This window comes from Heliconius melpomene, chromosome 11, assembly GCF_056956725.1.
Source record: "Heliconius melpomene rosina isolate 202511_hmr_F chromosome 11, ASM5695672v1, whole genome shotgun sequence".
In the NCBI taxonomy this organism is placed as follows: Eukaryota; Metazoa; Arthropoda; class Insecta; order Lepidoptera; family Nymphalidae; genus Heliconius; species Heliconius melpomene.
The window spans coordinates 1,264,743-1,408,921 of NC_140399.1; the positions used below are offsets into that span (position 1 = coordinate 1,264,743).

At 33.4% G+C, this 144,179-nt stretch overlaps 1 protein-coding gene across 1 annotated transcript; it reads left to right on the plus strand.

Annotated features, from left to right (window-relative positions):
* The first annotated feature begins 37,113 nt into the window (after positions 1 to 37,113).
* On the plus strand, positions 37,114 to 102,394 carry LOC146534245 (neuroligin-4, Y-linked-like). The gene is made up of 11 exons (XM_085193735.1): positions 37,114 to 37,253; positions 71,490 to 71,977; positions 78,855 to 79,072; positions 89,096 to 89,248; positions 90,710 to 90,910; positions 91,292 to 91,790; positions 92,235 to 92,325; positions 93,878 to 94,051; positions 95,080 to 95,231; positions 98,698 to 98,816; positions 100,263 to 102,394. The coding sequence occupies exons 2-11, from the start codon at positions 71,619 to 71,621 to the stop codon at positions 101,243 to 101,245; spliced, it is 2,949 nt and encodes a 982-aa protein (XP_085049861.1). The 5' UTR covers positions 37,114 to 37,253; positions 71,490 to 71,618; the 3' UTR covers positions 101,246 to 102,394.
* Positions 102,395 to 144,179: the final 41,785 nt, after the last annotated feature.

Genomic DNA, 144,179 nt, shown 5'->3' on the forward strand with positions numbered 1-144,179 from the left:
TTTCCATACAAACTTTGAACCTCTATTTCACCCCTTTAGGATTAAAATTTTTCAAAATCCCTTCTTAGTGGATGTCCAGATTACGAAAGTAACCATCTGTCCAAATATCACGTTTCTACGCACAGCGGTTACGGCTGTGCGTGCGTCTTACCTCAGTCAGTGAGGACAAGTCCTTTTATATATAGATATAGATTAATAATGAGGTTGTAAGGAACAATATCTCGTCGACGTAAAGTCTAGAACACTCTGTTCTATCCATCACTAATTATTTCTTGGTCAATTTTGAATGATCTATTTATTTAAAAATACCTATTTTATTATGCGTGAATATTTGAATATACATCCAACAAGACTTCAAATTTATTAATTAGACTAAAGTTTCCAATATTTTCTTAATTGAGTGGTCTTTTGATGTACCAACTTTAATTAGTTCTTCATAAATGGATATTTGACCTAAATATAATAGTCGGTAAGAACGTATTTATTATATTACCAAAAGATACTTATAAATATAGGAGAGCAGATGAGAAATGAAAATAATAATTTAAATAAATATTTAATTTCCGAGTGGTAATCGAACTCAGAACCAGTTAATTTTACAGTCACACTTTATGCCCCTGAGCCACGACTGGCCTCAAATTAAAATAAAAAAAATATAAATATTTAAATTCCTTGAGTGGGAATAGAACCCACTACCTTTAGTTTTTACAGTCGCATGCTTGTGCCCCTGCTCCATGACTGGCCCATATCATACCATAAGATAACCAATTTCCTTACAATAAAAAAAAACCAAACATACAAATGATATCTAAAACAGTACTAAATTGCATTTTAAGGCTGTTGCGCTAAATAATACCTTTACAAGCATTAAAACGACGTAACAACTGTACCGAGACCGCTAGTCAGAATTTATAGTTATTAGGTAGGTTGCTCTTTAGTGCTTTAACTGTGACAATGATAGGCTTAGAATTGGATTTAATATCTATAATGATATAACATATATATCTATTCATAAACATTAATAGAAAAGTGCGGCGTTCAATTACGCCACTGAACAATTTCTCGAAAATCAGATTGCAATTGGGGTGGTAGTGTTATCCTATTTTGATTCCAATGTGCCAATACTGATTATGCTGATTATATAGGACAGGATTATAAAAAAATAATTACAAAACAAACATAATTCTAGAAGGACGCTATGAGGGCGTCGAAGAAGCGGGTGTGGATGAGGAGCGTACTTACACGCGAAGATGAGGGGGTCGGAGTGAAAAGTAAGTGTTGGCGCTTGGCTAGGCGTTTGCAGAATTCCTTTAGCGATTCTAATACGCAATCTTTATATATATCTCAATAATTTGCGTTAACTTTAATAACTGAACCAGTATAGATAGATATATATATATATAATCTGGAATAACAAAGCCCACACCACTCCATCTAAGCGCCAACAGTGCATGAGGCTGCGCTAAATTACTTTGAATGTATATCGTGAATTAACATACCTCCACACATATATTACGTTGTTCATATAAGATATGTTGATATTATACGACTGTAACGTTGTCCAGTTTAATTTGTAACATAGCTTGTTTGGTTCTGTGTTCGTATCTGACTTAGGGTAGTATACCAAGATGTGTAATGGATTCTTTATGATTAATACGTGGTGTATTAATCAGCTAATCCCTATCACTCAATCCCTTCTTTCACCAGAGCGAAGAAATAAAAATATTAATATATAATTATTCCCCCGAGTGGGGATTGAACCTGAACCTGTAACCACCACGTCACAATGGCAACAACAACGAAACATATCCTAAAATTAACTAACATTTCTAACCAAATACCTACTAAAAACAAAAATTGCTGATCCAACCCTATTGATTTAGTCCACATTTTTAAATGGAATTGCCCCAAAACCGCTGAGTGAAGTTAACCATTTTATACCAACAAATTTGCTTCTACGCCTGAGTTTGCATTCAACTTTAGTAATTAAGAGCTAGCTAGGTGTACAGAAGTGATTGATGTTTCCCTCTATTATTTCAAATTTTCGGCTTTAGAGTGTATTTAAGTGGGTTTGAATGGTTTTCATTTGAAATTTCAGATTTTGTTTAGTATAATGTTTTTTATATATTCACACTGTTTCCAAACCAGGCTAGGAACCTGGGAACCTTGTGTTAAGATGCCGTTGATGCCGTTCCCATTAATATATTTCTGTTCTCTGTTAGAAAATAAAGAACCACACACACCTCGGCAGAAGCCGATTTCCGGAAGCATAGTGTGTGGAGGGGCGGAACTCGATGAATTATAATATTTTTTTAATTCTTTACAAGATAATAATGAAATTTTAAATACTAAAGAATATCACGATGAGAATTATGAAACACATAAATAACCTTAATTGTATGTTAATTATAAACATTCTCACTTAGCGGGATATGAGGTTAGAACTAATGCAGCTAGTAAAATAAATGTTTAGCTGTGGTTAGCGCTAACGTTCACAATAATATTTGCTATGATTTATTAAATTAAAGTAATTTTAGTTAATCCTATTGCTGATACTAATATGTCACCTCGGCTTTGTCTGTAAAAAGACGGCTTTCTGTTTCTCTCGTATGGAAACCTATTTAACTATCTATTTACAGTGACTTCTGACTGTAAACGGGTGGTGTAGTTGCAATCCCCTCTTGATAATTATTAACCGACTTCTGTAAGAAAAGGAGGTTATCATTATTCAACTGTTTTTTTTTTATGTTTGTTACCTCATAACTTTTAACTGGGTGAACCGATTTTGATAATTTTTTTTATTTGAAAGGTATAGCTTCCCGAATGGTCCCATTTTTGGGGACTTCAAAATTATAAAATCTTTGTAAAATTATTTTTCACTTTTTAGTTCGTTGTTAGAAGTCGGTGTTTCTTTTTGTTAAAAATTAATTTATTTTAAGTTTCACATTGTATCCAGCATGGATTAGGGCAGTTAGCCCTCTGCCTAGTTTTCAAAAAACATTCCACTCCTACTTCCTGTCGAGTTCTCGAGGCAATTGTAGTGGCGGAATTCAACGCCGTGTCTGTGTCTACAGTCACACGCTTGTGTCCCTGCCACGACTGGCCTAAATCTATTTTTTTTTTATTCATACTTGAAAAAAATATAACAATAAATTAATTAAAAGAAATTCCGTATTCAGTTTTCTTTTTTGAATTCAATTTATGAATTTTGTACTATAACATTTATAAGCAATAGCAAATAGCAATTTAGCTTTCAACAGGAGAACGTACGATCGAATCCTTTAGTATTCCTTTCAGATGAAGCAAACTATAAATGTAAAGATACAGTGGGTAGGTACTACTGTATTTAGGCACTCATTGAAATGCACACGATGTGCCTTTGCAAATGCAACCTACATAGACAGTAATACTAAAATGTGTATTTATCTATGTTTATATTCATAGAGCTCCTTCTAAGTTAACATATATATTCCAATAAAATAACTATATTTTTATTGTATTAAATGTCAGAAAATCGCATGTAAAGTGACTTTTATTTTATCTGTGACAATTGCAGAATGACAGATGACGGGAGACGGATGATGAGTAATCCATACCTATATTATAAATTCGAAAGTAACTCTGTCTGTCTGTGTGTCTGTCTTTTACGCAATCAGGCAATTTGGGATTGTATTTAATATTGTTCGCAAAAATTAATAATTATTTAATATAGAAAAATGTTTAGTACGCGCGCACGGCAAACTTTAGGTACTTTTTCTAATATTAAGAATTTCCTTTAGTTACTTTTACTTCTTTTGTTTGTTTATTTCGATTACGCAGACATTTTTTCTAATAATAAATCTCCACTTATTATTATTTTTAACTTATTTTAATTATTTAGGCTTATATTTTCGCGGGCGTAGCCGCGTCCGGGCCCACTAGTGTTTAGATAAATATTTCTTTTTATATAAATAAAAGAAAGTATTTGAAAGAAATAATTCTTAATTTCAATATTGATTAGAATTTATAGCAAGAAATTTATGAATGATGAAATAAAACGTCATAAAACACAGCAAAAACATTCAACTTCCTCAACAATGCAACGAATGAATGTAAAATTAGTTTAAAGAACTAAATTTAGAGATCTCTGCAAATTACATTGCGAAGAGACGAAACAAATTAGCTGGAACTAAGTTTTAGCGCTCAACTTTAATAATTAGACGGTAATATTGGCCTTACATTGTTATATTCATTATGGCAGTCTCAGCTAGGAAATCTTAATTGAAATTCTTTTATAGAAGATTTTGATTACGAAGACCTATATATGGGATCTTAGAATTAGATAAATAAGTTTTCTTTTAGTATATTGAATTATTTGGTTGGTAAGATGTAAATGCTATACTTGTATATTTACAGCAAACTTAAGAAACGTTTAGTTCGGAACTTCAAAGGGACATTATTTAGTAGCGTGGAGAACTCTAACGCCACTAACTAACAGTTTAAGTAACTTTCATATCTTTCCACACTTTACACCAAATAGTAAAGAGAATTAAGTGTCAAGATACTCCTTTCTGCCAGAATTATATACTTAGTGGCAGAACTCATACCATACTTTTACCAGGTCCGGGGAATAAAAAAAAACTATTCCCTGAAGTGGGTTTCACGTACATCACCCTATCAGTCCTAAAATTGTTTTTTTTTGTCAGACAATTTTAAATGTTAATTCGTAACTCTGAGCGGTATTTGTATACATAACCATGACGTGCTATCAGTTATCCACTTTGAAGATGGTAGTATAGTAGCTGGAATTCATCTTTTTTCTATTCAAATTACAATTTGTAAGATCCACTTTACAGTTCTTGGCAAATGATATAACCAGGAAGTTAGCCAAGTCATACAATGAGCCAAACTTAAATTAAAATATTGGAAATTTTAATGTTTCTTTTTAAATTTAATCTTTTTAAACATAACTGCATAATCAGAACATGTTGAAAGCTTAGAAAAAACATATATTTTTATGAGAAATGACTAAGAAACTAAGAAAAAAAAAATATTTCGAACGACACATCGTCTGTAAACGCGAGGGCTGTGGCGTGGATTCCCAATGTAGGGACCAAATTATTTCCATTCTTTTTTCATTTTCATTTCTTTCAATTATCAGAGACAGTGTACTCAACACTAAAAGTTGAGAAACAAAATGTCTGAAAATATTAGATTATCCCAGCGTAACTATTCGAGAAAAAGCATCAAGATGCAAGAAACAATATTGAGATGAATTATAAGTTTATTGAAAATATAATTGAAATGGATTTCTAATGTTGGATGTAAAGATCATTATTAGTAATTATTTCCAAATTATTCTTAATGCATACAAAACAAGAACAGACAAAAAAAAAACTTTATGATACTTTAAAATGTCAAAGTTACATATTTAACATTTTTTTATGAATGACACAAAAATATTCAGTTTGTCTCATTATTTTTGTTACATTTCAGGAAAATCAGTGAAAAACACAATTTTTATACTTAAATCCAAAGTAATAGGGGATATTATTGAATTACATGTTAGCTTTAGGGTGACACTGTCAAAACAAGGATCCAAATTATTGTTCGAAAGTACAATTTATGGGTGAACTTTCTCTCTATATTAATTAGAGCGTATGGCTGTTGTGAGTGGCAAACAAAAATTAATATGATATTTTTTTATGTTGACACTGCGTTCCACATATAGCACGGTAGGAAAAAGGAACCTATTGTTACACTCCGTACACTTACTCCCAATTTTCTAACCGGTTCACCTCAAAGCCGAAAGCCAGTGTGCAGCTTAAAAAACTATAGAAGCAGGACAAATACAAAATTATAAATATTTATGTATTTCTCGTCTTCTATAGTTTTTTAAGCTTTACGCTGTATCTCTTTTTAGGCGAGGTAGGTAGAGGGAACCTAGTGTAAGAACAGTTGGTTCCCGTTAAAACATTTTTCACATTTCCGCCTAATTCTTGAGGTATTGCGTGTTAAGTGGCGAAACTAAACGCCGCGCCTTGTTATCAGACCAAAGAAATGAAAAAATTAAATAAATCATTCCCCCGAGTGGGAATCAAACCCACAACCCTCGTGTTTACAATGGCACGCTGGTATCTCAACGGCCTCATTTGTTATTGTCTTCTATAGTTATTACAGAATATTCATCATTTATTTTACATACAAAATTATTAGGTGATTGTTTGTAATTTGTAAGGACTATGTGTATTTTAAGCAAGAACAATATAATGTTTAATAACAGTCTTCGCGAATGATGGCTTGAATTACTGGTTTTGCATGTTCCTTGTTATAGTGCAGTTAGTGATTTATAGCTTTAAAATTTAATGTATTTAGTAACAAATTAATAAGCAGCGTCACGCTGTATCCCGCACACAGCAGGATAGGCAAAGGGAACTTAGAGTAAAGACACTGCCCTCCATTTTCCGCCATGAACCATTGCGTTTTGAGTGACAGAACTCAACAGCAGAGCGAAGAAAATGTAAATATTGAATATTTTATTTCCTCGAGTGAGAACAGAACCCGCATCAGCTACCAAGCAGGCTAATGGTATAGGTACCTTTTGGTCGAAAACGAATCACTGCATATTGAGTGTAGAAATTCAGCTCCTTGCCTTATTTTACCCCAGTGACCAAAATTAGAATGATTTCCCCGACTGAAAATCGAACCTGCAACCACTGCGCTTTAAATAAACCGCTAACAAAAACAATACAACAGAACCTACTGTAATAATAACATATTTTATCATATACACCAATCTTATCGAAAACAGCCCCAATATCATATAATTTAAATTTATACGAGCAAAAGCGTTAAACGTTCCAAAATTCAGAACAAGCTTTGATTTTGTGGCATCAATGAATCTGTCGTTTATAATTTGTGAGTGATACGCGTGAAAGCTAATTTGCTATTACGCCTGTTTATTTCGTGATTACAGCGATTGTTGGTTTAGAAATCGTTATTTAATTATAGATATAGATAGATAGAATTATTTATAGATAGATTTTTTTTATTTTCTTTTGGTTTTTTCGCTTAAGGTAAAGGGAACCTAAAGTCAAGACACTCCGTTCATCATATTCCCCTCATTTCATGTGGAAACACCTGGGGGCATTGCGTAACGAGTGGCGGAAAATTCAGTGGAACCTGGAAAACAGAGTGCCACTAGGTTCCCTTTGCCTACCCGGCTAGATATTACAAATTAAATAATCTACATAACGCCCTAAATAGTTTCTCTCATTACACAATTATTACAAATCGTTCGTTTGAATTGATTAAATCTGTAAATACCGACCCTTAAGTTGGCGGAGGAATTTGGGCGGAATTATAATAAAGGGCTTTAGCTAAAAACCATTTCGGGCATTCCCGTGAGGCAGGTGGATTTTTCATTTGTATTGATTATTTTTTGTAAAATATTGGGGAATGTGCTTCATTCCCTTCGTCTTAGGTTCCCTCTGCCTACCCTGCCGTGGGCGGGTTACTGCGTGATTTTTTTTATATAAAATATTGGTCCCTTAGAAAATTGGGGGCGAATCGATAATTTAGATATAGTCGATAAGGTAGATGCGAGAAAATGGAAATATGAATTATTTAATATCCCCGAGTGAGAATCGAACCTACAACCTGTCATATTTACAGTCACACAAACACATTAATATATACTTTATAATATAAGTTAGAACGTGAGAGACGACCGCAAATCGTTATATTTACTATGCGGATTCGGGTGACATATTGTGGGAACTACCCTCGAATGGCTGCGATACAAATATAGAAGAGAATATAAAAGAAACGGATGGAATAGTAATGTTATATAATATTTAAAAAATGCCATTGGAAACTGGTGAATTTGTATTTTAAGAATTTAAATGATTGTAACATCCTTTACAGTTTTATTTATGAATAGTAATACAAAACTAAGGAATTAAAAATATTTTAAATAACGTAGAAGGCAAACTTAAGATTAAGATTGCATCTTGAGTTGCGTAACTTAACGCAGCACTTCATATTATCAAACTTACTCATATAAAAACTTAAAATTGTTTTCATTTGTTTAAGGCCAGTGGTTGGGCAGTGGTACAAGTGTGTCTAAACACATTGCCTGTGGGTTCGATTCCCGCAATGCCTCCAAAATTTCTCGAAAAATGGGGAACTGAGTGTCTAGACACTAGGTTCCCTGTGCCTTCCCTGTTGTGTACAAGATACAGCGTGAAGCTAATTTATTTATTTTTGTAAATAACTAGCGGACCCGGACGCGGCTACGCCTGCTTGAAATATAAGAATATAGTTTCTATAGAAATATAATTTCAATCTAGATGAAATGCTAAAAGTGACTATTATATTTATTTTCATAAGGATGAATATCAAAATGACGCGGTAACGAACGCGGTCGCGTAGCGACGACGGTTGTTATTAACATGGCAGAATAAATTGCATGTCAAATTAGAAAGTATTTTAATTTATTAGTATATATGTGTAATGTAATGTTATATAGCCTATAGCATTTCTGAAGAATGCAGCTTTCATATAAAACAAAAATAAAGTAAATCGATCCAGTAGATCCAGAGATCTTAGCGTTCAAACAAAACAAACAAACAAACAAACAAACTCTTCCGCTTTATTATATTAGTATAGATAGATAATCCATCTAGGGCCATATATCCTTGTATCTAATAGCTCAGCCGACGCTACCATATTTATACAAAGGATGTCGAGGTCGCGTTGATACGAACATTTTTTCATGAATTATGACACGCTAGAGAGGTATAGGTAAATGTTTCGTACTTTCGCTTTCGGGCGAAATTTCTCAGGTTAATGCCTTTTTGTAATCTTAAAATGAGAGTAAAATATTATACGTGCATTTTTTAAGATATTACTTTATTTCTATCCTTATTTCTCTTATGCCAGAGCAGAAGAGGCACCAGGGTTGATGTTAAGACACTCCGTTCTCATTAACACAATTCCATTTCCCATCTTTCGTCTAATTCTAGAGGTATTGTATGTTGAGTGGCGGAAAAATTCCTTTGCCACTTTTTACCAAAGCAAAGAAATGAAAATATTAATTAACTCTCCAAGTAGGAATCGAACCCACATCCTATCACGCTTTCACTCTTGTGCCTGCGCCACAGTCGGGTGGTCGTGATAAACATAAGACAAAGCACGGCGTTGAGTTTCGCCACTCGAAAAACAATAACTTGAAAATTCTGCGAAAAGTGGGCAACGAAGTGTATTTAGACCACAACCCCTCAGCCTATCCTGCTATTTGCGGGATACAGCGTGAAGCGAAAAAATATAAAAAAGTACCCTAAAATACTTCCCCAGTTATAATTTGTAAACAGTTCCAACTCCCGTCAGTTAAAGCAATACAATGGCTGGCCTTTTCACTTATTCACAGTATTGTTATTATTATTTAACAAAGATTATTATTTATCTTGAAGCGAAGTATTTGTATGGGGATTTCAAAAGATTCTGTTGAACAATGCACTTCTTGTTCGTCGATCAAAAGTTACTTTGAAACTTTTCTCGATTTTAGATTCGTATTTATAATTAAATTTTAAATCATCATTTGTTAAATATTAAGGTCAATTTAAGAGAAGAGTTTATACATATAGTTATTATTAAATAATGAATCGCCTTTTGTTCTATTTAGCAGAGTAGATAGAGGAAACCTAGTGTTAAGACACTCCGTTCCTCACTTTTCGGTGAATTTTTGAGACATTACAATTAACAATCCCCAATAAGGTCGAGTTTTATAACAAAATTTATAATAACTGATATAATTACTATTTTATTATAATATTTACAGTACATTGCTCGAATAGGGTTATCTAACATACAAATTCCACATGTGGCATCCACCAGAACTAAATAAGGGAATAATCTACATCATAAACAGTAGTCCACAATGCCATGAGTTGGGCACAATGAAAGTTTTCTAATAACTCATGCCTATACGGACACGGCTTAGAGATTCTCTTGCACGGAATTGTAATTTTCTAAATATATATTTATTTTTAAAGTACGATATTAAGTTAAGCATTGCAACTTATATTGCACTATATATTGCAATTTTTTTACGAAATATTTTTTATAATAGAAGTTAATAATAACTCAAAGCGTGGCCTTGAGTTCAGCAGACGATGGGGAGCAGAGTGTTTTAACTCTGGTCTTCCTCAGCCTACCCCGCTACACGCGGGATACGATGTGAAAATGAAAAATAAATAAAATGTAACTCAACACTGTCTGTAGGGCGGTCACCATAAATAAGGAGTACAGCGGCTTTTGTTTGATATCACGAAATTATCAGTAGACAGTTTATCCCAAACTCGACCGTACGCTTAAAACACAAAATACGATTTTATTTATGGTCAACGAGGTGTAAAGATTTAAATTGTATAATAATTGTTATATTATTTAGCATCAGTTTAAATATTGTTTTGTTTGTATTTTCCATGTTTTTGATGATTTTAGAGGTTGAAAGTGATAAACGTCATCTTGTCCACTTCTATCCTTATTTTTTTTAGCTTCACGCTGTATCCCGCACATAGCTTGGTAGGCAGAGGGAACCTGGTAACTTACACTCCATTCCCATTCAGACACTTAACTACAAACCTTACTAATCTTGTGGATGCGATTCCCGTTCACCAATTTCCCTCGAATTGTAGAGGCATTGCATGTTGAGTAGCGGAACTGAACGCCGGCATTATCTTGTTACCAGAGCGAGTAAGTTCCAGTGAGGCGTCAAATAAATTATTTTGATAAGTAATTATCAATTAATTGTATTACAGGTTCACAAGCAAACAATATGAAACGATCAAAGGGCTGTACCATTAAAAACCATTTTACTGTCATTTGCGGTTTTTATAGGAGTCGTAAATTCTACGCCACACCATCTTACGAAGTTCGTCGATAGGATTGATCGTAAACTGTTCTTATATTTTGGGTGGTCCATCATTTTTGTAAACAATTAGCCAAAATTCAAACAGTGTTTAGATTACATATAATAATATTTTTCCATATTTTATACTTAAGCGTGAGGCTGTAAAAGAAAAAAAATTACAGCTTTACGCAAAAACTTGGTTTTTTTTATTAAATATAAAATATGCGAAGGACAAGAAATTTAATAATTAAATACTAACGTTAAATATTACAATTTTTTTCATCTTCAAGCTTTATTCCGCGTGAAGCAGAACCCAGTATTGATACAATACGTTCACCGCTCTCCGCTCAAATTCAGAACATTACGTCTTGAGTCGTGGAACTCAACGCCGTGATTTGTGTTTGTAAATCGTATGAGAGTTCTCTCTCTTTTCTACATTATTAAAAAAAATATTTTTTGTAGAAAAGTTTGGGGTCACCCTACAAATATAGCCGTTCTACACTCTTATTATGGTGAAAACAATTTTTACGAGGTGATTCTGTTTAACAATATTAATGCGTTAAAGTAAATTGCGAAGAACATACTTATCTACTAAATAAATGTTTATCACACATAAAAAAGGTCTCGGGTTCGATTTTCAGGTGATACGAGTTGTTTTTGGATTTCGTATGGTAAAAAAATCGTCTGCTTACCCTAATATATGCGGGATACAGCGTGAAAATAAAATACAGATATGCATTAATTTATAACAAATTAAAATAAACAAATACAAACCACTTAGAAATTCAGGATCAACGAGTATTTCATTCACTTGTACCTTTTAGCGAAAATTTACTGTATTCAATACATCTCAGTTTTAATTGCAAATTCTTTCCTTCGGTAAATTGTGGATTGTAGGTATCTTCGTATTGAAAGGAGTTTTATTTATTGGTTTGAATGTTATTTATAGAAACGAATAATATACTTAATAGATTTAAAGAATTAGATTCACGCTGAATTTGGCACATTGCAGGATAGGCAGAGGGAACCTGGTGGAAAGACATGCCGTTCCGATTAAGACACTTCCATTCTGATTAAGACACTTCCGTTCTTTATTTTCCAATTTTGTAGGCATTGCGTGGTCAGTGGAGGAACTTACTCACACACTCGCACTTTGCCTCGACGACGTCAGAGCGATAAAAGCATTAAATTTTTAATTTCCTCGAGTGGGAATCGAACCCAAAACCTATCTGAACAGTTAGATGCTATGCCATGACTGCCTAAACATATAAAGTGTGTAAGTGGTTGTGGGCTTGATCCTAATAGTCCAGGAAATGAAATATTCATTTAAATTTATAATTTCATTTCTTCGCTACATCGTGAACCTAAAAAATTTGAACTCACAGTCAATTAATAATAAGTTAGTAAGGTATATTACCACTGCACTACTAAGATTTATGCAATTATGCAGGTCGTCAGAGCAAATAATAACATTAACATGATGCTCAATGGCAGATGTAAAGCGAAGTTAATATGGAATTAATTATTATGCTATAAGTCAAAAGCCGTCATGGCGCAGCGGTACTGACTTTAAACTATGGTAGTGGATTCAACTCCATATTTTTTTTGTTCAGGTAGTAGATATAGTGCAGCTTTGAGTTCTGCTACTCAACATACAATGTTTTGAATTCTTAGGGAATTTTAAATACGAAGCGTTTTAAGAGTATTTTTTTTCTCGCTGAAGCTGAAAAAAGAATAGTGAAATACATTGAAACGCATATAGCAGAGTACGTTCCACAGGTTCCCTAGTTTTAAGATTCCGTTCCTATTAATATACTTCTTCAGAACCTGGAAACCTAGTGCTAGGACATACCGTTCCTATTAAAACACTTTCCTTTCCACTTTCTGCCGAATTTGGGAAGGCATTGCTCTTTATCCTCCTTGACTAGTGCTCTATGGAACATTAAAAGATATTTTCAATTCAAACCAGTAGTTCCTTAGATTACCGCGTTCAACCAAACAAACTCTTCAGCTTTATAGGTACAGGTTTTTAAAACACATCTCCTTAATCAAGAAACTCCAGCAAAAAAAATCCATTTAATTGTTTACAAAGTCGAAATTCATCGAATGAAAGTAAATGATAAACCGCACCAATTTTAATAAGCACCGAACCAATACGAATTGGACTATTTACACTTATCGCGGATACAATACAGCTACGTGTGCAATTGAAATTAATTTGGGGCTTCTCTTTATTAACATATGAATGAGTTCTGGGTTTTGGGATACTATGTAGAGCATGAGCTGCAAGCGACGGTCGTGGATTCGATCTCCATTCGGGAAATGGAAAATATCTTTTCATTTCCTCGCTCTGGTAACGAGGTATAGAGTGGCGTCACTCAACACGCAGTGCCTTCCGAATTGGGTGAAAAATGTTAAGCGGAAGTATTTTATTGGAACGGAATATCTTAACATTAGGTCTCCAGGTTCCTTCCGATTATTTTATGATGTGCGGGATAAATCGTAAAGCTAAAAAATAATATTAGTTTATTTTCCTGCCCTGTTAGATAGACCGCGGTGATGAGTTCTGTTATTCAACAAAATCACTGGAAGTTGAGCAGCAAGTGGAGAACAAAAGCGTGAAACTACAAAACAAATCTTATAAAACATTTGTCTCTTCTATCGTATAGATTCAAGCCCGTTCAGGTAGATGTAACCTGTTTTAGATAGACTGTATTTTTTTTGGAGCAAAGAAATAAACAGAATAATTGTTATTAAATTGCTAATTATAAAACGTCAAATAAGAATTTTAAATTTAATAATTGTCATACACGTCGTTGAGTTACGCCACCCAAAACGTATTGTATTCTATTCGTAGTAACATTGTAGAAAACAATTTTATTTTTAAAGTGAAAAATTCAATACATTTCTAGCAATATTACAGTTACACGAGCTACAACAAAACTGAAAGGCACTGACTGATCTTTCCTTGAAAACATTATCATATCAAATAAATACATTTTACAACTCAAAGGGGTGTGAAGAAAAGCGAATGAATAAAATATTATGTTGTCTGTCCATCGAACACGTTCAGGTAAGACACGAATCGACACTATAAAAAAAATGATTACTATTTTTCTTTTTTTTCACAACTAAATTCTTATTAATTTATATTTTAATAATTTTATTTAAAGGTATACAAATACGGAATTCTTATAAAATACCTTTATTGTACGTCTGCCTAGTATAAAAAAATATACGCAACTTTCAGCAAATTCGATTCCCATTTTCTTAGCACACTTCTTCCACACTCAATTTGTTTCGCGTATTGTGTGATATGTAATAGAAGCTTCACACTGTATCCCGCACACAGCAGAGTAGGCAGAGAGAACCTTGTCTTAAAATACTCCGTTCCCCACTTTCCGCCGAATTTTTAGAGGCATTGTGTGTTGAGTGGCGGATATCAACGCTAGAACGAGAAATGAAAATATAAATTTAAATAAATATTTAATTTCCTCGAGTGCTGATCAAACCCACAAGCAGTGGGGTGTTGTGTTTATGGCCTACTCTATTACGCATACAATCTAAAAAACAGCAAGAAACATAAAATCGAGTGTTGCATCACTCTGCTTTCCAAACTATCTATAAAAAATGTTTCTATATATAACTAACGTCAATATTTATACCAATAATAGTCCAATTCCTTTCCGATACAGCTATTTAATATTTGTAAGGAAAATTGATTGACTACAGAAAAGTTGTAGTATATAAGGTAATAACAGTCATCAATTCACCAGATATTATGGCGTAAAGAAATGTTCTGCGGAATTCGAGTTATTGTTTGTTTCTTGACGTTTAGATTTTTCTGTTTTTCTTTTGCTTTCTTTCTCCGTAGTGGTATAGCGTTTTAGAGAGTAAATATAGTAGTGGGTTTGGTTCCCACTAAGAAGAATTAATTATTATTACTCACTCGCTTTGATAATATAAAATTCCGTCGAATTTTGAAGGCATTGCTTGTTGAGTGGCAAAACTCAACGCCGAGCTTTGCGCCGTCACTAGGGCGAGAAAATGAAAATATGATATATTGCATTTCCCTGAGTGGGCATCGAAGCCATAACCTTCGCTCTTACAGTCGCAGGTTTGGCTCTTGTGCCACGAAGGCGCAAAAAAAAATACGTTTCTGCTATATACTTCGTGATATATCGCGTAACAAAAGGACAATTCATTTACTGGAGAAGTGCCAAGTTAAAGCTGACCCGATATCTTTAATATCTGAGCTTTTCAAACCACGTGATAAAAAGAGCGTAACACCTTCATAATGATATAAAAGTTTAATAAGCCACCACAAATGAGTGTTACAGTTTTGATTTTTTTCTCGCTTCACCTATATAACAGGATAGGCAGAGGGAAACTAATGTTAAGATACTTTTTTCCTCACTTTCTGGCCAACTTTTGAGACATCGACAACATTGATTATTTGGGGCTTGTTTTTTTTCGATTTCACGCTGGATCCCGCGTATAGCAGGGTAGACAGAGAGACCTATTTTGCCCTGAATTTTTGTGGCCGTGTGCGTCTTGAGTGGAGCAACTCAACGTCATATTTTATCTTGGTACCAGAGCTAATATTAATAAATAATAATGTATTTCACCGGGTTGGAATCGAACCCAGAATCGCCACGTTACAATCATACGCTTACGCCACTGCGCCATTCATATTTATGATAGTGAAGAAATTTAAATTTTTACTCTACATTATTGTTCCGGGAAATTTGCAAGACGTTGAGGCCGCTGGGACCGAGGCCCTGTCATCGAGTTTTAAAATAAAAATGTGTTAAATGTGTGTTGGGAATTGTTATTTTTTCTCTTTATAATTTCTTTACACATATATTTTATTGTGCACCTGGAAAATCTCCTTTCGGGGTTTTTTGAAAATAGTTATGAAACTTCTCTTCGTCTTCACTTTCTGATAATTTTGATCTAATATTGCATACTACTCTTCAAAAGGATGAAGATACAGCAGCTTACATATATCAGCTTCATGCTTTTGAATATCGGTATTTAACGCCGTGCTTTGCCTACTAGGGCCAGGAAAGGAAAATGTTTCAAATTTAATAATTTTCCCTAATAGGGATCGAACCCACATTCATCGTCCTTTACAGTCAAAAGCCGACCAAAACTGGCTTCAACCTCCATATAAATGTCTTTATAGTTAATAAAATTGCAATGTCTATAGTAAACATACGTAAAAGAAAATTTTCTAACAACAACGTAGCATTCCTCAGCACAAATAAAAGTACTGAAGCCGACACTTGCTTTGAAAATTATACACTCGAGTACCGTTCTGTATAACGACATGAGGAAATTTCATATTCCGTCTTTACCACGAATCGTTATCTTCTATTATAAAATTTAATGGATTTTCTGCATTTGCTGTTCAAATAAAAAATATTATAATATAGAAATGTCTTGATGGGAATGGAGTGTCTTGACACTAGGTTTACAGTCTCACTCTAAATCTAAATCTCTAATTACGAGTATACAAATACTTAGATAATTGGTGGAGAAATCGCATAACAAATATACAAAAAAGTAGACAAAAAATAGAAAAGACACACATTCACATGGAAAATCTCTTTCTTTATGAAATTCGTAAAAATAGCAGGTTAAAACCCATAACCACTTTAATGCCGCAATTTCATAACTGCTCCCAAAATAATAACCACTCAGTTAAAAGTTAACTGAGCTTAACTTTCACTCGTATACAATAAAGTAGTTACATTAAGAGGCAAGTACTAAGGCAGTTGGCGTCGTGGTGGTAGAAGCATGTGATTGTAATTGCAACGTGTGCGAGTTCAAATCTGGCACTCAGAGGTATGAGTTATAATTTAATATTTTCATTTCCACCTTCAAGTAAGTAAGCAAACCATGGTTTTCAGGTCCGCCAATCAACACGCAGTATCCTAAAAATTAGGCGTAGTGACGAACGAAGTGTCTAAACACTAGATTCCCTCTGCCTACCCTACTTTATAATGGATACTCGTAAAGCTAAAAAAAAAATTCTAAGGCGCATCATTTATCAACATTGATTCATTGATTTGACAGTTACAAGGGAACAAAGGAACGGACTTACACGCTTAAAACAAAACCCTCCATTTAGGCCGCGATCGGATAAAAAATAAATGCTATGAAATTTAAATGCGTTACCCAGTGTTTTGACCGCATCTGTTCCTAATTGCTAACGTAATTTTGAATCTAATTGTACTCTTTGTTCGCGAAAGCTTTGTAAACCAAGATTAGAATCAGATTATACTTATATTACATTTTTGCTACTTCTATAAAAAATATTAAAATTACGTAAAACTCAGATTATTATTATGTAATATAAAATTTTGGACCTGTATGAGGTTTGAAAGACGAACTTTTCTTTATGATAATTTATTTTAAAGATAGCTTTGTTAAAAAGCCACCCAGAATTTCATTTTTAAAGTCAATTAAATACTTACGTTTTTCTAGTAAATAAATAGTAATTATGTTGTTAGTTTATTTATATGGAAGTGTAAATGTGTGTGTGTTTATATTACAGTGAGAGAAGCAACCGGAGATTAGATCCTAAAAACAGGAGACACTTACTAATGTTAAGACACTTTAGTTCCCCTCTTTCCTCCATTCTAGAGGCATTGCGTGTTGAGTGGCGGAACTAAACGCCATGCTTTCCCTCGTTTTAGAATCTAGGACTTCACAGAATTCGTCTACATTTTAACCACTAAGCCCAAGACGCTGATACATAATTTAATATCCCACCACTTTATATGCAGATGACACAGAAGTTGTCTATTCTAGTGCACGTTTAATTTATTCACTAAATAGATAGACAGAACGTCACAGCGAGTGCACCGTACGGTGTACGCCGTCGCCTTAATATCTTTTGATTTGATTAATATTGTTTAAATTTTGTGGCGTTGAGTTACGTAATTTATACAATGACTTGAAATTTAATCGAAATGACTAAATGGACTTGATAATTATTTATTTGAATGACAATCGAGGTATTTATTTAAAATGTTTCCATCACCGTCGCGTTTACATTCAGATGCTATGCCAAGACGTTCTACATTTTATATTTATCCTATATAATTTTCTAATACATTCTGATAACAAGAATAAGAAAGTTTGAAGGCGTTAATGATCAATATTGATACTAAGTACTTACGAAGCTCCGTAGATCTTGCCATTATAAAAGCAATCTTCAAAGCTTAAAATAATAATAAATTATATTATAAGATAAGAAATATATATATTTATATATAATATAGAAAAACTACATTTAGAACGCATAGTATTGTTATATTACAATTTTTTATTATGATTCTATCATAAATTCTCCGCTCTCTTCAACTTTAAACACAACTTTACTACGTAAGTGGTGCTAAGTGCCGTCTGCGAACACCGATAAAAGTATTATTTTGAAGTCTTTAAAATGTTTCTAAGTGAAGTGTTATGCTCCAAGAATATGTCTTCCTTCTATATAAGCTTTAGTTGCAATTCCCTTTCATATTTTACGGGTTAATTTCTTGTGTGGTAGTGGGGCAGTCTTTTGCTGTCAATATGTTGATTGTAGGTTCGATTTTTACCTGTGTGAATGATCATTTTTAAATTATTGGAACGAAGTTCCTTACGGCAGGCTTGGAAGGGATAGGGATTTCGCTGCGTGACCGAACTGAAAAAAATGTGATAGTAAAACCGTAAGAAAAATGCGTGGAATAAAACCGTTAAATGAGACGTGCGCAGGCGTGACAGTCGCATACATAGACGAGTAGTGTATAATACCTTTCTCTTTCTCCCTCTTTTTTTTGGGATGGAGTGGTAATAGAAAGAGAAGGAATGAGAGTTAAAATTATTTTTATTTCTATTTTTCTATTCTATTTCTATGTAGTTTTATGTTGTCAAACAAAAATAAAGAGACATATTTTGTTATTTTAGTTGATAATTTGAATTACGATGTTTTTTTTTATTTTAAGTAATTTATTATTTCCTAAAATACTGAATTTCCTAAATACTTTCTTGTACTTAAATAAAAAGTAATCAGCAAAATTTAAGAGAAAAATCAAGAAAACCTACATAAAATTGAGCACGACTTTTTTTGCAATTTGTGTCGATTCTACATTAGCCGAAGGAACTTCGTTCCTACCTGGTGTCCCATGACACCACATTAATTTTTTTTATGAATTAAATTCCAACCGATTGCTTGACAAGTTCCAACTAAAATTGCACCTCTAATAGTATACTACGACTCAAAACGTAAGCAGCAACTGTCGTTCCTTCATATTAAGACTAACCCAAAGAAATCGCAAAGCCATTGCTCCCTTAAAGCCAAATCACACCATAAAACTGTCCACGGCTAATTAGAATTATGCTTCTCCGTTTATAACTAGAAGCTCGGAACCCACTATAAGGAAGTAGCTAATTTACTACTTGGAAACAACTGTAATTTTTTTCCCATTCAGGCACCACATGCGCGAAAGTAATGCTGAAAAAGTTTTTACTGATCAACTTATTTTATAAAATCCTGCAAACTTTATATTTTGAAAGTGTTTACTTAAATAATTTCAGTGAACATTTTTAAAAAATTGCGGGATACAGCGTGAAGCTGCAAAAATTATCAAAGATAAAAGATAAACATCATTAAATAATATACATATTATTGGTGAAATAAAGACGGAATAATAATAATCATCTCTTAATGAAACAAAAACAAAAGAAACCATTTCCATATATTCTTCAAAAGCACTGTCGGAAATCGTTTTACAACGAATAAATTATGTTCATTTTTAGGGTTCTGTACCTCGTAAGAAAAAGCGGTAGGTACTACTATAAGATCATAAAAGCAAGAAGTATGATGATGACGATGATTGGATTGATCCCTTTATTGTATGTCCGTCTGTTTGCTTGTCTATCAGTCTGGAGCATTTTTTTAAATATGAAGCTGAAAATAATTTCATATATCCACATTACTTGCAGAAAAGAAAAAATAAACTTCTAAGTAAATATAATCAAGCAACGATTCCGGTTCGTTTTTGCAATATTTTCTATGATATGTGTGTGTAATTGAGACCAATAGTGACTTTCATTTCACTTAGAATTATGGAATTTAGCGAGAAATGAGAACTTACAGTACAAATAAAGGAAAATAAATTGAGATGTTTATTGTTTTATAGAAAAGAAAAATTCCATTATTAACTATTATTTGTAGTTTAATCCATATAATACGATGATACGGAACCCTCGGTGGGCAAGTCGTACTAATACTTAGTTATTTAAATTTTTAATATTATTTACATACTAAAGACCGCAAACCACGTTTCAACTGCACAAATAATATAATTTTGTATATAAATACACATTTATTTAAGTGTCATACAGAAATTCCTTTGAATCCGATAATTTGTGTTAATTTACACGCGTCAGTGTTCCCAAACAAACCGCTGCTCTCTAGGTAAAGTATTGAAAGTGAAAATTCGCAAATGTTTTTATTACTCTTTGAACTACTAAGGAAAGTAGTTATAATGAGATTTTTTTTAATTTCAAAAAAATCCTAGTTTATGCGTTTTTTAAACGTAAATGTAATCGAATACGAAAGCAATAAAAGAAATTTGCAATTTTTCACTTTCGATATTTTACTTACGGACCGTCGAAAATGCTACTTTCTGGTATAAATATTTTATTTTATATCGTTTCGAAACTCCAGTTCTCTTTACAAATGAATTGAAAAATCAATATTCCAATAATGCGATTATCATAACATTAACACTGTGGGGAATAGCATTGGGGATGTTATTTTTTAGTACGCTTAAAGATTCGCTACCGTTGCATTGTTGAATATTGATACGTAATGGTTATAGGTTCGATATTGTCTCGGATTTTTTTTGGAATTGGAGAAAATTAAACAAAAGGACAACGTTAGGTTTCATCATCTGAAAGTCAAGATTTTTGAAATGGAATAGGGTCGTTGAAATATTATGTTTGTTTTAGAATTGTAATTTTTTTCAGCTTCACACGGTGTCCCGCATACAGCAGGGTATGCAAATGAATCCAGGGAACCTAGTGTTCAGAGACTTCCTTTACCATTTAGACAATTTTGTTCCCCATTTCACTTCACTCATAAAAAATACTTCCTTGAGTGGTTATAGAACCAACAAGCTGTCGCGTTCACATTCGCACACTTAGACCCCTGCACCACGATTGGCTTCATATACATATACATATATATTTATTATTAAATAGCATATCCTATATCTTATAAAACAAAGTCGCTTTTTGTGTCTGTCTGAACTTTCTAACTCTTCTTCTTCTAAACCACCCAACGGATTTGGATACGGTTTTCACCATTAGGTCGAGTATTTCTCAGGGAAGGTTTATATATAGTTTATTATTTGTACATTCTTATGTAAATTAACATAAATACGATAAATGTGTATAAAGTCCTACCCGCTGAGACACTTTGGCGCATGCGCTGCTCTAATGGTAAATATTACATGGAAAAAATGTACTGGAGTATTGTTCCTCTTAATAAGATCTACAAAAAAGTTCGCGATGGCCTATTCGTATATTTTAAGAATAACGTGTAGTGATCATATTTCTGTCTAAAAATAGTAATTTCAATATATTTTTTATTGTGAGGGATATTTTTCCATAATGGTATTAATCCTTATCCTTTAAAATACTTTATTAAATTTCTACGTTAAACGAAGATAAAATTTGCTTTTTAAATTTTTTCGAAATTGCGAATAGTTTTAGAGAAAAACGCATTTAATTATTGACACATCACGCCGTTCACACATCAACTGCATCGATTCAAGTTTCACTTATCCCTTACTCTCAGCATATAAATAAGTATATTAGTTACGTTGGCCATTTAATGTAGATCAAAACTGTCTTTTCTGTTTTTCATTTTAATAAGTACTTTAGAAGTTGTTACAATATCAAAAAATCCTTGCTGCGAAACGCGCCTCGCGACGTTATGCTTATACAAGTGAGTCCGCCGCGGCCGCCTGCCTTACACGCATCGGTGGTTCAGTGGTAGAATGCTCGCCTGCCACGCGGGCAGCCCGGGTTCAATTCCCGGCCGATGCATTCTATTTAATTTTCCTCACAGGCAGCCACGTAGTGCTTGCTTTTCATCAGGGACAGAATACCCTCTTCAGCATTAACCACAAGCTCGAAAAAAAAAAAAACCCGCCTGCCTTTATAGCAACGAAGATTTAGATGCCAATGTCATTTAACTATCTAAAAGTAGTAATTTAAATATATTTTATTAAGTACTTGAAAAGATTAGTAGCACAGATTTAAAATTACGGTACCTACTAAAAAATCCTTGCTGTGTAAAACAATTGGAAAATCCTTATTGAAACTACGAAAATGCGGGTTGCATTAGGGTTTAATTAATTTTCACATTATCTTAAGTGCTTTGCAAACATACATTATATGAATAATTCAGTAGTAAAAGCGGGCGAAGCCGCAATAGGGTCGCTAGTCTAGTAATAAAACTGTTTCGGGGCTTCTATACGACGTAAGTTGAAGCATTGGAGGTGTACGACGGTTCACCTAATGTATGAGAAAATGCTTATAAGGAAATATGATATCGAATATAGTAAATTTAATCCGGTTAATATATATAGTTCAAACTACATAATATATCCCCCATAACATGTTAGACAGGGAAAACTTAGTATTACGACAATCAATGTGGTAGAAAACACGCGGCGTTAGGTTCCGCCACTTAATACGCAATGCCTCCAGAATTCGGAAAAAAGTGGCGAACTTAACTTAACTTAACTTAACACTAGATTCCCAGGTTCCCTCTGCCGACCCTGCAACATATATCAACTCTTAACGTATACAAACCCAAGGATTTATTAAAACTGTAACAGAAGAAACGCGTCAATACTTCAAATTTACTCGTAAAATGTAAAATATAAAGATCGTAAAACGTTCGTATCTCTTGGACTACGTATTTTACAACGCTCTATTATACAGCTACAGATATAGCTTAATGATCTTATACCATTTTAGACTAGAGTCTTTGTTTTACAAATTTGTATTATACAAAGTTACTCACGCGTCTAACGTAAAGGATAGGGTAGTTTTATAACAAATATTATAAAGAATTTGTTAGATTTTTTATTGTTTCACGCTGTATCCCGCACATAGCAGGATAAGCAGAGGGACTTAATGAAACTCAACACCGCGCTTTTCCTCGTTTCCGGAGTGAGTTCATGAAAATATTAAATATTTCAATTCATTGAGTGGGATTCGAACTCATAACTCATCGTGCTTAATTATAGTCTGGGCCACGATGGCCTTAATTAGTAAATTGTAAATTAAGTTTTTTTTTGAATTTTTGTTACACCCATTGATTTATTTATTTTGATTTAACCTATCGGTTACATCAAAATTAACGTGATATAATAACCTTATATCCCTTCTTAATATTAGGGCTATCCCATACAAAAAAAAATCAACTGAACCTGTATTTCTTGAGATAAGCGCACTCAAACAAACAAACTCTACAGCTTTTTAAATGAAACTTTTTATCTAGATTCTTCGCGTATATTTGGAAATCCGACGTTTCAAACACTTTGCAGTAGTCTGTGGTCACGGGCAGCAGGGAATGTATAATCGCGGAAATGAAAAATCTCTTCATCTTTATTATATTTGCATAGATATGTAAGTTAATTGAAATAATTATGGTTTATACAAGAAAGTTAATTGTGTTTGGATTTCAAATCATGTTGAATAAACGTCTTAAATATTATGTTAATTAATGCGTATCTTAGTTATGCGTAAGTTGAGCTATACTATAAAGTAATAAAAGCAAGGCTATGGTATGGTATAGATTTACTTGTTCCTATTAAGACACTTCCGTTCCCCACTTTCAGCCGAATTTTGTACCTAACCCGTGCGTAACGTTGGGTACCGCCCGCCAATACTCACAATATCTTTATCACAAGGTAAGGAAGAATGTTATTAATCCAAAATGTTTTAAATAATAATATTGAAACAATCTCCTCTGGTAAAATATTTTGTTTCATATTCTTTCTGTATATTTTATGAAGTCATTATAATTACACAAAATATCAAAGGTTAGGCTGCCTCAAGAAAATGGCGGAATATGAGTAGCGAAATGTCTTAACAAAAGGTTCCCAGGTTCCATCTGTCTATCTTGCTATATGCGAAATACAATATAAAGATAAAAAACAAAGATTAAATTTAATATACGATTATTATAGCTCACAAAACAGCGGCAGTCTAAAATACTGACGCAGCTTATACGATTAATATTCGTCAAGTATGCTTGCGTAGCGTTATAATTCATGATATTACTTATTTACCCTGCTTTTGTCTCGAAAATATGGAAAGTGGTGGACGGAAATGTCTCTATGGTAGCAGAGATATTTAACACTAGGTTCTCAAGTTCCCTCTGCCAACACTGCTATGTTCGGGATAAAGATATAATTTTGGGCAGTAATAATAAAAATTTCTTTAAGTCGAAATCGAACCGACATCCTCTTGAATTAGTTGAGCCTAATACCATTTAATTTCAATAACAATTCTTGATAGTACTATTCCATTTCAAACATATGAAGCCAATAAGTTATTAGAAACCCATATCACTCATATGTCGTTTTCATACACGCTTTTACCAAAATTCTACTATTGTAGAGCAAATGCCAATTATTTTTCTATACTTCACGCAACGTCCTCATATAAAGAGATAGACAAACTGTTCTCTTCTTAGTATTATGCTACTTCTACCTCTAATACTTCTTTATTGTTGTTAGCATCAAAATGCATTTACTTGGACCATTCACTTGCAAGGGAAGAGAGATTTACAGATGGACGGTACTGTGGGAGTCACCGGTAACTAACTAAAACACAGCGGAAACTCTCCACCTTAATAGATATGCCGCAGGATCGCTCTCGTATGTGAGAAGTCGTGTCCTCCAGGATCTCCTAGGGTCTAGGGGGACCCACCACTAACCTAAATGCTTTATTGTTTTTTGCTGTCCCTGTTGAAATGAGGAAGATGTGCTATATTAACACAAATTTGTTGGAATTTCGATTATTATACTCTAAGAATGCTGACATATTTAATTATTTTTTGTGATACAACTTTTGTTAAAAAACAATCGCCGAAGAGCGATCGAACTCGCTTATGAAACGTACCAATATCTATATGGACGTTAAAAATATCACATTGGTCGTATGGGACTCCTGAACGGATATATTGTAGATTTTGTATAATTTGGTTATAATATAAAAATAATTTTAAACCGGCGTAGCCGCGTCCGGGTCCTCTAGTCTACTTATAAAATTGAAACGCTCTATGTATTTATTATATCCAAAATAAATTACTTTACACGCATCACGTACTAACCTAAACTAATAATAACAAATTTCTAGAGGACTGCAGTGACAGTCGTAGCGCAGTGGTATAGTGTTTTACTATAAATGTGATAGTTGTAGGTTCGAATGATTGTATTGAATTATTTTCATTTTTCCACTTTAGTAAGCGCGGCGTTGAGTTCCGCAACTCAACACGTAACATGAAATGTGTGATCACAAAATTTTTGTTTGCCTACACTGTTGTACCGAAAAAAGCACCAAATTGTTAACACCTAAAAGTATGGACTGTTATAAATAAAAATCTAAATTTTAGATAAAAAGTGTAGTTCAATAACCAAATTATACACGATAAATTCATTCTCAATCATTTCATTTATGAAATTTATATGAAAAATATTTACATTTTCTGAGCAGAGTAGATACAGCGTTTGACTATAACCGCGACAATTACAGGTTCGAGTCCCACTGGAGGGTATGAACCATTTTCATTTCCTTGCTAATGTAAAAAAACAACAGGCAGCATCTGATTCCACCATAAACGTTATGTCTTGAAAGCAGAGTACGGAGAGTTTTATCGCTAGGTTCCTTCTGCGTACTGCACTTAATACGATACAAACATCACGTAGGAACCCGAATTCAGTAATAAGCACAAACCCCGTGAGGACCTAAACATATACGTAAGAGATAGAAAAACGGGTGTGATAACAAAATTGCCCGATACATTATACAGATAGCACAATGTTTTTAGCGTAAAAGAAAATAAATTGTAAGCTTATTTAGAAATTGCCTTTATTTTCGTACGTTTTTTAATGTTATTTTAGCTTCAAGTTTACAGTATCCTGGGAACCTGGGAACCTATCAAGACACTCCGTTCCCATTAAGACACTTCCGTTCCCCACTTTTCACCGAATAGAATTTTTAATTTCCCTAATATATTTAAAGTCCGATTCTAGATCGTATTTTGCAAAGCTCCCTCCAAGCCTTATTTCCCTCGGTATTTTTCCTCGAGCTCGCGAGATTCGAGCTTTTCTTTGCGATAATCGAATCCCTTTTGTTTGCAAGTAAACAAAAAATACTTCTACTTAATTACAGTATACTTTGCAATTTAAACGTCTCTATTAAATTTTATAACTTAAAGTATATTTATATTCTTATTTTTATTACTTATTTTCTGCTTTTTATAGTATATTTTTTGCTATTTTTTGTACGGATTGATTTTAACGCACCGTCCCATTATCGAGACATTACGTGTTGAATGGAGGAATTCAACGCCTTGCTATGTCTTATTGGCAGAGCGAGGAAATAAGAAATAGTTTCTTTCCACTAAGTGGAATTGAACGCACACCGTTAGTTTCATAGTCAGATTCCGTACTACTTTACCGTATTTTAAATATCTTAAATCATTAAAAAAATCCAAATTACGACGAAAACAGACATTATCAATAAATTTATGTATAAACTTATGCATAAATTGCCTTGTTTCGTCTATTATTTATAGAAACCTATTTCGAAGAAAATATAAAAAAATTCAATCTCAGTGGGATTTCGTTACATTCAACCAATTTCTTTTGATGTAGAAAAACTCAATTTCTAGCAAAATATTTCTTAGAAGGAAACTCACGGAAGTTCATTGATGTTAAGTCTTGCAGATGTAAAGTTAATAAGCAATATTTTTAATTTGATCCAGTGCAGCTTAAGTTATGTTCCACTCAATATCGTGTCAAAAGTTCCACCAATCAACACGCTTGTTATGAGAATTGGGCGGAAAGTAGAGAGCTAGTACTAATTATCTCTGCAAGCCAAGCTGTTTGCGAGATATAGGTTGATATTCTAAACACAACAGAAGCAGGGTAGGCAGAGGGAACCTACTTCCATTTCCCATTTTCCGAAGAATTCTCAAGGCATTGCATTTTGAGATAATCATTTGATCTACCCATTGCAATCTATAATCACTGTACAAAGCAAACTGCCAATCTAATCTAAAAATAAATCTTAAATAAAAAAATACTTCAAACACGCATTGATAGGCTTCATTAAGAATATAAAACGCTTCCTTTGTTCCTCCCAAACATATCCACGCAAGGAAAATTTCCTTAGGCATTCTGCTGAAAGAATTCGATAAATTTCAAAGGCCCCACATCTTAAAGCCCGGCTTCCACCGCGTAAAAGAAATGAGCGGGTAAAGTTCCGGCGAATAGGACTACTTTTAAATTTACGGCTTACATTTACACTAATAAAGAGTTTTGTATTTTGTAATTCTCCGTTCTCCGCTCCTTAGAACTGATTGAGTTCATTTCATCTCTTTCTCCTCGCTTGGTCCCTTCCTCTCGTCTATTTACTTATGGAAATAGAAGTACGCAGCTTGCTCTTGCGAGTTTAACGTGATCTTTAACGGGCTCACTTCGCTTCGCTTTCTGTGAAAACCGAACTTCACGTGTCTATACGTAAGTACGTAAGGATGTATAGTATATATTTACTAATTTTTACCGCCAGTTTCGTCGGTATGTTTCTGTCACTCAAACGGTCGCCGTCTATTATTTTTTTGTATATAACTTTAATTTTTTTCTTTTATCTCAATGCTGTATCCCACATATAGCTCGTAGGCAGAGGTATCCTAGTGTTAAGATACGTTGTACTCCACTTTCTTAATTTACAGGCATTGTTTGATGAGTGGCGGAACACAACGTCGCGTTTTGTCTTTTCGTGTTCTTTCTAGGATTTGACCCCACTATAGTCGCATTTACGGTCAGACGCCGTGAGCTACGACAGCCTTTAATTCTGTCTATTAAATAAAAACTTTTCACGAAAGCTTAACTCTAAATACAATTTACCTCTCACGTTTAGATGAAAATAAATCTTCGTTAAAACGTGAAGCAATAAAACTTTTTTCCCAATAAAAACATTATAAAATTACGACAATATTTTCGTGGAACGTAACTTTTAGAAATCGTTTTCGTTGTACTGTAACGTTATTTAAAAAATATTAAGTAGACGCTAATAGTAAATTAATTTTATTGAAAAAATAAACCCAAATATTTTTACCCCACTGCGTGAAGCAAAGGAGAGTAATGTATTTTCAGTCTTACGAATACATATGAGTATATGTTTGTGCTATCAGTTTAAATGAATTTGATGATTTTTATATCCTCCGATATATTGTACCTCGCGAGTGTCACCAAAGACATTATAATAATCAAAATTTCTGTGATATTAACTGTCTTAAATTTAATGATTATCTTGCCTCATAATCCTAACCACAAAAAATATAAAAATAAACAATTAAAGTAAATTTTCAAAATCGTTTCATATAACGTATGACGTTAAAAGATAACAGACGTACTATGGAAACAGTCTTTTAGACGTTGATTGATGCATTCCGTTGTTAACATTGTTCCCTGGTCACGATAGGGTTGTTATGTTTTTTTTTTATTAAATTCGCTTTTTACGAGAAAACGTTGTGGACAATTTTCACGAACTTTCATCTACCATAATATTATTCATAGAGAAAGTTCTTAAGAAACAAAACTTGTTTACACATTATTTATACTAGACCTTATTTTTGTTCGAAATCCACTTATATAAGTTAAGAAATTTGGTTTCTTTTGTGAAAATTTTGTTAGAAAAATCGTTTCTTGTGTGCCTCTTGACAATAGTGTTGTAAATAGATCAAAGTGTTAATATAAAGTGTAAAAAAGTGTTTGAATGAAAATCAAAACATGTCTCATATGGATTCCATACTTACAAAAACTATAACATGGTTAAAACATTTTCAAAATATTATTAGAAGTAAAAACCAGATAATATAGTTACTATTTAGAAAAACTTTTCTAAAGAATTCTAAATAACGATGCAAAACACGAGGCAAATTTGCCAAAATATAATAGTGAAAACTGAATTTAAACTGGTTAAGCCGTCTTGAGCACAGACAAACAGACAAAAAAAAATAAAAATCATTATTGTACTTTCCATTATATTGACTTTTTTCTATATGCAAAGATAAGAATTAAAAAAGCTGCATCACGCTGTTCCCCAATTTTCAAGATAAGGCATGTTGAGTGGCGAAACTCAACGCCAATTTACAACTTAGACGAAGCCACTAACAAAATACAATATATTATGTATTACATATACCTACTAGTAAAACAATACAAAATCATCTTAAAATTCAAGATTTGTCGGGTTAATTAGTCGGTATTAGGGGAGGGGGTTGAGTTTTAAGAAACATTCCCTTATAATTTATGCAACTGCTATTACGGGTAAGCGGTAGCGAGTTAGCGTAATATTGCCGCGATTTGTTTGAGATGTTTCATACTTACAATTTATTTGCTTAAAATATATTATGGTTATGAATAAAAATAGAGAGGCAAGGGTGTGACTGTAACGTGACGGTTGTGGGTTCGATTCCTTCTCGAGGAAGTGAAATAATTATTTACGTTTATATTTCCATTTCTTTGCTCTGGTGTCAACGTAAAACGAGGCGTTGAGCAGACAGACGGACGGACAACAAAGTGATCTTATAAGGGTTTTTTTGTTTCCTTAAAAGGTTAAAAGGTACGGAACCCTAAAAATAGTATTTATAAACCTGACTCTACCAAGCAGAGGAAAAAAAGAGAATAATTCAATATCCAAAGCCACCCAATAACGTAAAAAAGAAATAAATATTAAAAAAAGTATTTTTAAAAGAAAGTCTTATTTTCAGCATTTTCAATGGAATCTCAAGTGATATAAATTGCTTTATCACAATAATCCACGTTGCAATAATAAATGTGTTTCTAACTAAGGGTTTTCATATAAAGAATTCTATCAACGGTGAATTCATACATTTTCACATGTGAAAGGGCATTAGGGGCTTGGTGGTACTGATAGCGATTATAGTATTTACTGTCTGTTCCACGCTATATACCGCACACGGCGTACAGTTGCGTATTCTTAATGTATTTAAAGTGTTATTCCATTTCAGATATACTTTTAAACATAGTGATATTTGAACCCGCGCTTCTTAGATAAAGCGCTGTGTCTACTAAGACATAAATTCTCAATTATGAGGACTTACGTTCAATTTTTATACGTTTTCTAAAAAAGCATAATACGTTGCGTATTGAGTGGCAGAACTAAACGCCACGTTCTCTCTACTAGAGCAGCAAGCCAATAATTGGCGTACCCACCACGCAATCTTTCGAAGGTTGGGCGGAAAGGAACGGAGTTCTAACCACTACATATAGACTACTTGTTATATGGTCCTTTTCCCTATTAAATTTAGAACCCCATTATTCATATAATATCAATGAGATATTATTGTGAATACATTCAAATATAGTAGTGATTTTGTGTAACTGTAAATAAAGTGTGACTGTAAACGCGACTGGTTGTGTGTTCGATTGCCACTCGAGGATATGAAATATTTATTAAAATTTATATTTTTATTTCTTGGCTCTGATGTCGAGGCAAAGCGCAACCACTTAACACGCAATGCGTCCAGAATTTACAGAAAGTGGGGAACGGAGTATCTTAACACTAGGTACTCTCTGCCTACCCTGCTGTGTGTATTAAAATTCATTAAAATAACGAACTTTTCACCCGCTACCACTCTGACCGCGCACCACATCACCTCGCGCAGGCAAGTGTAAATATGACATGACATGACGACTGAGATGAAATAAACTGTGCAATGTAAGGCATCGTTTGTTGTTACCTCGGGGTGTGATATGAAAATGTGGACTCTGGCAGCCGTGGAGATGGTTTCTATAGGACTTTTAGTAGTGAAGAGTTAAAAATGAGTCAGAACTGTAAGAGTGACGGTCTTAGGTTCCATTTCTACTCAGAGTAATGTTATTTTTGATTTCTCAGCTCTGGTACCAAGATTGGAAAAGTTAGGTTAGTTTGTTTTCACTATAGATTCTCTAAGGCCAACGTAAAAAAAGAGGGCATAAGTATAATAAATAGAATTTGGTGTATATAGTTCAACGGACCCGGCAGTTAGCGCTGCAGTATAAGAAATTAGGAAATTGTGATTTTTTATTTTTTTTAATACGATAATATGTTTAGCTTCACACTGTTTCCCTCAAATAGCAAATTAAGCAGAAAGAAGAGAACAGCAGAGTGGTATTCCATTCCCCTTGCACTGCCGAATTTTTGAGATATTGCGTATCAAGTAGCGGAACTCAATGCGTTAAGTAGCGGAACTCAATTCCCCCCGTTCCATTCTCGCACGAGAAACGAACTAAGAACCGTCTCGTGTTCAGAGAATATTTTGATAACATTGTATTTAAATCCAAGACCGGGAACATCTGACGAAGAGATCTATAGAGTATGATTATAAACTTTTTATTATTGTTTTAGCTATTTTTCTTAAAAAAATAAACTAACTATATAATACTAGACTTTTACGACATTCTTAACAAAGACTCTCTATACATTTCTATTCTAAACTCCTTCCATTACGTCATTCTATTATACCGCGAAGTAACACTTGAGTATGTAATAAAGAAAAGCACAGTATATCATTGTACTGTTATGAACCGAGTTATTTATCAAATTTGTCTTAAGTAATGATCGTAAGTTCTTGTCTTAAGTACAATTTCTTTCAGCTTCACGATTTATCCCGCAAACAGCGGGTTATGCAGTGGTAACCTAGTGTTAAAACACTCTGTTTTACACATTCTGCTGATTTTTGAGGAATTGCTGAGGAAGCAGAGTGATGTAGAGCGAAGAAATTAAAATATTAATAAATTATAATTCACCCCCACTGGAGCGATCTAGTACAAGGGAGGCGTTTAAAGTTTTATAGTTTTATTTAATTTAATAAACATTAGATTTAAGTAAAACAATTATGTGATTGCATGCTGTGTTTACCTTTGTATAGTTGTACAATTAACTTCTTTTTTTTGTGAAAGTGAATGTGTTAGATTATAAGTATTATTGTAACAACTGCTGGTGAACCTTTTACATATAAAATAAAATAAAAATAAATATTGTAATTAAATTTAAATTTAAATAATAATATAATAAACTAACTTACTTTTTTAACGACCATTACTCTACCACAATGGTTTTATACCGCAAATATAGCGAATGACTTTTCAACTTTTTCATTTTATGCATTTAAAATATCTCTCGTCGCGGCAGTAAGAAATCTTCGATAGCACCTTATTTTGTATTCAGCCCTCACAATGGCAACTCCTTATTCTGGGTTAGGTTATTTTAAGTGGACATCGTGACGCAGTAGAATAGTATGTGACACTAAGCACGGTTATAGGTTCCATCCACGCTCAGGGGAAACGATCGACAGTTCGATTCCCACTGAGCGTGAATTATTCGTTTTAATAAATTATATATTTTATATTCTTTAAGTGATAGTTAAATGAAACTAAAATATGAAATGAAAAAGCTATTTCTCGTATAATTTTATTTGGATGATATTAATATTGTATATCGTTTGAAGAAAATATTAAAAGGAATACTGTAAATATTTATCAGCCGTCGTGGAGCAGTGGCACAGCGTCTGACTGTCAACACTACGGTTATTGGTTCGTTGCCTATTCGGGGAAGAATTAACATTTCCTGGCCTCATGAAAAGCCAAGTCGACCAAAGAAGTTTCATATATATATTTCTTGAGTAAATGAATTCGATTCTCGAAAGCTTTTAAAAATTGCATTTAATATCTCTAGAGCATTTAATATTAATGAGAGCATTTAAGCATTTAATAACTCAACTAGTGGAAAATGAAAAACTTCACAATATCACTATTTATTACGAAAAATCATATCGTGGCCTAGTGGAACGTTGCTTGGCTGTATTTGCGACGATTGTGCGTTTGATTCCCATTTAGAGAAATTATTGTTTCCCATTTCTCCTCTTTATCTACATAGTAAGAAGTAGAAGTTTTCCCTGTCTACTCCATGCGTGAAAACTGCCCAAAAGCGTGAAAACGACCCTAATTTACACTACATAGTCCACTTTCATCCCAGAACAAACCCTGTACAAACAGCTAGTTTATCCAACAATGCGCATCCAGTTTGCTCTCACTTCTTAGTAAGGACGACTACTTAATGAGTCAGGCAAGTAATACTGAACTCAATTATATACTTAGCAGATAGTCTCGGGCAAACTACGTAAGTTTATTTTCGCTCATAAATCGTGAGTTTTAAAAGATTTGCCTTAAACTTGTGGAGATTTTTTTTAGCTTTTATTATTATTATTTTTTTTGGTTTTGTTAGAATTCTTGACTTGATAAGGTCTGAACGTTGAAAGAGTGGAACAAGTGACATGTGAAAGTATGTGGCTTGAATGTAAATTGCCTGCTGTACGCAGTCGGTACCGATGTTGTTATACTGCAGCGAAACGAGGACATTACAGAAGAAGAATGATAGAAAAATGAATGATTTGGAGATGCGATCTCTTCGTAGGATATGCGAAGTCAGCTTAGCTAATCGAATACGCAATGAAGAGATACACAGAATGTCAGGTACTTGTGTGGTTGTCAAGGTCAAGAAAAATTGATGGAGAAAGAATGGCAAAAAAGATTTATGATGGAAAAGTAACCGGTAAAAGAGGTAGTAGAAGTAAGACCTCGGTTGATCTAAAACATAGTATCAAAGATGGAGGGCATATATGAAGAGGTTGATGACAGTGGACAAGGCGAATGAGGTATGTAAATAAGTATGTAGATACCTTTGGCGCTCCGTTCTCTCTGACTACCCCGCTAGGGATAGCGTGAAGCTATGTTAGGTTTGATCTAAATCGGCTTAGTAATTTTTGCGTCAAAATGGAACAAATATCTATCCTAATAATCTTTTATATTTATAATATTAGTAGGAAAAAGGCAAATTATTATCAGAATATGGACGCAATAGACAGGAGGTGTCTCGATTCGACCTCGATTCGAAAATTAGTATGGAAGGTATGATGTTTATAATAATAAACATTGTACGCAAATATCAGGGGCCTGTTACCGAGATATTATAAATCTTTATTATACGTTAAAATATATATTTTTAGACAAATAATAAAACACACATCGAAGCTATACTTATAGCCACAATGTTGAGCAAAGACGATAAAAAATATATTGATACAAATATACCTATTAAATTTTTAAAATCTATTATTATTGAAGTCGTAGCAATCATGAATATTTAAAAAAAAAATTAAATATTTTTCTTGCGCCGTTGAGTTCAGCCACTCAACACGCAATGTCTTCACAATTCGGCAGACAGTGGGGAACGGAGTGTCTTAACCCTCTGCCTATCCTGCTGTGTGCGGGATACAGCGTGAAGCTGATTCAATGTTTTTTATAGCTTTTTTCTGGTATATTTAGCTATAACCTAATATTACGTTTCAATAATCCTAATGTAACATTTTGGCATCAAATACTTGTTGAAAAAAGTATTTGATTACAACGAACATAGGCCTTCGTGGCGCAGTAGAACATCTTCTAACTAAGCACGATTATTGTTTTCAACCATCAAAATGCGAGAAATCGGCGTAAAGTGGTGAGTGGAGTGCCTTAACACTATACTCCCTCTGTCTACCCTGCTAAATGCAGGATACAGCGTGAAGATGAAAAAAAATGTTATCCACCCTTAAATAACTTCAATACACGAACTCAATATAAAATAATTAAAAGTATAAGGAAAAGCTAGTTAATTTTAGTGCCCCATTTGACGAATAATGTCAGTAGGTTAAAGATTTCATTTCAAAGGAACGTGATTCTTATTTTGTTGTTTATTTCCTTATTACGAATCAATTGGGTCTAATTCTTTTATTATGTCGTGATTTTCCTTTTAGATATTGAAACCCTTTGTTGTAATCTTGTTGTCGCGAGTGAGTTGATATTTGATGTTTTTTTTTCTCTTTTTTTCTCATCTTCACGCTGTATCCCGCGTATATAATAGGTAAATAAAGGGAACTTCGTGTTAATTCCGTTCTTTACTCATCCGTGTAAGGTCGTTTAAGAGACCTTGTGCTGATAGACGTTTACAACCATACCCTATCTCACTGCATCATGATGAACTCTAACATTAGTCAATATATAATGAAGCTAAGCACGAATCTTAAATATAAATTTTTCTATTTAATTTATTCGTGTAAAAGTTTCCAGACATAAAACAAACATTAAACATAAAAGTTTTCTAAACACTCTTTGGATTGTTTAGTGGAATTAAATTGAGTATTTTCTACTTTTACGTCTGTACGATGATATATAAACAATTATATATGTTAATACATGTGTAATTTATATAATTATAAAGCCAACTTGGTACAGGGGCACAAGCGTGCGACTGTAAACGCGACAAGGTTTCGATTCCCACTCAGGGGAATAAAATATTTCATATTTTCGTTTTGGTAATTAAAAGCAAAGCTCGGCGTTAACTTCCGCTATTTAACAAGCAATGTATCTGGAATTCAGTAGCACAGACTGTCTTCACACTAGGTTCCCAGGTTCCCTCAGCCTGAAGCTAAAATGAAAACGTGTTATATAAGAAACTTTGCTATTCTTTTAAGTATAGTATTAAAAAGTAATAATTTGCAACCATTCCTTCATATAGTATAACGAGATACGCGAAACTATGAACTTTAACTAATTTCTTCGCGTGAAGTATTAATTTTAGTTACGATAACATAAACTTTTATGAAAACATTACACCTATGTGTGTGTTCCAACGAAGAATATTATGTATGTGTGTATAGTGGAATACGTGTCTATACGTTTGAGATTGCATATGTGTGAGTAATGTATACATGTGTGTGTGACACGTACATACTACACAAATATTTATATGGTATCTATACATGCATTGAGAGACAATTCACGAAGATTTTATTTCAAATGTCTAACATTTTACAGTATTTTATTAATAACATATCAATTGAAATTTTAAAATATGTTTTTGCATGTGATAGCTATGCTAGCTTCCCCCTGAATACCACATAGCAAACTTTAAGAAACTTAGTTCCCCACTTTCCACTGAATTCTGGTGGCGTTGTGTGTTGAGTGGCAGAACTCAACGCCGCGTTTTGCCAGGACAACGAACTGAAAATATTGAATATTTCATTCCTCCAAGTAGATACTTTTACATTTTACGTTTGTGTGTGTAATGGTGATTCTATATTATTTAGTCTGTGGCCAGGGTGTGTGACTCTGTGACGGGTCGCTCTACGCATGCGTATCGAAGGTCGCTGCGAAGCGGGTTGGCTAGGGTAGTCCCCGTTTTAGTATGAAATTTTGACAGATGGAAATAAATATTTGTTTTTCTTAATAATTCTTTATGTATGCTTAAAGTGTTGTTAATGAAAGTGTAGTTGTACTAGGAAATTTACGTAATATTTCTTAAATAAAAACCATTCTATCCTTAAATTGTATTTTTTTTTGTTTCTAAAAAAACAACTTTTACTTTAAAAGGTTGAGTTTCACCATTCGTCACACAATATCTCAAAAACTGTACAGAAAATAAAAACTAACGAGTAGGCAGAGGGAACCTATATTAAGGCCCTATAATGTAATATATATTACCTATCCTACTATACTAGCGTGAAGCTGCAATGTTTTCTGTAATAAAAAAAACATTTCATCAATGACGTATCGTCCCACATTTGAGTAATAAACCATAGACACCCTAACTGCAGCCTCAGTATCCGAGAAGGTTTTATATTGACCTATACCTACTACTAACTCCACGTTTTCAGGCAGTCAGAGCGAGACCGAGTACATTACAAGCTGAAATCCTCTCAAGTGGGAAAGGGACAGATATACTAAGACACACGGCCGGGTCCACACTGTTCAGTATGTTCGGAACGCCGGCTGAAAGTGCTGCTTTGTGAGGTTCCCTAGTAATTGTATATCGAAATCCGCGTGTAAACGTTCATAACCAAAATAAGGTCAGCAAGTGTTTGTAGAAGTGATTTTTTTTAATTACACAAGTGTCTCTGTGCAGTGATCTGTGCTGTGCTCGAAGTTACAGGGACTGTGTGAAGCATGTAAGTAAAATTGTGCTTTTTTTAGTGTTTTCTACCAAATTTTGGGCCAAGATAGCTCGAATGTGTTTTTGAAAATTGATATATTTACAAAAAAATTCAAATATTTCGTCGTTTTTAACTATTATTATCAATTTTTTACCATAATTTCTTGTAATATACATTTGTATGCGAAATTGAAGAGGTTATTAGAGATGCTATGTATGGACAAATATAGGTTTATGGTAATGTCAAGTGTCATTTAACTTTGGACAGAGTATCAAAGTTTTATATTAATTAGTAGATTAGAAATTGTTCGTGTTTTTAAATCGTAATAATCAAATATATATATTTAGATTTTATCTATATATAAAGATAGAAATATTTATATTTATTATAATAAAAAAATATAAAAAATATTTCATACTATAGCTTACGTTTGGCTTAGTGGTCAGAGCGTTTGGACGGTTTTTAAGATATGCTGGTTAAAATCCCGCTACGTAATTTATTTATACGTTTTTATAAGTTTTTATATAGTGTTTATATAGTACTTCTATAGTAGTTTTGTTCCTAAATGTATGAATACTTATTTATAACTGTAAAATCCAGTTTAAATCACTGTAACCGCAGCGATCGCGATATGTGCCCGTCAATTCTGAAAATACCACTATTTCATAAATTAAGGTTGTCATCGATGTATTATTTTATATTTATAGCCTATACTATAATGTAGGTTTATACAATATTTTTATGAAAAATAATTTTTAAAATACGTATATAAATTTTACGTATCGGGACCTGAACCCACGCCTCTTGGGTACTTTTCAAGAGGTCCTTATCCTTATATGGAATAAGGCTTAGCAATGTTGTTTTTGTTTTTTAAATAACCTTCGTATATTTACAAAAAACGTAAAATCAAATAAAGATCTTTAATAGTTTGTTATTTAAATAAAAATTAAATAATATAAAGCTACATTTATAAATGAATATATTACGATTGATTCAGTTTAAGTGTTCACTTATTATTGTGCAGCGTGCAGGGTCATAAGCTAGCGACGGTTACGGGTTCAATTCCCACTTGGGGTAATGAAATATTTAATATGTTTATTTCTTCATTCATGTAGCTAGGTAAAACGCGGCGTTGAGTTCCGCCAGTCAACACACAATGCCTCCCGGTCTAGATCTAACTGCGGGATACAGCGTTATTAAAAAAAATGTAGTGAAATAAAATAGTTATATTACTACTTTTATGATAAAATGAGGTGCATACTTAATATAAGGGTTCAGATCAGTAAGGGGTTCAGTGGGTATCACCTAGTGTTGAGACATTCCGTTTCGTTAACAATTTTGTGCCAACGGATCACGACGGTCTCATTATATTTTTTTATTTAGTGTAAATATAATAAGTCGAATTTCAATAAAAGAAAATTAATCAAATTGTATATAAAGTAATAATAGTCTTTTTATTACTACAAACTTTAATAAAAAAATTAATTTAGTACCTAGCTGCTATTTATTAAAATATCTCACATTTTCGGGACGAGATAGATGAAAAAAGAACCTAATAATAATTACGATGTAGTCTGCCTTTAGTTGTCACGTTTTAGAAAACAAAATATTAAGCAGTAGCATTAAATTAGATTCCAGCCCTGGCCCAGGAGCACAAGTTGTAAACGTGACAGGTAGTGGATTCGATTCCCATTCGGGGTGTTTAATTATTTTCATTTCTTTGCAATGCCTCAAGAGTTCGGCGAAAGTGCAGAACGAAATTAACTTAGAAGAGTATCTTGACACCAGGTATCCAGGATCCTTCTTTCTGGCTTACTATGTGTGAGAGACAGTGTCAAACAAAAATAAAACACTTGTTCCTGAGCTAGAGAATTCAATTAAACAAATAAAACTCTTATAATCTTAGGATAGACAAATACCATTCGAATCCACAACTATCGTGCGTATAATTAAACACCTACACTACAACGGTATTTATTATTTTTTTAAATCTCATACAGAAAAATCCTTTATATTTAAATGTGTTTTTTGCATTAAGTCGAGTAAAGAGTATTCAAGGCGCTTCCCTTTGTTTTAATGACCGTAGAAAAAGTGGAGTCGAAAGACTTACGAAAGTGTTACATCTCGGCTTTTGATATTGTATGCTTCAATTAGAAGATTTTTTATCCGACTGTGATGAAGCCTAAAAAGAGGGTTACGTTTTTAGCGTGTATGTATGTATGTCCGTTTCTTTGTTCCGTTCTTACTGTTAAACCAGTTAACCGCAAAAAAAAAATACAATATATTTAGAATTTGGAACGTGTTTTTTTTATTGTAAATATTCTTATTCATTCTTAGTACATCTAGCCTAAAATAAAAATAAAGATAACATTTTTGTTTAAAAATAAATAATTATTTTGATATTATTATTATGCTGCTTTTCCTCGTTGCCTATGTTATCTATATATATAAAAGGACTTGTCCTCACTGACTGAGGTAAGACGCACGCACAGCCGTAACCGCTGTGCGTAGAAATGTGAAATATGGAGAGATGTTTACTTTCGTAATCTGGACATCCACTAAGAAGGGATTTTGAAAAATTTTTACCCTAAAGGGGTGAAATAGGGGTTGAAAGTTTGTATGGAAAAAAAATTAAATCGGCACCGATTTTTATAAAATTTTAAATTTAGATTTTTAAAAGTATTTAATTGAACACGTGTTTCGTCGTTTTCTAGATTTCCCCCCCTAAGGGTGCAAATAAGGGGTTGAAAGTTTGTATAGATTTTTTTTAAATCGACACCAATTTTTATAAAATTTGAAATTCAGATTCTTAAAGGTATTTAATTGAACACATGTTTCATGGTTTTCTAGAATTCTTCCTCTAAGGGTGCAAATAAGGGGTTGAAAGTTTGTATGAAAAAATCTTTAAAACGAAACCGATTATTATAAAATTTTAAATTTAGACTCCTAAAAATATTTAATTGAACATGTGTTTCATGATTTTCTAGAATTCACCCTCTAAGGGTGCAAATAAAGGGTTGAAAGTTTGTATGGAAAATTCTTTAAATCGCCACCGATTTTTATAAAATTTGAAATTTTGACTCTTAAGAATATTTCATTGAACACATGTTTCGTGGTTTATTAGAATTCACCCCTAATTACGCAAGCGAAGCTGCGCACGTCCGCTAGTATGTAATATGTATGATGATTCATATCAATGCTTGGTTAAACGCAAACATTTTGCATTCAGTGAAAATATAAATATTCTGTATTAAATTATTAAAGACCATGGTACAGTGAAAAGTTTATGACGTGAGTTCTTATTTCTTCTTCAGCTTTACGCAGCAGGGTAGGCAGAGGGAACCTAGTGTTAAGTGAATCTTGTTACTAACCAAAGCTTTTTCCACCCAGCACGCAATAGCTTAAAACTTGAACGAAAACTTTTATAGGGAAATATTTATTTAATTTTAAAGCAAAATCGAACCCATACCTTTCGTGCCACTAACAACTGAACTAAAAGGACAATATTGCGCAACAAATTTTACATTATCACAAGCTGTATTGATAACAATGCCGTAATCTCCTAATAATGAAATGCTTTCAAAGTTTAATCCGTAATACTCCAGCATGGAAGCAGATTATAGTACAAAGCATGGAGACTTAACGCGAATATACAGACTGGGTATGACAGGATGTAGTGGAAGTGAGTCTAATTGGGGTGGTTGTGGATTCGATTCTTACCTGAGGAAATATTTGTACTAAATAATAAAAATATATTTTTTTTAAATAAAGGCTAATAGTAGCGCATGGTTCGATCCCCTCTCGGAACTGGAGGACATAATTTTTTATTAAGCGCGGCGTTGAGTTACGCCACTCAACACGTAATGCATCCAGTCTCTCATTCCGAACAAAATGACGAACATAAGGTTTTAACACTAAATTCACCTATATAATATAGATACATAAAAATAGTACCTTTATTTTTTTTGTGTTTTTACTAACTCATATTATTTTTAAAAGGCATATCACAAATATATAGACTGCCCTAACCCGGTACCAACAACTTTAATAACCCTTAAGTAAGGGCATCATCTCTCCATCCATCAACTCATTCAAATGAACGTTTCATAACTCATGATATATGGATTGGCCATACATTTGTCATTAGTATCATTTCTTCACCGCTATCATTAGAGGGGGGATTTTTTTGTGGTCTTAGTCAGTCGTGGCTTGTAAGTTAAGGTGTTGCTGATATATTTTAAACTTAATATTTAAAAACAGCTTCAATAATAAATATATTCCAATAAAAAAACATCCAATAGTAGAGTTTATTATTCCAATATATAAGTGAATATTACTGATTGCTCCGAGTAGGAATCAAACCCACATCTGTCACGTTTACAGGCCATAAAATTAATGGAAAATTGGACTAAAAATAGAAATTCCTCAGGCAAAAGATCTCAACGACCTTTTAAGAACTCTACCACTTGAAAAAGGAAGGCTAACTCATCATCCGCATACTTGAATGGTATCGACAGCGTATAAATTGAATAAATCACCCCTAGTTTTAATAGAATCAAGTGTCAGCCGAGATTTGTAGTCTATCGAGATCCCGAAATTACTTCAGCGACTCCAATTGTTCTGACGATCGGAGAATGAAGGGTTAACAAAGGCCTATTCGACCTAATTAAAGATTTTGACTGATTGGGGCCGTCGTGGCACAGGGGGGGTTGCAGATTCGATTTCCAGTCAGGTCAGTCGGAGTCAGGTAACGAGGCAAAGGGTAGCGTTAAGTTTCAAAACTCAGCACATAGTGCCCTGAGAATTCGGCGGAAAGTCGTAAAGAGACGTGTTTTAATGGGAGCGGAGTGTTTTAACACTAGGTTCCCAAGTTCCATCTCCCAACTTTTGTGGAATGCAATGTGGAGATTAAAAACCGTTTAAAAAAAGACAGTGTAAATATAGGTTCGTGTTATATATGTTTTACTTCTTAAAGTTTCGGGTATGGGGAAATTTTAAATTATTTACGAAGCGAAACATTTCGGATTTAAAGTGCTTTTAATTATTCATAGTATTGATACCTTAATTTAATAATGTAATGTATGGAAAGAGCCTGATAGTAGAATTCAGATTCATTTAATTTATTTAAAATTGTTATACCTACTTGAAATTTTTCTCTTTTTTTTTGCTTTACTCCGCATCCCACCTATGAGGGCCCTCTTAATGTGGGTGTGGCTGTAATGCGACAGTTGTGGATTCGATCCCGCTCGAGGGAATTAATTATTATTTAAAAAGAGAAACAATAAATTAATTACTTAATCTAACGCCGGTAGTACGATGGTTAAATTACATGTAACCAGACCAAACGAATAAACATACACCCACAAAATATATATGTCTCTTTTTTTCTGTTTCAAATTATATGCCGCTGTAAGTAGTGAAAGCTGAGGGTACCATCAGTGTTAAGACACTCTATTCCTCATTTTCCGTCGAAATTCTGGAGGCATTGCGTGGTGAATGGCGAAACTCAACGCCGGGGTGCCAGAGCGAAAAAAAATGAAAATATTAATGAAATTACAACAGGTCATCGTGTACTAATTAATATAAACTGTTATTATTCCAATGTCTAACCAAAAAGTCTAATAAATTCAAAAGAACTCGACATCTAAAGAAACTTGAACAAAAACATATTTAAAAATACAACTCCGAAGATTCTAATATTAATTTATTATCAACCCCTAAAGGGATGCTGTATTTGCTCTGCCCTAGTTCGATAAAATTAATAACGTGGCCGCAAAAACTTTACCTCGATTCGAAAAAGTATTAAAAATAAAAGGCTATCTTAACACCCAGGTTCCCCCTGAACAAAAACACGATGGGCGCGAATACGATTCCCATTTTGGGGAATAAAATATTTTAATTTATTCGCTTCGGTAACATGACGAAGCGCGACATTGAATTCAGGTCCACCATGTCATGTCTCGAGAATTGGGCGAAAAGTGGGAGAATGGAGTGATTAAACACTAGATCATACAATTACCATGCGAGTACTATTGGGGCATAGCGCTTGACTGTAAAAGCTACGGGTATTAGGGAATTTATTAATTTTATTTTGCTGTCGTAGCGCGAGCTCCGCCACTCAACTGGCAATGCTTCAAAATGCGGCGGAATGTGGGAGAGTTAAGTGTCTCAGCACTAGGTTCCCAGGTTCCCAGGCTGCGGGATACAACGTGAAACAAAAAAACTTTCATCTTCCTTCCTTTGTAAGATAACGCGTCGTTGAGTTCCATCTTTATCTTAATTTTGAGAGGAGTGTTTGAACACTAGATACTCTGTCTGCAGAGTGAAAAAGGATGAAGCTAAATGAATAAAAAGAAAAAAAGCCAGCTCAGTTTGCAATATAGAGAGAGAGAGTCTTTATTTAAACGAATTCAATCGCGTAGTTTCCGTTCAGAAATCAAATATTTTCCCGTTGAATAGAAATATTTCATTTCGGCCGATTGAGTATTTACCTACCTACGAGTATAGCTATTTTTAATTTGAGGCGCACCGGTAATTGATCTTTTAGATTTTCCACTGAAAGGAATCGCCTCTGAAAAGTGTGGAGAGGCCGACGTTAATATAATTATAATGAAAAAAGCAATGGAGAATTTATTTTCTGGAATTATGTTGGAAGAAAGAATTTCGTTTGAATTTTACTTTATTGTGGCCTATATGCGAAATATTTTGGATATATGAGTGTGTAGGTTTGATTCCCAGTTGTATTAGTATTCTTGTTTCTTTTCTTTCTTTTGGGTGGTGGAAAACATAGAAGAAATACATGCTTCTCTTGATAATTTATCTTAATTCATTGTAATTTTTCACCAGATAATTAATGCATAACATTTTTATGGCTATTCTTCCTAATCTTCTTTCTGTCGACGCTGGCTGTATATTTAAACCAAACACAGGCAAAGAAATTAAATAAGTTACTGTATTTATCTTAAGCGCGGCGTTAAGTTCTGCCTCGAGAAAGCGGAGTGTCTCGACATTAAATTCTCCCTGCCTACTCTAGTATAAAGGAAAACGTGTAAAAAATACACTTTTGCCATTATATGATTCAAACCTACAATTATCACGTTCCAACAATTCCATTAGCACCGTTAAAAGTGAATTTTGAACAAAATACTAGGAAGTACTTAGAGTCAGTAATTTATTAGATTTACTATTGCATTTAGCTTTTTCCATTCGAATCAATTGAATAACCGTCGCTTGGTCTGAGAGCTTTAGTCACGTTTAGAACTTTATTCTTTCATTGGAAATACTATTTAAATAAAAACCGGCCAAGTGAGAGTCGGATATGAACGGTTCCATATTTTTATTTATAAAAATTGTATGGAAGCCCCCTTAAATATTGATTTTATTCATTTTTTGTTAGAAAACATAAATACGAAAATTTAAAAATCGATAGCTTAGACGAAGTCGACTTCACTAACTAAAGGCTCAATTAAAAAATAATAAAAAAACGATGAATAATAGAATTCAGCAGAAATTGGGGACCGGAATTGTCTTTATGGGAACAGAGTGTCTTTACATTACGTTCCCGTGTCTCCTCTATCTTGTTACAATTCTTTAACACTAAAAGCATTGCGCAACCTGTTAAATGTATCGGCATAGCTTTGTTCCGAGATAAAACGTAAAACTTTTTTCCTTTTTTTAAGAAAAATAAATTTATTTTAAAAGTAGATAGATTATACCTACTTTTTTATTAAAGTAAAAGCCTAGTTAAAAAAAACGTAAAATGGCCAGTAATGTCTAGCTAAGCTCATTCGTAGCACGTTTCTGACAGCGAAACTGACAAAGCCCGAAGATTCATTAATTGTAGACCTAAAAATTTTCTTTAAGAATTTTTCTACTTATATTTTTTCACTGTAGTAAAAAAGTATAAAAAATATATTTACCCGACTGCGTGAAGCAAACGATGGTAAAATGTATTTTTACATCCCGCACATAGCAAGGTAGGCAGAAGGAACCTTGGAACCTTGTGTTAATAAATAATCTACCAACTACGTCAAGTTAGATAAAAAATATTTTTAGGTTCCTTTCAATATTTTTTCATTGCAAGTTATATTTTACGACAGTTAAGATACTTACTTATTATATTATTTACTTTGCCAACTTCAGTAGTATCTGCAAGAGACCCAATAAAAAAAACAATCAAAAGATAAAGATAAATTCCACTGGTATACAAAAGCTATACAAAAGCTATATATAGCTTTTAAGCATTATCTGTCCTATATATGTTTTCGTCCATCGCTCCACCAAACGTAATCCGATCGACAAACATTTTTATGTAAATAGGGCGGGTGTAACTATTATATATTTCGAGGTAACTATATATTTCGAGGAAATCTTTTTTATCGTCACGTCTTTATAAGATTTCCTGAGGCCACGCTAAGAGGGTGTAATGTTTGTGTTTTACTATTTACTATTTTTTACGGATTTTTCCTCTTATTGAGTGTATTGTTTATTTTCTTCGTATATACGTTGCCATTATAAATCATTTTTAAATGTGCATTCATGAGTAATTATTCTAGCTTTTCGCTGTATCGAGTACTTAACAGGATAGGCAGCGGGATCCTAGTTTTTAGACATTGAAATGGTTATATATATATATATATAGTTTCCAATTGAAATACTTCCGTTCTCGACTTCCCACTAAATTCTGAAGGCATTATGAGTTCAGTGGCGGTACTCAACGCCGCGCTATGCCTAGTTACCAGAGCGTAGGAGTTACCTCGAGTAGGAATCGAACCCACAACCTATCGCAGCGTTTACAAACGGCCTCAAAAATTATGAACGTATTGATCTAACTTATCAACTAACTTACTCATTTTGAGTTAAATTGTTACTCAAAGTGTGAGGCAGACGTGACGTTCTCTGAAACAATTCAAACTGTCATAGAATTTAGTATTGTGGTTTTGACTGGTGTTTATCTCTTAACCAAATATTAATCAAAGTAAACTATATATTTAGTAATTATTAAAGTAAAGCTACTTTAAACTTGAGGTCAGTCGTGGCGTAGGGGTATAAGCTTGCGACTATAAACGCGACAGTTGTGAGTTCGATTCCCATTCAGAGGAAAGAAGAGAGAGAGATATTGAGTGGTGCCAATCAATACGCAACGCCTTGAGAATTCAGTGGAAAGTGGAGAACGAAGATATCTTAACGGAAACGGAGTATCTTACAATAGGTTCCCAGGAATACAGCGGAAGTTAAAAAAAAACGTTATTTTAATTATAATTTCCGTGTCCCTGCACCACTACAGCCTCTATGTTAAATAGTTACAAAATTAGGTCAATAAAAATTAACTTTGTAACAAATTGGATACAAACAGCCCGAGCTACTATAATATTCCAAATAACATAAAAGGAATTCACGATTGAGCACTGATTGGCATTTCAAATTACGTTTCGTTCTAAGTCACTTTAATTAATATTTACTTAACAAAATTAATATTGTTACAAAATAATTAAATTATTATTTGACGAATTTATTCACATTATAAACGTAGTGTTGATGCCGTCCCAGCGCAGGAGCAGAAGTATGTAACGCTACGATGATGGGTTCGTTTCCCGCTCGGAGGAAATAAATATTAAATATTTTAATTTCATTGCTCGGATAATGAGGCAAAGTGCGGCGTTTAACACTAGAAGCGCCGCCGTCCCATTTTTGTCCTAAACGCAAGTTTGATTGTATATAACTTTTTAATTTGTTAATGTATGTAGATGAAACTTTTTGACTATTACCAATTTTACACCTTTATTTAATTAAAAATATAAATAATTTTATAGCAGTCATACTTTTTGAAAAAAAAAATAGATTTACCTAGAACTGCCGCTGGGTCATTTTTGTCCCGCCATTATTATTTTATTATTTGAGGGTATAATTTGACATATTTTCATGCCTCGGCGACGAGGTGGAGGTGAAAGGACGATGTGGGGGGGGGGGGAAATTTAATAGTAGGTTTAGCAGTCAATGCCTAAGTTTTTAGGGTTCTGTAGCTTTTAAGGAAAAAAAACCCTTATAACTTTATCCCCTATAAGTTCCTCACTTAAGGAGAGTCTTATCTCGAGGTTCCCTTTGCCTACCCTATTATATGCAACGTGAAGCTGATTATCGCTCATAAACTCCCAACACCCATATAAAAATATACTGTTAGAAATAATCAAATAATGACCATAGAGGTTATATAAGAACGGCTCTAATTGCTGGCTGGCACTTTTATGGGCTGTCAACAGCGACCGAAAGAAAAGGATCGCTAACGTCACTCTGCCCGATGGATTCTTTAGAACCAGATATTGTTATTAGACTGCTAGATAATTCCCTTTGGTTGTTTAATAATTATTTGAAGCCTTGTTTTAATTCATTACCTTTCCCACTTTATTTAATATTTCCAATAGTTTCTAACAATACATACATAATTGATATATTCGGCACTCTCAAGTCCATGCAATATGTTACTGTAATAGCCTTACCTTTCTATATAAATCGCTTACAGTTTTTGTTAGAGGGAACGTGTACTTGAAAAATCACATATTCTATCACCAGAGCTGACGGTAGCTATTCCTAACGATCTCCATCTTATTAATGCCAGCCATTTTTTGTATCAATGTTGGATGTTTATTCTATTTTTTTGGGGATTTTTCTTGTGTAAATTATATACTAGAGTTAGTGTGGGATGCCGCTCTGGCATTTGATTCTCAATCGGGGGAATTAATTGTTATGCATTTATATTTTAAGTTCTTCGCTCTGATAACAAGGTAAAGTGCGGCTTAATTTTCGCCACTCTACACGTAATCTGGAATATTTGGCGGAAAGTGGGAACAGAATTTCTTGACACTAGGTTCCCTAGGCCTACCATGCTAAATGCGGGAACATAACGTGAAGCTGAAAAAAAGTATCCACTTATTTCGCATAATTGAAGAATTGAATCCAGTTGAATTATTATCATATACTAGTTCTGATAACATGACAAGTCACGGCGTTGACTTCCGCCAGGTTACATGCAAAATCTCGAAAATTAAGAGATGCTTAGGAAACGAAGCGGGAATAAGAAAAACATATATTAGAAATAATATTGAAACTCTGAAGAGGGATCAATAAAAACTGATGACATTTCTGCTCAACACATATATTCAGAATCAAACAACGTCACAAACACATAAAATCAAACAAATACTCATAAAATAAACACAAATACATATATTGGGATTCCCTTCAAAGGTCAGCGGAAAACAATTTGAAAACAAAACAAAACAACATTTAAAACAAATACGTAGAAATTTTCGAAACCGTTTCGATTCAGACCGCGGGCGATATCGAACGGTATTATTTCAACACAAAAACATAAGAGCGTTGGCATGTTACCAAGTGTCGTCTTTTACTTTTTTCTAAACCTGTTATGGGTAGCTTAGAATATTATGATTACAGTTGTATAGAAATGGGCACGTATGTTCATATACTCTATATATTATTACAGAGGCCGTAATGGCGCAGCGGCACAAGCGTGCGACTGTAAACACGGCGATTGTGGATTTGATCCTCTTTTCAGAGGAAAGAAATATTTAATATTTTTATTTCCTTTTTCTAGTAACAAGGCCAAGCGCGTAGTTGACTTCCGCTTCTCAACACGTAATGCCTCAAAAAATCGGTGGAAATTGGAGAATGGAATCTGTTTACGAAATAAAGGTTATTTTTATAAATTCTATTTAACTTAACATTTATATATATTTGTATAATAAATATATTTACGAACAGCCCCAATTTTACTAAGAAACCTATTCGATTCATACATTTTCATACAATAACCCATACAAATTTCACCCGTTTAGATGCTTTTCTAAAAATACATTTCCTATTGAATACCTGTTCGATAATAGCTCTCGGAACGTACGATTGTGGTACGTTATATCTAGTACCTACATACGTAGTTGAGTTTTGCCTTCATAAAAATTTTACTACATTTTTGAAAAAATATTACTAAAATCTATAGGTATGTGAATTTAATAGCAACATTTTACGTAAAGATATAGAGATTGTTCACTACTTTCTCCACAAAAATTAAGATATTAGCAAAAAGGCAATTATGCAAGGCAAAACTTTTATGTATACAGTCAGACGTTGACAAATTAAGGTTTAAATAAAAACAGCTAAAAATATCTTATCCCGCCTGGAGGATAGAGAAACTCAGTGTCATTATAATACCCCACGCAAATATAATTTAAGATATTCTATGTTGAATACTGGAAATTAAAATAACTTATACCCACCCCTAAATAAGAATCAAACTCAAAACCATCGCGTCCACGCCACGTTGACCTCCTTTATATTTATTTATATTACAAATTTTATTGTTATATCAATAATATAAAAAATTATAAAGTATTATTTAATACTTTAGCAGTACATTTTAAATTCCGGCCACATAGCCCAAAAGGACCAAAATCTAATCGCGGCCACGTTCAAATTTACAGTGAATCTCCAAGAAATATAAATTGCCTCTTCGCAAATCGTCTTGGGATTATTTCTCAGTTGGAACCTGGTCCATACCAAAGTCATATTTTAACTTACAATTTTGAAATGAAAATCGCTTTGCATTTGAATATCTTTAAATTCACTTGTACTTTTTGTAGCTTCACTTTGTATCCCGGATATACCAGAGTAGGCAGAGTTGGTACAGACACTACATTTTATTCTTATCCCAACCTAATAGGATAAAAATAAAATATACGTTAATCATATAATAATTAATTATCAAAATATATCGATGAATACCGGTTGCCCACATAAAAAGCATAACTCATTGTCACGTTCCACCTGAGCCGAGCGAGCAAGCGAGAGCGCGGAACAAATGATAGAGAGGCTCGATCGTTCGGCGTGCGTTCGTTCGTTCGTAACGTGTCAATTCACTTGCAATTCATCTGTATAATTTTAGTTAAAAAAGTATTTGAATTAAAGAGTGCTATTATATTGATTTATTGAAGGAATTGAAATTTTAAATTAAGTCATTTTTTTGTGTTATACCAAAATAATGACAATTCAGTGATAATAATCCAAATTCAATTCATAAAAATATGCGATTTTTCAGTATACTCAATATTTTCTTATGACGTCATCGTTATAGAAGTGATTTTTATTATACTTTAAAATTGCTTATAAAAAATATTATTATATCATATTTTAGATATTTCTCGTTCAAGTCAAATGTTAGCATAAAATAACTTAAGAAGAAGAATTTAAGTTCAAACTATAATGTGCGGAACATGTTAAGTTATGCGCGTAGTTACTGACTTACTTGTTACTTGATTTTAACTTAACACGCGCTAACTTAGAACGCAGTTAGGATCAAAGTTAATTTTGATTTAATAAGAATTCGTGTTTGTGTTGTATAAAGTTAAAGGAAAACTTTCGTCAGTGTGCCATATCAGCGCTGGTGTGCCGCAGGGTAGTGTACTGTCCCCCTTACTTTTTTCCATATTTATTATTCACTCTCGCTCCACACATAACGTCATTTCACCACCTATATGCTGATGATTTACAAATTTACACGACCGCCGCCATAAATGATTTCTCTAGCGCAGTAACTAAAATTAATTCTGATTTACAAATAATCAGCACCTGGAGTAAATCGTTTGGGCTTTCAATTAATCCAAATAAGTCTCAGGTATGCGTGTTTGGTAACTCCAAGCAATTATCTAAAGCACTTTCTCCTCTCCCTCCAATTATGTTTGACAATGTTTGCTTAGAGGTTAGTGCGAGTGTTAAGAATTTGGGAATCAGGATGGACAGTACATTTTCCTGGTCGCCTCATGTCTCCGAGCTCAGCCGCAAGATTTTTTGTGCCATAGGTAGATTGAGAAGATGGAAGAATCTCTTACCTTTAAAAATTAAAATATCTTTAGCCCATACTCTCCTTCTACCTATACTAGATTATGCCGATTCATGTTATTTAGATGTGTCTCAGCAACTGCTTGGTAAGCTTGAGCGCCTTCAAAACCTTATAATAAGATTTATCTTTGGATTAAGAAAACACGACCATGTGTCACAGTACCGTAGTCAACTTAAGTGGTTGTCAATAAAACATAGGCGCTATTTACATTCCCTCACACTCCTTTATACCGTCCTCTACCATCCTATCACTCCACCGTACCTCAAGGAACGTTTCAAGTTTCTAGGGTCGGACACCCAACACTCCCAACCCCTCCGTTCCCGTAATAACAACTTCCTTGAAATACCTATGTGCCGCACGAAATGCTATGGCGATTCCTTTACTGTGATGACAGTAAAACTTTGGAATGAGCTGCCAGTGGAAGTGAGACGGTCCCAATCGGTTGGGATATTTAAGCGGCGTCTTAAGCAGCACTATCTCAAAGTAAATACCTGAACTGACATTTTTGCTTAATCCTTTTATTTATTTGTATCTTTATTTGTTACGTATATATACGTATATTTGGTGTATCTAAGTATGTATGTACGTATGTATGTATATATTTGTTTGTATGTATGTATGTACGTATGTTGTGTATTTATCAGTGTATGTATGTTTATATGATAAATAACGTATTTATATTTAATAGTATCATATTTATTATCACTTTTTGCACCTTTTCGCTGTCTTTTATGTAATAAGTCCTTTCAAATGGTTGCCTGTAAGAAATCGCTTTTAGTGATAAGGCCGCCATTGCACTTTGTATTGTCTTTCTGTAATTATTTTTACTCTACTGATTCTTTGTTTATTTTAGTGCAATAAAGTATTATTATTATTATTATTAAAGTTATTTGATACTTTTGTAACAAAATCAACTTCTCTTTTTTAACTTCACGCTGTTGCCCTAATAAAGTAGAGAAGACAGAGAAAATTTGGGAACCTAGTGTCAAGACATTCCGTATCCACTAATATAATTCCGCTGTCCATTTTCTACCGAATTCTGGATGCATTGCATGTCGAGTGGCGGAATTCACTTAGTCTTCTTCAATCCCAAGTTGTTCAGTGGAAACAAAATGTGGAAATTCAGGACCACGACGGCTTCAGAAGAAGCTTCATAGTACCATACTCAGGAACAGAATCTTGGACTCCCACTGAAATTTTACCTAACATCACCACTCTATATTCACATACAAAACTGCTAAGAAATCCAATCATAGTATACGTTATACCGTTATGCCTGTTTTTGTTTTTCTCATAATTTGGCGTGAACTGTAACTAGCAATAACGTGGAAGGCGATATAGCCGCGTCACGTTACGCCCAAACTCAGTATTAGAAGGAACACAAGTAATTGCTTTTTAGGGTTCCGTTGTCGTATGGTATAAACGATATCCTTAGAGAATAGTCATGTCTGTCCGTCTGTTTGTTTATCTATATATATAAAAGGACTTGTCCTCACTGATAAATCTCACTAATCTGGACATCCACTAAGAAGGGATTTTGAAAAATTTTAACACTAAAGGGGTGAAATAGGGGCTCAAAGTTTGTATGGAAAAAAAATTAAATCGGCACCGATTTTTATAAAATTTGAAATTTAGATTTTTAAAAGTATTTAATTGAACACGTGCTTCATCGTTTTCTAGAATTCACCCCCTAAGGGTGCAAATAAGGGGTTGAAAGTTTGTATAGGATTTTTTTAAATCATCACCATTTTTCATAAAAATTGAAATTCAGACTCTTAAACGTATATAATTAAACACATGTTTCATGGTTTTCTAGAATGGGGTGAATTCTAAGGGTGCAAATAAGGGATTGAAAGTTTGTATGGAAAAATCTTTAAATCGCCACCGATTTTTATAAAATTTGAAATTTAGACTTAAGAAATATTTCATTGAACACATGTTTCATGGATTATTAGAATTCACCTTTAAATAGGCAAGCGAAGCTGCGCGCGTCCGCTAGTGTGTTATAAATCAACAACCATCGTTTTATCGTAAGTTCTATAAACTTTGATAAATGGAAAATTATTAATTTTTATAAGCTGCTTCGCACGTTTTCCCATAGCAAAGTAGGAAGAGAGAACCTAAGGTCTTGTTACCAGAGCGAGGCGAGATTAAGAGATTGAATGAATAGGAATCGAACCCATAATCGTTGCGTTTCCAGTAATACGTTATAAAGCTGCACCATGACGGCCTATAAATATATAACTTATTTATAGATTCTTGTCTAACTTTTATCTTTAAATAATCAAACCCACTGCCACCGACAAAGTAAATCAACATTCACACGCACGATTAATTAAAACAATTGATTGCCCCCATTCGTTGATATAAAACAGTACTTTATAGAGACATAAAATGGATTTAACTTTGCGTATAATATACGTTATTGTTCTCTACACTTCAATAAAATTACCGTATTCCGCCCACTGATGAGTGAAATTGTAAATAATATGCAATTAAAAATATAATTGAATATGGTTATTTTCAAGTACAAATAGTTTTTAATTATAGTAGAAATTGTTGAATTGGAATGGTGACTTTATAGATTTTAATATATTTTTTTTAAAATTACACTATTTTTATACCAAGGAAACACGGTTAGTTTTCGAATCGAACCGACGACCGTCGTCCTTAAAGTCAGACGTTGAACGGCCTTACAGGTTATATTTTTATTTTTGGAATACGGATAATATATATGAGCTTCGTCCGTTATTCGTTTCGTTCGCTTCGCAGTCTGTACTAATAAAAAGACTCTGAAAGACTATATTGTAATTTTTCACGATTAAATTTTACTATTTATTTTTCAGTTTTACGCTGTATCTCTAAGGTAGGCAGAGGGAATCTAGTGTTACACCCCCATCCCCACCTTACGCCAAATTTTCGAGACATTGCGTGATAAGTTCCGGAACTTAACTCAAAGAGAAAAAATAAAATATTAATAAATAATAAGTCATTCCCCCGATTGGGGATAGAACCCACAATCGTCGCGTTACTACGCGTAATTTCTACCCACATAACGCTAAATAATTAAATAACTTTTTTAATATTCCAAATTATAATAATGGACATAAAATTATAAGGCCGGCGAACTCTTTTCTTTGAAAGAATCATATCTAATATCTTTCTTCTATCTTGCGTGACCAAAGGACTTGACAAAAGTTTTTATTATAACCATAAATTATTAGGTTAGATTACAGCGTATTTGAATAAAGGCTTTAAAAGTATATCACTTTTAAATGTTTATGAAAGTAAATTACTTTCATATCTTTGTGATGATCGTGGCAGTTGAGTTGAGGTCATTGTGCTATGGTGATATTTGTGGGTTCGATCCCCACTCGGGATAATTAACTAAGAGTATTCGCGCTGTATATCGCATATACCAGAATAGGCAGAGGGAACCTGGGAGTCTAGTGTTAAAAAACTCCGTTCCCCACTTCCATTCTCCACTTTCCGCGGAATCCTCAAGACATTGCGTGTTGAGTGAAAATGGAAAACTAGGTTCACTTTACCTACCCTGCTAAAAGCGTGAAATTGTTTGTATGTATACAAACATAGCCTTTACAACCCCCTAGAAATAATTATAGGATGGTACTAATTATTGTTTACAATTTTAACTAAAGGAAGCTAATCTCGACAGTATAATCTAATATAGGAAGGTAAACGTAATAAATCACTGACGCCCGATGAAATAATTGAGATGGATTTTGGCGTTACGCAGAAACAATTACATGATTAATTTTGATTACTTTTGCCTCTAATTTTACGGGTTGTAAATATATAATCGGGAAATTGTTTTCACGATATGGGATTTGTGGTATCTTTCGTGGTACTGTGTTAAAAGCTTGCCACTGTAAACGAGAGAGTTGTGCGTTTGATTTTTCGACTTGGGAGATGGAAAAATATAATATTTTTAGTTTCTCGTTGTGGTAACGAGGCAGCGCGCGGCGTTCATCACGCAACGGGAATTCGGCGGCACGAAACTTTTCCCCGCGAAAGTAAAATGAGCTTCCCTATGCTACCCTGATATGTGCTTGGAACAATGTAAAGCTGGAAAAAAAAAACAAAAAAAATGTTCCAAGGTTCGAATCCATCGCCGTATAATGGCACAGCATCTGACTTTAAATAAGTATTTTGTTTGTGGCTGTTTAATTCGCAAAGTCAAATACGCATAAGTGTTTCCATTACGGGGTACGTGAAGTGAAAATATATACATACCTATGTATACATATAAACTACCCTAAAAAAATATACTAAAAACGAAAAAAAAAAATCAAATAATTTATTAAAAACACTTTCAGCTCCCAAAAATTAATAACAAAATTTCTCGTTAAGCAAAACACAAAACGTTTCTAGAACATACAAAAATTAATAACGTGTCTTTAATCTTTCTACTAAAGTTCCAACGTGATAAATACACTAATAAATTACCCTATCGGTTTTTGAATGAAAATCACTTTGAATTTCGGCTTTGAAACCGGTCTTTATCGGGAATTAACGCTCTACGCTATTGAATATGTGAAGAAATTCTTAATTTAATGTGTAAATCTCATATATTATACGTATACAAGAATTTTTGTGACGCCAATCGTGGAGCAGCGGCATAAGCTTATGAGTAAGCGTATGCGTAACTGGTAGTGGGTTCGATCCCTGCTCGAGGAAATTAAATATATATTTTGAAGCGCGGCGTTGAGTTTCACTACTCAACTAGCAACTCCAGGATTCAGCAGAAAATTGAAAGGGGTTGCCAGAACGAGGAAATGAAAATATTAAATGTTTCATTACCTCGACAGCAAATCGAACCCAAAACCTGCTGCGTTTACATTCGCTACTTATGCTCTAGCTGCAAGACTGAAAACAAAAAAAAGAAATTTATATATATATATATATATTTAGTTGTTTAATATAGCTTAATTCCCCAGGGTAGACTTGATTGTCTAATAAAAGATAAGGTAACGGTAACGGTTTCAACGTTCACTATTCTACTGATTAAATCGCAAAATTATTTTGGGCTCTAAAAAAGTTTTTACAGCTTTCCACAAAGCTGTTATTATTAGATTTCATAAACCACCCGTGTCACGATTTACGTTTTTTTGCTATTTTATTGAACACGAACTGTCTTTTTAAAAGGAAAATAATGGTTATCAAGGCAACATCCCGGCGTTGAATTCCGCCACTCAACACGCAATGACTCGAAAAATTCAGCAGAAAGTGGGGAACGGATTGTTTTAACACTAGGTTTGCTCTGCCTAATGCATAAATTTCATCAAAATCGGTTTAGTATTTTTTAAGATTAATATCCTCGTATTTTGGTAGTGTCCACTTATAATCTAGTTGGGTTATGTAAAGGAACTTGGGAACCAAATGATAAGACACTTCATTCTCACTAAAACACTTCCGTTCATCACTAAGATCATCGTACTCAAATACTTTCCATTTTCTGAATATTGATACAAAACATACATGTCAAGCTGATATTCTCCTTTTTTGAAGTCAGTTAAACGTTTAAATCTTACGTACGTACGTTTTTTTGCTATTTTATTGAACACGAACTGTCTTTTTAAAAGGAAAATAATGGTTATCAAGGCAACATCCCGGCGTTGAATTCCGCCACTCAACACGCAATGACTCGAAAAATTCAGCAGAAAGTGGGGAACGGATTGTTTTAACACTAGGTTTGCTCTGCCTAATGCATAAATTTCATCAAAATCGGTTTAGTATTTTTTAAGATTAATATCCTCGTATTTTGGTAGTGGCCACTTATAATCTAATTGGGTTATCTAGAGGAACTTGGGAACCAACGGATAAGACACTTCATTCCCACTAAAACACTTCCATTCACCACTAAGATCATCGTACTCAAATACTATCCATTTTCTGAATACAAAACATACATGTCAAGCTGATATTCTCTTTTTTTGAAGTCAGTTAAATGCCCAGCATATTTAGCTATAGTCAAGGAGGATAACTTCCTTGACTAAATCTCGAACTACCAAAAAACAATTCGTCACAAATAACATTCTTTATATGGACAAATTAGATTGACCTTCAGTAGTTTGGGATCTTGTGTATTATCCCAAACTACTAAAAGGTCAGTATCCCAGTGGATAATCCGGGACTCTTATAAACACCTTTAAAAAATAAAAATTTACTTTGTAGAAAATACTTACTTAAAAAATCTTCCTCTTCTAGTCCGCGAGGCATAAGCTGAGATTTCCATTTGTGTGTTTGCATCGAAAGTAGAGCCAGAAAAAAATCAAAATTTTCGAGGCGTTGAGTGGCGGGACTCAACGCTGCGCTTTTTCCTTGGTACCAGAGCAATTAAATGAAAACATAGATAATAATTATTATTAATTTGTGTGCGGAGTGTGTTAACATTAAGTAGCAGAGGATGCATATACGGGATGCAGCGTGAAACTGATTTTTTTTTTAATTATTAAAGCCCGAATTTAAGAAATTCCGTGTTAAGTGGCGGAATTTTTTATACCAAAATAATTTTAATTTCCTGCTGTGGCAAGAAAAGCGCGGTAATTAAATATTTACTTCCGCCAGTTCCAGTTATCATATCTCATGGAATTACATTTTAAATGTTCTAATAAAGATTTGCATATATCAAAAAAATCCTACTGTAGAGTTTTATTATAAAACCATTCTATAGCTTCAGCGATGTTTTTACTTTTTTTCCATTGTAATGTTTCCATACAAACGTGGTAAGGTGTACGTTTGAATAGAACAGGAAGTATGATATGAGGCTGAATAGTCACGGACAGAAATATAGGGTTCGAGACATAGTCAGGCAAAAATGCTGTATATATATGACAAGATAAAAGTGAGGCCTTCGTGGAACAGTGTGACTTTTACACGAGGACTTTCGATTTCATTTCCTCGCTCTGATAACGAAGCAAAGCTCGGCGTTGAATTCCGCTACTGAACACATACCTAATGCTTTGAAAACTCTGTGGAGAATTATTAAACTGTCTCAATTGGAACGGAATATCGTAACACTTAGTTCCCAGGTTCCCACCGCCTACCCTACGCTGTAGCCGGGATGCAACGTGAAGCTAAAAATATGTGTTAAAGTGTAGGCAAGCAAAGTTACGATCAACAACTAGTATTATTTCGAGACTTTTTATACACATTACTTTTCATATTAGATTTAATATAATAAATACTGTTAGTACTTTTCCTATACAATATGTCATTTAACGTGCAACGCCATTATGGCACGTATAGAAATTATTAAAATAACTCAATAGAAATTCTACAATGAACTTTCTTTGTTCGTCTAATGGAATCTTTTAGTAATTTGAGAGCATTGTTTGTTATAATATATTATACTTTGTATTTAAAAATTTATATTTTCTTAGCATCACATTGTGTTTTACTTAGAATGGTAGGTGAGGAGAGCAGTCTCCGCTCAAATTCCGAAATATTGTGTGTTGAATGGCGGAGTTTAACTGCACGCTTGTCTTGTCAAATTCTTACAGCTGGGAAACGGAAATGAAAAAGAGAAATCACTCCGACAAATACAGCATGATTTCCTTGCTCTTTTAAAAAATGCGGCGTTAAGTTCTATCACAATACAATGTCTCAAATTTGAGCAAAAAATAGAAAACAGTACCCTAACAGAAGTTGTACCAAAAAATGTACCTATATAAAATATTTCTTTTTCATTCTCTAAAAACCGCTTAGCTGGTCGAAATGGGGTCGTAGCAATAAAAGTGTGTTGAAACTAGGGTTGGCACTATTGTCGATACGGAATATTTATTATCTAAATGTTGCATTATATCATTCTTGCAACTGTGTCCAATTTTTAGTATTTTTTTTTTCTTTTGTTGGCAACACTACGACTAGTAGTAAATGTTTTGTTTTTTTTTTTGATGCTGTCGTTACAAGCGCCAAGTTTTTGTTGTATTAAGAATTGTAATATATATTTGGCGACAGTTTAAATTTATTTGGTTAGGCTGTAAATATTTTTTTACAACAAATAGATAACTTTTTCAATAAATTTTAAAGTGGAATTTATTTATATTTCGAAATAAATTAGTGTTGTTCACTCGCTGAATGAGCATCGTCGAACTGCTGCCAGCTTAAGTCCGCTGAGGATTAAATTATTTTTTTAATTATTATTGTAAGTACATATTAAAATTTGGTAGGTGAGTGTAAAGGAGAATTTTCCAAAATTTCTTAGAAAACAGAAACAAACGGAAAAAAGTACGTATCATTGTCGAAAACGAAATTGGCGATAACGACCCATAGTTTTGTAAATCACCTATTAAAAATTTTATAATACATTTAAAACTTAAAAACTACAAAAGAACAATAAAATTTAAATAATTTTACAAAGAAACTTTAATACTAATTAACTGTACTCTTAAAATAAAACATAAAATGCCAATGGCAACGTTTTATAACATAACTTTTAACTGGTGTCCCTGACGACTGTTTCTTGACCCGTTCCAAAGGATCTCTTTTCTTTGCCAAATTGAGGATTTTTACAGATATTAAGAAAAACTTCTTATTACAAACTTTATTGTTACGGCTGAATGGACTTTTTTTAAGTTGGTTAGTAGAATGTGCGTACTAGTATATTACTTTTTCTTTTAGGTATGTTAAGGTATATATGTATATATTTCTTTTCTTATTTTTTTAGTTGCGCGCTGAATCCCACACATATTAGGGTAGGCAGAGGGAACCTGGTAAATTAGTGTCTTAACACTCATTTCCAGAACAACTCTTCTGTTCCAACATTGAGTAAAGCAGTGAAGAACTCTCGCTGTACCTAGTGAAAAACAATATATTATCATCTTTCCAATCTGGTTACCGGCCGGGACACAGCACTGTTACAGCACTTATATACAAAGTATGCGATGATATAAGAAGCGGAATAGACAAGCAAAATATTACCATATTAGTCTTATTAGATTTCTCTAATGCTTTTAACACAATTGATGTCGATATACTTTTAGCTTTACTTAACCCATATAGACCCGCCGTACCCAAATGGGTACACCTACAATAGTACCCTTGTTTTTTTTATATTTTTATTTTTATGCAGTTTATATCTAGGATTGTAAAGATAAGTAGTATATCCTTATGTTGTAGCCGTAAAATCCAATTAAAAATTTTTTACAATCGTTTATTTCGTGCCTTTTGTAAAGCTGTTTCACGAAATCTGTGAAGGCAAAATGTAAGTATATTTATTTTTAAATTTTTCTTCTAAATACATTTCTTTTGGTACAAAACATACTTAAGTACTTAGTATTCTATGTAATATAATTACATTTGATTAGAAAAGAAGAGTCGTAGTAGGACTAATTCAACTTTTACGATGCTGTCCCCAATTGGGGCCAATGGGCACATCAGAGGTCAATTTTTATGTTTTTATATGCATGTCCGTCCAAAGTTCATAATGACTCTTAGGATATTTAGCGGTCGCAATGAATATAAGGGTCTTCAAGAAGCAATCGCAGTTGTAATTATTGAAGAAAAAGACTTCGGAGAGGTATATTTAGTTGCGCTGCCTCTAAAACCAGGTGTGGTAATCGACGAAGAAGAAGATGTAGATATACAAAGCACTGCTAATCTGCCTGCTTACTAATAGAAGCATTTATCAACCTTTTGCTAAGAGACGTAGAGGAACCGTAATCTTGAGCAACCCCGTTGGTGTAAAAGTGATCCAACTACGAGTAATATACAAGGTCGTCTTGAGAAATTTAAGAATTGTTAAAAGATGAAACTCACCAGTAAAGGATATGAAAAGAAAAACCGAGACTATTTTGATTACTGCTTTTACCAAGTTAACTAAATTTTATTAGTGCGAAGGTTTTACAGTGTGGTATGGGAGGGGTTGATCAGGCTGATCAATCTTTTTACCTATATAGCAATGCTGTACGTGGCAAAAAATGGTGGTGGGTTTTATCCACACATACATAGGATCTTGCTGTTGCAAATTCGAGGCACCTGCACTTGCTAACTAATATAAACAGGATAGATTAGCTTGATTTTTTCGTTACATCGCTCGTCACGATTTAAGAGACGAAAACATCAACGTATTTATGCGACCAGCAGCTTCTGCAGTACCAAGTCTGCAGCACCACGGGGTAGACCACTACTCCCAAAAATTTTGCTAGCAACTGAGACGTGCAATGTGCCATAAAAAAAACGCGTTGATAGTGTAAAAAGTGTTATAAAACATTTCATGTCGCAAAAATAGTTTCGAAAATTTAGATACTACATATGCCCATTGGCCCCATTTAAGGACGGCATTTTTTTTATATTTAAATAAAAAAAAAAAACTTTTTTTTACGTTTTTTATTTTCTTACATCGATATCTATCAATTATTACCTAAAAAACCTTTTATTTACTGCTAGTTTGGCTATGGGTCTAAATGGGTTAAATCTATTAATATATCGCAAAACGCTATTGAATGGTTTTATTCTTACCTCGTCGATCGTGAACAATGCATTCGTGCTAATGACAAACAGTCCTCATACAATCGACTCAGTGCTAGGGTACCTCAGGGTGGTGTACTTTCTCCGTTACTTTTTTCTATATTTATAAACTTCTTAACTCCACTGCTGACATTGTCCTTTCATCTTTACGCTGATGACCACGGCAGTTGATGATATTGCTGATGCTATACGGCATATCAATTTTAACTTAAGCATTTTGAGTACCTGGAGCAAATCATTTGGTCTGTCGATAAATCCTACCAAGTCTCAGCTGTGCATCCTCGGTAACTCAAAGCAACTCTCCAAAATTGACTACTCCCTCCTTCCTTCCGTAATGCTTGATGATTGCAAGATGGAGTTTGGTACTTGCGTGAGGAATCTGGGTATCAGGATGGATAGTTCTTTGACATGGGTTCCTCAAATAGCAGAGTTAAGTCGTAAAGCTTTTGCTGCTATTGGGAGGGTAAAGAGATGGAAAAATTTATTGCCGCTTAAAACCAAAATATCTTTAGCTCAATCCATTCTCTTTCCCATTCTGGATTACGCATTACGGATTTATGTACAGGGTGAGTCATATTGAACTTTCCGATTTCAATAAGGTGTGTATTAAAAACAAAGCGACATGCAGTAAAAATTATTTTATTGTTTGAAAGCACATAACAAGCAGTTTTAATTTAGTTGGTTTTAAAAATGATATCCTGTAAATGTCTACCTCCATTGACCACACACTGCTGAAGCCTTTCCCGGAAGTTGTCCATTACTCGTCGAGTCATATTCAGCGGAATAGCATTGATTTCTTCCGTAATTGCAGCCTTCAGTTCATCGATGGTTCGGGGACGATGCGTGTACACCTTTTCCTTCAGGTAACCCCAGAGAAAGAAATCGCAGGGGGTTAAATCAGGTGATCTCGGCGGCCACCCAACGTCACCTCGCAAAGAAATGAGATGACCGGGAAACATTTGTCGCAGGATTTCCATTGAACGCCTGGATGTATGGGCTGTAGCACCATCTTGTTGGAACCAGATGTTATCGTTGTCATGATTCTGCGTTAATTCCTCCAATTTCGGTTTCAGAAAAGTTTCAAGCATGTCGCAATACCGAGCAGAGGTAACTGTGACGACTTGACCATCTTCTTCAAAAAAATAGGGACCCCACACACCAAACTCTGCAATAGCGCACCACACTGTCACTCGAGGGCTGTGAAGTGGTCGTTCGTGTAGGTTTCGTGGGTTATTCTCAGCCCAGTATCGAAAATTCTGTTTGTTGACAGTTCCGGCGAGGTGAAAATGTGCCTCATCACTGAAGATCAAAACAGCAGTGCGGGGGATCTGCTGAATGTCGCGGCATAAATTTGTTCGTGTGTCTAAGTCTCTAACTGTTAATTCTTGCACTACCTGAATCTTGTATGGGTGAAATTTAAGGTCTCTATGCAGTATTCTGCGGACACTACTGAAAGATAATCCTAGTGAAGCGGCATGTTTCCGAAAAGAACGCCGAGGGGATTGTTGAATTGAAGCCCGCACTCTATCCACGTTTTCCGCTGACGTTGACGTCCTAATTCGGCCTTGTGGTCTTGTTTTTAATGCTGATGATGTTGCTCTAAAATTTGATACCCAATTTCTGATTGTTGGTCCAGTGGGAATGGGATCACGTCGACCAATAGCAAAATGTAAACGGAACGCACGCTGTGTTGTGATCACGGAGCCGCCATTTTTAATAAACTCTTCAACTACGAACGCACGATGTTGTCCCGACCAAGCCATTGCTCACACTAAAACTGCATGTCATGGCGCGTCTAATGACACCATCCCCACCCTTCTACTCCTTCCCTTCTTCGTGCAACGTCCTTCCAAAACCGGAAAGTTCAATATGACTCACCCTGTAATATGTATGTATTTATGAATGTATGTATGTATTTATGTATGTATGTATTTGTGTCTGCATGTATGTATGTATTTATGTATGTATGTATTTATATATGAATAGCGTATGTTTATATGTTTGATATAATAAAGTACAAACTATCTTTATGCAAAGTTAACCGCCACCAATTGTATCATACTATTAGTTTTTGTTAAAAAAAGGGTTGCCTGTAAGAAATCACTTACAGTGATAAGGCCGCCTATGCACTGTATCTAAATTACAAATTTAATTGTGTAATTTAAATCTTCTTTGTGCAATAAAGTGTTTTTGATTGATTGATTGATTGATTGATTGAAGAATGTAGGACTCATTGTTCTAGTCTGTCTTGCCAGAGAAAAAAAACCCATTCCCGTATGTGGGTTTCGAACCCACAATCGCGTTTACTCTCTCTATCTATAAGAAAAACTTACTTTTTTATTATAGAGATAAATAATATAAATTAAAATCAAATCATCTTCACGCTGTATCCCTTACACAGCAGGGTAGGCAGAGGGAACCTAGTGTTAATGTTTTTAAGCAAAAGGAAATAATAATTTAGATCTTATAAGCAAAGATTTTACGACAAAAATATTTAGAAATTCACCTTTCCTAAGAGTCTCTAGTGGATTCAAGTTGAATCATTGAAAAGAAATATTTAATGAGAATTAATAAAAACTTCTAAGACTACTTTCGTTTCTTTAATATTTATACTTTGTATAATTACTGTTAGAAATATTTTATCATTATTATTCGCGATTTAATTCGGAATGGGGGACATTCTGATTATTATCGAGGTTTGCGTGTTGAATGGCGGAACTCAACACCGTGCTTTCCCTTGCTACCAAAACGAGGAATAGGTCCATAGGTCTTAATGAGAACAGTGTCTTAACACTAAGTACCATTTGCGCGTACAAATAATATAGTTTCCGAGATTAGCGCCCTTTTCCAAACACACACAAGAATCAAACTCTAAACTGTTCACACGAAATAGCCAAATAGACGGATAAATTTCCTTAATTAGCGAAAAAAAACGTCCACACAAACTCATTGAGAGACATTCCTACTTTGAAAGAAGGAAGCCGCGGGCGAATTCGACTTAATTAGAAAGTTACACAACCGTTCAGTTTACTAATTACAAGCGGCGCGGAATTTGAACGCAAAACTGGGTGACATTTTGTCAATCAGTGACAGTTTTAACTGTTCATAGAAGATCATCCCTTTGCTGGGTCTAGTCGTGGTGCAGGGGCACAAAAAATAACCGTAGACGTGGGTTCGATTTCCATTCGAGGAACTGAAATATTTTCCTTTTTTTCGCTTTGCGCGGCTTTGAATTCCGCCACTCAACACGCAATTTCCCCAGAATTGGACGAAAATTAGTAAACGGATATGTGTTATTGGGACCAATATCTACCTTACAATGTGCGGGATACACCGTTGGTGGTTGCAGATTCGATTCTTACTTGAACTTTTCAATTCTTCGCGCTGTCCGCATAAAGTTCTCTATATATACTACATAAAATCAAAATTAAGAAAAAAAATCAAAAATCTACCTTAAAATTTTACCAAAAATTATCTAAATCTCAAAGAAATACCTAATAAAGTACAATTGAACATTTCAAATTATATTTTCACGCTTCCAATTATGTTCCAGACGTGACTCGCGCCTCAATTTCATTTTGATTGGCCCTCGGATTTTTTGTCGATATCGTAAAATAGCTTTCCAATTAAAAGGTAAAGTCTTTTGAAGGCAATTTTTTTAAGAAAAATTGAAATAAAAAAAATCGTCTGTTTTCCGCTTAAGCGGATGTAGTTAATGAGATTGTTTTAGAATTGTTTTTACGTTGAGTTCGTTCTGTTTATTAATCATTGTGATTCGCAATTTTCGACAAGTTTCCTATCAATTACTTGTTTATATTGTTTATTTTTATCTAATTTTGAGACGAGAGGGGAAACAATTAAAACAATTCAATTTTGACCGACTTTCGAGACATTGCTTAGGGGCCCCCTATAAAGGCATAGGCCTACTATCTTCTATAAAATAGAAAGATAATCTATAATATCATAAAATTACCCTACACCACACAAGATGACAGTATTAAGAAATTCTTAATAAATATACGTTTAAATTAATCAAAAGAGGTAACAACGTAGAATCAAGAGAGTAATATTTCCTTCCTTAAACAAAGTCATATTAACTTTACAACGGGAACCGTCAGGGCGTATGGGTTCTTGAGTAAAATTCTAATTAAATTGTTCTACGATCCGTCGTTACTTCACAATCGTTGTATTCGTACCGTGACGTGGAAGCCGTTTGGAGGGAAATTGACATGTTTTATTAATATTATATTGCTTTTTCCTGGAATGTTTTTTGGGATTACATTTTTTATAGCTATTTCTTGTAGTCTCTGGCTATATCTGATGTAGAGCAAGGTAGACAGAAGGAACCTACCCTAGTTTCCATATGCTTGTTAAGTGGCAGGACTCAACGCCGCCTTTAGTCTTACTATTGGAATGGGAAAAAAATTACGAAATTATTCCCACAAGTGGGAAACAAACCCACAAAATGAGTCTATATAAATCTATCCGTTACTTTTACGGTTAGACAGAATGTAACGTTATTTCTTTTCTTTTATCGGTACAAAAGTTAGCAAATAAAAATAAATAATATTATAGAATAGATTAGAATATAACTTTCTTTTGTTGAACAGACAAAAGATTAAATAAGAAATAAACTTAAAACAAATATGAAGGAACGAAGACAGTCGTTTTGCTACAGGCCATATTGTGATACTAGTATTTAATTAAAAATGCTTATAAAATATATTTTAGTTATAATATTAAGGTCGCCGTGGATGGAATACAGGCGTGTGATTGTAAAGGAGTTGAATTATAAAAGCGACGGTTATGGGTTCGATTTCCGTTCGTTATTCAATATATTTCATTTCCTCGCTCTGGCACGTCAAAATCAAGAAGATCTGGAAGTCTTACCAGGCAAGATGCAGCGTTGAGTTACAATGTCGGCGGAAGCTGGGGAACGGAATGTCTTTATATTAGGTTCCCTCCACCTACCCTGCTATATGGGATATAGCTGAATAAAAGTTATAATATTATACAATTAGTACCTATTACTTTTCGGCTCCGGCCTCTTTAATATGCATCCAAGGTCCAATTTTCAAGACTTGCGTGTTGCGTAGCGGAATTTTACTCCCAGTGCGAAAAAATGTAAATAATTTTATTTCTCCATCTGGGAATCGAATACGCAACCGTTGCGTTTATAGTTCCACTTTGTATCCTTGCTTCACAATGGTCCAAAAGATATATTTAAGTAAATAGACGGGTTTCTCTAGATAAAGTGTTGTTTTAGACGCCCCTACTTTATTTTGACACCTAAATGGCGCGGTCGTGTCATTATGTTGACTTTGTAAATATCTTTGCCTACTTTACTATCTACAGTACGTTTTAAGGTTAATAGTATGAGAGAAACTAGGCTAGTTTCTTATTTTTTTTAGTGGAAGTATTTTTTTGTCTAAAATAAAGATATCCTTTTTTTCTTCTATTTAATATATGTATATCTTATATATCTTCTCCTACAATAAAGTACGTATATAGATTCAAGCCTCTTTTTCACGATGCAAATGAATTTCCTGAATTTAAGACATGGCATGTTGATTGGCGGAACTTAACGCCGAACTTTATCTTAAAAGAGCTGGGAAATTAAAAATGATTCTACAAAATAGAGATCAAAACCACATCGTTTACAACTGCTGCCTGTGTTTTCTTGTAAATAATCTGTTGAACATCTTTAATATCAAATTTATCAATTCTCCTAGTACTTCTAGGTTCTATCATTTTTCAAAAATGAATTTCAAATAAGCGTCAGCCTGCAGAAGATTAGGATGATTGGAAATCAATTACGGATATCACCACATTTCGTAGCAATAGATCTTATTCAAATGTCACTTTAAATCACACTCAACCCTCACACAGAACGTTTGCCTCGGTCTGATTTATTTGATATTGATTATTTTATTAAAATACTATTTGGGCGTCGTGGTGTAGTGGACTGTAAAAGCGACGGTTTTGTTTTCGATTTACAATCTGAGAAATATTTAAATTATTTCCATTTTTCTACTCTTATAGACAAAATGCGCTATGGAATTCCACCACTTAACACTAAATATCTCGAGCAGGATTTGGAGAAAGTAGTTTTTTGGCAGAAGGTCATCTCTACTTACTCTGCTATGCGCGAAAAATGATCTAAAAAAAACAGAATATCCAAACAAAATCCAAATCACAGGTCAAAATATAATCTTTTTACATCCAAACACTATCGGCTTAACGGATCCACGGAAAATTGATATAACGGATAACGGAATAGTAAACATAGGATTTGAAAATAAATGTTCGTAATTGAATTTTCCGGTCAAGCGGAGTTGGGTCGAGAGGATAGTCCAAAAAAAGTGGTTGAAAAATCAAATATCGTAAACGTATCCATCGGACGATTGTTATTCAAAAGCCATTAAGGGTTATTGCGAGAATATCCGCTACATTTTAGATAACAGGGAACTATTCAATTATTTTTAGAGCTTTCAGGACTTGGAATATCTTTTTTCATTTATTCTCTATGTTTTAACGAGCTTGGCCTCGTTTCGTGAGTCTTGACTTGTCTGGATTAAATATTGATGATATTTATAATATATTAGAAGAGTCTACCATCTGCTGTTTTCCAGTACTCCCTGAGTAATAGAAAAGTTGAATGATGTATTATCTATTTAGTTTTCTTTAGAGAACGTCGTGGGGCAGGGACACAAGGGTTTGACTATAACGCCACGATTGTGGGCTCGATCTCCATTCGAGACATTGAAACATGTATTAAAATGTATATTTTCACTTCATCGCTCCGGTTCGAGCCAAAGCGCGGCGTTGAGTTCCGCCACTGAACACGTAATGTCTCAAAACCGGAATTCGACCGCTCAGGGAAATTATTTTTTCTCATTTGTCCGTTCTGGTAAAACAAAATGTGTACAATGTCTCAGATTTGGATGGGATTTTTGCCTTTCCTGTCATTCGGAATAACAACACTGAAAAAAAAGTTTAAATAGAACTATGGTAGGGGCCATTACAGAAAAAAATTTAAACAATAAGTAATAAATCATTATTTCATTTTTGTTACTCCTTAGAAATATCACTTTGTACTTTTTAATTACTTTTCATTAATTATAATGAAGTTAAATATATACTTAATTAATTAAGAACCATTTTCTTTCATTTCATTTTTTAAAGCAAAAATGAAGGTACTTTTTTCAATTAAGGTTAAATAATGGTAATAAAAATATATATTTAGAAAGAAATATTTAAAATTAAAATGAGGAGCGGCACAGCGTTTGCCTGTAAGCGCGACTGTAGGTTCGATTCCTAATCGAGGGATTAATTTATTTTCATTTCTTCTTCTTCATCAAAGTACGGCGTTGAGATCCACTACTCACCACACAAAGTGAAAAAGAAAGTGGGGCGTAATGTGAGAGAAGAACTCCTACACCTTCGGTTTCCTATATATATATTCTGCTAAAGGATGAAGCTGTAAAAGAAATTTGAACAAAAAATTCAACGCCATTGAAGCGCAATTGTAGCATATTTGACCAAACGTATTGAATTTTCGCTGTTATATTTTTATTTAATTTTTTGATACAAAAAATACAAAAAATTTTAACGTAGCAATATTGAACCCGCATCTATAGGAAACCGTCCAACCAATCTGACCACGAAGCCATAAGTTACTATCAAGCTTGATCGTAATTCTTCTTATACTTTTACAACTTATCCTCTTCATTCCACCATCAGCCCCAAACGTTTCAAAATAATATTTGTTATTGATTTATCGTGTCACTTGAGGAGAATACGTAATGAGATATCCGTCATAAGGAAGACATTGGCTAAGGGAATAGGATAGTCGAGTTTCTGTCGATTTTTCTCAACGTTAAGTAAGCGATGTCTATCGATTTAGCATTTGTTTGATGTATTGGACATTATGGTATTTTTGTCTACTTAGAGAATGAATGAGGAAGTGATTTAAGTGAAACGAATTAGAAGAGTGATGTAGTACCTTGTAGACTTTTTCAGCACAAATATTTGAGTATAAAGCTAAAACATTAAATTTTCATTTAGGCAGAAGTTTATATGTTTATCACTTTTTTGAGGATTTGCGTGTTGACTGCCAGAGCTTAACGTCGCGCTTTTTCTTTTGATCACAGTGAAAAAATAAAAATGATTTGTAGCACATTTTGCAGAAATGTAGCAGCACATCGTGCAGGCAGTCATGACTAATGATAAATTTGTAAATTTTCAAATTTGTGTCTACGAGGCGTTGAGTTTCATCACTCCACGAGCAATATCTTAACAGAGTGTCTTAACACTACTCTGCTAACACGTGAAGCTGAAAAAACAACAATTTTTACACTGTTTTAGTCATTCCAACATAAATCCACACGATATTGCCAGTTTGTTATATGTATAATCAAATTTTAAGCCTTTTACAAGGGATTACGGTAAGCCCTATATTTTATTTAATAACAATTCCTTTGTTCAGTACAAAGGTATAAGTAAAAATAATCGCATTTCACATTCATATTTAAAACATGTGGTAAAAAAAGGTTGGAAAGAGTTAAACACAATTATATTACGTACGTAGCGGAATGGTATCTTGATTGCAAATTTTTATAAAGGCCGCTGAAACTTGCTTTGAACTATATATGGCTTCTGCTACATAAACTGGGCTTAAAATCTTGACGTAATTGTATTCACGCTGAATCCTGGATCTAGAAGGGTAGACAGAGGGAACCTGAAAACCTACTGTTATGACACTGCGTGTTGAGTTCCTTTCCTCGAGTGGGAATAGAATCCACAATCTATCGTGTTTACAATCGCACAGTATAATGGCAAAATACGAGAATATATTAAAAAATCTAATAAATCTGCAACAGATTTAGTTTAAAATAAAAGGCAAACAGACGAGTAAAATTTTATAAGAGTTTCAATATTGAATTTTCCTGTATAGATATTGTATATACATTTTTTTATCATAATAAATGAACAATAACGAGCGTATAGCCCCGGACATTGTTTCCGGTTTTCGGAGGTTCTCTTTAAAATTCTCATTCAAAATAGGTACGTACAGCAAACAAAACGTTTCTGTAATTTAGATTCTTTTATCATGTTTAACTCATTATTTATTTACGTTGAGTTGTTATGAGATTTTGTGAGATTATTGCAGGTGCTCGCTAAAGTATTTTAAAAAAATGTTAATATTTATTTACTGTAAATCTTTTACGTAGACACTACTAAACGGATTTAGATGAAATTTTAGAGTAATATAGCTCATATATCAGAATAAAACATAACCTACTATTTAAGAAAAGTATGATTCTGTATAATCTGGCTACAACATAATAATAAATGTAAGCGGGCGAAGCCGCATTTAGTTATTAGTAGCTCATATTTTCCGTATGTTTTGTGCATTTCAATAAGTATTGTATGTCATATATATTTTTGAGAACGAATTGAATCTTTTTAGGTTCTATAAATACTCTTTAGTATTTCGTATTTTTAACTAAACTGTGAAATATCAATAATTCTATCATAATAGACATAAATTTTACTTTAAGTATCCCATCCATCAAAGATCTATTCAAAATAGTTCAGAATATTTCGGTTATTGTGTCCAAAAGTGCTAAACTTGTCTAATAAATTACGATTTCCAGTTAATTCACTATTACATTTTGTTTACGTGAAACAATTTGATTAGTCTGCTAACTTGTCCGACAACTTATAGAATGGATGAAGCCCCAACTGAAAGTGGACTTAAATTTGCTATTCAAACTCCATTCCTAAATGAACTCTTGACAGTTTGAGTTTAATTGAAGCAGAATTTAATTATTATCCTTTTATTTCAGGTGTACTCGCGTTCATCACTCGAGAAATTACCAAAATTGATGTATTTTAAGAAACAAAAACCAAAAAACAAGATGCAATGAAAATTAATGAAGTTAATGAAGGCAATGATTCCGCGAAGGTGATATATAATGACGATGGCATTACACAAACTGCCTTTACATATATGCAATTCTATAAAGCAGTATTTAATAAATGTGAAATTAATATGCATCTTATTGAATATTCAGTGTAAAGTGAAGAGAAAATGTAAATTAGAGTCTCAAGAGAGGATCAAGCTAGTGATACTATTAGTTCTGTTATTAAGTGCAAATTCTAGTGGCAACAATTTTAGTGGAGGTAGAAATTCTATGTTAAGGACTAGAATAATAGGAACTAGGTACGGTAAATTACAAGGTGTTATACTACCTATGGATCAACATAAGTATTTGAAGCCGGTTGAGGCGTACATGGGGGTGCCGTACGCGACGCCCCCCACTGGCTCTAATAGGTACGTATCATGGTTACTACCTGTATATTTATTTAAAGTAGTTTGCGTTTTAAATTTATAGTTATAGTACTTAAAGAAATAGTTTACAATATAAGTTAATATTTACTTTTTCCAGGCTGTATAGGCAAACTAGTATTAAAACACTCTTTTCCTCACCTTCTGCCCGCAATCAGCCATTATTCGTCACTCTGAATTTGAATGAACATTTGCGTTTGCAGGCAGTGCCGGTGCATTAAGTTAGTTTTTTGTTAGAAAATTGTTTCTATATCGGTACTTATATTAAACTTATATTAAAATAAATTAATAATATAAATAGCAGGACATACTAATTAAATTTTATAATTTTTACACATATTTTTAATAGTATAAAAATTGAAACTGCCAACTCAAAGCAAGAAAAGCTTCGGGAAAAGCATTGGGAATTAAATTATTACAAAAATGTAACTTACAAATGTTAGCGTTATAATGTAAAGTTATTTTTATTAGTATTTTGTTGTTAAACTTTATTAGAATTATGGTATAATAATTCTAATAAAGTTGTTATTTTCTTTGGCTTAAATTTTTAAATAATATTTTGTGAAGTCAAATGACACAATTTTGTTATAATTGTATTTGTCAAGATAGTTGTTGATTTGACTAATAATATAAAAGGCATGGAATTAGTAGTCGGGATTCATTCCTTGCCTGAGCCTCGGCAAATACACTTACTTTACGGCACAGTGGTATCTATCAATAAAGTGTTGGAACCGAATGGTTGTTTCTATTATTAACCTGAAGAAGCTTTTAGTTCAGAAGTGGCGAGTGTTTCCACGTTAACACATCAAGAGGTTATATTAAGGCCAGTATCAATTATTTTTTTATTATCTTTATATTAATTGAAATTAACAGTATGCATTAAGATACCTATGTACAATAGGTACACATATTGTTGTTTTTTATATACTTATTTATTTTGTAAACTGATACAACTGGGTGTAAGTTTCAGATTGAGTCACGAGTGTAAATTGAAATTATCATGAAGGTGTAAGAAGACGCAAACGTGAACGTGGGCCAATCTTGGGTCGTAAGCTGAGTTCGCGCTCGTCTAGCAGATACCGATTGAGATGGCATCATCGAGCTTCGAGGTCACCTTTCGAGCGAATTGCAGTTATCAACTTTAATTAAGGCCACGTCGCAGTCACGAGCGACGAAGAAGAATGTTGGTGAGTGAATCATCTAGTTCTGATAGTGGATGTGGAATAAAAGATACGACTCCGTTCGTACGAAATAATATTAGCGTTGATAAAGAAGTACCTACATTCATAATTAAAGAAGTAATTAACCTACTCATACTTAAAACAATTCTATCAACATATATTACCTACGAATACTTCTAATACGATTCCCGAATTTAACCGCTCAAATGAAGAACAAACTTTGGATATTTGGTTAACGAGAATAGAAAACTTAAAGTATAAATAGCCAGGAACTCAATTACTCATTGATACGTCTACTTTATACCTAAATATAATGAACTTTTAGAAACGAAATTATCATGAAATGAATTTATTAAATAGATGAGAAATGAAGGGTAAAAAGGCTATTGATTTGTATTATTGATGCTACAGAGGATTGTAGAATACGATTAGGAGCACAAGTTGGAAATTTTGTAGTTTGTAGTTCCAGAAGATTTACTAGCCTACTTGAAATTCAGCAAGTTGGAAGATGAATATTTAAAATCATTAATAACTTGTATTATTTGTTACAATTACAACAACGGTTACAAAGAAATGCTAAAATAAAAATAATTCTTAAAGTTGCGGGCATTTTAGAAAATAAATATATAATAGATGCCTTTTGTTTAAAATCACTGAGTCGATTTTCTTTAATGAGAAATAAGTAATATCATTTTCAAAATTTACGTTTCGCTGAAAGGTTTTGGTAAATACTTAAAAAAAACTATCGGTAAGCTATAGATTATTTAAATTCAAAATGAAAATTTAAATAAATTCAAAATGTTTCAACTAATATTAAAATTCTTATAATACAAGATAATTTATTAAAAATATCCAGTATTATTGAGCCATAATTTTACAGTGCATAATGGTATTGTACTAATTAAAGCGGATATAAAAAAAAATAATTTACCAAAAATAAAAATGTTGTGAAAGCGGTGCTGAAAAAAAAAATAAATAAAAAAATACTTAGTTCAGTCCCATTAGAAACAGAATAAAATATTGAATCATGTAAAGTGTATGTAAAAGAGTTTATAAGAGTAGCAAAAGAAATCATTTTTGATAAACTTAAGTGAACCTTATGAATTCTAAAAAAAAATCGTGATCAATTAAATATTTTTAAGTCTGAATTTTAAATTTTATAAAATCCGAGCTGCTTTTAAGTTATTAAATTTTAGAATATGTTCAAATTTCGTTCGTACGTATAGCGTTTACGGCTGTGCGTGTGTTAGAAAGCGTGCGTATTACCTCAGTTGGTAAGAACATGTCCTTTTAAAGGATTAGAGTACAATTAATGGAGGACAAACATATAGTAAATATTAATAAGATAGAAGCGACTGTAGAGCAAAATTTTGAAAAAAAAACATGTGTTGTTGGCGATGTATTGAACTCGAGTGATAAAATAAAAATATGAAAAATTATTTCGTTAATATAGTAAATAATTTTCAATTAGGATGTTGGGCTTAGGTTTAACTCATTTTAAACAAATGACATCAACTTAAAAAAAAAAATCATCACCGTCTTATATTACAGCCGGCAAACGGCTTAAAAAAAAAGAGATTTTAATAACACGGGTGGTAAGATGATGGCTTCAAAATAACAACTTAGATAAAAGAATAGAAACAGAAGTTAACTGAAATACAAAAGATAGATGGCGAGATTTTAAATATAAAGCGTATATTAGACGACAGTGAAATTGAAATGATATTTACAAGAAAAAAATCAAAATTATAAAAAAAAAAGGAATGGTATATAGTTATTCATAACAGATTCAAATTGATAGTTCCAAAAGTTGTTAGGCGGCAATAGTTGAAAAAAAAAAAACAAATATGATTTAGAGTATTTTGAAGATGATAAAACTTTAGAAACCTTATTTTGAATGTAGTTATGTTCCACTCTATTCCAAAAATTGATAAATCTGTCCACACCATTTACCATAGACCACACTAGTGGCCCGCCCGCTTAAACTACATGATTATTCATTTAATAACCAGAATTGACTGACAGTCAAATGTGTTGATGTCAATGAATAAATATGATTCGTTCAGAAACGGCCTTAAATGTTAATAAATTATTTATTTTGGTGAGGATTTATAATACTCTTTGTAAAATAAAAACTGCATATTAAAAATATATATATACACCCGAATCGAATATCGAATCGAAAATAGTTAATTGACAAACTCCTCCTTTTGGAAATCGATTTAAAATACACGTTAAGTATAACTATAGGTGTAGATTGCTATATATTCGTAGGCGAACTAATGCCTTAAATTCATTCAAATGATGATAGTTTTTATTTATAAACCGATTTTGCTAAAACAAGATGATTTAGATGTTATGCTGTGTTAAAACCGCAATTCGTGTAAGTTAAGTAAATCGGGTCAGTACTTTCCGAGATAAACATAATCATATACAAACAGACAGACAGACAAGAAAATTTAAAAGATATAGACATTTTTGCTTTCTATTATTCCTTTCAATCTAGATGAAATGCTAAAAGTGACTATTATATTTATTTTCATAAGGATTAATATCAAAATGTCGCGGTAACGGTTGCGTAGCGACGCGACGTTTGTTATTATCATGGCAGAATAAATTGCATGTCAAATTAGAAAGTACTTTAAAATATATGAGTATATATGTGTAATGTAATGTTATATAGCCTATAGCACTTCTGAAGAATGCAGCTTTTATACAAAACAAAAACAATGTAAATCGGACCAGTAGATCCAGAGATCTTAGCGTTCAAACAAACAAACAAACAAACTCTTCCGCTTTATTATATTAGTATAGATTTATTACTATAAATGCTGTCAAAAATACGAAAACAACTTTAAAATTACTAAATCATTATTTTAGTTTATTTGAGAGTTCCTTCATTCATGAGTAAAAGCTTTCTAAGCTTTAAAGAATTTATTGAAACGCATAAGAACAGTCGTGTATTAAATGCAGTTGCTACATCCCGTACAAACGGACAAGTAATGTTATAACAACAATGTTAAACATAATTGTCAAGAAAATAGAAATGAAAATAATACTCAGGCGGTGGAAAAAAATAAGAAAAGAAGTAAATTTACGAATAACAAATGATCAGAAAAAACAAGAAAATAAATAACAGTGGCGTAAGAAGGTTAAAAGAGCGCGAGATTCTCTGCGAGATGTCTTCAAAGATAAACCCGACAAAATGAACATTGTCATAGTAAAAATAGTGATGGACATACGATAGGAACGAGAAATAAAGATAAGCTTGTTACGCCAAGTTTTCGCCTCCAAAAAGTTAATAAATCTTTTATCGGTCTGAGTATACGTGTATATAATAAAATTCCGCTGTGTTCCAAGTTTGCCACTTCCAAAATTTAAAGTATTTGTAAAAAAAAAACAAAGAAATTCTAACAAGTAAAGCTTATTACACTGTACAAGAATATTTAAAGGATATACATGTATGGGAATGTAGTGCAGGATAGCTGCCAGCCAATGTAATAGTAAAATATACCATTGACTTTCAAAAGAGCAACTGTTGAGTTTCTTGCCGGCTCTTCTCAGCAGAACTGCCTTCCGAGCCGGTGGTAGCTTTTTGTTTATATGTTCATGCGACGATTCAAGAGTGCTTATAATAAGTTTTTTTTAATTAAAGAATATTTTGAATTTAATAACTACAAAGTAGGTGACTACTAGGTGGTTGGGGTTCAACGCGATATTAAGATTAAAAATGGTAAATAAAAAAAAAAAAACTTGTAGCAAGATTATAAGGATCATACCTCAATTACTAAAAGTGGAAAATATCAAGGAGTATTTTCAGTTCATAAAAATGTTTCCTTGGATATCTTATAATCGGGATCGGTTTAAATGATACTGATGATGACTTGATTGACTCGGTTGACTAGTCTTTAGATTTAGAGGTTTAATTTTTGATGTAGTTAATAGTAGATGCGCAAGTGATGAAATTGAGCAAGGAAAGAAATTGAGCAAATGTTGAAATTAATAATGAAGTTTTGAATGATTATGAAAGTTGATAAAGAGTGTAGGAAGAGTTTATGGTAAAGTTGATAGTTTTAGTGATGGGATAAATAATTGTGAGGAGATATGAATCTCCTCATGTTGAGTAGAGATTTAGAACATGAAAATGATTATGAGTAAGTATAGGTGCCCATGAGACCAATAAGCCGGATGAGTGCATCTAGCTAGTGCATCTAGCTTACATGATTATCTGTACACACATGAGGCCGATAGGCCAACTAAGGAGTGTAACAGATATTGAATTGAATATGATAATGACCATGATTATGATAAATAAACAATTGTGAGGTGATATGAATCTCCTCATGTTGAGTAGAGATTTAGAACATGAAAATGATGATGAGTAAGTATAGGTGCACATGAGACCGATAAGTCAAATGATGAGTGCATTTAGCTTACATGATAATCTGTACACACATGAGGCCGATAGGCCAACTAAGGAGTGTAACAGATATTGAATTGATAATGATAATGATAATGATAATGATAATGATAATGACAATGACAATGACAATGATAATGACAATGACAATGATAATGATAATGACAATGATAATGACAATGATAATGATTTAGAATAGTTTAGTGAGTAAGAAATTGATGTAATATGATTTTAGTTTGGGTGTACATGAGACTGATAAGTCAAATGATGAGTACACCTGGCTAAAATCATAACCTGTTCACACATGAGGCCGATAAGCCAACTATGGAGTGTAACAGATATATCTGTGTTGTTTAAGTTTTTTTTTTTTCTCTTTTTGTTATAATTATTTAATTGTATATGTAATTGTAGGAACAATTAATTGTAAGATGGCCGAAAAGATTAAGTTTTATATACATGAATGTCTGTTTAAATTTTGGTTATTTTTTTTTTTCTCTCATTTTTCGAGGGGACTCGAAGGTAAAGGAAGGCCGAGCTGTTAGCGTTATAATGTAAAGTTATTTTTATTAGTATTTTGTTGTTAAACTTTATTAGAATTATGGTATAATAATTCTAATAAAGTTGTTATTTTCTTTGGCTTAAATTTTTAAATAATATTTTGTGAAGTCAAATGACACAATTTTGTTATAATTGTATTTGTCAAGATAGTTGTTGATTTGACTAATAATATAAAAGGCATGGAATTAGTAGTCGGGATTCATTCCTTGCCTGAGCCTCGGCAAATACACTTACTTTACGGCACAGTGGTATCTATCAATAAAGTGTTGGAACCGAATGGTTGTTTCTATTATTAACCTGAAGAAGCTTTTACAAAGTTTCCTTTCAATTTATACCATAAAGTTCATGGCCGTCAGGATTTTCAATTCAATTACAAATAGTTTACGGTAGGGTCTTGAACTGGTTGAACGTGTACAGCATATTGAAGTAGAAACAATATCATATTTACTGAGTATATTTTGACTTACAGTATTTCTTATTAAAGACAGGACACAATTAGGACAAGTCAATTTTTTTTTATTGTTTATAGATTAAAAATCACATGGTATTTATATTGCATGGTATTTATATTCGTATAGTTCTAGAACTAATTTAATCTATTAGTTACTAGGAACCAATCGATACATATCCCATATGATATCCATTAATAATTGTTACATTTAATTAAATCTATATTATATTAACCGATGTAATTTTTATTTAGATTCGCCCCCACAAGGGCACCAGCACCATGGGATGACGTGAAGACAGTAGACCAAATGGGACCAGTGTGCCCCCAACGTTTGCCAGACATCTCAAATGAGACGCTAACTCTTGAAAAGATGCCGAAGGGTAGACTAGAGTACTTGAGGAGATTACTGCCCCGATTGAAAAACCAAAGTGAAGACTGTCTATATATGAATATTTATACACCAGTACAAGGTAATATATAATATTGTATGTTAATGATACTAAATTAATATAAACGGTTGTGGATTCGATTTGGTTATATTAATTCCCTTGCTATAGTAACATGACAAAACGTGGCGTTGAGCTCCGCCAATTGACATGCAAGCTCGAGAATTCTCCAGAAAATGGGGAACCAAAGTTTTTTAATAGGAAAGAAGTGACGATGTGATAGGAACAAGGAACCAAGGAGCCTAGTGCTAGTAACACTTCCCTTTACTTATCCTGCTAAATACGGGGTATAGCGTGAAGCTAAAAAATGTTAACAAAGAATTTCACAAATATAACATCCAACATTTCTATTCTTCACATATCAAGTTTTGCACTTGTATTTCTAAGCTCTAGTCTTTTCCAGTGTTAGATATCGATATACGCACAATTACATTCGAAACGTTCGCAAGTGGCGCTGTCGGGAATTTGCTCACTTCGATGGCCACGTTCGTGTTTTACTCTAATCAAAATGAATCTTTTCTATTGTATTACTATTTATTGTGAATGCTGAAGCACAATAGGAATATTATTTTAGTTTGTGCAAGTTATATTGGATATAATTTGCATAAAGAAATAGATAAAAGCCAGCATAGCGCAGAATTATAAGCGTGTGACTGTAAATGCGACAGGTCGTGGGTTCGAGTCTCATCGAGGAAGTGAAATATTTAATTTGTTTGCTCTCCATTCAATGTCTCCAGAAATTGTCGGAAAATGAGAAACAGAAGTAGTATAGGAACGGAATGGGTAACGGAAGTGTCGTAATGGGGACGGATGATCTTAACACAAGATATCCAGGTTCCCTCTGCCTACTCTGCTATGTGCAGGATATTGACTCTAGTCGATCTGATTGAATGCTAAATAAAACATGAGGTTACCAAAGAGATTTCTATATATTTAACATTTCCTGAGTTAGAAAACATTTATGCTTAAAAAAACATTTGCAAGGTTCGAGAAAAGTGATATATTGTTAGGTAGCTATCATGTTTACTCACATGGATAGGCACGTTCATGTTTTATTATAAACAAAATAAATCTTTCCTAGTGTCGTATTTTATATTGTGAACACTGTCGTAGTGTATTTGAAAAATACATGAATGAACACATTTTTTTTATTTTCACACTGTACCCTGAACACAGCAGAGGAGGCAGAAGGAACCTGGGAACCTAATGCTTAGATCCTCCGTTCCTGGATAGTAGATTCTGGCGTTGCGTGTTGAGTGGCTGAACTGAACGCCGCGTTTTGCCCAGAAACCAGAACGAGGTTTTATCAGCTTCATAATGTACCTACATTGCACATAGCAGGCACACCACTCCTATCCTACATGGAAATAATTCAATGCCCCAAATTACCAATCTGGGAAACCATTATGTTGGACCGTTCCCTTGAGGATACAATGGAAAACATGATTAAAATTTTATAACATGATTAAAAAATATTGAAAAAAGTATTTATTTGGAAAGTTGTTGTAAACTCATATTAATATGGTTTAAAGATAGTTCACATAATAAGTGTCACATTTCTACTGCAATATAGGGTACATTGCGGGATTTAAAGACACTTGAAAGGTTTCTGAGATCAAGTACAGTTGTTAACCCCTGTAGAGCTTGCTCTAATGCATACATATGCTATTATTTGATTCGACCAAATAATTATTTTGTTTTAATTTAACTAACTATTTTAATTGGGTCGAGACGAACCTTTTATATTTAAGGCTTTTAGTGTTAAAGTTGTAAAAGTTGAATTATTAAGATGTTTTACCACGATATATCTCTAAAATATGGAAAGGAGAGAGAGAAAAAGTATAAAGGATAGGCTTATAAAGACATACAAATAGTCTAAAATATATCAACTTAAACTATTCTCAAATTCTATTCGTTTTATATGAAACAACGACACAAGACATTTTAGAATAAATTGAAAAAAGAAAAAAATGAGTCTTGGACCATAGTAAAAAATTATCCTACCATAAATTTTAGTTTCGTCCGTAATTGTTATAGAACAAATAATAAAAGTTTTGTAATATTTTATTCATGCAGCGAACCAATTCTCTTCCATTCATAAATTACAGAATGCGACATACAATGCCAGTCCGTTGCTTGAATTTCGACGTTATAATATTTCATTGTGCATGTTAAGAGTATATTTTGTGTATTTCGTAGCTGACATGGAAATAGCTGAAGCTGAAGAGAATATAGACTAGATGCCGTCGTGATGGAGTAGATTTTGACTGTAAACCCATAGGTTTGGGGTTCGATCTCTTTGCTTCGGTAACAAGACAAAAGCATCGAGGCGTATTTGTATTTTTTATTTATAAAAATACTTAAAAGTTTAATTATTATTAACTTTATATGTTCTATAATTATTGCTACTGATGTTCAGTAAGTAATTGATAAGCTGATAACTTTTAAGTTTTCTATAATTTATCGGGTTTGTCGATCGTTACAATATTTTCTCATGATATTTATTTTTCTTGAGTTTCCCGCTTCTTCCAGCATATACCAGGGAAAGCAGAGGGACACTATTATTAAGACACTAAGTTCCCCACTTTCTGCTTAATTTTCGAGACATTGCAGGGTCGGTAGTGGAATTCTGAAATTTAAAAGATCCAAGAGTTACAGGAATTTTTCCTATAACTTTTAGCTACAATGTTATAGAAAAATAGATCACAACGATTTACGTCCACTAAATTTTAATTCCACGTCAATAGAATATTGGAAATCCTTTGGAATTTCGGTCGAACAGTTTTAATCACACCTCATAATGCCTGTCCGCTACGATAGTTTCATAAGAAAGATCTTTTGTACCGCCTGAATGAAACTGTAAATTATTACTTTTACTTAAATCTCAACCTCTACTAAGAATAACGGCCGCGTTGCAAATATTTGGAGTTCCATTGTTCGAGTAAATGGAAACACGGTAGCGTTTTGATTGTTCCATCGATTCATTTCAGTGAGATTTTTTTATTTTTTTTTGGTTTTTAATGTAGAATAGTATTATTTTTTTATTTTATTGTTTTACTTTTTTTAAAAATCTAGTACCTACTATATTATCTGATTTTAAATTTTCTTCCCAATGTATATTTTTTTATAAGTATGCAACAGTAATAGTATAGATAATTAGCACTATGTTCTCAGATTCCCTCTACCTACCCTACTATGTGCAGGATACCGCGTGAAGCTAAAAATATATTGACTTTTCTCTATCCTTTTCCTCATTATATCTGAAATGCATGAATGCTCTAATAATAAACACAAATAAACCAAAAAAAAAAAAAAAAATAAACAAAGGCCGTCGAATATTTCAATCAAAATCTTTTGTATAAAAAAGTAATCGTATAGAAATTTCAAGGTGCGGTAGATTTTCATTATATCGCCATTATATCGCAGTGGGATGTCTGAGAAGGCTGTATTCCTAATAGAGCATTATAGAGTATTGCATAATAGAGTATTTTAATTATTTTTGATTCCCTACTCTGATAAAACGAAGTGCAGCGTTGAATTCCGCCACATAATAAGCAACGCCTTAAGTTTCAGCAGAGAGTGTCTTCACTCTCTTCTCTTCTTTTCATTCTCTCTGACGCCCTGTTATGGGAAAAAAGTGACAAGATGACAAAAATATTATGTAAGTAAAGCATATTGCAGTAATTTTAATTAGCTTTATGTTTTAAATACGTGTTTTTGCAACGTTAAAACAACGTAAAACCCTCTCATGTAATTGGTTGACTACAAAGCACTCTAAACTAACGCTTGATGTATGAGTGGCGTGACGTTGATTTGTTCTAGATTTACATGTATGCGCATGTTTTTACATGTTAGCATACAAAACAAGTATGAAAAGCTGCTATTAGTATGAAAGAAAATTGTGCGATTTTTAGTTAAAAAATGAGTAATTAGTACGACGAGCAGTGTATGATGCTACAGCATATTAAAGTCAAGGTCTTTTGAAAAATTTTTCATCTTGTTGCCTATTTTTTAGTAACAAAAAGTCTAGTTTTAATATTTATGTCGTATAAATATTAAGAAGCCACTCGTAACGTATGGGTAGAAGCGTGGGAATTTTAACGCGATAGGTTGTGAGTTCGACTCCTACTACCAAAAATGTTATATTTAATGTTTTCATTCCCTCGCTCTTGTAACTAGACGAAACACGGCGTTGATCCCCGCCAGTCAACAGTAATGTCTGAATATCGCTGGAGTGGAACAAGGAGAAAAAAAATCTAAAATAAATCTAAAAGATAATGAATTCTTTCAACAACACAATTCTAAGTATAAAAGGTTAAAAAGAACGAATAATATTTTCATATTTGAAAAAACTACGGATTTTATCGCGTAGGTTCTTATTACGTGATAATTTACAACACCTAGATTTCCACGCGTCAAACACTTTATAGAGGTTTTATTAAGAACAGGAAATTGCATTAGTCGGTTCTTAGAAACAAATTCAGTCTAGTTTTCTTCAGTATATATATTTATTTATTTATGCTGTATCCCGTATATAGTAGGTAGAGCATGCGTATTGTCCCCACTTTCTACAAATTCTTCCAAATTATTACTTTAATTTTTTTTACGTATAGAATAAAGAAACTCAATACGTAAAGTTTCGTGATTATTTTCACTTGGACCTTTTGTTACTAAAGCGAGGATAATAGCTCATTCCCCTCAGTAGAAATCGAACCCACATTCGTTGCGTCTACAGTTATACGATGTACTGCGCTACGACGGCCTCTCATACATATTTGTAACGTAGTGGTCGTAAGTTAACATTGTAATTTTGAAGTGAGCTTTTCTAATATTAGGAGAAGAAAGCAAAAATATTTCACGCTTTTTCCCGCAAATCCAGATACACGGTGTAAACCTAGTGTTAGGCACACTTTGACTCTCTCCACATTCTGATTAACTTTCAAGACAATGAAATATTGTTCTTCTTTAATTGTTCATACTTCAAATTGTTTTATTGAAAGATTTCATTAGGCTAGGCAGAGAGACAGTAACATTAAGACACTCCAATCTCCCCCTCCAACCAACCTCAGACATTGCGTATTACATGACGAAACTCCACATCATTTTCCTACACCGAAGAACTGACAATGACAATAATTATAGCATTCAAAATGGTCATAAACAGATACAGTAAGACACCACTAGAGTTGTCAAAAGCAAGTCACAAAATTAAATATAGTACACCACTACGAGACACTACGAGATATAGTCGCTGCGACTCATCTCTCATCTGCATGCAAATGTGGAACATATCAGCGGCATGACCTACATCTGTACGGGTAGGAGGGCTGGGGCTAACCAATTACGAAATAGGTATATTATTGTTAGGTTTATTCTTTCAGTTATGGCTCGTGAATGGAATGTTGGATTTATGTTCTTTTAAAAATGGAAAATCAAATTCAAATTTCAAAATGGAGAATCTCCTTTTTTTTCCATTTTATAGGTTTTTTTGTGCATAGTTCACACTCTATTATTTGCATACCAAATTTCAACTTAATAAATTGTATAATTTTTTCTCTAAGTTATCTGTTAGTCACTCAGTAACAGAATAGTTTTTAGGGTTCCTTACTCAACCCCACAACAAGAAAGGAATAAAACAGGCCCCCTTAGTATTAACTAAGACTTCGCTATCTGTCCGTCTATCACCAGGCTGTATCGCATAAATATATTGTATACATACATAATAAAAATATTATATACATTCTATATGCATTTCTAATATGTAAAAATAACTGAGAACGAAGTGCGAGCACTAGGTTCTCATTTCCTACACTGCATGGAATAATACGAAAAATTTTATAAAATCTAAAGAAATATGAAATTATTTATAGAATTAGTGGCCGTTGTGGCGCAGTAGGACATCTTGAGCCGTTAATCCCCACTTTTCTAGTAGTCGAAGCGCTGCGTTAGGTTCCGCCGCTCAACATACAAAATCTTTTTCCTACATACGAAACCTGGAGTGACTATCGTGAGATAAATTTAGAATTTCACACATTTGAACATTCCAACTATATCAATTATAAAGTCCAAAATATAACAAATGTTTACCCAAATATTTTTAAAACTAACAACTATAACATTTGTGTTATTGTATACGAGGACAATACAAATTTTAAACGTAACTGAAGTTTGAACTCCGGTAATGAAATATTTTAATAATTTTTTCCTCGCTTTGGTAATGAGGCAAGTCGTGACGTTAATTTTCACATTGAAACAGAGGGAACGAAGGTGTCTTAATAGGAACAGAGTGTCTTAACATTAAGTTCCCAGGTTCCTTCTGACTATTCATGGCTATGAACTATTTGTGAAGCTAAATAATAAATAAAAATATAATAAACAACTTTATTTTTCTATCATTTGAAGACAGAATGCTTCTCACAATTTTAAAGCACTCAAAAATAAAGACCATGTTTTTATAGAGAAGTTCGGTATGTCGCTGCGTATGTACAATTCTACGAACGTTTATTTTGCTTGAAAATACTCTAAGTGGGACAACTGACGATGGAAGGACAAATGTTTGTTTGACCTGGTCTTCTTTTAAATCTATAGTTTATTTTTATATTATACAGTTTCAGTATATTCTCGATTATCAGGGTAGGCAAACGGAACCTAGTGTATATTCCGTGCATAACGGAATATTTCGACTGCCGAACTTTTAAGACAATTTAAATTCAACCAAACCCTATCTCACCATGCCACTACGGTCTCTATATTTTATTATGTGTTATTATTATAGGTTGTGAATAATGATCAATCTGAAAGTAATTCCATCAATAAATTTTATATAATCGCTTAATCAGTTTACTAAGAGCTACAATAGGGTACCACCATTTCCTGTTTGGCTAATGTAGGGGCGAATAGAACTTAAGTATAGAAGATTCAAGGCCATTCTGACAGTACAAAAATATCAATTTACATTATGTTCTCGTATATCTGTGGCATTTTAATCTACTCTAGTACAGGTGGGTCTAAAAAGACCTGGAACACACTGGTTTAACTCTACTTCCATTTCTATTTCCGCTGAATTCTGGAGAACGGAAGGTTCCCTGTGCCTTCCCTGCTATGTGCGGAATATAGCGTGACACTAAAAAAGTGAACAGAATAGCCTTCGGAGCCGATGGTTACTTTATGTTCATTCGACTTGACTCGACTCGACTCAATAGTCCTTACTTCTAGTAAAGTCTGTTCTAGAAAGTCTATTTGAATAAGCATCATATGAATTTGAATATAATTTGTAGACTTTTCGCAATATATGGTAAAGTTTTAAGATTATATAAATATCCTCTTTCTACACTATTAAACAATTAATTACAAGGAAATAGAGAGATAAATCACCAAATAAACTATTTCAATGTAAATATACAGTACTTCAGTATTTACTATCCAATATTCAGACAATCGTGCGTGAACGTGAGTGAAATTCAAATATGCGTCTATTAAAACACTATGAGGCGAGCTGTACTCGTACTAGCGGCGTGGAGGAAATTACGTCTCCTTGTAGACTGTAGAATTATTTATACTAACCCTTGGTTCCTTATTAAACTCGTGGTTTAGTATTTATTGGACTTGTTTATTATAATGGATATTCAATTTCTGGTTGAAAATTATATAAGATTTTTGGTCTTGTTTAAATTGATGTAATTAATGTTCAAGATTTGACTTGGCCATTTTTACCACCTAACCTCTAAAATATATCAACCAAATAGTATAAGTTTTAAATATTAATATGGGAAATGTATAAAAAAAATAACGCAGCGGATTTGAATCCTTGCCTCTTTGAAGCCGTCCGTTTCTAAGTGTGGAATGACACTTTAAAAATGTTAAAGGTACTGTTTAAGGTGATTTGCCGATATATGTAGATTGTACGTAAAAAATCGTCGGGATAAATCATGATCTTGATTTACATCTTCAGTGAACATAAAACTTGGCCCTCTTATAGATCACCAATTCGTTTATTGGTGAAATCGAAAGAGACGCATAATTCCATATTGAACTTGGCTCTCATTTCACATTTACCTATATTTATGATAATAAAACCTTCCCCTTAAATTTCTCTGTTTATAAGTGAAACCTGTATTAAAATCCATCCCCATTTTCTAAAAGAATCTTAACACAACCCCTCATATAGAGATGATGCGTCAAACAAAGAGGATGAAGAAACATTTTATGACAAACAAAAAAACCTTTTACCCGGCTTTTAAAAAGTTTGTACGCCCTCGTTTTTGAGGCCATATTGAATTTATTGGTATTTCATATTCAGTAAGCCCGCCATAATAAAGTTTTATTACTGAAATCTCCTCCATGTCAGATGGTGCAATGAAAAAATATGTGTATGTGTTTTTTGTGTTTATCATTTAAAAAATCTATCGTTTTGTTCGATTGATTTATTGAGGATTTGAGTGAATGTAATAAATTGTTGAAATTATTTTTATGTACCTAAAATTTTAACGTTTCAACGAATAATGAATATTAGTTTTATTTTCAGAGGTCGTTGTGGCGTAGTGATACATCGTCGCATAATGAAATATTTTTATTTCGCTCTTGTAACAAAACAAAGCATAACGTTGATTCTCACCATTTAACAGGAAATATCTAAAAAAATGTGTTCAGACATTCCAGTCTTCACTTTCTACCGAATTTTTAAGACATTATGGTTTGAGTGACGGAACTCAACGCAACGTTTTTTGGTTCCTTGCCTTGTTACCAGAGCAAAGAATCAATAATAATTATTCATACCCCAGAATTGAACCCATAACCGTCGCGCTTATCTTTGTACACAATGTCACTGCTCCTAGATAGACTAAAAAGTTGTATCAAAAATTCTCCTAAATAAATAATATTGTTATCAATTAATAAACACATAACCATCAATCCCACCACAGTCGGTTAAACAACAAGTATCAAAACAATACGAGCATTTTCATTCGTATTCAATGAGAAAAACATATTTCATTTGCTTGGATTGAATCCAAAGCGGGAATATATACTCTACGCTTCGAATCTGTCATGCGAAACACTGATAACGTAAATAAGAATAGAGAATAGGCGGAGAAAACTTAAGATACCTACTGCCTTCTGTTTAGTCGTATCTGGGTCGTGTTAGAACTGTGATACTAAAGAAAAGGTAGGGCTTTGTTTAGCTTGCTTTAAGTCAAAGTTTTGTTATTCCTTTTATTTCAAGGTAATTCTTTGTTTTTATGGGGTAAGTAAAGTAATTTTAGTGTCAGGGCACTCTGTTTTTATTTTATGGGCTGTATAGAGATCTTTATGGTGAATAGATTCATGCATGAAAAATGCAGATTTTTTTAGCTTTACACTGTATTCCACATATAGCGGAGTAGGCAACCTAATAATATAATACACTTCCGTTCCCCTTTTCCATAAAACGCCGAACCTAATAATCTTTCCGCAACTTAACGCCGAACGCCTATGGCCGCATATGGCCCTGCGCCAAACATCCATATCCGTATAGCAATTAAAATTACAATATATAAATAGTATCTTATCAACACATTCGTATATTCTAACATAAATGCATAAAGTTATCATAGAAAATAAATAGACACCATATATCCAACACTCGACATGTAATTTAAATTGTATCTACTGAAATAAACATAGAAACACTGTTGGAATAGGTTTCAATAAGTCACCTGAAGTCGGTTGCAAACTGATCTGGATAAGATTTTTTATATTACCTTTATATAAATGTCGAATTTTGTTGGAAATTAAAGAGAAATGTAGGATTGAAGATTTTGTTCTCCACTTTACTATACTTATGTAGGTATATTTCTTTGAAGAATCTGAAGAAAAACTGTAATTTAAATTTGACGAAAAAAAAATTTTGGAGTGCAATTTGAACAAAAACAATATTAATTCTTTTCAGTATTGCTAAATTACATTTTATATAGCACGGTAAGCAAATGGACCCTGGGAACCTAGTGTTAAGATACTTTCTTCAGCTTCAAAATTGTCAAGGAATAACTAAAAACGAATTCTCCTTCACAGTTGGACCGACACTTCAAGCAAAATACCCAGTGGTTGTATTCATCCATGGCGAGTCGTTCGAGTGGAATTCGGGCAATGTGTACGACGGCGCCGTACTGTCGAGCTATGCTGGACTGGTGGTCATAACAATCAACTATAGGCTTGGTATATTAGGTAATTTTATTTTTGCTCATTTTTTGGAAGAAAATCGGAAAGTTTTAATTTCAATGTTTGGATTTTTTGATGGAAGACATTTTTCTATGTTTACGCTGTATGCCCTATACAGCAGGGTAGGCAGAGGAAACTCTGTATGCTAATAAGTCTCAAAAATTGAGGGTGATCATGGCGAACGGAGTGCCTTAACACTACATCTACCTACCCTGCAATATGCAAGACACAGTTAAAAGCTAAAAATACATACTCAAATTGTTACTGTAGACCCAAAATGATCTAAACATAACTAAATTTAAATTTGTTTTGGAAAGCTCATGGCCCTGAGTTAAAATAATATATGTAAATTGTAGTTTAGGATTAAGCTTTACTAATATTTGTTTGCAAAATGTTCGACTAACTTGTTGTTGGTATGAAATTTTACGTGGCCACGAGTGTTTCACGGAAAGGGAATTATTTATAAACATAACGAGTACCGGGTTAGTTAGTAGTGCAAGGTCGTGTAGTTCGAGTTCTACGTTTGGAAAAATATAATAACCTATATATTATATAAATATTTTACAAAGTCGTCAACTTAGAGTGTAAACTTCCCACCAAGGGGTCTTTAAAACCTATGATTATAATATACGTATTAAATGATGCGAGTTGGATTATTTCAGGATTGGGAAGTACAAAAGATGAAAAGCTTACCAACTTAAGTTTTCGGGGATATGCACTTATTTTATATCAAATGAACTACAAATATTTTTCTGTGCATAAATACTCGAATCTTTTGATTAAGAGTGAGAACGGAGTGTCTTACCACTAGGCCTCCAGGTTCCCTCTGCTTAAACTGCTATGTGTGAGATAAGTTCGAAGAAAACAAAACAAAATATACGTAATTTAGTGGAGGCGTAGAAAATCGCTACAAAAATATTTAATTAGTCAAAGTGAAACGTGATAAAGCCATCTCACGAGGGCTATGCATAAATTCATTCGAGAACAAGTAAAACAAAACTGATATGAAAACAAAATAACTTGTTACTTATTCTTAACTTATAACCAAGACAAACTAATTTGTTAAAATTCGCTTAACTTGGCAACATGGTTGTGGGTTCGATTTTTGACAGAAAAAATATTTACATTAAACTGTTATCTGATAAGCAATATCAAACCAAATTACACAAAAAGTTAAAAACAGAGAATTTTATCACTACCATCTTAATTGTTTTAGCACTATAAACACAATGGATCGAAAAGTAAGGAAAGAACCTAAGTAACAGAATAACAACGATACAACAAAACTGTAGGTCTATGAATTCTATTATATTTAAATTATTATATTTCCATTTCCTCGCTTAGATATCGCACAATACGGAATGTCTCGAAATATCTGCAAAAAATGAGAAATGAAGTGGCTTATCACTATGTTTATTTATCCTTCAAAAGTAACAAAAAAACACTAATTTTAAACTATACTCTCAGGTTTCCTAAACGCAAATCCAATACCTCATTTGAAGGCGAGAGTCGCAAACTACGGACTAATGGACCAAATAGCCGCATTACATTGGGTACAACAGAACATAGCGCTATTCGGAGGCGACCCTGGCAACGTGACCATGCTGGGGCACGGGTCAGGTGCCGCTTGTATAAACTTCTTGATGATATCACCGACTGTTATGCCTGGTAAGTAGGAATTGCTTTATTTGTGTTAGTGATTATTTTGTATTATAGCATTATGTATGGAAATAAATACTTAGGTGCCTATTTCTAATTTGGTCTTAAGCATGAGATCGATCTTGAGATATTGTTTTTATAGATATGAAATTTATGAGTGAAAACATATCATTTCAAGGTATCTCAAGATCAATCGATCGAAATTTTAATACTGTTATGTTGGAATTTTTATGTTTTCTTAATAAAAGTTTGATTTATTGTCTCTATGATATTAATATTACATAAAGTCAAAAATGTATTACTTTATTTATGAAATTCTTTACTCAATACCTTACTTATCAAAACAAATATTTTTTATTTTCAATAATTTTAGTCGCTATCACATTTTAGGTCTTTTTCACCGAGCTATTCTACTATCTGGTTCAGCATTGAGCTCTTGGGCATTAGTTGAGGATCCTGTTAGTTATTCCGTCCAACTTGCAAAGCAATCGAACTGCACCCTCCCAGAAGACATTGTGAAAGACCACGAACTAATAGTAGACTGCCTCCGCGAAGTACCTCTCCAAGAGTTAATGTCCGCAGAAATTAGTATACCAAGTTATTTAACCGCTTTTGGACCATCAGTGGACGGTGTAGTAGTAAAAACTGACTACGCTAAAGAACTCCTTACATTCTTCATCCCGAATGATCTCCAAGGCTTTACAAGCGTATCCGGTGTCAATAATATTAAGGCGGACAAAAGAGCTGGAGATAGAATTTTCGGGATAAGAGGCGGACAGAATAAATATGATCTGCTATTTGGAGTGGTAACGAGCGAGGCCCTGTGGAAATTCTCAGCTCAAGATATACAAAATGGTTTCGAGGGTGACAGGCGAGACAGAATAATAAGGTGAGGATATTTATGTAGTAAATTGGTGTTTATTTTATTTAAGATTCCTGTGAATCGCGTGGTTTTATTTGGTAGGCCAGATTTATTTCTATTAATAATCCAATTGGAGTACAGCTTGAAGCGCAACAATTATGGGTTCGATTCTCAGTCGAAGAAAGAAATAGAAATAGAAATTTTCATTTCCTCGCCCTGGTAACAAAGTTTTCCGTTATGTCATTTTAATACGAAAAACTATGAAAGTGTTTCATGCGGAAAACGGGGTGTCCTAATACACCTTTGTCTAATCCAATGTATGAGGTACATAACTTGGAGCTAGAAAAAAAATCATGAAGTAAATGTTAAATAATTAAGTAAAAAGTAAAATCAATATATATTAATCATGAAATAAGACCCAAAAACCTGAAATCTTTAACTTCGATAAAACAAAAAGCCCATCTTTTCCAGAACATACGTGAGAAACGCCTACATATACCATCTCAGCGAGATATTCTTCACCATAGTAAATGAATACACCGATTGGGAGCGGACAGTACAGGTAAAAATATTTCCTCATTAGATCACTACACCCGTATATCTTGTCGGGGCAAAGATTGGCAATCCCTTTCATGTCGTATTATTTTCTTTCTATCGGCCTAGCATTACTTAGATACGTGATTGGAAAAATAAACCGAGATCAAGCGTTTAAATTGAAGTAATAGTCTTTGGGGGGATTGTGAGACATATGTTTTAGATATAGCTGAGAGATGTGTTTGCTGATTTTGTTTCTCTTTTCTTTTTTGTGAAATAAAAGCAAAAATACGTAGTGGAACGGCGTCTTACTGGCGATGGTTGTGTGTTCGATCCTTAGTCGGGGAAATAAGTATATTGAATATATTTAACCATTAACAAAATAAAATATCTCAAAAATTAAAACGAGTTTGTAGTGACTGGTCACTAAGGTCTTAACATTCTATTATATACGCCTACATCTCTAATAGTTAACACTGTTTTTGTAGCGTCCCTGCTCATTTATAAGTACCATATGTTAGCGAGAGCACCGAGAGTGGTACTAAAAGCTCTATTAAGCTTAAATGTACATCTCTACGTTATATGGACGTACTGTTTAAGCTTTATTGTCATAATTTATTATTTTCTCCTTATTATTTCCAACTTGACCTAAATTAACTAAATAAGATGTATTAGTATTATTTTTCACGCTGTATCCTCTATTTAGTAGGGTAAGCAGGGGAACCCCAGTGTTACGGCACTTCTATGGAATATTTTCGAGATAATATGGTTTATTAATTGGTGGAATTCAACGTCAGGTTTTTTCGCGGATTCCCTTAACACTTGGTTCTCTCTACCTACTCTACTATGTGCGAGATATAACGTGAGCTGATATAAATTTCTTTGAGAAAGAATCGAATCCACAACCCTTAAACGCCCGTCCTATTACGCCACAATAGCATATTAAATAACTTATTGTATAAGATTAAGACCGACTCAAAGAACTCATTTATTTGTGAGTCTAGAATTTAGGCTTTGGCGCGACATTGTACGCCGAATTAAGAACTGTTTACCGTTACAATGGAATTAAATGACGAGTTTTAAAATACAATTAGTGTTAAATTACATTTGTTTGTAAATGTTTTGAAGGGCTTAATTGTATTTATCTTTTAATGTTGGAAAATATTCAATTTCTCGAAGCTTAAATTAAGTAGTTTTCTTATTTTGACGGTAGCATAGCATAGTTACAAAGGATCTGACTGTAAATGCGGTGATTGTGGGTTCGATTCGCAATAGGAGTAATAAATAATGTTTATTCCATGCAGTATATATATGTATATTGGACTTAAGAAAGAAAAACTTGGCTGGCACTCGCCTCGTCCTCGAATCTTGCTACGTTTAATTTTTTATATATTTATTATTTCTATTTCTTTGCTCTTGTGTCGAGTTGAGTTCTAATAATTAACACACTGGCTGAGCTGGCTGGCAGGCTGGGTAGCGGAGTGTCTTAACACTAGGCTCCCTCTACCCTAAATAATAAGTTTAAATATAATTAATTTAATTTAACGATTTCTTCTAAACAACAATTTTCATCCTCCCAGCATCCAATCAACACGCGAGACGCAGCGGTGCTCGCCCTCTCAGATGCCCAGTACGTCGCGCCTCTGGTACAGACTGGAGACTTCCTGAGTGTCAGCAAAAGTGCTATAGGAACGGGACCAAATACATTCTTCTATGTGTTCGACTATCAGACCAAGGATGGGGATTATCCGCAGGTAAGCTGGTGTTTTTGTATTTTTTTTCAGTTTCACGCTCTATCCTGCATGTAACGGGGTAGGCAGAGGGAACCTAGTGTTAAAATAGTCCGTTGCACTTTTTGGTTGAATTCACTTCATGGTCATTGCATCACTTTATTCTGCATAGAGTAGGGTAAGCAGAGGGAACCTAATATTACGACATTTCGTTCAAGACGGTCCCCAGTGGGAGTCAAATCGGCAGCCATCGAATTTTCAGTTAGACACTGTACTCACAACGATATACGGCCATTTAAATGAGAAAGAAAAGAAATCTCTGATTTACTCCAGTAAAACTGCTATGAAATAAAATACGTTCCAATAGTGAAAGATGTTCGATATTACATTTTTATTGGCGGGATTCTTTCAATCAAGACGTCGTTCATCAAAACTTTTTTTACGCTTATTTTTTTACTTTGGTGAAATTTCGTTGCTATATAGTATCTGTATCATGAGATCGCAGCGGCACAGGCGTGCACTGTAAACACAACAGGTTCGACTCCCGCACAAGGAAATTAAATATTTTCATTTCTTCGCTTGCGTAACGTGGCAAAACGCGGCGTTGAGTACACTCCATACATTATATATTTACAATTGGACTAAAAGTGACAAATGAAGTGTCTCAACACTAGATTCTCTCTCCCTCGACCCGGTATATGCGGGATACAGCGTGAACCTAAAAAAATATTTAATCTATCTGTTTATCGTAGCATAGAAAGTAAGACAAAGCCGATATACACTTGATTGATTTATTGATATGAATCGTGAAATATAAACATTGAATATGGCTATTTTAGTTTATCTACGCAGATACATCATTATTCGTCGGAGCGTACCGTACCGTATCCTTTTATTCGAAGAAATTTTTAAAGAATTTTTGTTTTAATTGAAATAGTTCGATGAATTTTGATTAGTTATTAATATTTTTATATTAGTTGGCTAATTCAATACTAAGAAAATATTTCATTAAAATCGTGAATCCTAAGCACTAAGCAATCATTTCTTTTCAGCGTATGGGTTCTGTACATGGAGAAGAACTGCCATACTTATTTGGAGCACCACTGGTCGAAGGTCTAGGTCATTTCCCCAAGAACTACACGAAGTCAGAAGTAGCGCTATCAGAAGCTTTCATACTATACCTCGCTAATTTTGTACGAACGGGGTGAGTAGAATATCTGTATTGTACTAATTACTAGCGATCTAAACCCGGCTTTGTCCGTTTAAACATAATTTTATATACAAGTCAACTTATACAAAATGCTTATCATATAAATTGTATTTACAATTTATGTAAAATTTCATCTAAATCTGTTCAGTATTTTTTGCGTGAAAGTGCAAAAGTTATCCATCCACAAACTTTTCACATTTATAATATTAATAAAAAGCAGGATATTTTTGAAATAAAAATCTATAGTATAACAGATAAGTAACATATTTAGTTATTCAGTGAGTAAGGGACATTAATGCGATAGAGACTTAGCTTGTGCATGACTTAGATATGTAGGAGTAGAAAGGAGATTATTTCTCTCCTTAGAAAGTAAGCCTCGGAAAAGCAACCTACTTCAGAAGAACACTTATTTAAAAATATTGCAAATAGAACGTGATATCTCTATTTATGCATATTAATGATTTTTAACTTAATTAACGTCACTAAATATGTAAACGTCGACTGGTTAATAAGAAATAATAAAAAGCAATTGGCATTATAAAGCAGAAGCGACATAAAATTATTCTTCACTTATAAATGACAAAGAAACAATGGGTTTTCTATGCAAAGTGGAAATAAATAAGCGTGTGACGCTCTCAGAGGAATACTCGTATGGAAATAAAATTACTTTTCAATAACCCAGCGTTGAGATTCTTTTATAATTTTCAAATAGGACGATTTATCTTAGTTTTTCTTCTTTTTTTTATGTGTCATTGACGACATTTAGATATATTTAGCTGTATAACTTAACTTTTTTCACTTTAGAATAGATATTGTTTTTGAAATGTTTATGTTGTATTTATTTTTAGTATTTTTATATTTTATTAGATTGGATAGATCGTGCTACGAAGACCCTTCTTTGTACACGTATATAAGCAACGATTTTCATTACATATATAAAAATAATTTGACTCTAAAAATGGAGTTTTGCGTCATTTAAACAATAACAACTCGTTTTTTTTGGTTGATGAATTTATATTCTTCATTTGTTTAATTACACGTTCGCTTGTGATCTTTCGGGAGAGCTAGTTCTTCTAGTGCCGAAGAAATTTCGTGCTTTTACCTGTGCGGCTTTCAAGTGACCACCGGGTAACTAAATGACTTATAGTAAATTTTTAATATATGTTTCATAATATGTAAAATATATTTAAATGAACATGACGGGTCCATCTTTTCAGTTATAATAATGCACGATTAACTTTGTAAGTTCTTACCACAAAAAAGGAAAGCGTTGAAAGTTAGTTGTATAAACTATAGAATTCTCTAAAATAAATCTAAATAAACTTCTAAAAACCTTATTTACCTGTCTAAGTTAGGTAAAGTCAGAAAACTTTTAAAATGTCAAGTATATTTTATATGTTCCACTTATAACACTGTTCGCGGTACAAAAATAATTATTTACCCAGCCAATAACTAATATTTAACAAAAAAAGACAAAATAAAATAAACAAAGACTATCCTACTCTTAATTAGGTGGAGTTTCTGAATAAGTGATCATAAATCAAAGGCAGAGGAATTCCTCTGCCTTTGATTCCTTTGCCTTTTTTTAGTTTCATAATTATGAAACTAAAAAAATAGAAAATATTATTATAGAAATGTCTATATCTGAAAAAGGTTATTGTGCAGAAATTCAGATATAACACTATTCGCGGTACAAAGATCATTATCTTTTCCATCCAGCGAATAAAATAGGAGCTAACTAAAGATTTTCCGATCCGGTTCGTTTGGTAACTAAGCAAAATGGAAAATTATTACACAGCAGGAAGTTTGTTATAACGCTTCAGTACCCGCCGCCTTTTGTTAAAAATTACGTTGAATACTCGTATATCTTTAAAATGTTTTTAAACTACGTTTCTCAATGTCCAACTGGAAGTTTAGCTATTTTTAGTGAAACATCTAAAGCTCTTGGTTTATATTTTTTTTGTATTTCATATTATATTATAGTTTTATGTATACACTCGAGGGAAATATTTTTATAATGTCGTTCTGTTAAGTCAGAGCGCAGCGGTGGTAAATTCTGGCAGCAAATGGAAAGTGAAGAGAGTACGTAGAGCTCTCCTTATTCTCCATTAGTCAGCTTAGCTTTATGTACTCTCTGCTTTTCTGGTTATACACAGAAAACCAAAAACACACAGAGTGAAATTTCACATTCTTAATTTCTATAGAATTTTCCCTAAAACCACCGTCCAACACGCACTCGTAAAACGTAAATGTAAACATTGCTACCCCTAATTGGCAGGAATGTTACGCTTCTATGTAGGGAGTACCACATTCTCGCCTCCACTCTAATATAATTTGTATGGTCGGCCACTGGTGCTTATACACAGCTGCTATGATTTTTAATTTTGATATGAATTTAATATTAAATATTTAGACGCGTACGTGTTTAAGTTTGTGTATTTTTTAGTTTTTTAATTGCGTGTTGAATGGCGGAACTTAACGCCGCGTGTTTTTTTATATATGACAGTAAGCGAAACTACTACATAATTGGGATACATATATAATAATATCACTGTATTTTACTATTTTAAGACAGTCTGTTCCTATTCAAATTCATTCGTTCCCCACTTGACGTCGAATTCTGAAGATATTGCGTGTAGAATGGCGAAACTCAACACCGTGCTTACTACTGTAAATTCCATTAATTAAATAATAAATAATAAATATTTAATTAATGGAATAACAAAATTAGGACACACGTCAGTGGTTACCAGGCATTAGCCACAGCATAATATTGGTTGAATATTTCGCATAGTAGCGTGATTGAACACTGATTAATCACAATGTTAATGTTTGCTTAGCTAGCGTCCAGAAATAGGGTAGGCAGAAATCATTTAGTGTTGAAATATTCCGTTCTCCATATTATAAAATATGAAATATTTCTTTCTTTTATTATACAAGAAAATTTTCATTCTTAAAAATTAATTATAATAAAAAAATATATTAACTTTTTTTTATTAGGTCGACCTGTGACAAATTATATAATAAAAATTTTAAACTCTTGTAATAATAGTATCCTCTAGTCTAGTAATAGGTAACTGTGATGATGGAGGAAAGACTTGGTATATTGGAACTCTTTAGAGGTTACTAGTAAACTATTTTAGTTTAGGCTCATACAATTTATAACTCTGGGTAAATTATATAACGCTTATAGCACTAGGTTTAGAAAAGTATGTTTTTAGTTCTTTTAAGGTGGTCTTGTTCTTAAAGAGGAACTTTTTATTTTAATATTATAAATGTGAAAGTAAGTTTGTTTGTTGGTTACGCTTCCATTTGTTAACTATTGAAATGATCACCAGGGAACTATGTACACATATTAAAAAAAATTGTCATACATAACAAAAACCTTTTAAAGGCTATATTTTATAGTAAATTAAATCTAATTATGTCAAAACACTTTACAAAATTTATATGAATCTAGGAACCCTAACGAAGCTCAGCGTCAAGAAGCCGTACTGCCGATATCGAGAGAAAGAAACAAATTCAAGAGCATATTCTGGGACGAATATGATACATTGCATCAAAAATATTTGGAAATCGGTAAGTATTATCAGAAAAAGCATTTTTTCCCAGATATCGGGGTAGGCAGAGGGAACCTAGTATTAAGACATTCCCTTCGACATTTTCCGATCCACTTTCGAGACATTGCGTCTAAAGTGGAGCAACTCAACGCCTTACTTTTTTTCTGATCAGAACGAAGTACACTCTTCAAGGAACCTACATGTCAAATTTCAGTGTTCTACGCCTAACCTAATCCCGGCTGTATTTTGTCCATCAGGCACTCACTTACAAGAGTTTTATATACATATATAAATTTTAAACCAATAGGATTCAACATGCGATACCTATCGCTCTGCAGGGAAATTAGCCCGGAGCCTGGGAATTATGACCCTAGTGTAGGTCCAAGCTAGCCCATTAACCCTTTCCTCCGCTGTCTGCTCCTCTATCGATCTGCAGCTGCATAATACCTGATTGTACATTCTGTGGGTTCGATTCTCACTCAGGGGAAGTAATTATTTCATTTTCTTATTTTGGTAACAAAACGAAGAACGGTGTTGAGTCCCGCTACTCAACACGTACTGTCTCTAAAATAGGCCAGAACTTAAAGGAAGCAGAAGTAGAAGTTTTTTGACAATGAGTGCCTACTCCTTTTAGATATTTAAAATTATATTAAAAATTTATGTATTAAGTCATATCATTAAAAATTACTATAGTATAACATTTGTAAATGATTAGAAACAATTTTGACAAATAAACACTAGCTAACAAAGTAAATTGATGACCCAACGCAATAACGTGTTTTAATGACGATTATAAAATTCAAATACATTGGTGACATTAATTAATTTTATTGACATTTCAACGTCAATTTGTTAATTTATTGACTGCCATTAATATAATCAATATGGTTATGTAATGTACGGGAGTTTATATGTATTTGATTTACTGTATAAAATTAAAAACAACTGATTTAGCAGGATAGGCAGAGGGAATTTAGTGTTAAGACAATCCGTTCCCCACTTTCCGGCAGGCATTGCGTGTTGAGTGGTGGAACTCAACACTGGAATTTGCCTTGGTGCAAGTGGGGACCGAACCCATAACAATCACATTACAGTCACACCCTTGTGTCTTTGCGTGATGATATTTTATATAAGTACAAAGGTTAGACAAAGTACAGCGTTTAGCTACGGCATCTAATATGTAGAACGAAGTGATGAGTACTGCTGTACATTTGCCCGCTTTTTACATTATATTACTCATTTCGGGATTTTTTATAAAGCTATTTTTAAAATAAATTACATTTAAAATAATATTTGAATACTCTTTCCGAAATGTCAACAGCTGCTACAATGTAATATATTACGTTTACATATAATACTTTTTTCTCGTTTGATTCATACCATGTATGTTCACCGAGGGCCAATATCCATTTTTTTTTATTTTTAACATTTTCTTCTGAAAAAATTAACTAAAAATATATTGCAGGGATGAAGCCTCGCATGAAGAATCATTACCGCGCCCACCAGCTCTCCGTGTGGTTACGTCTAATCCCCGAAATCCATCGGGCGGGCATGAAGGATGTCGTCGCGAAACATAACCTATTTCGCAACCACAACGACCCAGAACTATACGATGGCTTAGTCCGACCTGATCCTCTCACTCGGGCTAACTACTTCGATCCCACACTCGAGCTTTACAGACGACCCTATAATATTAGCCTAGATATAGCATCTACGACTGTGGAAACGTACGCTACCACTTGTATCAGTGTGATGTCACCTCGACCCGACTCCCTTGTCACTCAAAGTCAGACCAACAATTCACGTCCTCAAGACGTTTCCAATTTAGAGGTGGCCGGTTACACGGCTTACTCGACAGCTCTAAGCGTCACCATTGCGATAGGATGTTCTTTGCTCATTTTAAATGTTCTAATATTTGCTGGGGTTTACTACCAAAGGGATAAAACTAGATTGCAAGTCAAAGCTCTGCAGCAGCAGAAGAGAAACCACAATGCGACTTTTGATAATGTTTCAAAGCATCCACATTATTTTGTTGGTCATTCTCAAAGTTCCAGTACGATAGTGGATATTGATCATCAAGACAAAAATGCAATTATCGCCATGACGAACCGCGTTCCACACTTCACTAGCGCGAATTGTCCAAACGTCTGTCACACGGGAATTCAAATGTCGAACCTGAAGTCGAGTCCGAATAGGGGACAGTGTACCACGTTGCCGAGAAAAGTGGGATTTAGTTACCAAAATCAAATATGTAACGCGTCGAATTGTATGACATTGCCCAAAAATGCAACTTTTATGAGTAGCTCGAATTTGCCAGACGTGCAAGCTCAAACTGGACAGTCTCAGACGCCAGGGAATGGGTCTGTGCCATCAAATTCTCCGCCTTCTCAGCATTTCTCCCAAAAATCTAGGGTTCCTCAAGCAGCTATGTCGGAAATGAACGTATGAGACATGGAGGATATTTACAATTATGTGTAAAGTGAAGTGAAAGGACACTACGTCACTGGATGAATGCATAGTTGTAAATATCATATAAAAATTGTACAGAAGTTTTTTCATTTTTATTTTGATTTATCCTCAGAAATTTGCGGCTTGTGAAGTGAAGCGTCACTGTTCTCGTGTTTTTGTTTCGGAATAAACGTTCAACCTTAAATAATTCTTCCCCCGAGCGAGATTTGAACTCACAACCATTATACAGTTAGCATTCCAACTGTATCACAAAGACGAATTTTGTTATATTGTATAAAATACGTATCGAGAGTAAATTTTAAAAAATTGATAGATGTATAATATGGTCATGAACATACTCTTTGTAAATATAACCATTGTAAATGGACTTGCCAATCATAACCAATGTATTTATAGATATAATTTGATTAAAGTCATTTATGGTTGATTACTTATATTCTTAATGTAGTCATTGTGAATGACATTGTAAATAATCTAGACATAAAGACTGTATTGTGGAAGTTACTGATTCAAATTTACGTGTCAAATCTCCTGTACCTCATACTTCTCGATTTCTGTTGTATTTATTCTAATTATATCTATCGCGGGTTCGATTTTAGCGTGATGTACATATTTGTGTTGTTCGCATTTATTAATTTGCTTTGTATATAAATTATATAAAAATAGTGAAAATAATAAAACGACTTAGTTTCATGCAAATTTTGCATGCTATATGTTTCCTTAATTTATCTTTGTTGCTAGTACGATTATTATCATAAAATATTTATTTTACAAATAAGCAGTTTTTTTGTCATATTTTGTAAAATGTCAGTAAAAGTTTATAGCTTCGTCGTAATTTAGACGATTGAACGGTTCGAATCAATCGAACAATTCAAAATTTGAATTATTCATAATTCGAACAATTCTTAATTCAAATATTTCATAATCATAATAAGTAAACGATTTTTATACAAATTATTGAATGATAGTTTGTCTGTCTGTATTTTAAATTTCATGCTTAGATACTTGGTCAATTACGGCGTAGCTATTGCAAGTTTCGTTTTAACTAACAGTATGTTAACCGTTAAAATCTTATGACGAATATTAATTAAAGAGGAATAAGATGGAATAAAATCATACCAAAGTAAATAGTTTATTTATTTTTATCCCATTTTGAAGTAAAAATTCTTATAGCATATATATCTAACGAATAATGCGTTTTGTTTAGTTACCAGAGCGTAGAAATGGAGGAAATAACTCAGTTCTCCAAGTGGGGATTGAACCCCACCCACCACAACTAACCCCCACCACAACTAACGCTTTTGCTATAGATTGGAACCTAATATCATTTTTTTTATTACTAATCGTATTACTTATATTTATTAAAATTATTCATATAATATCTAAACAAATAATAAAAAAATATGAACATGAAATGACCTAAATTTGTGACTTGAAAAGAACCATGTACACTATTATCAAAAACCATTTCCCCAAATTCCGTCAAGCATTAGGAAACAATTATTAACTTTACCTTCTTTTCTTTCATAGAAATATAATAAAAATATTTAAAAAATGACGGCGAGAAGCCTAAAATTAGCTGTACTCAAACTGGCATTTAGGTTAAGTGTTCTTTACATCGCTACATGAGGACTAAGTAGCAACGCTTCCAGTTCAACAGTTATTATATAAATATGCATAATAAATACACTATAATATAATATAATATAATAAACCATAATATGATCAAAATTTTTTTTTTGCTATATATAAGGTTCTACTGACCCGAATTACAAACCCTCGGGCTGACTGGAGGGCACTTAAAATGTTGCATCGCGTAGAGTAAGAGTTGCTATAATTATACATTTTTCAATTCGTTATACTGGCCTATGATGGTCTCATAATTCAGTTGGAAAGAATCTGAATTTACTCGATGGTAAGAGATTCAAACTTAGGTAGACCTAAGAGGTACCCTGCTGTTATCCAAACATTCCACTCTAGAATTCGGCCCAAATTTGAAATTTTGACTGTTGAATGGCGTAACCTTACACCGCGCTTTATGCTGTCAATGTGGAGAAGTGAAAAAAAATCATATATTTATCACGTTTACAATAAGCAACTGTCCCATGCTCCTACTCGCATATACATCAATATCAACAAATTCAAAGAAATAGCAACACTCGAATATTCGATAGTTGATTGTAACTTTAACATATTATATTCGAGTGCTAACAAGTCAACTTGTATCAATATTGTTAAAAGTTTGCTATACAAAATAGAACGAGCTTTTACTGCTTATATGGATTTTACTGCTAACAACATGACTTTATAATGTATGGATATATATACTTCAAACTTCTTCTTCTTTTCTTCGGGTATCGTGTGACCTGAAATTTGGAATTTGTCATTAAGAATCACGCTATCCAGCATTTTCTTCAAGCAACATTCATATGACAATCCATACCTATATTATAAATTAGAAAGTAACTCTGTCCGTCTGTCTGTCTGTCTGTCTGTCTGTCTGTCTGTCTGTCTGTCTGTCTGTCTGTCTGTCTGTCTGTCTGTCTGTCTGTCTGTCTGTCTGTCTGTCTGTCTGTCTGTCTGTCTCTCTGTCTGTCTGTCTTTTACACAATCAGGGCCAAACCGCTAATTTAATTGTGATAAAATACTCATATAGAGATACTTGAGGGTCCCGGGATGAACATAGGATACTTTTTTTTTCTCATTTTTGTAATATTTTCGATATATTCCAATATATTAAAATAAATAATTTGACAATCAATTTATTCCGCCATGTTAATAACAATCGTCGCTACGGCTTGCAAAGTTTGTTGTTTAAAGAAAACGTCACCCAAAGTGAGTTTGCTTAATGCATACATGGCGCGCGCCGATATAGATTTGTATACATTAAGAAAAATTAGATGATTTCTATAATGTGATATTCATCCTTATGAAGATAAATTTAAGAGTCACTTTTAGAATTTAATCTAGATGGAAATTATAGTTTACTGTATAACATTCTAATAAATAATTAAGATGTCACTGATTCCAAATGATCTAGCCTACGAGAGTGGGTACTTATGATTATTTTTTAACTTATTTTAGTTATTTAGGCTTATATTTTCGCGGGCGTAGCCGCGTCCGGGCCCACTAGTAATATAATATAAAGGAGATGGTAAAAATGGAATTTTATATTTAGTATTGTCAACACGAATAATTCTCAACGTTTCATCCAATTTTCGAGACACACACGTGTGTAGAGTGGCGGAATTCATCGCCACTGTATCAGTATTCAACATTAAAAGAATTGTAAACTACAATTTGGACTGTAAAAAACTATTTAATTTAAAATTTAGGTCATAATATTCCCATCATTGATACAGTCATTATAATTTGATTCCCCGACCTTTGCTTCGCCAATATCTAACTCACTCCCTACGGCGCTCTAATCTTGACTATTTGCAAATATAATAATTAAACTCTAAACTGTACCCTACTTAAAACCCGAAAGTTTCGAACAAGTTACCGAGCTTAGTGCTATTATAACTGTTAGTAAAGATTCGGAAGCTTATTATTACATAAATTATATATAAATGAATCTTTGTTTTATTTTTTTCCTTATCTTTCTATTACATGAAAAAGTTTTGTTTCTGTAATAATGAATGACGGATGACGAGTAATGAGTGTTGTGGATGACGGATTGTGGATGACAGTTTATAGATTTCAGAGTTTCATTTGAAATCTGTAAATATTAAATAAATTAATGAAAGATCTTATTTCACATGTAATTGCTAAAAATAAAAATATATAAAAATAACATTTGTTTTGTTAAATACATCACGATGAAGCCAAAATAATTAAAGTCTATTTGTTAAAAATATCATAAGTACATACAGAACTGTAACTTAAGCAATTTATTTACTCTCATTGCTGTCGGTAAAAAGGCTTTCACAGATATGCCTGTCCATTAGCGCCACTGAAAGCGATATAGATAGTTAAAAAATACAATATGCTCTTACGTTTCTACTCTAATGAAACATAGAATGTATGTTTTAGTGGGAATTTTCATTTTTCAATATGTAAACTAGTGCATGTATACTGAGAGTCGGGTAGGTGAACTAAACGCGTAGGCCGTAGGTTCGATGTTCTGTTGAGGTAAATGGTTATTGTATTTCAACTTTCGAAAATTGGGCGGTACATGGCGAACGGAGTGTCTTAAAATTAGGTTCTCTCTGCATACGACGTAAAGTTATTAAAATTATTCATATTAAATGTTAGCATCCCTTGAAATATCGTTATAATGAGTCACCACGATGAAATGAGAAGTTGCAACTCAGCATAATCAGCCAAAACTTCCTTTTTGCTACGAAAAATGTCTACCATACATTATCCTACTAAGTAACTACTGAAATGTATGAAACTTTTAAAGGAACATCGCCTTTATTAGTTAAACTTAAGGGATATTTTTGGGTTTGCTGTTAGCATATAACACTTCTAAAAACGTGAATGTCGCTAAGAAAGTGGTGTAAAGTTTTGTTTTGTAAATCGCTTTCCCCTAATCTCTTTGGGTAATGGAAAAGTTAGGTTCTGGCTGTGCGCCATATAATTAGTTAGAGGATGAAGAAATTAGTATCAGTTGAATTAATTAACACAATTTCTTTAGCGTTTTACAATGTATATTATTACTTTTATATTGGCAAAGATATATTTCGGCCATCTTGTCGCAGTTGGCACAGAAAAAAAAAATCTTTCTGTAAGAAATTTTTCAGCTTAGAATGCTCATTTCATAAAAATTGTATGCATATCTTAACTTGACTAAAGAACAAAAAAAAATGAGTGTATACTAAACTTAATACTGAAAACTACAAAATTTTTGTAAAAATTGATTATTCCTCAACTATTTACGATCATATATGTGGCATTTTCTACTTATGAAATATGCTAATCTTCATCATTACCGATTTAACTATTGAGATATGCTCATATCTCAGAAACTAGGTACGCAGTTCTGGAAGGGGTACATATTATTTAATAAAGATACCCTGACAACTTCCCAGGTTCCCCCTGCACAGCCTACTACGTATTTAAGATCTGTTTATTTTTTTCAAATCACTTTTTTTAAAACAGTATGTGCTATACAGTCTCAAACGCAGAAAGTACTCTTAAAAACGAACTTTCTTACGCTTATAGAGACTGCTCTACACGTAGCCTTGAGCTTTTCTTTCCCCTTAATCTGGCTCTATTCATAGCTTTGACATGTACTGTACGAGGCAAAATCTTTAGTGCGTCTGCGTTTGAAATTTATTTTTTATTTTATTTACATTTATATTTTATATAATTTAAGACCAATAGTGCAGTGGTAGAAAAGAGAAGCATCCCGATGCTATATTCTCTCTGCAAAAGCGTGAAAATTAATAGAATATTATTTTTTTTTACTTTACTCTGTATAATATACATGTAGCAGGATAGGTAGAAGAAATTTGGGTACCTAGTGTTAAGACACTCCTTTCTCATTAAGCATCGTCCGTTCCCCACTTTTTAATAAGTTCTCAAGACATTAAGTAGCGGAACTAAACGCCTTGCTATAATTCGTTGCACGAACGAGGTACTAAAAATGTTAAAATATTTGATTTCTCTAAGCGAGGTTCAAACCCACAACTACCGACTCAAATTCAAACCAAAATCAGTTTGGCTTAAGGACTGTATCAACATGAATTCTATTAGTTCCACAATTTAACGTTTCTAAGTTAGATACATAGGTTAAATGTTTAATTTCTTCGAATCCTCCACCCCATCTAATATGCCTTTGATCCCTGATAAAACGTTTAAATTTGCAAGTATTTGGAAAACATCAATTCTTGATCAGATCTGGGAGTTCGTTTTGAAAGAGTCACTCAATGCCTTGGGAGTTTGTTTAGCGTGTTTGGAAGTTGAATATGACATGTGTTTAATCTTTTGGCTTGTTATCTTGTCAAGTGATAATAGGTTTAATGTTTTTATTTTGATACTTAGAAATCATTTTAGCCAAGTTATTTTAGATGTTAATAAGCAAATGCCTTTTAAACCTAAGCAGAGTTTTATTATAAACTTATATTTGTTATTAATACAAATAGTAATTGTAAAGCGCGGCGTTGACCTCTCACCACTCAACACGCAATGCCTACAGAATTCGGCCGAAAGTGGAGAACGGAGTGTCTTAACACTATGTACCCTTAGCTTACCTTGCTATGTACGGTATCCTGTGGGAAGCTAAAAAAAAAACATTTAAACATTTCCCATAAAGAAACAAACAAATGTAATATTTACAAGGCTATAAACTGCCTTGATAATATCGTATAGGTAAATACATTGGATACAAAAATCGTAAATATATAATGAGGGCCGATTCAGATTTGCCTTTACGTTGATTTTATGTGTATTTGAAACCGTCCAATCTTTGACTTGTATAACCATGTATCATGGCAGAGCAATAATCGATAATTTTATTACGTTTCCCTTCAACTGGTACAAAGTTTTGTATGGATATGACGAAAACAGGTCAATGTATGTCGTTTATATGAGAATACTAGTTGTCACGCGCGGCTTCGCTAGCGAGCGAAGCGAGCGAGCGCTAACTGAATTCCTAAGAGACATGGCTAAATAATATTTTTGTAGCTGTTAAGACATTCAGAACGGAAGTGCTCTATTAAGATATTTCCGTTCCCCAGTTTCCGCCGAATTCTTGAGGTATTGCGGTATAAGAATATTAAATATTTCATTCCTTCGAGTAGAAATCGAACCGACAATCATCGCGCTTACAATCGAACCCTATACGTATGTCCTTGCGGCACGACGGAATTTTGCGCGACAAAAAAGGAATCTTTGAATAATTAAGCAATTGTAATATCAAATGGAATTAAGATAATAGTACAAAACTATTCAAATTTTAAATCAAATGTAATTTATTATACAGAATCATGCAATATTCTATATTTGTAGCATGCTACGCCGTAGATTTAAGTCGTAGCTCGTAGCATCTAATGATTTTATTGCTTAAATATCCTAATACTAGGTACAAAAAAAACAATATTGATTAAAAACTTTTGTCACCATACAATCTTCTAATCTATTTATTATTTAGTTATTTACATTAAAATACCTATGTATATGTAATATTATGGATATTGAAATAAAAATATCTCTCCAGCCAATTAGGCTGTACATTGGCGTCCCACCCTCGTTAATTTTTAATGCAGCTTAAGGACTGCAGTGAACTTATGCTAATAAGATAAATTCTATAAAAGATTTATATTGTAAGAGTGACTGGAAAGAGACGCAGAGGGACCTTAGTTGACTTTTAAGAACACAGAATCAATGAAGGTCACGAAAAAATAAATAAGATTGGGGGGTATATTATATAAATAAGACGAAAGACATTTTTCAGTTTCTAAGCGAGTATTTCCCGAAAATCCATTTGAATGGAAACGAGGATAAAATGGATTTTATATCCTGTAGTCCTATGTCATCGAAATTCAAAAATGGGGGGCAAAACTACTATCGTATAAGTAACGTAACAACACCTTCAAAAACCCCGTTAATACGATTCCAAGGCCACATCCGTATATTGCCTCTCGTATGACACAAAGTTAACCTTTTGATACCAACTGTGATTGAATAAAGCCTTACAAGCATCAGTTTGAGAAAACAAAGCGTGCAAGCTAACTCTAGTAGAATACAGTTAGTTGACAATTGTGAACTTTGAACAAAGGGGACAAAATGTACGTCATAACTGGAATAGTAGGGCAAGTTTAATTATTGTCATAGAAATTCGTAATGTTTCGTCGTCGTTATGTAATTTTGACGTATTTTTTCTGTTTTAGCCATTCTTTCTTTCATTTCTGAGCTGGAAATTTACTGGTGGAAAAAATAAGTTTATGATTAATTTCCCGTTCTGCTAGACAAAGTGCAGTGTTAAGTTCCATTATTCAATTACACAACGTAGGGGAGAGCGGGGCTAAAAGTTACCGAGGTAAGTTGTTCCGATGGAAATAATTTCGCGGAGAAAAGTGATAGGAATATTTAGTAAACATATAGTGAAATGCAATGTGATAGCGCACCCATGGCCAGCATATTGAACAATCCAGTGGCACCCGAAACCAATGGAATAGCACACGGGTGTCGTTGGTGCACGATTGTAAATATTTTTGCATTTCATATTTTTGGTCTATCTCACAAATTTTAACGATTAGCCTCGAGTATGTTAGTGTTTTTTTAACATTATATTACCTACTATTTCGGAACACTATTTGTAAATTATTTATGTTTTCTATATCTTATTTATATTTAATTTTTTTTCAACACGTGTTTTTGGGGCTAGATGTTCCCTTTGTTTGGGGCATGTTGTGACCTATTGTTGTGACGAAAAACTTTCGCCAATTCATTTGTACCAATAATGGGATGTAAATATTGTAATTTTTCATACTAAAAAATATTGCAATTTAGTAACATGTATGTTGACTTTTTTGCGGATGTAGTTTTCAAAGATTGCAGGAATAAGATAAAAACTGTTACCAAAGAATTACATATACATATTAAGTGCGAAAACCTAAAGGTATAAATTTTTTGTTTATTATTTTGGTTTAACAAAATCAAAATAAGTTTTATTTTATGTAAAATTATCTTTTACTTTTTACTTCCGTTGTTTTTCGGCTCGGTTTTTTTTTGTTCAAATTTAATTCTTTCACGATTTTAAGTGATAAATAACCTTAAAAGGATACTTCTTAAACGAGTGTTGGTTGTGGTAGTAGTAGTTGTTAACGAGTGGCATCTGTTGTGATATGTAAAATTTGACTCAATTAGGTATTATTTTTGTGGAAACTAACATTTTGGTATATTAACAAGAAAATACATAAAAAATATTCGGGCGAATTGGGAACCTCTCTTTTTTTGAAGTCGGTTGAAAATGAAAACTTCTTTTTTTAAGGTTGGTTGAAAAGAAATGCAACGATGGGGAATCTTACTTCTGACAATAATTTTAACAAAGTTTTCCCTTGTAACTATTCCAGTATAAGTAATATTTACCAAAATAAAAACAAATTTTCTCAATTTTGACCGGATTTTATAATCAGAACCTAACCAAACTTTCATCAAACTAACCTTGAAGTGTATTCTTTCAAATAAGAAAAGAATTATTAGAATCGGTTAGCGTGATATTGAGTTATTCGTCATTTTGTCGCACACGTACCAATACAAATTTAATACTTATGTGATTTTCTTATAGATACCATTGTCAAAAATAGACCAAAAAAAATTGGTTCCCACATGGGAAGTACTACCTTTCAAATAAAAAAAATCATCAAAATCGGTTCACCTAATCAAAAGTTATGAAGTAACATACATAAAAAAAAGAAACAGTCGAATTGATAATCTTCTTTTCTTACAGAAGTCGGTTAAAAAAGATTTGTTTTTGCGCCTGGTAATTATTATGATACTGTTGATTATTCCTTAAATAAACAGGCTTCGTTCGATTATTTATTGTTTTTTATTTTGCAAATAATAGCTTTAAAAATATGGTAACAATTTACCCCGGTCTGTTAACAACTTGCCCCAAGTCGGGGTAAGTTGTTACTTTCCGACTTCAGTCATAAAAAAAATCATAATAAAAAAGTCTTACAAAGAATACCCCAAATTACTGTTTTAATTGAAAGTCTAGATATGTAAGTTTAATTAGATTATATTGTATAAATACTAAAATCAAGTATTCGTAGCAATATTTGAGGTTAAAAAAAATCGGAACTTTTGGCCCCGCTCTCCCCTAATCGAATTCGTTAAGAAAGCGGAGGATAGATGGCCTTGATGCTAGGTTTTCGGTGCGTACCATGCCTAAAGCTGTAAATTAATAAAGGCATTCAAAATACTGCATTTTATTTGACCATTCTCATTTTTGAAGTAACTGGAATTTTACAGTTTCAGAATTCAGCGGAAAGTAGAGAAATAAACAAAAAAACCTCAAATTATTTATCTAGCTTCATTATAATGCAAAACAAAAAAAAAATTGTAAAATTAAAAAATATGCCCGAAAAATATTAGATCATTAAACCACGAATAATTAAATTATAAACTTCAAAATTATTATAAAACTATTTAACGACCTTACAATTTACAATATAAATTAATGAACACAAACGAAACCTCAAAGCTTTGTGACCTTTGATGCGACCGACATCATTGAAGCCTATTGTAATCTGTATTGAAGAATAAGCAATTGTCTAAAATAGACATCTCTCACTCAATTATACTATTGTGGCAAGTATAGCAAGTTATATTTTTTTCAGCTTCACGCTTTTTCCCGCATGTAGCGGGGTAAAACACTGCATTTACCACTTGCCGCCTCAATTTCAAGAAATGCGTGTTAAGTGATGTAATTCAACGCAGTTTGTACCAGAACGAAGAAATGACAATTAGTCAAAGACAATTATCCAAACAGCATTGAAGCCTACTACTATGTTGTTACTATGTTATCATTATTAACTCATAATCATTACAATATTATTGTCAAACCGTATGTCGTGTGTGAGTGTGGGACTCAATGACCGGCAGACGTAGGCCGACCACAATACCCACTAAAACCTCACCGTGCTCCACCTCGACCGCCAAGCCAAGGATTCTTCCATAGCCCTGGCGGTACTTCTATCTACCCTACGGTATACGAAGTGAAGCTATAGAATTTATACATGTATATTAGTTTCTATAATGTCAAATTCTGTAGGCATGTTGAGTGGTGGAATTCAACGCTGTGCTTTGCCTCGTTACCAGAATGAAAAAATGAAAATACCATCACTTTTCATCTTAAAGTCAATTTGAATACAGGTGACTGCTAATACAGAAAAAAATTATAAAATATTAAATAATAAATATTTAAATCGCTATTTATTTTATAAAAGACAAAAATTGTCAAAGTAAATTAATATTCACGAACGAATTTTCCTGCTAACCTTTCATAACGGATTAGACTCGATTTATTTGGCTGATTACTTGTCATATATTCGAACTCAATTTGGGGATATGCGATTTTCACTCATAGCGTAATTACCTTCCTCTTGAATATATTTCATATAGCTAATTGAGTGGTTGCCAATAACACTTAAATTTCTATGGAGAAAATCTAGAAAAACAATAAAAGAACGTATTAAGAAAAAAATCGGCTGAAAGGGGAGAACACAGTGTCTAAGTACTAGGTTGTTAGAGTGGGAATCGAACCAAGAACCTGCCGCATTCATCTCTCTCTCCTCTTTTCAATTTGCTGTATTTTATTTTCCTATACAATATCAATCATTATAAAATTAGTAAGCAATCCACGCAAAGCTTATACACCAACCGTCAAAAATACTCAACACTAGCAAGTAACGTTTCCATTTACATGTGAAACGTGCCTTTCTGTAGCCTCTGAATAAATCATGATAGGATTTAAGTACGAAATCGAAATACATTTTCATATTAGATCCTTTGATGTAATCTTGTGTACACTTGTGTGTGTACTGGAATTTAGGATTTTTTTGTGGAAAAACTGGTAGTATAAAAATAGCAGCTTGATATTTATTCCAACATTTTTTATGGAAATAGACAAGGCAAACGAAAGTACATGTCACCAGACGGTAAGTGGTCCCCGTCATCCACAACCCCGTGTAACAGCAGGCGGGCCCCATACAGGGCCAAACGGTGATTTGACGTGAAGTATCATCTCACTCAGCCAATGACCCCTAGTTTTTTCGAGGCCAACTTGGCCTTGCTTTCCAGATGATCACGATACTGGCAGTAACTCGAAGCTTTTAGGCCTAATATGCTGATGTTGGACGCGGTTACAAGGAGAGTGTTTTTTAAAGACTGAGGATACGACAAATAGGGTTGTCTTAGTGGTTAGCACGCAAACTTATGTCTTCATGGGCTTGAATTGAACCAAGTTTCTTTCACCCCATGAGTGAGTGAAATAAAAACTTTGATAAAATAATTTATTTAAATAAATAAATAAATCAACTAATTTCATTCAATTTACACAACATTTAATAGGCATCGAAGCGCAAGATCAATAAACACCCATCGTCAGATTCCGAGCACATCCATCCGATATCCTTACTAGGTAATGCTACACGCGCGAATGCCCAACAAAGGATATTGGCTGCATTCGAGATCAAATGTTTATATAAACTGTAATGGTACATACATACTTGAAATTCTAGGGCAAGAATTCCACGTTCCCTTTTCAGGTGCAATCGGCTGAGGAGGTTGTATTGGAAATACTAATATGTGGCTCGATGTGGTTGTTTTTGTTGGTATTTTTAGTAGAATTGAAGTGAGGAGGTTTCTTTATTTTATAAAACACAAATATTTGTGTCTCCTTTACACAGTAGCCTATCCTAAGTAGAGGTAATTAGGGAAACTAGTATTAAGATATTTTCCGTTTCCGTTTTCCCGCTCTCTGCAGATACCGTTTCCCCGTACTGAGTGGTGGAACTCAATATCACAAGTATTCCACAATTATGAAATAAAATACTTTATTTCTAAACATGGGTAAAAATTTACGTAGCAGGATTGGAGACCTCGCCTCTTGGAAACCGTTAAAGCTCTCTGAGCACAGCGCAAATTTTCATATATTTTATAAAAAATATATATTTAGGTATGTTACGTTTGTGGATTTCCAGTGTTAAGTTGTGTTTTATATCTAAATTAACACTCTTGAAATAGCACCGACAGCGAATCTAATTGATACTGACATGAATCGGTGACCGAGGCTTAATTTGCACACACCACTAACGTTTGTATACGTAATGGAGATGTTTATTACAAAAGTCTGTGCAAAGAGTATTCCAGTATATTTTTTTATATAATTATTTATTTTTTATATTTATTTGTTTTTTTGCTTATCTTTTTTGGTGTTTTTTTTTTAATTGAATAACTATTGTAAGAGATAAGATATTTTTAAAATTTTAGTACGAAAAAAAAAATATTACAAATTTTAACTTCAAGTCCAGTAATTTCGTCTATGCATTATCTGAATACACCTACACCGAGAATTCTGTGGAAAATAAGGAACGAAAGTGTCTTAACATTAGGTTCCTAGGCTCCCTCTGCCTCCCCTACAACTTCCCGGGATACAGCATGAAGCTAAAATTCCCAAAAATTTTAGACCACTAAAATTGAATCTGTACTCCACGTAAAAGATCCAAAGCATTCAGAACTGTGCATCCAAAAGCAAATAGAAATCAGTTCGGGATCCCGTAAACGCATCCCGCCAGGTCAGCGGCAAATACGTATGGAGTGGTGAGTGTTGTGCAATATGTAAATTTAAGTCGGGTTCAACGTGCCAGGCTAAGCTGATCTGGATTGAACGTAAATTATGGTCTGTAGCGATTTTTTTTTTTTTATGTTAAAACTAAAATTTTACTCAGATTTTGTTTATTTTCATATTGTTTCTTTTAACTGTTAATAACATTTGTTTTTTCAATTACAATTATGACATAATTTAATAATAAAATATCAGTCAGTCGTCGCTCAGCAGCACAGTGTGTGACTATAAGCGTGAAGGGTTTGATTCCCTCTCGAGACAAGGTTGTATAGATTTTTTATTCATTTCCTCGCTCTATTAGACGAAGCGCGTCGTTCAATTCCTTCACTTACCGAAAAAAAAATTTTTTTACGACATCCTAGCATTTTTTAAAACTATTTTATGCAAAAGCTGAATATTCACATTAGATAAAGCACTTAATAATAATTTAAATTCTTGGCAACCCGCCACCATTTAAAACTTACACCATACACCAAGAATCAGAGATCAACTCAGAGCTACGTGATGATTCAAGCACCTAGGTGCTAGCACCGTAGAGTAATCCTGTGCCTTCTATTCTGACGAATTTTATACCAGTTGTTCTGTTTCGCAGACTTTACGGATTTTACTATACATATTATTATGTATTTTATGCTGATTTAAACTTGTGGCGGAATTAAATTTATTTTAAGTTGTCACTGTATCCATCATATTATAGCAATCTCTGTTAGATTTAGTGTTAAGTCACTCCGATACATTTCGTATTGACTTGCGGAATTTAACGCCGCACGCTGTCTTGTAAGCACAAGAAGGAAATGAAAATAATTCATTGCCTCGAATACACAATTGTTGTGTTTAAGTTTATAAATAGTTGAAATATTGAAAATAAACAGGCATGCAAAGAAAAAAAAAATATATATATAATTATAATACACTGAGGCCGATGTGACGAAGGAGAGCACGAGCGTACTGTAAGCACGACGGTTGTGGATTCAATTTCCTGCCGGGGGAATGCAATATTTAATATTTTCGTTTCCTCGCTTTGGTAGCCAGGTAAAGCGCGGCGTTGAGTTGCTCCACTCATCACATAATGCCTCAGGAGCTCGGCGGAAAGTGCTTACAGTGACGCTTGAGCCCCTGCACCACGACTGGCTTGACTTGTATAATTTGGCTATATATAACAATAGGTTTATGTCATAATATCTTCTCATATCTAACACATATATGTATGTATAGTCGAACATAACTACAGAACAACTAATACAGGATATGTAAATCGTATTCAGTGAATAGTGATCCGAAGCGCTTGCAAATTACGGCCCCGCTTGCATACAGACCGCTTGTAATTCCCACTGCATTCCAATCGTGGCTGGATAAATGTTTACTTTAAGATATCTTTTGGTGTTTTAATTAAAATATTTTAAACTATTGTATAATTGTTAATTGAGCCCTATTAGAGCAAAATGAATATTTAATCTTTTTATCTTTTCGTTCTGGTGGTTGATTTCCCCCATTCAACATGCAATGCCTCCAGAAGTCGGTGGAGAATAGGAAACGGAGTATCTTAACACTAGGTTCACTCTGTCAATTTTGCTGTGTATGGGATATATTGAGTTCCCCCCTCCCCTTAGAAACGGAGGATTTTAAAACTAATTTCTCTCTATCTATCCTTACTATACAAGATACAGCATAAAGCTGAAATAAAATATATATAAATAAGTATCTCCTCCAATGCATTACCGAATAAGTACCGATATTTCCAAGTTCTCTTGAAACCAGCTCAATCGTTTGTGGATTATCAATTCTTTTTCAAGATTATTTAAGTGTTTCGTTCAAATACTTCTCTCTATTTGCCATGAAATATCGAAATGAAACTTTTACATTGTATAACATTTTTAAGTTTCAATTTCTATTGTAGTGCAGTCATGGGAGCGGATTGTGTTTGAACTTGCTTTTACTTAACTAGGGTTCCGTATCTTAAAATTTAAAAATGGAATCCTTATAGGATCATTTGTAGCTTGTCCTTCCGTCTGTCAAGACCACAATGGATGTATCAAGTTTGAAATTTGTATTTAATATTCAGGTATTTTTTTGTATTTTAGGTTTCAATGGTCTTTAAAAAGTAATAATTTGTATGTTAAAAAAAATTCCAACTTATTTTACTTTTTAGTTAATTTCATACAAATTACTTGCATATCCCCGCAAACTTACCTGGAACCTAGTGCTGAGACAGTTCATTCCCCATTGAAACACTACCGTTCTCCACTTTCCATCAAATTCCGGAGGCACTACGTGTTGCGTTGGGGAAATCTCCAGTTTGACAAGGAAATTAAAATATTAAACATTCCATTCCCTTGAGCGGAAATCAAACCCACAACCATCTCATTTACAGTCTAACCCTTATGCTCCTGCACCTCAACGGCCTAAATGTTGAATTTAATTTTAAAAAAATTAAAACTCATATAACAGGTTCATTTCAATCCATTTTACGTTGCGAGGTAAATGCCGTAGAATAAAGTAATTACTTATACAACTATGTAGGAAACTTATAACAAGAGTATAACAAACTAGCGTAGTTGCCATATCGATTAAACTTAGCCTTAACAGCCCTAGAAGACGTTTCTCGAGCGTAAAAACTTTTCACTTGGAACAGGTATAAAAAAATTATAACTTGTGTAGGTATTTCAATTTTATGAAAAAATTCTAAATATCGATCTTTAATTTTATTGATTAATGTAAATACTATTAATTAAACTATATTTAACACAATACAATAATAACTAAAATAGGCCATTCGTGGTAGCACAAGCTTGCTATTAAACGCGACAGCTTGTGGGTTTCCGCAAGATTCCCACTAGAGGAAATGAACTATTAAGTATTTTCAATTCCTCGCCCTAGTGGCGAGGCAGCGCAGCGTTAAGTTCCGCCACTCAACACGCAGTCTCCATAAATCAGAGGCAAGTGGGGTACGGAAGTATCTTAATGGAATTGAGTGTTTTAATGCTAGGTTCTCAGATTTCCTGCTATTTTTGGGAATATAGCATGAAAAAAAATCTAAAATACAATATAAATGCAAAATATCCAACCTAAAAGGATAATATTGCAATGGTGATATCCCTGAAACGCCCGTATAAATTAAGTTCCACTGCATACAAATGCCACGAGCTTTGAATCTAAATTATGAAGACATCAGAGTTGGTGCGGATTAATTGCCATTTCTTGGTATTCGCTTCGCTTCGCCTCACAAATTTATGGGTTTAAAGATCTATGCAGTTAGAAGTTATATATTTATGTTAGTGAACGGGATTGGTTGATGGCTAATCACTACGTTTTTGGTTTTCATTTTCAATATTAATAATTAATTGACTAAGAGTAAGCTGTGATGGTCGTGGATTCGATTTTATACAGCGTAAAGCTAAATCATATAAATTGTTATTTAAATATATTTTTTAATTAAAAAGCAGCATTTAACTCTGCTACTTAACACGTAGGGTCTCAAATTTTAAAAACTAATGACAATGTTTTCACTTATCACTGTTCACGAGGTAAAAAGATCAATTACTCAATCCAAAGGTCGCGAGTTCAAATCTACCCACAACAAAAACTTTTAATAAGCCTTTTCATTAATTATGCATGGGCGATACCCGATTAAAAACCACATTTATATTAAATTTCAACGTAATATAAATCACGGAATGAATTAATTTCACATTCATATTAATACAAACAAATGTGGACAATTGAATATTTTGTTTAATATTCGCCAAAATGAAGTGACAATCGTGTATCAAATAAAAACCGCAATACGTTCGTTCATTTCGCCCAATTAATTGTAACACGTTTATATTATTATATTTTTTAATTTAGGGATTCATAATTGTGAGAAATTTCGTCATCATGGACTATAAAAGGTAGATTTTTTTATTTTATTTCTGGATTTTTTATTTAATACTATTATTCAGAAAACGCTAATAAAAAAGACGTTTTGCATATCGCATATTTAATATTTCACATTTAATACTTCGCATATTTAATATTTCTAAGGGCTGTTTAGTCTAAACAAAGGGAATTTAAAAACGCAAAATTCGCGAAGTAAATAATTTCCAAACAACCATTACCTTTAAAATGAAATCTTTCATGATACCTTTGTTCAACGGGTTGTTGAATGAATCGAGGGACTTCCCCGAACTATAAAATGCGCCGTAAGCTCGTGGACAGATAAGCAATTATCATTTTGTTTATTGCTACAGATATTTATGTTGTAAAATATTGGTACAAGTCATTAGTTTTTTGCGATAAATTCGTAAATTTTTTATCTTTCTAGTTTTTCAGTTGTTTTTTTTTACTTTAAGCTTGCAAGAACATCAACAATAACATTTAAGCTTTCTACAAGCTGTAGCCAGCAACTTAGTGGACCTGGACTGTAAAATCTTAAGTGGAATCCACAAATCCATAAAGTATAGTCAGGAATCACTGTCATAAGAGCTAGAATACTCCATTATTAATCTTCGTACCTTCTTGGTAGTATTATACCATTTATGGAAATATTTAAAAATATTAGACCAGTTTCTTATAAATTGCACTATACAGGGCAACGTTACGCTTCTGTGCAACGGGAGGAATATTATTTATGAGTTGTGAGCCTTTTCCAGTTTTTAGAAAATTGACGCGTGCGCTCGTTAAATTGATTAATTCATTTTATGGACGAACGCTCAGTACTGGAAAATGGAAACGACGTACATTTTTCACATTATAGAAAATGAAATAAGATAGAATCCATTCTATCTTATTTACTACCTCAAGGTAGTCGTGGCATAGCAAGACCGTGTCTAACTGTAATCATGACGGTTGTTGATTCGATTCCCATCGGAATTATTGTTTTTATTTGTTTTTGTTTCTAATAGATGATGCGGGCGTTGAGTGTCGCGGAATACGGGGTACGAAGTGTTTTAACACCAGGTTCTCTGTTTTTTTATTATTGATATATTATTGTTGATTATAGATACTAGTTATGTGTTTAAGTGTTTTAATAATTTATTTTATTCTAAATTATGTTAAAAATTCAGAACATTATTAAACAATAAGAATTATTTTTTTTATTTTTTTCTTAGCGAGGAAATATTTTACCAAAATACATAGAATATTAAATTTCAATCATTCTTGTTTCATAAAACATAAATCTGATACTAAATCTACATAGTTATTTTTTCTATCTTCACGCTTTTTAGTCATAGCCTGTTTTTCCTTTTTCACCACCACTGGCCGGGCCTACAGGCAACAACGGCATGTTCTGTAGACCAGTGAATGTAGAGATAACCTCCTGAAGACACTCTGTTCTCCATTTTCGAGAATTAAACTCAGTACCACTGCTTTTGAGTTCGACGCGGTCCCACTCAACCAAAATAGCCTCATTTAATTAAAAGATAACACAAAAAAGAAAAAAACCAAAACATAAATATGAACAATATCGACAAAGACATTCAATGCCATCTTACTACTTAGTTCAGAATGTAATGGAATGGAAAACGGTAAGTCCCCCATAATAGATACTAAATTCCGAATATCGCGCTTCATCAGTCAACAAACCTATTGAAATTGAGTTGGCTAACTCCTTAAGACAGATAATTCGTTGGTATTCTCACTTGAGTCAACTTACTTAAGAGGAGGACGGCTACGTACTTTGAACTAGATCAGTGGGTTTCTTGACAGTACTGTATTTTAACACGTACGTTTATACGTATTTAAGAGTAGAGTTAGTGTATTTAGCTCCGTTCTTTCGGGCTACCCAGATAGGGATAAAAGGATAATGGGGGATAATGAAAGGAACCAAAAAAAAGGTGCATGCCTTTCGTCTTCCTTCTTCAACTGCACGCTATATCACGCACATAGCAGGTTAGGCAGATGGAACATGGGGACTCAGTGTTATGATACTGTCTTCTCCCCTTTCTGCTGAATTTTGATTTGTGAGTGTCAAACTCAACGCCAGGCTTAACCTTGTTACCAGAGCGAGGAATTGGAAATATTTTATTTCCCCGAGCGGGAATTAAACTTACAACCATCACACTTACAGTTACACCCCGCGCCACGACCGTCTCATGTTTTTTGTCTCTTTCTAATAAATTGGGTAAAAGAGGATAGTTATATTCCAAAGTGTTAGTTGCAAAGTTTTCTGTGTACTTAAAGGATGTGGCAAATTACACTTCAACTATCTCATCTTGCAAGGGACCACTAAATATTTAAGTTAGCACAAAGTTTTCAATAGTTCCCAAACTATTTCCCTGGTCGCGTTTAAATTGAAGGATTTATTGGTGACATCGATTCTCCTAGGTTTTGCCAGTTTGATATAGTGGATAAAGTTACGTTAATTCTTGTTCAAATGGATTATTAGTTTTTTTGGGATTCTGTAGCCAAAGGGCAAAAACTAGGAATGGTTATAGAATCTGTTAAATTTATTATCTTCTTCTTCTTCATCCTGGCATTAATCCCGGCTATTGCCAGGGTCTGCCTTCCTACACAACCTACTCCACTTTGCACGATCTTTTGCATCCTCGGTGGTTAGACCATTGGCTCTCATGTCCTGCATCACGACATCCAACCAGCGCTTCCTTGGGCGTCCGGGAGGTCGCACCCCAGGGACTGGTATAGCAAGGCACTTGCGTCCGACATAGTTCTTAGGCCGGCGCGTAACGTGGCCAAACCATCTCAAGCGACTCTCTTGGAGCTTATCCGCTTCGTCACGGACCCCAAGACTACCTCGAATGAATGTGTTGCGTATGCGGTCAGACCGCGTTACGCTGCACATCCACCTCAGCATCTTCATTTCCGTGACGTGAAGATCCTGAGTGTGCCGAGATAGTGCTGGCCAACATTCGCTGCCGTATAAAAGAACCGGTCGGACGATGCTCTTGTACATCAGCCCCTTGAGCTTGGGCGGTATTCTGCGGTCGCAGACCACATCAGTGACCTCCCGCCATTTGGCCCAGGCAGCGCTTATCCGGCCATGGACATCGTGATCGATGCCTCCAGACTCGTGCATAACGGATCCAAGGTACCTGAACTTCTCCGACTTAACGGCTGGCTCAGGACCTATAAGGATGGTGCTCGAGTCCCGGCTCCCGCAGGCCATGTACTCTGTCTTCGACACATTTAGTTTAAGACCGCCGTTCTCAAGCGTACCCTTCCAGAGGTTCACTTTACGCTCCAGCGTCAGTCGGTTCTCGGCAATGAGTGCTATGTCGTCGGCATACATCATCAGCCATGGAGGCTGGTCCTGGATGTGAGCCGAGACAGTATCGAGCACTACATTGAATAAGAACGGACTAAGAGCCGAGTCCTGGTGAACCCCCACCGTAATAGGGAAGGGTCTAGTGTCGCCAACAGCAGTCCTAACCATAGAAGCGGAATCATGGTACATGTCTCTGATAATCTCAATATAGGCCTCAGGGATCCCTTTGGATCGCAATGCCCACCAGATACACTGACGAGGCACACAGTCAAAGGCCTTCTGCAGATCTAAAAAGGCCACACGCAGAGCTCTCCTTTTTTCCCTGTATGCCTCCATCAAAGTTCTGAGGGCGAAAATGGCGTCCATGGTGCCCGATCCTGGCTGAAATCCATATTGAGACTCAGAGATAGTACACTCTCGGCGGAGCCTGAGGTCGATCATGCGCTCGAAGAGCTTCATGGTATGACTCATAAGCTTAATGCCCCTATAACTACCACAATCTGTTAAATTTATTATGTAGGTACATATATTACAGTCATTTTATTTGTACAATAAATTATACATTTGAGTCTGTACTGTCAATGCGACAATTGTGTTTTCTATTCCTACTCGGGTGATTTGTTTTAATCACCCGGAAAGTGGGAAACGGAGAGTTTTAACACTATATTCCCGCTGCCCCCCCTTGCTATATTATGCAACACAGCGTGAAACTAAAAGAAAATGATTTATAAAACATTAATTAGGCTTTAATTATTGTTTGAAATTCAACCAATTATATTATCAATGAACGTAAGTTACGGGAGCTCACACGCAACGTCTTACGACAAACGTGAACTCGTGACCGTTTTGTTACACGCGAAGCTGACTTTACGACGAACTAACATGTAATTGATCGATATTTACTGGAAATCGTATTTATGCTTGTAAAGCAATTTTACTATGAATAAAACGAATAAACGAATACGATTTTTTAAAATATTATAAAATAATTCTGTCTGACTCGTGGACACCGTATAGCCATAGCGGCTATTATATCCAAAATTATAACCGCGAAGTATAGTTGGAATCCTCATTCGGTAGAACAACTTACAATAAACGATATTAATTTCTGGCCTAGTAGATAAATAAAGGTTTCGGGTTCCGCCAGTCAACACACAAAGTCTCAAAAAAATTTGACTGAAGGTGGGGAACTGTCTGTCTACTTTACGAGGGGTACGTTACGTACGTATGAGAGGTACAATGTACAAAATGTAAGTATTCATCATAATATAAATAAACCTTTATAGCTGCTTTTTTTATTTGCATAGTTTAACATTTTACGACGGTGACAATTTTTCCACTTTGCAGCTTGACATTTCAAAGGCCTCCTAGGAACCTCGACTTATCATCATCTTTTGCTGCACTTCTCCATAATGGTGCCCTTTTACTATCGTGTTCCCAACGCTTTGATTGTCTGCCTCATCTATTCTTAGGATACCACACAAGAAATGAATGGGATCATTTATCTGTTGTTTCTCTTAACACCATCTCCATTTTAATATGAAACTACCCTCAAAAAAATTGCAATCTCAAAACAAAATTCTCAACGTCATCCAATGTATACATAATCCAGTACAATATCCTCTACAATATTACACGGCGTCGTTATCGTTACCGTAGTCCGCACCGTGTGTTGAGACAGCTTGGGTACATGTAGGTACGTAGGTACGTCCGGGTACACGTCGCGTTCATACGTGAGCTGAAAACTGTAAACATTGTCGTTAAATACTGTAACGTGATTCTGTAAGACATTACGGATGTACGTATAACGGATTGAAACCGTTGTAACGAATGCGAAGGTTTTGGATTCGTTTTCCAGTCGGGCGAATGAATTATTTTCAAATGTTTTAAGAAAACGTATTGAAGCTTTTGCACATCTAAATCCTGTATTTTAAAGAATATTTTTCTTGTCTAAACGTAGAATAACACTTTAAAAATTTAAAGAACTGTTTTTATTTCCTCAGTCTGGTTACAAGACAGACCACGGCGTTGAGTTCCACCACTTATCACACAATATCTTGAAAATAAACCGGAAAAGTAAGCCCTCTTTCTAAAATATAGAGACGCCTAATTAATATACAGAATGATTTAATAAAAAGCTTTATATGAGACGCCGATCCAAAGCGCGGTAATAGCCTCCTGCACTAAATTTAAGTATAAACTGGTAAATGTTAAAATTTAATCTAAACTATTTAGATAAGTAAATAACTACTAAATACTTCTCTTACTAATATTTGAAATTAAGTCGACAGTATTTTAGATATCAATCAATCGTCAATTTAACGCTAATCACCATACAGTTTCACGGTTGCTTACCAAAGTTAATAGGCTTAGAATCTCTGATTAAATATTATTATTAATCGAGATCAACATGGCTCTTACGTGTACATAACACGTCGATTGTGGGATCGATTCCCATTCAGGAGACATTCCCCTAATAATTCATTAATTATTTTTAATTCCTTATTTTGGTAAAAACAAAAAGAGGATAAGTGAGAAACTATTCTTTACCTCCTCTGACATGCGGAATACAGTAGCTGCTACATTTATTAAGACATTTTAAATTAATTGTTAAAAAGCAGTGATATATCACTACGAATATAAAAAATACGGGCAAATTAATACACTAAGTATGTACGTATATAGGAAACGTCCAAGTATACCTCAATTATTATGATTTCACTCAACGACTGTGAGTACTCGAGTTAATGCGTACGACCGTTTAGTCTTTCATTAACCTAATTCCGTGAACTATTCTTGCTATTCTATTTTAGGAATTGAGGATGTATTTTGTATTTTTAGAATACAAATAAATTATAAATTATTATATATTTTATATTTATTTGTAATTTGGATGCACGGCAACGCACTGTGCCAAGTTCAAGTCAAAAAATGGAAAAACTTTTTCAAACATTTCACTTGCATGTAAAAAATTGCCAATGCAACCCTTTAATTATTTTGTTTACTTTTAACTTCAATAGGGATTTTATGTTTTTGTGAAGTTAATATTTTTAGCAGGATAAGCAGAGGGAACCTAGGAACCTAGTGTTAAGATACTCCCGTTTAAAATACTTCCATTTTCCACTTTCTTTCTTTTTTACTTCCAGCACCACGACTGGTCTATTTTAGTTTTTATTGTGCGATAGCTGGATTTTACGAGTATTTCTATCACGATATTTTTTTTCCTTGGACGTGTAGCCAGAGAAGACGAGACGCCAAACTCTACGGATTCTGCACACCTCTTTCTCCTCGTCCACTATGATCAACCTTCGTAAATGCGTCCGGGGGGTCCTCATGTTATTTTCGTGACCTTCCCTCTGTATTATTGATACTGTGTTCTCGAAGGTCGACCCTTACCACATATTCTTGCGTCAATTATATTAATATTTAAAAAAAAGACTATTCACAAACAAGAAATTATTGATAAACGCAACCTTTATAGCATACAGATCTAATGGATGCTTATATCTCTATTCAACATTTCATTACATAGTCATAATATAACCTAACAATAACAACAAGGTGGTACAAAATTGAACTCTATTCTTATGAACATAAGGTAGCCATAATCAATTCTTGGATCCAAGACGACATATTAATGATGACTTTGATTGATATGGCAGACGAAGCGATTGTATTTCGCTTATCTGTATTTAATTTGTGCCCTAAATACATCTAAGTACCTAATATATCTAGGATATCTGAAATACGTTTGTCTGTTAGTCCGCCTTTAAAACATACTTTAAAACTTTCCGCATCAGTGTAGCCAGGAGGAACCTAATAAATATTAAAACATTCTTTTGCCTACTTTTTCAATAAATATGTGACATTGCGTGTTAAGTGGCGAAACTCAACGCCGTGTTTTAAATCAACTAATTGTATAAGTAACAATATTGTATTTATATACGATATATTTACCAAATTATACAAAATTATATTTGAAGAAACGTCGATAAGAGGTAAAATAAATACGTTCTGAATACAAATTGTGTTCGTTCGGTATTCAGTTATTATAGGCTTGCACCATTTGGCAACCGTCATTCTGTGTAACGAGCTAGTTTGTTCGAATTATCGAATATTCGATAAGTAAACAGCGTTATTCTGGATGTCTGTTCGTTTATATAATGTGTTATTTTACGTTTACGTTTTTTGACTATTGTGTCATAAAAAGTTAATTAAATAGCCCGACTGTCTCGAATTCGGCCGAAAAATGAAAAACAGACCTAAAAACAGATCGTGAATTATTTATTATTTACTATAGCTTTCTTTACTATTTCCTTTATTTTCCCCTATGATTATTTAATACGTAGCACGAAATAGGCTCCGAGCCTTCAGTTCGTAGTCAAGTCACTTCTATGCATCAAAAAACAGCCAAAATTAAAAAAAGTTATTTAAAAAATAAATCCTTGAAAAACACGAATGAAATCATTAGCTTGGTAAAAAAATATAGCAGAATAACAATTTTAAAATAAATTTCTTTAATGTACGCGTAACTGCTCTTTATGGATTTAACATTCCGTGTGATAATCATTTTGATGACTATACATGGTGTTGCTCATATTTAAATTATATTTTTTAAAGAATTGTTTTATATGATTTTCATATAAAAATATTTTTTTTATTTAATGTTTTCTCATTTTTTAGGATATTGTTTTTATTATTACAAGACAGAGACAGACAGAGTATTTCTGTAGCACCAATACATTAGTTTAATAACGAATTAATTCCAAAGCTCTCCTTATTCAAAAACTATAAAAAAATCCAGTTTGGAGTAAAAGTAACTTATATTCATGATTATAGTTATTTTTTACTTTCGAAATTACAAAAAAAAACCCTAAAATACATTAGATAGTAAACCAAATGACACATAAAAAAGCTTTTTTAGCATCTTTTGAGAGTTTAGTCTAGAATGTCTATTCATGTTTAACTTTTTTGTGGGTTTACTTATAAAAACTGACCGTAACCAATTCAATTTCCACTCTAGAGTATCTATTATTTGTAATCCCTGCCTCTGGTAATAAAATAAACCGCAGCGTTGAGTTCCACCATTCGACGCGCGTTGTTTCGATCATTGGGCGAAAAAGAGAAACAGGACTGCCTTAATACCACCCTCCCACTACCTAATCTGCTAGATAAAGGATACAGTTTAAAGCTAGAATTAACTAGACTAACTAATAATTAAACCATTTAAGGCACTAATTGACGTCTCTAAGTAGAGCTAACAGCTTAATTATTGATACACTTATAGCATAATCTAGAACATATATATTTGATATTTTCGTTGAGAGCGGAAGTGTCATAATGGGAACGGAGTGAGTTATCGCTAGGTCCCCAGATTCCTTCTGCCTATCTATTATGAAGTGAAGCTTAAAAATTAATAATCTAGAACAGCCTGTATATAAACTGTCATTTAATATAATTTTCCTTCGACTCCTTACAAATATATTTATTTACTGTGTATGTAAATATTTGGCTGTTACACATCAATTGTGACAAGTAAATTTATTCGTTCGTGTAATATTTATCATTTATTGAAATCAGTCTTTAATTGTGATGTTAATGATGAAAATTATTTTTATGGCAGTCACGACTTAATTTTATTATTTTTTCTTGCTTTTGTTGATAAAGACATTGTCAATATCTGTATAGTTTTGTATTCGGATGAGTTTACATTATGAACTAATGACATAACTCCGTCTGTCCCTCTGTAAAGACTAATTATCAAGGTATCAAGTTGAAATTAATGTCAAATTTTCAGATCTATGGGCCCTTGGAACACAGATAAAATCAAGCTTCTTAGTCAACGCAATGAAAAGTTACGACCATTTTTGTATAGATTTTGCTGAATTATATATGTAATTCACTGCGTAATCAAAACCTATAGGGTACTTCCCGTGGACCTACAGTTCTGAAATTTGGCACAAAATGAGAACTTACCATATAATAAAGGGAAAAATCCCAAAAGTTGAAAAAAAGGACCTGTTTTTTTAATAATTTATTATCACTTTTCTTTCATATTTAGAGTGCCTGAAATAATATTATGGATCCATGATAACCATTGAAAATTAAAGAAAAATATTATCCAAAATGTCGTAAGGAAAAGAATGAGTATATCAAACGAATTTGTATCACGCGAGCGGCGTGTGATCCCGCCACATGCTATCCCCATAATTTTACATACTAATGTACTAAATAATGAAGCCGTAGCGGCGCAGTGGTGGCAGCATCTAGCTGTTGTAGGATCGATCCCCACTCGGAAGAATATTTAAAATATTCTCTATACGTTCGTTCTAGCAAAGCAATGTCTAAAATTGGGTCCTCACGCAACTCATCACGCAATATCTAAAAAAATAGACTGAAACAGGAGAACAAAGCGTCATAATACAAGATAGAAAGAAGAAGAAGAAGAGGGGTACTCTGCCCGTGTTCAACCTACCACAATGAAAAATAAGAAGATTTATATGTACTTAAACATTACACTTGTCTTTTATGTACATAAATCGTATGTTGAAAAGTGTTAATAGTTTCTTAAACGTTGATTTTCGTTGATATGTACTTATAGTTTTTAATTGACATATAACAATTTTGTGCTACATATGCAAAAACCCAGCTTTTCTATATACATTCGATTATCCGGATATCCGGAATATATTTTTGACTGGAACGACTTCAAAAATAACGGATCCACTCCACTCTCTGATAAACTTTGAGAATGCGAACTGATCGACTGGCGAAACTTAACGCCGTGTTTATACACGATAATTAAAGCCACAATATAGTACAATATACAATTTAACAGTTCCCAACAAAGCCAGAACTTTAGAGAGCTGTTAGATTCACACACTGTTGCACAGTACTGGCTATTTATCGTTGAGTTGCCAAGTCAACTGCATTCTAAACTTGCTGCATCTTCACTCAAGATATATTAGATACTAGCGACCCGCTCGCGACTTCGCCTGCTCGAATTACATACCTATTATTATTTTACTAAGCTGCATAATTTTCGTTTTCTAACAATAATATTATTTTTAATAATATTTATATCTATATTGCAAAGTAAAAGTTCAGCCAATTCAATAAAACAGTTATTTATGGTAATTTTGTAGTTCTTTAAAATTTAAACTTTTTTTATTTATAAACTGGTTGAAATAAAATAAAAAGAACATATAATGTTATTTGGGCAAATACTGACTCTTAACGTAATAATTATGGGGTTAATTCTCAATTAGGGCAATAAATTACTTTATTTCCCTACCCTGATAAAATAAGACGAAGAGAAGAAGAAAGAGAGATTACGGGTCATGCGGGATAAAGCGTGAAGCTGATTATAAAATCAATTGTAATTTCAAAATACGATACAAACATTGCAAACATTGTTTTAAATAATAGCATATCCGAAGTGAATAAGTTCGTATTGTAAAATGGTTTTTTCATGAATTTTTGAACAATGAAAAACGACGTAGTAATATTTTTTTGTAATTGAACGTTAAAATTTTATGGTACCAGATGATAACTTTAACTGTAATGGTTCTGTTATTCAATTTTCTTTTTTTTTAACTGACTTCATAAAAAAAGTATGTACATTTATTAAAATTGGCAAAAATTTGCAAATCTATTTGGCTTTTATAAATATACTAGCGACCCTCTTGCGGCTTCGCCCGCTTTAACTACTGGATTATTCATGTAATGTATGTTTGCAAAGCACTTAAGATAATGTGAAAATTAATTAAACCCTAATGCAACCCGCATTTTCGTAGTTTCAATAAGGATTTTAAAATTGTTTTACACAGCAAAGATTTTTTAGTAGGTACCGTAATTTTAAATCTGTGCTACTAATCTTTTCAAGTACTTATTAAAATATATTTAAATGACTATTTTTAGATAGTTAAATGACTATTTTTAAACGGAAGAAATTATAAACAAAAACCTACCTACTAATAACTACTACAAAAAATGTGAAACCAAATATATCGTGCTTAAATAATACATTCAACTCCAATTATCCAATACGTGCAAACGCATCTAACTAAATCTTCGTTGCTATAGAGGCAGCCGGGTTTTTTTTTCGAGCTTGTGGTTAATGCTGAAGGGGGTATTCTGTCCCTGATGAAAAGCAAGCACGACGTGGCTGCCTGTGAGGAAAATTAAATAGAATGCATGGGCCGGGAAGGAGGAGGAGGCCGGGTTCGCAGCAAGGATTTTTTTGATATTGTAACAACTTCTAAAGTACTTATTAAAATGAAAAACAGTAAAAGACAGTTTTGGTCTACGTCTTACATGGCCAACGTAACTAATATACTTATTTATATGCTGAGAGTAAGGCATAAGTAAGCATATTTAAATTATATTTTTTAAAGAATTGTTTTATATGATTTTCATATAAAAATATTTTTTTTATTTAATGTTTTCTCATTTTTTAGGATATTGTTTTTATTATTACAAGACAGAGACAGACAGAGTATTTCTGTAGCACCAATACATTAGTTTAATAACGAATTAATTCCAAAGCTCTCCTTATTCAAAAACTATAAAAAAATCCAGTTTGGAGTAAAAGTAACTTATATTCATGATTATAGTTATTTTTTACTTTCGAAATTACAAAAAAAAACCCTAAAATACATTAGATAGTAAACCAAATGACACATAAAAAAGCTTTTTTAGCATCTTTTGAGAGTTTAGTCTAGAATGTCTATTCATGTTTAACTTTTTTGTGGGTTTACTTATAAAAACTGACCGTAACCAATTCAATTTCCACTCTAGAGTATCTATTATTTGTAATCCCTGCCTCTGGTAATAAAATAAACCGCAGCGTTGAGTTCCACCATTCGACGCGCGTTGTTTCGATCATTGGGCGAAAAAGAGAAACAGGACTGCCTTAATACCACCCTCCCACTACCTAATCTGCTAGATAAAGGATACAGTTTAAAGCTAGAATTAACTAGACTAACTAATAATTAAACCATTTAAGGCACTAATTGACGTCTCTAAGTAGAGCTAACAGCTTAATTATTGATACACTTATAGCATAATCTAGAACATATATATTTGATATTTTCGTTGAGAGCGGAAGTGTCATAATGGGAACGGAGTGAGTTATCGCTAGGTCCCCAGATTCCTTCTGCCTATCTATTATGAAGTGAAGCTTAAAAATTAATAATCTAGAACAGCCTGTATATAAACTGTCATTTAATATAATTTTCCTTCGACTCCTTACAAATATATTTATTTACTGTGTATGTAAATATTTGGCTGTTACACATCAATTGTGACAAGTAAATTTATTCGTTCGTGTAATATTTATCATTTATTGAAATCAGTCTTTAATTGTGATGTTAATGATGAAAATTATTTTTATGGCAGTCACGACTTAATTTTATTATTTTTTCTTGCTTTTGTTGATAAAGACATTGTCAATATCTGTATAGTTTTGTATTCGGATGAGTTTACATTATGAACTAATGACATAACTCCGTCTGTCCCTCTGTAAAGACTAATTATCAAGGTATCAAGTTGAAATTAATGTCAAATTTTCAGATCTATGGGCCCTTGGAACACAGATAAAATCAAGCTTCTTAGTCAACGCAATGAAAAGTTACGACCATTTTTGTATAGATTTTGCTGAATTATATATGTAATTCACTGCGTAATCAAAACCTATAGGGTACTTCCCGTGGACCTACAGTTCTGAAATTTGGCACAAAATGAGAACTTACCATATAATAAAGGGAAAAATCCCAAAAGTTGAAAAAAAGGACCTGTTTTTTTAATAATTTATTATCACTTTTCTTTCATATTTAGAGTGCCTGAAATAATATTATGGATCCATGATAACCATTGAAAATTAAAGAAAAATATTATCCAAAATGTCGTAAGGAAAAGAATGAGTATATCAAACGAATTTGTATCACGCGAGCGGCGTGTGATCCCGCCACATGCTATCCCCATAATTTTACATACTAATGTACTAAATAATGAAGCCGTAGCGGCGCAGTGGTGGCAGCATCTAGCTGTTGTAGGATCGATCCCCACTCGGAAGAATATTTAAAATATTCTCTATACGTTCGTTCTAGCAAAGCAATGTCTAAAATTGGGTCCTCACGCAACTCATCACGCAATATCTAAAAAAATAGACTGAAACAGGAGAACAAAGCGTCATAATACAAGATAGAAAGAAGAAGAAGAAGAGGGGTACTCTGCCCGTGTTCAACCTACCACAATGAAAAATAAGAAGATTTATATGTACTTAAACATTACACTTGTCTTTTATGTACATAAATCGTATGTTGAAAAGTGTTAATAGTTTCTTAAACGTTGATTTTCGTTGATATGTACTTATAGTTTTTAATTGACATATAACAATTTTGTGCTACATATGCAAAAACCCAGCTTTTCTATATACATTCGATTATCCGGATATCCGGAATATATTTTTGACTGGAACGACTTCAAAAATAACGGATCCACTCCACTCTCTGATAAACTTTGAGAATGCGAACTGATCGACTGGCGAAACTTAACGCCGTGTTTATACACGATAATTAAAGCCACAATATAGTACAATATACAATTTAACAGTTCCCAACAAAGCCAGAACTTTAGAGAGCTGTTAGATTCACACACTGTTGCACAGTACTGGCTATTTATCGTTGAGTTGCCAAGTCAACTGCATTCTAAACTTGCTGCATCTTCACTCAAGATATATTAGATACTAGCGACCCGCTCGCGACTTCGCCTGCTCGAATTACATACCTATTATTATTTTACTAAGCTGCATAATTTTCGTTTTCTAACAATAATATTATTTTTAATAATATTTATATCTATATTGCAAAGTAAAAGTTCAGCCAATTCAATAAAACAGTTATTTATGGTAATTTTGTAGTTCTTTAAAATTTAAACTTTTTTTATTTATAAACTGGTTGAAATAAAATAAAAAGAACATATAATGTTATTTGGGCAAATACTGACTCTTAACGTAATAATTATGGGGTTAATTCTCAATTAGGGCAATAAATTACTTTATTTCCCTACCCTGATAAAATAAGACGAAGAGAAGAAGAAAGAGAGATTACGGGTCATGCGGGATAAAGCGTGAAGCTGATTATAAAATCAATTGTAATTTCAAAATACGATACAAACATTGCAAACATTGTTTTAAATAATAGCATATCCGAAGTGAATAAGTTCGTATTGTAAAATGGTTTTTTCATGAATTTTTGAACAATGAAAAACGACGTAGTAATATTTTTTTGTAATTGAACGTTAAAATTTTATGGTACCAGATGATAACTTTAACTGTAATGGTTCTGTTATTCAATTTTCTTTTTTTTTAACTGACTTCATAAAAAAAGTATGTACATTTATTAAAATTGGCAAAAATTTGCAAATCTATTTGGCTTTTATAAATATACTAGCGACCCTCTTGCGGCTTCGCCCGCTTTAACTACTGGATTATTCATGTAATGTATGTTTGCAAAGCACTTAAGATAATGTGAAAATTAATTAAACCCTAATGCAACCCGCATTTTCGTAGTTTCAATAAGGATTTTAAAATTGTTTTACACAGCAAAGATTTTTTAGTAGGTACCGTAATTTTAAATCTGTGCTACTAATCTTTTCAAGTACTTATTAAAATATATTTAAATGACTATTTTTAGATAGTTAAATGACTATTTTTAAACGGAAGAAATTATAAACAAAAACCTACCTACTAATAACTACTACAAAAAATGTGAAACCAAATATATCGTGCTTAAATAATACATTCAACTCCAATTATCCAATACGTGCAAACGCATCTAACTAAATCTTCGTTGCTATAGAGGCAGCCGGGTTTTTTTTTCGAGCTTGTGGTTAATGCTGAAGGGGGTATTCTGTCCCTGATGAAAAGCAAGCACGACGTGGCTGCCTGTGAGGAAAATTAAATAGAATGCATGGGCCGGGAAGGAGGAGGAGGCCGGGTTCGCAGCAAGGATTTTTTTGATATTGTAACAACTTCTAAAGTACTTATTAAAATGAAAAACAGTAAAAGACAGTTTTGGTCTACGTCTTACATGGCCAACGTAACTAATATACTTATTTATATGCTGAGAGTAAGGCATAAGTAAAACAGGACTCGATACAGCTGAGGTGTCAACGGCGTGATGTGTCAACAATTAAATGCGTTTTTCTCTAAAACTATTCGCAATTTCGAAATAGTGTAAAGCAAATTTTATCTTCGTTTAACGTAGAAAATTAATAAAGTATTTTAAAGGATAAGGATTAATACCATTATGGAAAAATATCCCTCACAATAAATATATAAAATTATTATTTTTAGACAGAAATATGATCACTACACGTTATTCTTAAAAGATACGAATATGCCATCGCGGACTTTTTTGTAGATCTTATTAAGAGGAACAATACTCCAGTACATTTTTTTCATGTACTATTTACCATTAGAGCAGCGCATGCGCGAAAGTGTCTCAACGGGTAGGACTTTATACACATTTATCGTATTTATGTTAATTTACATGAGAATGTACAAATAATAAACTATATATAAACCTTCCCTGAGAAATACTCGACCTAATGGTGAAAACCGCATCCGAATCCGTTAGGTGGTTTAGAAGAAGAAGAGTTAGAAAGTTCAGACAGACACAAAAAGCGACTTTGTTTTATAAGATATAGGATAGGATAGTAACTTAAGATGTGTATGTGTATTTGTATATTATTTTGTGTTGTTTTTACACAAATTTCTTAGAAACTAATAGTCATATCGAGTTGATCTTTTCTAATATAAATGAATAATTGTAAGAAGATTATGATAGAGCCAGGAAGATATTTTCTTCAGCTTTTTGAATGGCTTCATCTTCTTCATGTAGATAGATATATTTTGTATGAGTATCATAGTTTCTAGTCGTGATGCAGAGACACAAGCCTGCGACTGTACACGCGATGGGTTGTAGGTTCGATTCCTTCTCGAGGATATGAAATAACTAATATTCATATTTCTACGATTTGGTAACGAGACAAAATGCGACGTTCAGTTACACCACTCAATACGGACCCATCAGGATTATGGAAAATAGGAAACGAAAGTGTCTTAAAAGGAACGGAGCGTCTTATCATTAATTTACCAGCATCCCTTCTGAGTGCGGTATACAGCGTGTATCTATAACAAAAAAAAAATCTAACAGTTTTAAAATTCAATCTCATATTTTTACATATATATTTAACGTTCGACACTAAACCACACTACAGGCTATTTCCACTAAATAAACACCAAAATTTATATTATAAGGTCATTTATACACATAGCGTCATCCCGTTTAATTTCCTCAACATTAAAATATGGGCTATGTGATAAAATTTATTGCTTTCGCATCTTTCGCTCCAAGCACTTTGGGGTGGGCGAATGTATAACAAACCGTGCGATTTGAGAATAAGGTACGTATTGCTTGACGACTGACTTGAGAAACCTTTTATTTTTCGAGTGAGGGGGCTATTATGAGAAACCTTATTGAAATCTGTCTTTTGAGTGAAAACAGATATTTAATATGTAGGTTAATTTTGAATTATATACGTTTAATGGTAGGGTTCTGTTGAAACTCTTTTATTTTGAAAGTGTATAAAAAAAAAACAAAAGAGCATTATTTAGGTATTTTTTTTTTCTTCAGGATTTATCCCGCATATAGTATGTTAGATTATAATAACTAATTATTTATGTCAACATTTCATATAACAGAGGCCTCGTATATTCAATTTGGTCCTATCATATTCTGAAATAGATATAATTGAGTTTCAATATCACAAGGAACTATAATTTACCTTGCGGCCAACATAACAATGAAATGGGATGACTTACATACATACTTCATTCTTAATCAAAGGACCTTTTATGAGGATACATACATATGTACATATGAATTAATGCTATATATCTATATATATAAAAGGACTTGTCCTCACTGACTGAGGTAAGACGTACGCACAGCCTTAACCGCTGGTGGTAGAAACGTTAAATTTGGACAAAAGTTTACTTTCGTAATCTGGACATCCACTAAGAACGGATTTTGAAAAATTTTAACCCTAAAGAAGTGAAATAGGGGTTCAAAGTTTGTATGGAAAAAAAATTAAATCGGCACCGATTTTTATAAAATTTGAAATTTAGATTTTTAAAAGTATTTAATTGAACACGTGTTTCATCGTTTTCTAGAATTCTTCCCCTAAGGGTGCAAATAAGGGGTTGAAAGTTTGTATGGAAAAATCTTTAAATCGTCACCAATTTTCATAAAATTTGAAATTTAGACTTAAAAATATTTCATTGAACACATGTTTCATGGGTTATTAGAATTCACCCTTAAATAGGCAAGCGAAGCTGCGCGCGTCCGCTAGTATATATATATATATACAGAATGATTGGTAGATAGACAAACTGATACAGAGAAGATAATTTCTATAAGGGGTCTAACTCTTAATCTCATTACTGAAGCGACGAAAAGAAACGAATTTATTTCCCTGAATCGAAGAAAATGAGAATCCCTCTGTACCACGATGACTCTGCACCACGATTCAGAGTTCTCTCTCTTCTCTCCGTTACACCCCACAACGCCAAAATACATAAAAATCAGAGGAACAGATTAATATTTTCTTTAATATCAACATACTCGTAGGTAATATTATTGTTTTGACAATCGCCGATATAATAGATCCGTCGAGGTTTATCGTCGGTCAATAAAAATTGTCTTTGCCATTCGCAGATACGATCACGTTAATGGGAACAAAGGTATAGCATAAGTATGTTCAACTATGTTATTTTCTTATACGAATCGTTAATAGGTGGTGAATATCTATCTACATATACATATATCTACAATTCTAAGCTATTGGGTACGATGGGGTAAATCAACATTGTTTAACAAGATCTGGAAAATATACACATTTTTCGAGATACGATGCTTTAATATATATATATATTAAAAAAAAACAACTGTAGCAGATTTCCATGACTACACACTGCGCCATGACAGCGTCAAATTTCCTCAAATTTAAATAAATTTTAAACATCAATTCAATTGTATGAAAGTGTATTTCAAAAACTACATACAAAACTTTTGTACAGCAAATTTCACTTTAAACTGCACTACACAGGTGTCTATATCAGGATCCTTCATAGGAGCAACTTTTGAGCGTTGCTCTAGCTTTTATTATACTGATTCTCATGTTTCTAGGTAAAGTAATCTAGCGAGAGTTGTATTTTGGAATTAATTTCATATAAAATGAAAATGTTGAATTATGTTTTTGAATTAATTTTCATATAAAATGAAAATGTTTTTGTTGAATTCACAAGGTATAATGTGTTTATTAATTATTTGTAAAGCTAAATGTTTGTAAAAGATTGTTTTGTATATGTTTTGCAGTAATTTATATGTTATTTTTTAGCTGGTTCAGCATTAAAAGTGGGTGAAAAGAGATATGGGCGTGTCAGTCAGTCCGGTTCTTTCCAAATTGGTCATCAATTCAAATTTGGATTAATGATAGCTATCGTAGGCACAAGCGCGCGACTCTAAGCGCGATGGTTGTGAGTTCAATTCACACTCGAAGACATGAAATTCTTAATATTTTCGTTTCCACGCTCTGGTAACGAGACAAAGTGCTGCCTTGTGTTCCACCACTCAACTTTCAATACCTCAAAAATTTGGCAAAAAATAAATTAATATGTTATTTCCTCGAGAGGGAATCGAACCCAAAACCAGTATAGTTTACGAAACCCATGCCCCAACCCCACCATCGGCCTCAAAGGTAATATTATATAATTAATAATGGATAATGAGTTTTAAATAAAGGCAGTCGTGAAGCAACAGTACATCATCAGAATTTAAAGCGAGGGTTGGTTTTTTTATCTTCACCCGTATTCCCCATAAAGCAGCATAAGAAGACTGAACCTTTAGTTAAGACATTTCGTTCCCCATTTTCCGCTTAATTTTCGAGACATCGAGTGTTGAGGTTCAGCGGCATTCATGGGTGAGGTTTGTTACTCTATAATTGAGTTAGTCTACTAATATTGGAAATATCATTAAGAAATATAATATATACATACATACTAAGCCTTATAGCATTCCGATGGTATTATCTAATCTAATTAAGCTAATTATATGAGACATTAATATAATATATTGCGAGAATAGATTTAGAATGCAATAAATTATTTAGTTTTAATTAAATTTATATGTATATAATAATTTAGGCCAATCGTGACGGAGGGATCCAAGCGTGCGGCTGTAAAGGTGACAGGTTGTGAATTCGATTCCCATCGACGTGGATGAATTGAAATTTTAAATATTTTCATTTCCTCGCTCTGGTAACGAGTGAAAATTCAGTAGAATGTGGGAAACGGGAATGTCATTAGGTTCCCAGGTTCCCCCTGCCTGTTCCAGTATATGCGGCATAGAGAGTGAAGCTAAAAACAAGATACACCAGTTAAATATACATAAAGCTTCCCCATTATAAATATAAACACCTAAATGTTTATATTTTCAAATAATAAAAAAAACCTTTGTTGAATTTTTAATGAGGGAGAGATCGTCAGTCCGCGTTGTAAATGTCACGCTGTGCAGAATGCGTTGTCAACACTTCGTTTGCTTATTATGGAGGTTTAACCAGCTGTTATATTACATTAGTACTAAAATTTATATATTTACAAGTACGTGACTGTAAGCAACACTTGTCGTGGGTTCGAATCCCCCTAGAAGAAATGAAATTTTCATCACGTTTTTTTTAACGTCACGCTATATCCTGCATATAGCAACGTAGACAAAGGGAAACTGTAAAGCTAGAGTCTTAACTCTCCGTTCCCATTGATATATTTTTATTCCCTACTTTGCCCCGAATAATGGGCACTGCGTGTTGGGTCGCGAAACTCAACACCACGCTTTATCTCGATACTGAGCGAGTAATAAAATTTTTAAATATTTAAGTTCTCCGAGTGGGAATCGAACCCACAACCACGCTTACAGTTTCATGCTTGTGCCCCAGCGACACGAGTTGCCTCAACTAAAATTGTTTAGAGGAAACCTAAAAGTCACGTAACAAAAGCTAGACTTGTTCACTTATATTGAAATTCCTTACCTGCAGAAACTCCAGGACTGCTCTGTCAGAGTTACTATTTAATATATCAGTGGAGAAACGGTGTTCCGTGTTTTGGCTCCATTTGAAATGCATTGAATTAAACATATATTTGATCGGTCATCGTGGCGGAGTGGTACAGTGCATCATTTTACATGGAACGGTTACGGGTTCGAAATTTTCGATCATTCCGAGAGAAAGATTATACTAACTAGTTATCGCCCGCAACTCTGCTTACGTAGACTTTTAAGTATAAAATGGAAAAACTTTTCTTTCCCGTAGGAATTTTGAAAAAAAAAATCTTAGTGGCTCCATATATTCCCTAATCTACTTATATGCAAAATTTTAACTTTTTATATCTCTGTCTGTCTCTTGTCTCTCATCTTCGATTGAGAATCGAACTCACAACCTGTAGCAAATATAGTAATATACTTGTGGCCTCACTGGAATTACATACATAGTTCTACATAAACTCGTATACAGGCCCAACTTCTAAGCAAAAAAGCTTTGTTTTAGAAAGTGATTTAAAAATCACTTTCTTCTTGCCTTCTCCATACACCTTTTAGTATCAGTTGCGAATCTTAATGTTAGCAATGAATAATTCATTAAAACTAAATGGACCGCGGTCAAAGCGGAGTAAAATTTTTTTGTTTATGAATCATTACTTAGCGGTCTTGATGGTAGTCGTTAGCTTTTCTCTTTGGTCGATTTCGAGTCGTTTTAAGTAGTGTTTTAGTAAAAGAGGATTGAAGAGAAATAAAATATTTATTGTAAAAATGGTTTTTTTGGACCGTGATTGTTTTCAATATTTTTTTTTAAGTTGTGTGTTTATTTATACATAGTCCTTTTCGATGACATTATTTATTACTTTACTGTATTTCTATTTAAACAACAAATTTAATATATTATTCTAATTTAAAAAATATATCTACTGTGTATCTCGCATGTAGTAGAGTAGACAGAGGGAAGCTAGCATTAAAATATTGTTTTCTATTACTCGCATAATTTCCAAGACAGCGTTGAAAGCAGGAGTTGCAGGTCGGAGTGACTTGGCACTAGGTTTTCTTTGAAAACAAATAACCATAATGCATTTATGGAACAACAAAATTACTGTTTTATTTAACCTTCAAAATATATAAAGCATTTCTTTTTTCTTTACTTCTCATACATGCATATATAAAAATCTCTTAAGACCTTACAAGTCAGTCAACTTCAAAATAAACATATAAAGGCATGTTCAGTTAAAAGCAGTCTTAGATACATCCTATATCTTATAAAACAAAGTCGCTTTTCGTGTCTGTCTGAACTTTCTAACTCTTCTTCTTCTAAACCACCCAACGGATTTTTATGCGGTTTTCACCATTAGGTCGAGTATTTCTCAGGGAAGGTTTATATAAAGTTTATTATTTGTACATTCTTATGTAAATTAACACAAATACGATAAATGTGCATAAAGTCCTACCCGTTGAGACACTTTCGCGCATGCGCTGCTTTAATGGTAAGTACTACATGAAAATAATGTACTGAAGTATTGTCCCTCTTAATAAAATCTACAAAAAAGTCCGCGACGGTATATTCGTATCTTTTAAGAATAACGTGTAGTGATCATATTTCTGTCTAAAAATTGTAATTTCAATATATTTTTTATGGTGAGGGATATTTTTCCATAATGGTATTAATCCTTATCCTTTAAAATACTTTATTAATTTTCTACGTTAAACGAAGATAAAATTTGCTGTTTACACTATTTCGAAATTGCAAATAGTTTTAGAGAAAAACGCATTTAATTGTTGACACATCACGCCGTTGACTCATCAGCTGTGCCAACTCAAGTTTTACTTATCCCTTACTCTCAGCATATAAATAAGCATATTAGTTACGTTGGTCATTTAATGTAGATCAAAACTGTCTTTTACTGTTTTTCATTTTAATAATTACTTTAGAAGTTGTTACAATATCAAAACATCCTTGCTGTGAAACGCGACCCGCGACGTTTTGCTTAAAAAAGCGCGTCATGAGCAGTCATCGGTGGTTCAGTGGTAGAATACTCGCCAGCCACGCGGGCAGCCCGGGTTCGATTCCCGGCCAATGCATTCTATTTAATTTTCCTCACAGACAGCCACGTAGTGCTTGCTTTTCACCAGGGACAGAATACCCTCTTAAGCATTAACCACAAGCTCGAAAAAAAAAAACCCGGCTGCCTCTATAGCAACGAAGATTTAGATGCGTTTGCACGTATTGGATAATCGGAGTTGAAAGTATTATTTCAGCGCGATATGTTTGGTTTCATATTTTTTGTAGTAGTTATTAGTAGGTAGGTTTTTGTTTATAATTTCTTCCGTTTAAAAATAGTCATTTAACTATCTAAAAATAGTCATTTAAATATATTTTCATAAGTATTTGAAAAGATTAGTAGCACAGATTTAAAATTACGGTACTTACTAAAAAATCTTTGCTGTGTAAAACAATTGGAAAATCCTTATTGAAACTACGAAAATGCGGGTTGCATTAGAGCTTAATTAATTTTCACATTATCTTAAGTGCTTTGCAAACATACATTATATGAATAATTCAGTAGTAAAAGCGGGCGAAGCCGCAAGGGGGTCGCTAGTACTGAATAAATTCTTCTTCAAAAGCAATAAAATGCCCGTTTCGAGTGTACTGCGCCGATACACTGTTATTTATACTGTACGACATGTCGCTGTTATATATGTTTTTCTATCTTATTCAAACAATAGGAGTGATTTGGAACTAGATTTTCTATATTCTCATATAGTTTCGTCGTTGCCGATTATAGTGGTAGCTTATCGTGGCGTAGTGGTTCGATCCTCAGTCAGGGGAATGATTATAGTAATTTTCATTAAAGACTGATAGAAATAACGTGGCTTGAGCTCCGCTATTCCACATAAAAAGTCTCATAAATTAGGTGAGAAGTAGGGAACAGAGAGTTGAACAATTTATCACAGCATACCCTGCTATGTGATATGTGCTATGTGGGAAGAAGCACGAAGCGAGCTTTTTTTAAATACTTTTGCTTACTATAAAACTCTACGGCTTATCTTAGAAAATTCACAAAAAACTTAGCTAAATATGTTTTAGTTTGTATTAAAATATTTGACAAAAGCCACTTTTATACTTTGAAACTCTTTAGAATAACTGTCTTGCTATAAAGTAAAGAAACAAAAATACTTATTCAAAAAAAAAAAAAACAAATCGTGTCGTACCCAAATCGTCTCGTATAATCTAAAAAAAACAAAAGCTCTCAAAATTTTTAATTCGCCGCACGTACAGTCGAAATGAAGAGCCGGCACAAATATTGTGAGATAAAGTTGATTCACACCGCGCTTATGAGCGTAGTACGAGTATATAGATTGTGAGGAGAGTGCACTTTTATTGTCTAGCTGAGTGTACCACTACATATTTTTACTTAAACCACTGAAGTTATGACAGCTTTTCTTTTATATTTTTCTTTTATTTTTTCATCTGCTTTATCGTCAACGTGATGGTGGTGTATTGGGAAAACTGTTAATTGAAAACACGGTGACTTTTATTTCCTTACTCTGGTATCAAATATAGCACAAACTACGTCACGATACAGTTAATTTTCTACTCGTTCATTTCTAATTAAAATGCAATAAGTAACCTAAAAACCGTATAATACTTGGCAAAATTGATTTCATTTCCTGAAGTCAACGTGATTTAGTTCGCACGAGAACGCTATAAGTATAATTATTGTGCTAAAGTAATAAATATTTTCTTGAATGTTTTATAGGGTTGGTAGCTTTTTATAAAGGTTGTATAATCAAAGTTGATAAAATCGGCCAAGCACGAGTCGGACTTGCGCACGAAGTATTCGGTACCATTATCAAAAAATAACGAGCGAAAAAATCACCAATCACGGCCTTCTCCATTACTAAACTTACTCAAGATAGTAGCGGACGACATTTAGGTTGGAGTGTAGACCCCTGATGATGCAAAAGTCTACACTAATCGTATTAGGGGTTGTCGTGGAGCGTAAGCCTTGTTTCTCGGCCCAGAATTTGAGGAGTAGGGATTCTCCAACACCGGAGGTACAGGTACCCTCTGTATATTTTTCACAAGTATTTGACGCCAAGAAATCTACTTCACCACCTACACCATCGAAGTGCAGTGCACCAATATCAGACTTTAAACCTCCGTTTTCCCTTTAACTCAACATGCAGTTTTCCTTATTCTGACTTTAATAAGAGAACGGAATGTTTTAGAACTTGGTTATCTCTTTCTACCCTTTATATACAGGAAAAGCCTGAAGCTACAATAAACTAATATTTCGTATGGGTTACAAACAGAACAGAGTACAGTCAACCCTGCTATATACTAAGTATACAATGAAGTTCCAATGCACGCTACCTAAACATTCATTACAACCCCATGACTATGTAAGTATACAAGTGAATGAAAATAAGCTAATTATTTTTAGTTTGCAAAACACGAAATTAAAATATGAAAACAACACAAAAAATTACAATAAAAACAATTTCATTTTTATATATAGATTGCTATAATTTACATTTTAAAAAAGAAAATAGGATATTTTGAAACACTATAAAAGAGTTCCATTCAATGTTACATAAGCCCTATACGTACAAAGCGTAGTTGACTCTATTTTTCTGCTTCATCGACTTAACGTGATGTTGCAAGGGCTTATTGCTTCATCGAAAATCAATATGTGCATAATATACTGGAAGCTGCTTAAAGTAGTGTGTAGTGAGTACTTAAATACGTATATATATATATACATACGAGTAGCTTCACATAGCAGAGTAGGCAGACGGAATTTAGTGTTATGAGTCTCCGTTCTTTACGTTCGACCATTACGTGTTGCCAAAAGAAGCTTAAGGTCTGCTTTTTCTGCCGCATTTAGCATGGAGAGTGTTCTGAGGAACAGTTTGTTCTGATTCTGAGGTATTAATCTAAACTTCTCTATTTTCTGCCGAAATTCTAGATATTATTTTCTTTCCCTGCTCTAATAACAGTAAGCGGAGTTGAGTACGAAAGGACAAAAGGTATCTGAAAAAATATAATACAAATACTTATAAGTCTAAGATGATATTATAATCCAACACACAAACCTGTCTGTGCGTCGATTCATTTTGGCTTATTTCGACACCTCCAATTTTCATCTCAAAGGTGGAATCACTCAGATATCGTAAAGGTAGACGAATAGAGCTGGCCTTCCAGTGGATGTATTAACATATATCTTGAATTATTTTTGTCTTTGT

Coding starts and splice junctions, on each gene's coding strand:
- LOC146534245 (XM_085193735.1), top strand. CDS start 71,619: ATGACGATGGCATTACACAAACTGCCTTTACATATATGCAATTCTATA. Junction 79,073..89,095: donor TATTTATACACCAGTACAAG/GTAATATATAAT, acceptor TCTCCTTCACAG/TTGGACCGACACTTCAAGCA. Junction 90,911..91,291: donor ATCACCGACTGTTATGCCTG/GTAAGTAGGAAT, acceptor ATCACATTTTAG/GTCTTTTTCACCGAGCTATT.